Raw genomic sequence first — 111,246 nt, forward strand, 5'->3', positions numbered from 1 at the left:
TTTTTACATTTAGGGGGGCAATTCTGTCTCTAGTACACAGGTTTTGATTACTCAGGAAGGGAGCATTAAGAGGAAAGGATCGTTTCTTAGAAGAGTCATTATGATATAGTGGAGGAATTCTTAACTTTTTTTTTTTTTTTTGTCATGGACTTTTTGGCAGTGTGGTGGAGCCTGTGGATCCCCTTCTCAGAATAAATGTTTTTGAATCATTGGAAATAGTAAATATCAGAAGTTAATGAAAATGAAGATAATGTTTTTCCTATACAACTTCACAGACTCCCTGTGAAATCTGTCAGTGGACCTTTGTATAGTGGAATATGGAATCAAAAGTCTTGGTTCTGAATTGGCTTTGCTACTTAATTGTTTAATCTTTGGGCCTTTGGTTCCCTCATTAGTAAGATGAAGTTTTATTCTCTTAACCAAACCCTAAATTTTCCTATGCAGTATCCCCTATTCCTGCCACCTGGGGATAGATAGAAAGAGTCTAATTCCTCTTCCACAGGCTAGCCTTTCAAATACTTAAAGACAATTCTCATTTCTCCCCTTAAACTTCTCTAAACAAAACATCCTTAGTTTCTTTGACTAAACATTGCCAGTTTATTTAACTGCTTCTTATATGGCATGGATTCAGTGCCCTTCACCTTTGTGGTTGCACTCCTCTGAACATCTTCAGTGTCATTTCTAAACTATGGTGCTTAGAACTCCAGATGTGGATTGAGAACTGAACACAATACTCCAGATATGGATTAAGTAGGGCAGGATACAATGGGACTATCGCTTCATTCATAGAAACTATGATATAAACGCTCTTGATACAGGGCAGTATTATATTCACCATTTTTGGTTGCCATATCACATTGTTGACTCATTGAACTTGTAGTCCACTAAAATTCCTAGGTTTTTTTTTCACACAAACTGCTGTCTAATCATACATAGTCACTTTTGAAAATAAGGGAAAGACTTTACATTCATTCCTATTAGGTTCTGAATTAACTTGCTTCTAGACCTGACAATCATTACTTATCCTTGGTGATTTGTGTAGGAAAAAGATGGCATCAATCAGAAGAAACCTTGAGGTACTAGGAGTATTTCCAGAGCTATTGTTTATTGAAGATAGAGGATTCAGAAAACAAAAAAGGTCGCAATTTGAAGTGAATAACTTATAATATGGAATCTGAAAATAGGTTTTAAAGTTCTGAACCACAGTTTAAAATAAAGGCCACAGGTAGAGTATATCTCATATAATATGCAAGTAAAAACATGCTTGTCTAGAATCTTATAATTTGATTAAGAAGACTTTAAACTGAAAAGAGGTAGGAAGAAAAATTTGTGTATGTTTATATACTTATGTATAAGTTTATACACACATTTATGAGTAAAAAATGTGACATTGCAACCAAAAAAGCAAATAAAATACTAGGCTACATTTAGAGAAGTATAGCATCTATGAATGAGATAGTTGTGTTGTATTCTGCCCTTCTCATTCCCCATCTGGATTTATACACACATGTAAATATATACTAACCTAGATGCCATAAACATCTGCCATAGTAGCAGCTACAAGATGAGCAGTGGAGATCAAATAATTTACAGGACACAAAATCCAAGAAAGGGACCAACTATAAAATCCATGTTTTAAATGTTTCTATGCAAATTTACAAAGTATAAGTGAAATAGAAAGCGGAATGGTAGGCAAATTTGACCTCATGTCACTGAGAATTAATGGAATAGGGCTCAGAAATAGAATATATCTGGAAGGATAAATCTTATTCAAAATGAATAGAAGAGATAAAAGGCAAAATAAATAGCCTTGTATCTCAAGAAAATATGTTCACATAGGGAAATCCAGTAGTGAAAGAAAAAAAAAATAACGGAAAACATTTGATTGAAGTTCAGTAGAGGAGAATTAGAAGTGATTATTGTGGAAGTATCTTATAGAACACCTGGTGAGGAAATAAATATGGATGGCTATAGGGTTACAGGGCTAAAATGAAGATAGGACAATAGAAACGTAAGCTATTTGTATATCTATTTGCGCTCTGCTAAAAGTACAATAGCTGCCAAGGTTTGTGACTTAACCCTGATCATTTTTATCTACCAGAAGGTATAGAAGCTACTATTCTGGACATAATTTTGACAAGAAAGAACTATTTCCTAAATATACACCTTGACAGAAACTTTGAAGGCAGGGGATTCTCCATCATAGTTCATGATAAAGGAGAAGAAACTTGGGCTATAGTCTGATATGCACTCTAAATTTTGAGAGAGCATGTTTCAAAAGGTTCAGAGGAATTTTGGCTAGGGTCCAGAGTGGTACAGTAAAGATAGTATTAGATATGAAATCAGAGGACCTCGGTTTGAATTCTAGCTTTGCTGCTTGTATGACCTTGGGTAAGTCACAAATTCTCTGAGCCTTAGTTTCTCATCCATGAGATGAAGAGTTGGCTTTTAAGGTCCCTTAAATTCAATCAAGTATATTCTGACAGAATCTATTATCTAATTGCCTAATATTCATCAAGAGGAGTTTGGCCCAAGAACTTTCAAGAATGAAATTCTAGAGACAGAAGCAGAAATTATTTCAGTGAAAGGAAGAGGGAGGTGTCTAAAAGACAGTAAGTAGGCTGAACAGTGAGATTTTTAAGTAAAAATGGGCAGGTAACTGAGGGGGAATACAAAAGAATAGCATGAACCGGCTTTATAAGAATGCTAATAGGGAATGATAAACTCCAGAATGAGCTGAACCTGGTAACAAATGCTACCAGCCACAGCATATAGTTTGTTTTCCTGATAAAATATAGAATACATTATTGAAGGAATGATTTTTGAGCATTTTGCAAAGAAGTTATGATCACTAAAGCCAACATGAGTTTTGTTTTGTTTTAATCAAGAACTAGCCATAACAAGCCTTTCCTTTTTGACTGTTACTGCTAGTTTGGTTGGAAAATGCTTTAGACCTGGTACGCTTAGATTTCAGCATAGCATTTGACAGTCTGAAACTTGTAACTAAGTATCTCAAGGGACTCTTGAGCAATATTTTTATCAATTCAGATTAATCAAATTTGTAGCTGGCTGTGAAGCTAGAAGGTATAGCTAATATATGAATATTAGAATCAGAATTTAAAAATCTTTACTGGCTAGAATATTGGATCATATTTAAAAGTATATATGTAAAGTTCTGTGCTTGGAATCATAAGTACAGGATGATGCACCACTAGCTAACATTTCTTACTGAAAAATTTTGGGGGGGGGTGGGGTTAGTCTGTACTCAAAGAAACATTAGTGTAACATGATGGCCAAAAATGTTTATGGTATTATAGGCAAGTATTTTTTTTGTTTGTTTTTTAGGCAATTGGGGTTAAGTGACTTGCCCAGGGTCACACAGCTAGTAAGTGTCAAGTGTTTGATCTGAGGCTGGATTTGAACTCAGGTCCTCCTGACATCAGGGCGGGATGTAGGCAAGTATTAAAAGAGATCCACAGTGTTCAGAATGTGGTAGTCCTTCTATAATATGCTTTGGTCAGAATGAATTGTGTACTGTACTTAGTTCTGGATGCCACAGTTTAAGAAACCTTTAACCATGCTGCTTATTCTCTAGAATGATCGGGATGGTGAGAGGAGCAGAGACCATGCCATACAAAGATATGTTGATGGAACTGGAATGTTTAGCCTAAAGAAGAGAAAACGGTGGCATTATGGCTACCTACGGGGCTATTAGAAAAGATGGTTAAACTTGTTCTGCATGACCCAAGAGGCCAAAACTAGGAACAAATAGGTAGAAGTTGTAGAAAGGCAGATTTGTACTTCTAAAGAAAAACTTTCAGACTACTAGAATTATCCAAAAGTGTAAGACTGCCCTAGTAAGTAGCAGTTTCTCCTCTAAGGGTCTTTTGAGGAGAGGCTAGATGACTTTTTGTCAAATTATGTCAAAGGAATCAATTTTTGGTCAGAAGCCAAATGATGGCTTGTGAAGTCCTTCCTAGCTCACAAATTTTGTGATTTTATGAAAGAACTTTTGAGATAGGAATATTTTTCTCAGTTGACTAGCATTTATTAAGCACCTACTATGTACCTAACACTGGGGACACAAAGGAAACACACATACACCTCCTTTCAAGGAGGTCACAGTCTAATGGGGAAGACACAACTATGTACAAACAATATATACAGAATAAATTGGAGGTGATCTCAAAAGGAGGATACTAACAGTAAGGAGAATTGAGAAGGACTTTAAAAACAAGGTGAGACTTCAATTGGGACTTCAGGGAAGCCAGTAGGTGGAGATGAAGAGTGAATTCCTGGCATTGAGACAGTCAGAGAAAATGTCTGGAAGTGAGATATGGAGCATCTGGTTTGAAGAATAACAAAGAGGCCAATATCATTGGATTGCAGAGAATGGAAGAGGAATAAGGTGTAAGAAGACTGGGGTGGGGGTGGGGGAGGAGCACAAGTGGTGAAGGATTTTAAAAGCTGGACAGATTTTATAGTTGATCCTGGAGGCAATAGGGAGCCACCGGAGTTTATTGAGTAGAGGAATAACATGGTCAGACTTGTGTTTTAGGAAGGTCAGTTTGTCAACTAAGCGGAGAATGGGTTATTAGAGCGGGTAGACCAACATGCAGGCTATTGCAGTAGTCCAGGTATGAGGGTGGAGGCCTGCACTGAAGTAGTTGCAGTGTCAAAAGAGAAGGGGTATGTATATATGAGATGTTATGAAGATAGAAATGACAGGACTTAACCACTGATTGGATATGTAGGGATAGGGTAGATCAGTGAGAATGAGGAGTCAAAGATGACACATAGGCTCTGTGTCTATATGACTGGGAGGCTAGTAATATCCTTGATAGTAGTAAGAAAATTAAAGGAAAGGGTCAGGAATGAGGGGAAGATAATTCAGTTTTGGACATGATAAGTTTGAAATGTCTATGAGAGGTCCCATTTTGAGATGCCTAAAAAGCCGAGATGTAAAACTGGAGGTCTCTTAATGATTCTGTCAGCTCTTCCCTCTCTGTACACCACATGGAGGTTTTATCTATATTTATGTTAGATTAAGAACAGCATGGAGAAGGATAAAAAGTTCCCTAAAGATTTCAGTCTTTGGGGAAAGATTGGAGTCCTGGAAAATGAAGGAATGAACTTCCAGCATTGCATCAAAAGCACTGATCTTGGAGTCCTATGGCATGAGTTGAAGTTCTAGCCTTGATCCTTATTGTGACCTTGGGAAAAATTTTTAAACTCTATGAGCCCCAGTTTTCTCATTTACAAAGTGAGCATGATAGTACTTTCATTATGTTCTTTAAAGAGTACTTTCATTATGTTCCTTAAAGAATTGTGAAAACATCACTTTGTAATATAAAGTATTAGGTTGCTTTTATATAAAGTTTATATCTGTCAGGATTTCTATGCAGGGATTGGCCTTCAGATTTGTAGGAGACCTCAGCCAAAGAACTATAGGAATTTTCCCTTTGCATTTGTCTTTGTCACTGTTCCACCAAATTCTGATCAATCATCACTTGGTGAGTTCCCAGCCACCTTTTGTTTTTACTACTTCTTCAAGAGTCCTGCAGTTTTTATTTAGTGAGTAGTATGAACTGGCTCTTTTCATCAAGTTTCAGGGCCCTTCAGGACCTTAAGAATCTCAGAAAGCTAATTTGGTTCAGGGGCAGGATTTAAAATGGCATTTTATTGATCTGATCAGCATCTTGTAGTTAATTTGTTGACTACTTGCTTTCTTCAGTTAAGCCACTCTTTCACCTACTTGCCAACTTCTCTCATTCAAGTCCACATTCCCTCTTATTTATGTAATTTGTTCATGCAGTAAACTGTCTTTCCACCTACTAATTAAGAGTATTGGAATGTGCTATGTAACTATTTGTGTGTTTTGCAGGCATACTTCAATTTATGAAATAGATATGCCCTTGAGAAGTTAATTGAATATATTCTATTTACCCACTGAAAACAAGAGATGTGCTTTTACGGAAACAAAGCTGGCTACAATATGTCATAAAATTATACTTGAGAACTTAAAATTTAATCTTGAAAAGGGAAACATTTTTCTGATAAAATGTTTAGTATGCTCAAAATAGATTTCAACACAATACAGAGTTCCTAGAGTTAGGGTTAAATGAGTTTAAAAATTAAAGAGAAATTTCCCATAGCTTAGTTGAAGAGAGCATACTGTGACTTCTCTCAAGTCTTGTTCCCTTACGTTAAAACAAAACAATCAGAAAAAGCCAGGACAACGTGCAAGTCTCTAGTTATTCAGACTCCTTTTTAGGACTTTTAGTTTTTGTAGGAACTTTTTGTTTTTGGAATGGGGTGAAAGTAAAAGATTTCTTAAAAGCAAAGGCAAATTAAACATGAATTAGTTAATATACAAAATCGGGAGTATGTGTAGTAATATAATGTCTATGTAACATGTAAATACATGTATAACATATAGTAAATGTGAAATACTCAGGGAAGCATACTCAAAGCCCACAGCTAAGGACTATCAGATTCTGTAAAATGAATTGTTATAAAACATTACATGAAAGAGCTCCCTGTAAATGAGTGTATGATGAGGTTCAGGCTAACAAAGTATACCTGTATATCTGAGTATATTTGATGCATGTAAGTGTATTTTTTAAAATGTGTGTATATTTGCTTTATGTGTCAGTATTTCTATCTCTGTGGACATGTATTTCTGGGGATTTATAATTTTGTGACCCTTGAAGCATGTTATTTAATCTCCATATTAATCTGTAAAAAAATAGGGATAATACCTGCCTTTTCTACCTCACTTCTTTTCAACATAGTGATATTTAGAAGATAGAATAGTAAAAGCACTTTGAAAAAGCTAAGCATTATACAAATGATAAATAAGGGAGAAGTTAAAAGCTCTAGATACTTTGTTATTTTGAGAAGAAATGAAACTTTCAATGCATTTTTGTAACTGGATGGCAATAGCAGTGAAATGATTTATTTAAGAAGATGGGATAATATGAATGCATGTACTTTATAATCATTCACCTTTCATTTCATCTTTCAAAGGGTTCAAAGAGAAGTAATGAAAAAAGGGCACAAAAGCTCTAACTCTAGACTCAGAGGACCTAGAATCAGGTTCTACATCTGACTTGTGACATTGATTGGACAAGTCACTTAATTTCTCTGGGTCTCAATTTTCTCACCATTAAAATAAGAGGATTCTGCTAGATGTCTTCTGAGATCCCTTCCAGATCTATATTTATGATCCTGTGATTTAGTTCTGCCTCTCCTCACCCACCATGCATCATATTTAGGTATTTTTCATTATCTATGCAGCCCCAGCCCACTTATAAAGTGGGGAAAGAGAGACATGGGCCCTTCTGCACAACCTTATGCATTAACATGGCGGGAAGACCATACTTCGTAAATAGAAGTGTCATACTTAATTTAAATTTTTAGACAAACATACCAGAATTTACATACCTAAATGAATCTTATAGTCCAGTGATGCTGCTTGCTGTTGCTCAATACCTTTTGTACTCTTGGGAAGTTGCCTTCAAAGCTAATTTAGAAGTCACATGCAAAAAATTTAGTCTTACTACTTTGTAGCCATACCCACCTTACTAAAAAATTAGGACCATTCACTATAGCAATTGAACTAAAGACTTTCTGAGTTTCAGTAAGTTGAAAATGAGAGTTAATCAGTTTCTTTTATCCACTTCCTTTATTTGGTGGCAAATGCTTCTACCATATTATAAGGTAACACTATGTCTGAATTAAAGAGGGGAAGAAAAAAAAATCCATGCACAAGACTTATATGTCTAAAAGAGATCTATTAAAGGATACTTATAGCTGACTGAAGATGGGGATGGGGTGCGGAGAGACTCCAAATCTGCATCTAGATAAGGATGATGGTGTAGCAGTTCTCCAGGTTGGGGTACTGATATGGTAACTTCAGTGATGGTTTCTCAGTTTTCCCTTGTGTTATAAAAGAATCAGGTGAAAGCAATTGGCTCCTGGCTAGTTTTAGGAATGGAAAAAAAAAAAGTGGTGTTGTGGTGTTATCCTATACCACTTATCCTGGGTGTGGGCTACCTGGTCCACTACATTAATGGAGTTAGGAAAGGTGGCATCAAGAGGCATGATGATTTTGTTTGGTTCTGTGGTCCACTGTAGACTGACAGGTGCCATCTGCCTTTCTCATGGGCTTATGGGTTTCTGCCTGAGGACTGTTGGTACCTGTCCCCGTTAACATGTCCATTTTAACTTGTGCTGTTGCCAGATCTAGTAGTTGCCCTGTGCTTTAATTGCATGATTTTTAAAAACCCAAGAGCTCTGTCACTGGCTGCTGCATGTTAGGCCAATTTATGTGCAGCTTTCTTGTGCTGGGTAATTCAGATTCTCCCTTTCATTATCCCAGTTAGCCTCTTCCAGCATCCAGTGAACTCATTATAACATGTAGGTAGGGCCTCTGTACCATTTAGAGGACTCTCATATCTTTAGCAGAAGGGCCCAGACTATGGGGTGCTATTTGCTATGTCTGGCCATCTAATTACCCCAACTTCCATATTTATATTGTTATTTTTAAATATAGATTGTGGTAGGAACATATCATTTATTAAAACCATTAGTAATGTTGAAGGACATTTTACATGAAACATAACATAATTTAGCCTTCACAATAACTGTGTAATAGAACTCTAATTAATAATTAAACCCAATTATTCTTCCTTATGTTGGAAGAATATGCCAGCGTTTTGGCATATGGACATAAGATTTTTAAAAGTTTTCACAAAAGAAAATTGAGTAAGAATATAGTCAATTAGGCTCAAGACTTCAATTTTATTGAATTTGTCATTAATCTATATCCAATCCATTTCTAGTTTAGAGAGAGAGATGTCCAAAATAGCATAGTCCCTCCTACATTCTAATAGAACTTGAACCTAAGAAGATTTCAGGCAACAGAAGCTCTAACCAAGGGGGGAAAATGTTAAAATACGACTTGGAGTTAATATTACACAGTAGTCACCTTTCAGTTCCTTCCTGGACCACTTCCCTTTAAAAGTTCCTTCCAGTGGTCAGCATCTTAACTTTGAATTTCAAGAGGGAAGACATTATCTCCAAAGTTAGACATAATGCCAACCCCTGCTGGTGTGTGAGAAGACAGTGATCCTACATAGACAAAGAGTTACTTCATCTCAAAGGAAGGACCTAGTTTGTGTTCTATTTTCCTAAAAGGAACTGCTTGGAAAGAGTTTTAGGCTAAAGAAAATGTTTCTTGATATTTGTAGAGAAATATTTATAGTTTTTTTTTTTTAAACATGACTCCACATCCTTTTGCATCACTAGGAGCAATAATAAATGGGCATAGTATTTGTATGTAGGGGCATATGGTTGCCTTGGGGAGTGTTTTCTGATCATCTCTATTCTGTGGCAAACATACATTTGTTTCAACTTTACAACAAAATGCCTGGCAGGGTGTAGATGTTAGGGATGACAAGAATGAATCAGTGATGGGTGGGATGTGGGGAGGACGAGGAGAATAGCAATATAGTTTCATTTTGTGCTGGTTTCCCTAAGTATCTCCGGTGACTAAGGTACATTTGTATGTATATTTACATCCATAATCCCAAGATGGTGGCTGTCAGAAACTAATCCTCTGGATAGTTAATTAAACTATGGGAAAAATATTAATTTTTAAAATAGTTAATAGTTAAAATATTTTAGTTAAATAATTAATTTTAGTTTAATTTAAAAGTTAGCTTAATTTTAGTTAAATAGTTTAATAGTTAAATAGTTCATTAAACTATGGGAAAAACTTCCAGGATCCCCCACACAAAAAGTAGCATTTGATCACAGTTGTTGAATTAGACTTCTGTATTGTCCACCAGTCTTATCCTGATTTTAAATATCCCTTGTAAAACTTTAAAACTCAGGGGTTCACTATTTTATCTATAAAAATAGATTCATTTTGATCTCAAACAATGTCAACCTTAACAGTGCATCTGTCTAGTTTTCCCAGGTATAGTTGCTATAATTCCTTTCTTTTTTTTACAGTACCTTTGAAGTCACACATTCTCTGGAAAAGTTTGACTGTCTTTATCTGGGAATTCTCTAAAGTACACTAACATTCCTAAGAAAGCTTGTTGAAAAGCAATAGTATTAAGAAATGAAATTACATGACTCCTGCACCTGATTTGTAAATTTCCTGTGTTTAATTTGTAAATTAGCCTCTTTAATATCAGGGGCCCAAACATAGAAAATTGCAGCGTTTCCTAACTCCTCAAGACCACAGGAGATTTGTCCTGAGTCCTCATAGTTTCTTAAAATAAGGAAACAAAACCATTTTCCCCAAAACAATTCATAGAAAATCCAAGGAGATCACACTCTTAAAATCCTTCTTGTCGCCTTTGTGTAACACCTTTAACCCTGAGGAAGAGGCACAGCCAAGTTACCTATCTTCAGTGTCTGAAACAGAATACCACTCATCCCAAGGAACAAAGCAATCTCACTACTAGGTTCTGAAGGGAGAAAGAGGTCAAAAACATCAGGACGAGATACAGAATGAGGTGCTATATAGAAGGGTGGGAGGAGACAGTGATGGAGATATTGGAATTAGGCATTTCACTATAGATCAGGTAGGAAACTCAAGGATGATGTCAATGCTTGATCATATCCCAAAGTCTCTCTGGGGTCCAGTCAAGGGGTACATGCCTGCCATCGCCTGGTATCCAGAGCCGCCCGAATGGGGAAGTTCATAAACCTTAGGAACAGGCAAGCATGAGGGAGGAAAAAAATCCTAAGTGATACCAGCCTTGGCCTTTTTACTCCTTCCCTTTGACTAAGGATCTCCTTATCCTAAATCTATTTGTTTAATAGGTACTCCAGAGCCAGTTTAATATAGATTGTAAGAATAATAATAACTTACTTTATATAGCATTTTAATGTTTATAAAATTCTTTACATATAGTATTTCATTTGGTCCTTATGCCAGCTATTACCCTAGGACTCTATCCAAGTTAATACAAGTCAGCAAGCATTTATTAATCACCTACTATGTTCCAGGTATTATGCTAAGTACTAGCTATAGAAAGAAAAGCCAAAATAAAAGCAAACAACCCTTCATCTCAAGGAGCTTACAGTCTAAGGGGAGAGAATTTGATCAGTGACTGAGTGTGTGCAAACTATCCCACTTAGTCCAGTATATCTACTGTTGGCCCTAGACACCAGACCATGGTTCAATTTCACATCCTATTCAGCTATCCGCCCTGGGTATTGCACTTTCTTTGTCCCAGGGCACCCTTTTCCTCCCCCATCTCCCATCCCCACTTGCTTTCCACTTTCTTGGAATAAAACTCTCTTCCTTGGTCACTTCTCTCCTATATGTGTTGTATTTTTTATTGTTATAAATCAGCAACAAACACATTTCCATATAGAAAGAATAGAAAACAAGAATGGGATCTCCTAAATAGTTTTTTTTACAATTTTTTCCCCAATTACATGCTAAAACAATTTAACATTTTATTTATTTATTTTTTTTGTTTAGGCAATGGAGTTAAGTGACTTGCCCAGGGTTACACAGCTAGTAAGAGTTATGTGTCTGAGGCCAGATTTGAACTCAGTTCCTCCTGACTCTAAGGCCGGAGCTCAATCCATTGTGCCACGTAGCTGCTCCACAATTTAACATTTTAAAAAAAGTTTTGAGTTCCAAATTCTTTTCCCCATTTCTCCCTCCCCTGCCCCTTCCCTGAGATGGTAAGCAATCCAATATAGATTATACTTGTGCAATCATGTAAAACATTTCCATATTAGTCATTTTGTACAAGAAGATTTGAACAACAAAAAAAGTAAAAATAGCATCCTTCAGTCTATTCAGACATTATCAGTTCTTTCTTTGGAGGTGGATAACATCCTTCTGAGTCCTTTGGGATTGTCTTGCTGAGAATAGCCAAGTCATTGTACTTCATTGTACAATTACTGCGTACAACATTTTCCTAGTTCTGCTCACTTCACTTTGTGTCAATTCATGTAAGTTTTTTGAGGTTTTTCTGAAATATCCTGCTCATTATTTCATATACCACAATAGTATTCCATCACAATCGTATACCACGGCTTGCTCAACCATTCCTCAGTTGATGGGCATCCCCTCAATTTTCAATTCTTTGCCACCTTTTATGGTGCTATAAATATTTTTGTACAAATAGGTCCCTTTCCCTTTTTTAAGATCTCTTTGGGATACAGACCTAGCAGTGGTATTGCTGGATCAAAGGGTATGCACAATTTTATAGCCTTTTGGGCATGGTTCCAAATTGCTCTCCAGAATGGTTGGATCACTTCAAAACTTAAAGCATATATTACATTTAACATGATAGTTCTAGCTTTCCCCTGCTTGTCCAGGGCAGCTAAATGGGGTAGTGGATAAAGTGCTGGGCCTAGAGATGGAAGACCTTAATTCAAAAGCAGCTTAGACACTAGCTGAACGACCCTCAGCAAATCACTTCACCTCTGTCTACCTCAGTTTCCTCATTTTCAAAAAAAAAAAACCAAACCAAACATTTTATAAATAGCTCCCAGGACTGTTGTGAGGATAAAATGAGATAGTATATTTGTCAAGTGATTAGCAAATCTTAAAGTGCTAGCTATTGTTTGCATTCCTTTCTAGATTTTCTTCTACTTTTTTTCTGTAATTTAAATTTTTTTCACTGATGTTCTTTTCTTTAACATCATTATTATGCCCCCTCCCCATTTCCCCCCATAAACATCTCCAAAGAAAATAAGATATATAAGAGGGTGAGTTTATATTCAATGTAACACAAATCTATATGATATCCCTGTCTGAAAATATGTCTGATTCTGCCAAGAGATTTAAAGTGTGAGTCATCATTAGTCTTCTGGATTCAGTCACCGATAATATTTAATTGTAGGCCCTAAGGGATAGGGCCTAGACTTGTGATTTCATTGTCATATGAAGAAACTCCCTCTACCAAGGCAGGTCAGCATCTTCTTTGCAATGTATAAAGTTGGTGAGTTGCCTCGAACACAGAGAATTTAAGTGACTTAATGAGAATCACACAGCCAGACTATAGCAGAGGGCAAGATTTCAATCCAGCTTTTCCTGGCTTGGAACCCACGTCTTTTGACTATGGCATGATGCCTGGTAATGGATTAACCTATCATTTTTTTAAATGAAGTTGATTTATTCTTTTATTCTCCCCCTCTCCGAAAAGTTCTGCAGGTGTTTTCATGAGGTTTTTTTTTTTTCCCACCCTCTTAGAGTGGAGAGGTGGTCTAGGTATACAAAGTGTAAGGGAGGGCAGTCATGATTAGATAGCCAACACCTCCAATGTGGTTGAAGTTCAGGAAGTGGCATGGTCTTTGTATTTTTGAAGTACTGGATATTAAATAGAAAAGAATCTCAGGATCACAGCATACTATTAGGGAACTTGAGGGTGCAAGGTGATGTGGGGAAGCCTGGCTCAGTCCCATCTGATAAATATTGGGTGCATATAGTTTTATTAGGTGTCAGGAGAGAATGTAGGCCAGAATGAGATTGGATGAGTGCATGGGCTAGGTTTCAAGGCTGTCTAGTCACTGTCTGAAGAGACACTGCAGAAGAACTATCCCAACCATTGCCATGCCAATCACTCACCATAAAATTCTACTCTCCTCACTGTACCATTCCCATAAAGTCCTATAAATGTGTTCTATCTGCCATTTCCTCCAAGTAAGTGGCCAGCTAGGAAGTTATGTGTTATACTAATACTTTGACCTCTTTATCAGTGTTTTTCATACACAGTGCTCCATCAAAGGAGGAAAATGGCACAATTAGGGTCAAGTTCACTCAATCCTGGAAAGCTCATTCATTTAATTGAAACTCTGATATGCTATCCCTTGGAGTAATAGATAGGTAGGTAGGTTGATAAAGAGAGAGAAAGATAGAGAGATAGTATGTCTATTAAGGACTTATTTTGTACCAGGCTCAGTGCTAAGTGCAAGTGATACAAATGCAAAAAGAAGGAAATAAGAAAGTGAAAATGTACAGAGACTTCTGGGTCATGTGATCAACATGGAGAGCTAGATACTTTCTCAAGTCTTCCTGACCTCTCAAACTTGTCCAAAATAAGAATTATGTGCGAAAGACAAAACAATTTCATCTGTCTTCTATGATCTAAGACACTATGAAACCTAATGAAGTTTCATGTATAGCATGGAAGCCTCATTGTATGGCTCAAAGGAAAATAAGAATATATCTCTAGCCTCTTATTTTCTCCAAGGGAGACTTTAATTCCTGACAGGAGGGGAAGCAAGAGGTTGGATCCAGAAGTTTATATAATATATCCTTTAAATACTGTTAGCCTAGTGGATATGGTTTTCAGGTTCAATCTAAATTCTGATTATTATTTATAATGGGGGGAAATCAGGACGCCCAGCTTCATATCAAAGACTTGATCCTCTTTCCACAAAATACCATTTCCTCAAATGAACACACGTAGAAGGTAGCCAAGAAACCCACTTACCCAAATCATAGTGAACTGAAATTAGATATAAGTATACATAAGAGAATATTTACTAGACAATCAGAGCTCTCTGATTGGGGATGAGGTAACTCAACCAAGAGAGAGTCTTAGATATCACCCAAGGAGAAATTCCCCAGACTCCTTAGGGTAGTAAATTGGGGATAAGTACATGATGGAGACTGCCAGGTCCTCTCTTGTCAGTTTCTTCCCAGTGTTTTCCTTCAGCAACTTGAGGCTGGATTGGCATCAACCATCTCTTGAAATTGGAAGCCAGGAGCACCTGAAATCCAAGGAGTTTTGAAGAGACCTTAAACAACTCAAAAACTCAGAGAAAACTCAAAAGACTCAAAGAAAACTGAAGGTTTAAAAAGAGCAGTGCTCTTATCTTTCCTGCCCTCACCAACTTCCTGCCCCTTATGCAGGACATTCATTTCCATGAGTGAAAGAGTCCTATACCAGTGGATTTTGGGATTGGAGTTATAGAGGTAGCAACTCAATGAAATAAAAGTAGAGAAGGCAGACTAATACTTAATTCCTAACATGTTCATTCAGCACCACTTCCCAGCAAGCCACTATATTCTAGCAGGACTGTATAAGCTGACCCATGTGCTTGCAAGAAAAAACTCTGCTGCACACTCCCCACCATGCACTGTGTAAAACCATGGTGGCAGCACTTTTTGCTGCAATAGCACTCACCAACGGACTGGGGAAAAGGGGGATCTAGGGTAGGATGCCAGCATGTGTGTGGATCTACCAGGTGTGAAATAAAGGGAACTGTGGTCAGGTCTGTCCCCCAAGAAATCACTTGAGATAGAGACTGAGGCTGGGAAAATATAAATTGCCCAGTGTGGAAGGAGTAAGAGAAGGTTTTGAGCCCAATCCTCAGGAAAAAGACTAAAATTACCGAAGATCTAAGGAAGAAAAAAAATCAGTTAAAAATCTTGAGCACAAACATATAAACGAAGAGGGAAAATATAATTAACGAAAGGGAAGATGGCCTTCAATGGAATCTAGACATCTATGAATAAATACAGGATGCTCTACTGCACTAAAGACTTTTGGAACACCTTTGTTGCAAAGACAAAGAAAACGATCTAATGAGGAGGAGGACCCTATGGATTCTCAACTATAGCAGAATGTCCCTTGAATGGTTTAAGAGGGAAATAAGTGTGAAAGCAGATTAGAATACAAAAACTTGAGTCCACAGTGGCAAACATCACCAAAAAACCCCCAAGAGAATAAATGATTGAGAATGCAAATACACAGAAGTAAAGGACCATCTGGAAGAAAAGCACAATTACATTTTTAAAAATGATGTCTATACAAGTGAAATATTGATCTCAAAGACAGGATGCATAGAGACAAGGAAAGATTATAGGTATCCCAGAAGAACATGACAGGTCAAGATATCTGACCATTGCACCATAATGCAAGCAACAATATATGAAAACTGTCCAGAACTTCTGAATACAGAAAACAAAGTACCATCCAGAAGAATCCACAGATTATCCTTTGGGGAGAAAAATCATATGCTGCAAACTCCAGGACACATAGTGGTTAAATTTAATAATTTTAATAACACATGACAAGTTCTGCAAGCTTGCTTCTGTCATTAAAATTATTAGATTTAACCACTGTATGTCTTAGAGTTTGCAGCATATAGGAAAGGAAATTTGAGTAACACAAGGCTATTCACACCAGAAACCAAAGAAGAGTATGAAATAAGGTATTCTAAAGAGGAAAGGAGCTCAAGATGCAACCCAAGGTAATATACTCTGCAAACCAGAGCCTAATCATTACTGAAAAAATATGGATGTTCAATAAAAAGAGGCATTTGAAGCATTCCTAGAAAGAAAACTATAATGGAACAAATTATTTGTTTTGAAAACACCACAGACAATAGAAGTACAAGACAGATAAACAAATACAGCAATCAAGGAAGGGACAGGTAATGGAAAACAGTGGGAAAAAATTATTATGGGGATGGCAAAGTTCACAATCGGGGACATAAGAAAATTTTTATGATGGGGTAATACTTCTATCCCATCTATCACCTGCAAGAATCAGTATTTCTGAGGGTAAAGCACAACAGAAAAAAGGGATCAGGGAGCAATACCTATAAAGTAAATAGTATAGAACTCAAGAAGATAGAACTTAGAAGATAGAACTCAAAGAAAGGTATCTTGGAAGCTTTAATTTCATGAGGAATACAGAAAGAATAAATAAGTATAAGGACCATGAATGAAAGAATAAAAGTCTAGAATTGGCAGAAATGGAAGAAAAATAAAGAGAAATAAAGGAATCCTTTTTTTTAAAGGTGTAGAGAACAAAATTAAAAACAAAACAAGTTGGAAAGGAGAGGAAGGGGGATTTTATTTCACTACTTTGCTGAGAGAGAAAAAAACAGGTAAAGAATTAGAAAAATAGATAAGTAGAATGAAAAAGAAATTATTAACTAACAGGAAACTCCAAAACCAGGGAAATGGGTGACTAATGGGAAGGGAAGATTTTGAACATGAGGGGAAAAGAGTCAGTGCAAATAGGGTTGTCTTGAAGGAGATTAAGCTAAAATATTTGAAGTGACAAAGTACTGTCTTTAAAGAGGGAGAAGAACATTCTAATTTGGGAAAAAGCCCAATATTAGAGACAAATAAAAAAAAAGATAAATCTTTCATAACTTTGAATATGAATGGATTAGGCAATCTTTAAATTTTTTAAAAAGTGACTTTGAGTAAGAAAACAAAACCCTGGTCTATTGCTTATAAGAAACACATCTTAAAAACAAAGACACACAGAATAAAAATGAGTGGCTAGACCAAAATTTTCTACACATTAGGTGAATCCAAAAAGAGCAAGAGTTGCAATCATGCTACTAAAAAAAGCAAAAATATTCACAATATAAAATAAGATAAACAAATAAACTATATTATGCTCAAAGGAACTGAAGACAACAAATCAATATCAATATTAAACTTATCTGCTCCAAATGCCTTAGTATCTAAAATTGTAAGGAAAAATTAACTGAATTTACAAGAAGACATAGACATAGGATTATAGTGGCTAGAGAATATAATGTCCTCTGTTTTGGATAAGGCTAACAAAGATAAATATAGCAGAGAATTGAATAAATTGCTGGAAAAAATAGAGGTAAAAGATTTGTGTCATATTCTAAATGGAACTGCTGAAGAGTGTACATATTCCTAGCATCACATGCAAATTTTACAAAAATTGATGTATTAGAGAACAGAGATATCTCAAGTAAATGTAAATAGACAGACATAGCAAACACATCTTTTTTTATTTAAAATTTTATTTAAAGTTTTGAGTTCCAAATTCTATTCCTCCCTCTCTCTCTCCCTCTCTCCCCTTTCCCCTCTCTGAGATGGTAAGCAATAGATATAGGTTAAACGTGGAATTATGTAAAACATTTCCATATAGTCATTTTGTACAAGAAGACTCAAACAAAAGAAAAAAATAAGAGAAAGAAAGAGAAAAATAGCATGTTTCAGTCTGTATTTAATCAATATCAGTTCTTTCTCTGGAGGTAGATAGTATGCTTCATCATTGGTCCTTTGGAATTGTCTTGGAATATTGCTGAGAACAGCTAAGTCATTCATAGTTCTTCATTGAACAATATTACTGTTACTGTGTACAATGTTCTCTTGGTTCTATTCACTTCACTATGCATCAGTTCATGTAAGTTCAGGTTTTTCTGAAATCATTCTGCTTGTCATTTCTTATAGCACAATAATATTCCATTACAATCATGTATCATAACTCATTTAACCATTTCCCAATTGATGGGCATCCTTTGATTTCTAATTCTTAGCCTCCACAAAATAAAGCTCCTATTAATACTTTTGTATGAATAGGTACCTTTCCCCTTTTTTTTATATCTCTGGGATATAGATCTAGCAGTGGTATTTCTGGATCAAAGGGTATGCACAGTTTTATAGCCCTTTGGGCATAGTTCCAAATTGTTTTCCAGAATGGTTGGATCACTTCACAACTCCATCAGTAGTGCATTAGTGTCCCAGCTTCCCTACATCCCCACCAACATTCAACATTTTCCTTTTTTTTTTGTCATATTAGCCACTCTGATAGGTGTGAGGTGGTACCTCAGAGTCGTTTTAATTTGCATTTCTCTGATCAATAGTGATTTAGAGCATTTTTTCACATGGCTATAGATAGCTTTGATTTCTTTGTCTGAAAACTGCTTGTTCATATCCTTTGACCATTTATCAATTGGGGAATGACTTTTTTTTTTTATAAATTTGAGTCATTTCTCTCCCTCTCTCTCTCTCTATTCTCTCTTTTTCTCTCTCTCTGTCTGTCTGTCTATCTCTGTCTCTTCATATATATATTTGAGAGATGAAGCCTTTATCAGAGATGCTTGTTGCAAAAATTTCTCCCCAGTTTTCTGCTTTCCTTATAACTTCAGTTGCATTGGTTTTGTTTGTGCAAATACTTACAAACATATCCTTTAAAGAACATAATGTAATAAAAATAATCATCTGTTCAGAGAGCATGTATAAAAGATGGAGATCCAAATGAAGGCTTAACAATGAAATCCTAAATAGTGGGTCAAAGAACAAATCATATAAACAAGAATTATGTGAAAGAAAATGATAGTGATAAAACAACATACCAGAATTTTCTAAGGGACAGCTAAAGTAGTTCTCAGAGGAAGAAAACAATTTAGTCTCTATTTTTAGAGTTATATGCTGATAGGAAACTGGAAAGGATGTTGGGGGGAAGTGAAGATGGAATAGGGAAGAGGGAAGTAGGGTACAAAACAGCCCTTGGGGAAATGGAACACACAAAGAGAGTGAGCCAGGAGTGAAGTTACTAGAGGTCCTGAAGATATGGTGTGCAGGGCAAGGACTGACCAATCAGTGATCAGAATGAAAGCCAGAGTCATCCTTAAAAGACCGGGGAGGTAGAGTAGAAGAGTGAGCTTGGAATTAAATGAGCAGCAAGTCTGAGACTCCTCAAGATATGACAATCTCAGGCAAACATTCAGTATAATCAGGGAAGTAGATCCTACTGAGAAACTATTTGTATGAGGACAAGGTAAGAGAGTGGGGAGGTGGAGAAGACCAAAATGTAAACTGAGAGTGAAGTGAACAGCCTAAGGCTTCTCAGGGAGCAGGTCCCAGGGAGGAGTTGGTAGGGAGGGTGAACAATCAAAAGAGTGAGCTCATGTGGAGCTATGATATCTAGTCATTGAATGCAGCACCAAAGTTCAAATTTATCACCTGTCTCACCTATAGCTTACTTCATAGCTTCAATTGACATTGCCTTATGAACATCTAGTCTGTTACTATGCTCAGTGGTTCCTCTCTCTTACATACCTGTCTTCAGGGTACTAAATTCACTTTAATCTGAATCAGTCAAAAAAAAAAAGGTAAAAATACATCTTTTCTTCCCTGGGCCGCAGTTCTTTTTTTTTTTTTAATTTTTTACTAATTTATTTTGATTTATCAACAATCACTTCCATAAGCTTTTGAGTTTTAAATTTTTCTCCCCCTCTCTCCCTACCTTTCTCCCCAAGATTATACGCAATCTAATATACATATACATTCCTATTAAACATATTTTCACATTAGTCATGTTGTAAGGAAGAATTAGAACCTATAGGAGGAACCACAAGAAAGAGGAAACAAAACAAAACAGAAGAATAAATAGCAAATAGTATACTTTGATCTGCATTCAAATTCCATAGCTCTTTCTTTGGATGTGGATAGCATTTTCCATCTCATGAGACTTTTGGAGATGTCTTAGATCCTTGCATCGCTGAGAAAGGCTAAGTCTATCAAAGTTAGTCACCGCACAACACGGCTGTTACTGTATACAATGTTCTCCTGGTTCTGCTCACTTCACTCAGCATCAGTCCATACAAGTCCTTCCAGGTTTTTCTGAAGTCCACCTGCTCATCATTTCTTATAGCACAATAGTATTCCATTACATTCATATACCACAACTTGTTCAGCCATTCCCCAAATGATGGGCATCCCGTCGATTTCCAATTCTTTGTCACCACAAAAAGAGCTGCTATGAATATTTTTTGTACATGTGGGTCCTTTTCCCATTTTTATGATCTCTTTGGGATACAGCCCTAGAAGTGCTATTGCTGGGTCAAAGAATATGCACATTTCTATAGCCCTTTGGACAGAGTTCCAAATTGCTCCCCAACTTGGGCCTCAGTTCTGTTCCCATTTTCAGACTGACTCCATTTCTTAAAAGTTTATGAGATGTGGAGAGAAGCCAAGATGATGGAGTAATGGCAGGGATTCAACTGAGTGCTCCCAAATTCACCTGCAAACAATGATAAAATAACACTTCAAAATGAATTCTGGAGTGACAAAACCAACAAAGGAATAGGATGAAACAATTTTACAGCTCAAAACAACTTGGAAGGTTTGCAGGACAGGTCTGGCTCACTAGAGTGAGAGTGGAGTCCAGTTCAACACAGGCTGCACCTGGCAAACCAGCAGTAGGCCTGGGGGAGAAGGGAAACTGAATCTGTGGCGGGCAGTGGCTTCTGGAGTTTGCAGCCCACAGATGGTAAGGGGGTTGGGAAACTTGTCAGAAGGCGGTTATGCAGGTCTTGTTGGCACTGGGAACAGGACTCTGTTGCATTGTCCATATGTAGTTCTGGGCCACAGTCCCAGAGTGAGGAGGTACACTAGCAGGAGTGGGGAACCTGATCATAGTTCCAGGGTGGAAAAGAGTCAGGGTGGTTGTTCATAGATGAGAGCATAGGCCACAAAGCAGTGACTACACCTTTCCTTGGATCATACCACCTTGGAAGATCTGAGAGCTTGCAGACCCACAGAACTAGCTCTGAAAGCAGTGGCACAGAAAACCTGAAGCTTGAGAAAGTGCCCCCTTCACCCTGGGAGCAAAGTCCAACTTTAACATGTTAAAAGTAAAGAAAATAGCTGGAAAAATGAACAACAACAACAACGACAACAACAACAAAAAGAACTCAACCATAGACAGTTACTATGTTGACAGGAGAGATCACAAAACACAAATTCAGAAGAGGACAATAAAATCAAAGCAACTACATGCAAAATGTCAAAGAAAAATGTGAATTGGTTTCAGGCCCTGAAAGAGCTTAAACAAGATTTTAACAACTAAATAAGATAAATTGAGGAAAAATTGGGAAAAGAGAGTGATGCAAGAAAAATCATGAAAAAAAGAGATTCAATAGCTTCATAAGGAGACAAAAAAAGAGAGAGAAAGAAAGAAAGTAACATCTTAAAAAAACAGAATAGATCAAATGGAAAAGGAAGTACAAAAGCTCACTGAAGAAAATAATTGCTTAAAAATTAGAATTGGGCAAGGAGAGGCTAATGACTCTATGAGACATCAAGAAACAAAAAATGAAAAGAATGAAAAAATAGAAGAAAATATGAACTATCTCAATGGAAAACAACCAACATGAAAAATAGATTGAGGAGAGATAATTTAAGAATTATTGGACTACCTGAAAGCCATGATTAAAAAAAAGAGCCTAAACGTCAGCTTTCAAGAAATTATCAAGGAAAACTGCTCTGGTATCCTAGAACAAGAAGATAAAATAGAAATGGAAAGAATCCACTTGATCAATAGATTTCTCCTGAAAGAGATAACAAAATGAAAACTCTTACGAATATTATACTCAAGTTCCAGCGCTCCCAGGTCAAGGAGAAAATATTGAAAGCAGCCAGAAAGAATTCAAATATTGTGGAGTAAGGATCACAAAGTATTTAGCAGAATTGGAGGTCTTGGAACATGATATTCTGGAGAGCAAAGAAACTAGGATTACAACCAAGAATCACCTACCTAGCAAAACTAAGTATAATCCTTCAGGGGAAAAATGGCTATTTAATGAAATAGAGCATTTTCAAGCATTCCTGATGAAAAGATCAGAGCTGAATAGAAAATCTGACTTTCAAATACAAGACTCAAGAGAAGCATAAAAAGGTAAATAGGAAAGAGAAATCATAAAAAAATTCAATAAGGTTAAACTGTTTATATTCTTGCATGTGAAGATGATACTTGTAATTCCTAAGAACTTTCTCATTATTAGAGTAGTTATACATAGATAGAGGGTGTGCGTGTGAGTTAACTATAATTGGATAATATCCCCCCAAAAAGATTAAGGTGTGAGAAGAAGATGAACTGGGAGAAGAGAGACATAGAATGGACTAAATTACCTCACATAAAAGAGGTGCAAAAGAGCTTTTATAGTGGAAGGGTAGATGGGGGTGGGGTGGGCAATGCTTGAACCTTTCTCTCATTGGAATTGGCTCAAAGAAGGAATAACATACACACTCAGCTATAGAAATCTATCTTATCCTACAGTAAAGTAGGAGGGGAAAGGGCTAAGAGAAGTGGGGGGGAGCTGATAGAAGAGAGGACAGATTGGAGGAGGTGGTAGAAGCAAAACACTTTCACGGATGGACAGGGTGAAAGAAGAGAGAGAGTAAAATAAACAGGGTGAAATATAGGATTGAGAAAAATACACAATAATCTTAACTGAAAAAATTTACCTATCTCTGATAAAGGCCTCATTTCTCAAATATATAGAGAACTGAGTCAAATTTATAAAAATAAGAGCTATTCCTTGATTAATAAATGATCAAAGGGCAGTTTTCAAATAAAGTAATCAAAGTTATGTATAGTCATATGGAAAAAATAATCTAAATCACTACTGATTAGAAAAATGCAAATTAAAACAATTCTGAGGTACCACCCCACACCTATCAGATTGGCTAATATGATGGAAAAGGAAAATGATAAATGTGGGAAAATTGAGACACTAATGCAATGTTAATAGAGTTGTGAACTAATTCATCCTTTCATCAGCAATTTGGAGCTATGCCCAAAGGGGTATAAAACCAGCAATACTACTACTAGGTGTATATCCCAAAGAGATAGAAAAACAAAAAAGAGAAGGATCTATATATCCAAAAATATTTATAGCTGCTCTTTTGTGGTGGCAAAGAATTAGAAATTGAGAGGACGGCCATCAGTTATGGAATGGTTGAACAAGCTGTGTTATATGATTATAATGGAATGTGCTGTAAAAAATGACGAGCATGATGCTTCAGAAAAATCTGGAAAGATTTACTATGTAAGCACTTCACTAATGCAAAGTGAAGTGAACAGAACCAGGAAAACATCATACAGAGTAGCAGCAATATTGTACAATGATCAATTGTGAATGACAGCTATTCTCAGGAACACAATGATCTAAGACATGGATTCATAATGGAAAATGCTATCCACCTCCAAAGAAAGAAGTGATGGAGTCTGAATACAGATAAAATCATACTTTTTAAAAATTTTCTTTATTTTTCTTGGCTTTATTTATTTGTTTTGGCCTGTGTTTTCTTTCACAATATGACTAATTTGGAAATATGTTTTACATGACCATGCATATGTAACCTATATCAAATTGCTTGGCTTCTCAATGGGGGGGTGGAGAGGAGAGAGGGAAGGAGAGAATTTGGATCTCTCTCTAGGGTGTGACCATATTTATGTCCTCTTTGTTTGAGATGTTCGGACTATGGATCCCATTATGGATCTGGCCAACACAACCACAAGCTTGTTTATGGTCAGACCTCCAGTAGACATTTTCTTTTCCCATGCCCTGTTAGCTAGTTGAGGGGCCTGCATGTTCAGAGAGACAGAACTTGAGGTTCATTTCAAATTCAGCTTCTGCTCTGGTCTGAATCCACAAGCCTTCTAGGGGTCAGAATTTTTCCCTGGTTGCTCCCTTCTCGGTGGAATCTAAGATCTTGCTCTGAGGACTGAGTTACAGAGTTGTAGGTTCACCTCTGGTCACTTGACTGTGAGTTGACTCAACAATCTTAGGATAGAAAAGTGACCCCCTGTGGTTTTCCTTTGGATTTCCTATTTTCTTCTCCTTAGTTGATATAGTTGTGGGAGAGAGACCTGGGCTATACTGCTTCCTTTGCTGGTCTCTACAAAACACTTTTTATAGAAACAAAGGAAGCCTTAAATAATTGGCAAGATATTAATTGTTCATGATTGGGCTGTGGTAATATAGTGAAAATGAAAATACTATTGAAATTAATTTGCAGATTCAGAGTCAAACCAATTAAACCATGAAAGTGACAATACTACCAAAATTAATTTACATGTTCGGTACCATATTAATAAAACTATCATAGTATTACTTCATAGGACTGAGGAATAATAACAAAATTAATTTGGAGGAATAAATGGTCAAGAATCCCAAGGGAAATAATGAAAAAAAGGAAAGCAAAGGGGCTTAACAGTATTAGACCTCAAACTGTATTATAAAGTAGTACAGTAATTACAGTAATTCTGTACTAATTAAAATAGAAATAGAACAGATTATATCTTCTAGATCCAGAAGCAATTAAACATACTGCCATGGTATACAGTTAATGTTAGGATGCCAATTAATGGGGTAAATGCTCAATATTCAACAAAAAACTACTGGGAAAATTGAAAATCAATCTGAAAAAAATTAGGCTTAGATCAACATCTCACAACACTTACCACAACAAGTTCCAAATGAATACATAAAATATACTATAATCAAATTAAAAGAAAAGGGAAAAAGATACCTTTCATAAATATGAATAAAGGGAGAGTTCTTGGCCAAACACAGGATAGAAATGATCACAAAAGATAAAAATAAACAGTTTAAGTAACATACAATTTAAAAGTGTCCTCCAACCCAAGACAATCCATGCAGTTAGAATTGGGAGAGAAACAGTGATCTGGGGGGTGGGGGTGTGGGAGGGGACAATCTTTCCAGCAAAGTTCTCTGAGAAAGGTCTGATAGCTAAGATTTGTAGAGAATTGAAACAAATATATAAGAAGGTGTTTTTGGTTAATGCGACAACGTGAAGGGTTCTAAGCATACTCAACAAGTTACTCACAAAGTAATGTACCCACACAGTGAGTGATATATACACAATCAGCCATTCATAATAATGACACTTTTAGATTTTAAATTTAATCAATATGGCAAAAGATATAATGTATTATAGATACTAATATATTAAAGCATATACATGAGTAATAAGATATATCACATTACACATAGAAAACTGATGTCCCTATCTTGCTAATGCTCTCTATCTGTAGTGAAGAGTGGGCACACATTTATATGAACCTCATAGGACAGCATATGATGAAGAAAAATTCGTAATTCTAAACTTCAGGTTTCAATGTTATTGATCCATTCAGGAATATTGACAACACAGTAAACTGCTTCTCTGCTCACTGATTTTTTTTTTTTGGCTAGGCAGTGGGGTTAAGTGACTTGCCCAGGGTCACACAGCTAGTAGGTGTTATGTGTCTGAGGCCAGATTTGAACTCAGGTCCTCCTGAATCCAGGGCTGGTGCTCTATCCACTGCACCACCTACCTGCCCCTATACTCCCTTTTATTTTATTTTATTTTATTTTATTTTATTTTTTGGCTAGGCAATGGGGGTTAAGTGACTTGCCCAAAGTCATGTAGCTACTATGTGTCAAGTGTTTGAGGCCAGATTTGAACTCAGGTCCTCCTGATTCCAAGGCTGGGGTTCTATCCACTGCGCCACCTAGCCACTGCTCTGCTCACTGCTTGACTATTGATTTTTACCCCTTTTTAGCTGGGAGAATCCTGTTCCCTTCTGTACTTGAACATAACATTCACAAACACTTTCAATTTAACATAACTTGTAAAAAAGCATTTAGAAAGTATTAGGTATTTTTTTTTAAAAAGTTGTTTAATGTTTTAAGAAAAGTATGGATAGAATCCAAAGTGAAATATACATTATCTTTTTATTTTTACACTATTCTTTAGGATGGTTCTTCAGATTTACTTTATTATGCAAACAATATAAAGTATGAAGCAATTTGGAGAAAAAGAAAGGAGAAACTGAAAGAAAAATACTATCTATATAATGCTTATACATTATATAACTGTGCTCATGGAGGTGGTTTCTTTTACTCCATAGCTGAGGAATTCAACAGAAGATAAAACTGAACCTATTCAAATGGTGAAAAAGTCTGGAAATAATATTCAATATCCTGGTGCATTGTCATATACTTCAAATAATGGCATAGTCATCAATCAATAAAAATTTATTAAGTGCCTCCTATCTTATAGTCTACCTTATTCCAATCTTGTCAAAGTACTTTCTCACGTGCTGAAATCAAGTTGTAGCTGAGCTGTCCTTATAAAGGGACTCTTGTATCAAAAGTATAATTGTTAAGGGGGTAGACGTTACTTGGTCTGCTGCATGAATTTGTTTCTGAACTGATTTACACTTTGTGGCCAACCAAGAACAGGTGGCTGGCACTACAGACAGGTTGAAGAGCTAGAGTGCTGGACTGAGTGCTGATAGGAGCAGGAGGAAGCTGAAAGATGAAATTGCTCTGCTCTGAGGGATTGACTGGTGTCTCACATCAGTAACTGCTATTGTAGTGCTGTATTGTAGTGCTGTATTGAAGGTACAAGAGGAGTCCAGCTAAAAGTGCTAGTTATGTAAATAGTAATTCTCTTTATTCCAGAAATAAGTAAAGTTCATCAGACTAGACATCTCTACTCTATACAGTTCTGCCTGCCTGGATGCCGTGTTGTCCAATCAGAACCACGCTCACAGAGGCAACGCCAAGATGGTGGAGTTGTAGCAGCAACTCAGCCAAACTCTCCCAATATTCCCCTCCAAGCAACTTTTAAAATAATGTCTCAAATTGAATTCTGAAACAGCAGGGCCAACAAAAGGTTGGGAGTGAGACATTTTTCCAGCCCAGAATAACTTGGGAAGTTGGCAGGAGAGATCTGGGTTGGGGGACAGTCCTGAGCACATGTGACAGTAGCACCAGCAGGGGGTCTTGTTGGCCGCAACCACGGAGGCAACAACAGTTTTGGGAGCCTGCAGTTTAGAGGTAGTAAAGGGGTTAGACAAGTGGTCAGAAAGAGATAACAGGGGACCCTGAGTTGGTTCTGAGTTCAAGAGGCTCTAGGTCACAGTTCCAGGGCAGAGAAGAGCACTAGGGCTTGCGGCTGCAGGGAACAGGGGAGTTTCCTGGGTAAAGACCAGAGTGCAGGCCAGAAGAGTGATGACTGCATCTTTCTCTGATCACACCACATTGGAAGCACAGAAAATTTGCAGACTCCCAGAACTAGCTCTGAAATAAAATACTTTTAAGGAGATTATAGCAATATTTCATAAAGATGACATAACTATGACCAGGCAAGATTTATAGCAGGTATGTTGGGCTGGTTCAAAATAGTATTAAGAAAACTGTAAGCATAATTAATTAATTAATAATAATTAACCATGTCAATAACAACAACAAAAAATTAAAATCATATAATCTCAATAAAATCATAAAATCTCAATATGTGCAGAAAAGGCTTTTCTCACGCTGTGGATGATATGTGCCTTATCAATTAAACTACCAAAAATTATTTTATAGAGCTAGAAAAAATAATAACAAAATTCATCTGGAAGAACAAAAGATCAAGAATATCAATAAAAAAAAAGTAAAGGTAGGCTGTTTAGCAGTGCCAGATTTCAAACTATATTATAAAATAGTAATTATCAAAACTCTCTGGTACTGGCTAAGAAATAGAGTGGAGGGATCTGTGGAATAGATTACATACACAATGCACAGTAGTAAATAACCATGGTATTTTAGTGTTTGATTAAAAAAAGATCCAAAGCTTTTTTTTTTTTTTTTGGTGGTGGAGGGGGACAAGAACTATTTAACAAAAAATGTGGGAAAACTACAAAACTATTTGGCCAAAACTAGGTGTAGACTATCATCTCATACAGTATACCAAGATAAGGTCAAAATGCGCTAGTGATTTAGACAAAGACTCTTTAAGCCAGGTCACTAGGATACAAATGCAGCCACAAAGCCCTCTCTGCTTTTCCTTTACTATCCAGAGGGAGTGGCAGAGATCACCAAGATCTTATGATTTGGAGAGTTCACCACTCTCCACATCTCGGTGGTGCTGAAGAACAATAACTATCATAGAAGCTATTTGCCAATGAAGTCAATTCTCTTTCCAACCAATTCACTCAGATGAAGCCTTCTGTCAGCTGACTGCTTCTAACTACTGCAGTTCCAACAAAGTAGCTCTTCAGCCCTAAATCTATGTCCTCACTTCTCTTTAGGTTCTTCTCTCAAGTTTCTGTATCCTATTTCTTTACATTTCAATGGATTAAATGAGAGCCTCCTGACCTTCCACTTAAAAAGTCACAACTTTGGGGCAGCTAGGTGGCACAATGGATAGAGCACCAGCCCTGGAGTCAGGAGAACCTGAGGTTAAATCCAGTCTCAGACCAGACACTTGGCATTTACTAACTGTGTGACCCTGAGCAAGTCACTTAACCCCAATTAGCTTGCAAAAAAAAAAAGTCACAACTTCCTGCATTTTCACTATCAAGTCATTGTAGTTGTTGATCAACCATTTCAGTTGTGTTTAACTCTTTGTGATCCTATTAGGGGTTTTCTTGGCAAAGCTACTGGAGTGATTTGCCATTTCCTTTTCCAGATCATTTTACAGATGAGGAAACTGAGGCAAACAAGGTTAAGTGATTTACCAAAAGTCAAAAATGCCTCCTGCACAATATTATGAACCTCTGTCCATAGTTCTTCAGGAAATCTATCAGATCTAATCCCTTAAATCTATTCATCACTTCCACTTAATATACATAAAAGATATTATTTAGGTCATACCTATACAGTCTGATAGTTTCCCTTACTTTCTTCAATTTAAGTCTGAATTTTGCAATAAGAACTGAGACACAGTTAGCTTCAGGTCTTGTTTTAACTGACTTATTTTTATATTGACCATCTGATGATGTCCATGTGTAACAACAATCTTTTGGGTTGTTGAAAAAGAGTGTTTGGGAGGTGGAGACAAGATGGCAGAGTAAAGGCAGAGATTCACCTGAGCTCTCCCCCAAACCCCTCCAAATACCTTTAAAAAATTACTCTAAAATCTAGAGCAGCAGAACCCACAAAAAGACAGAATGAAACAAATTTCCAGCCCAAAACAATTTGGAAGGTCAGCAGGAAAGGTCTCTTACACCAGGATGAAAGAGGAGCACAGTCCAGCATAGGCTGTGCTAGAACAGAGCAGGCCCCAGCAAAGCTGGAGAAGGCCTCAGGGCAACTGAATCATTCACAACAGTGGTAGTTTCCAGACCTCTCAGCCCACAGATGCCAAAAACAACTTAGGTTAGCAAGAAAGGTCCCTCACCCCTGGGTGAGAGTGGAATGTGGTCCAGCACAGGCCACACCAGCATAGCCCCAGCTCTAGCAAACCAGGAGCAGGCCTTGGGAGTGACTAATCAGCAGTGGCAGTGGCTGCTTCTGGAGCTCTCAGCCCACAAACAGTAAGGGGGTAAAATAACTGATCAGAAGGAGAGTACAGGGGTCTTTTTGCTAGCACTGAGGCAGTACTCTGTTGCTTTGCCCATACTCAGATCCAGGTCCTGGATGGCAGTCCCAGGGTGAGGAGGAGCACTAACGTGGAAGAGCTTGCAGCCACAGTGGAAGGGGACCCTCCTCACAATTTTAGGGCAGAAAAGAGTGCTTATGGTTGCTCACAGACTAGTGCACAGGCCAAGAAAGTAGTTAACACCTCTTCTTAGATCATATCACCTTGGAAATACTGAAAACTTATAGGTCCCTAGAAGTATCTCTGAAAACAGCTGCACAAACCCCCTGAAACTTGGGACAGTGTGCCCTCCCCCCTGGAAGCAGAGCCCCACTTTAACAAAGATTGAAAAGTCAATTAATAAGTAGGGAAAATGAGCAAACAATGGAAAAAAAAACAAAACCTCTGACTATTGAAAGTTACTATGGTGACAAGGAATATCAAAACACATGCTCAGAAGAAGACAACAAAATTAAGACTCCCACATCCAAAGCCTCCAAGAAAAATAGAAAGAAACAATTCAAGTATTGCAGAGCCATGGTCAGGATAACACAAGATTTAGCAGCTTCTACATTAAAGAATTGAAGGGCTAGGAATATGATATTCTACAGGGCAAAGGAGTTAGAATTACAACCAAGAATCACCCACCCAGCAAAACTGAGTATAAGCCTTCAGGGGGAAAAATGGACATTCAATGAGACAGAGAACTTTCAAGCATTCTTGATGAAAAGACCAGAGCTGAATAGAATATTTGACTTTCAAATAAAGACTCAAGAGAAGCATAGAAAGGGAAACAGGAAAGGGAATCATAAAGGACTTAATGAGTTTAAACTGTTTACATTCCTACGTAGGATGATGATATTTGTAATTCATAAGAATTACAAATATTACAATAATTTTCTTATTATTAGGGTAGTTAAAAGGAGCATATATAGACAGAGGCCACAGGTGTGAGTTGAATATGAAGGGATGATATCTAAAAAATAAAATTAAGGGATGAGAGAGAGGAATGTACTGGGAGAATGAGAAAGGGAGGGGTAAAATGAGGTAAACCATCTCACATAAAAGAGGCCAGAAAAACATTTTACAGTGGATGGAAGAGGAAATCAGGGGGAGCGAGTGAACCTTACTCTCATCAGAACTGGCTCAAAAAAAAGAATAGGAGACACACTCAATTGAGTATAGAAATCTATCTTACTTATCCTACAGGAAAGTAGGAGGGGGAAAGGATAAGAGAAGGGCAGGGGGGAGTGATAGAAGGAAGGGCAGATTGGGGGAATGGGGTAATCAGAAGCAAAACACTTTTGAAGAGAGACAGGGTGAAAGGTGAGAAAGAATAGAATAGATGGGGGAATAGGATGGAGGGAAATAAAATTAGCAATAATAACTGTGAAAAAAAATTTGAAGCAAGTTTCTCTGATAAAGGCCTCATTCCTCAAACATATAGAGAACTGAGTCAAATTTATAAAAATAAGAGCCATTCCTCAATTGATAGATGATAAAAAGATATGATCAGTTTTCAGATGAAGTAATCAAAGCTATCTATAGCCACATGAAAAAATACTCTAACTCACTATTGATTGGAGAAATGAAAATTAAAACAATTCTGAGGTACTACCCCATACCTATTAGATAGGCTAATAAGACAGAAAATGTAAATGATAAATGTTGGAGGGAATGTGAAGAAAATGAGACTTTAATGCATTGTTGATGGAATTGTGAATTGATTCAACCATTCTGTAGAGCAATTTGCAACTATGTCCAAAGGGCTATAAAACCATTTATACCCTTTGCCTGAGCAATACCACTACTAGATCTGTATCCCAAAAGAGATAAAAAACAAAAAGGAAAAGGACCTATATGTACAAAAATATTTATTGCAGCTCTTTTTTGGGGGCAAAGAATTAGAAGTTGAGGGGATGCCCATCAATTGGGGAATGGCTGAACAAGTTGTGGCATATGATTATGATGGAATACTATGTACTATAAAAAATGATAAGCAGGATGCTCTTAGAAAAACCTGGAAAGACTTGCATGGGCTGATGAAAAGTGAAATGTACTGTGTACAAAGTAACAGTAATATTGGGAGATGATCAGCTGTGAATGCCTTAGCTATTCTCAGCAATACCATGATCCAAGACAACTCTGAAGGACTTATGATGAAAAATGCTATCCCATCCCCAGAGAAAGAATTGTTGGTGTCTGAATACAGATTGAAGCATACTTTTTTTTTTTACTTTCTTTATTTTTGAGTTTTTTTCTTGTCTATGTTTTCTTTTACAACATGATTATTATGAATATGTTTTGAATGACTACACATGTATAACCTATATGGAATTGCTTGCCTTCTCAATGGTGGGGTAGAGAGGGAGGAAGGGAGAGAATTTGGAACTTAAAGTTTTAAAAATGAATGTTAAAAGTTGTAACTGAAAAATGAAATACTAAATAAAAGCTTAAAAAAGAAGAGTGTTTGCTATGATCAGCAAGTTATCTTGACAAAATTTTATTAGTTTCTGCCCTGCTTCATTTTATACTCCAAGATCAGACCTGCCTATTATTACCTTTTGAGTTCCTACTTTAGTGTTCCAACTCCCTACAGTGAATGTGATATCTTTTTTTGCTATTATTTCTAGAAGATGTTGTAGGTCTTCATAGAATTGATCAATTGGCCTTTTTGACATCAGTGGTTGGAGCATAGACTTCTATTACTGTGATGTTACTTTGCATAGTTTGCTTTGGATTTGAACATATATCATTCTGTCATTTTTAAGGCATCTTTTCGATAATGTACTTAACAAACACAAACATTTAAAGATATAAAGAGGAAACTATAAACTTATGTGGTTTGTTCAAAAAAAGAACATATTAAATTTAACCATCACAAAACTGCCTCTGTATTTCCCTCTGAACTTATTTTTTCCTGTTTTTAATATATTTATTATTGGCACTGCACTTCTGGACTCTTCTGGGCTACAGAAGAAGCTGTAGTTCTTAAAGACTGTCACCTGCCTCTCTATTCCCATCCAGTACAATGGTGAGAAAGCTTCTTCTCCAAAAAGGGCAGACAAAGGTTTTTAGTGTATAGCCTTAGTGAGTATAAACTAACACAACTAATTAAAGTCAGATGAACAAAAGCCAGCTAGGGAGCTACCAGGCTAATATTGTTTGTTCTTTTGATGAGTTTTATCTGGTGCTGATTTGAAATCTCTTCTCCCAGACTTAGTCCCAAATGTAGGACTAGAAAATTTTTTGAACTTCTGTTTAATAAGTCCATAAGTATTGATTACATGCTAGGTGCTGTATACAGCTCTGGGGATAAAAAAAGATGCAAAAGAGAGTCCCTTCCCATGAGGAATGCAGGAGACAATAAGCAGACAAATATGTACAAACAAGCTATATACAGGATAAACAGAAAATAATTAGCAGAGGGAAAGCACTAGAATTAAAAAGCATCCTGAAAGACTTTCTGAAGAAGGTGAGATTTTAATTGGAATTTGATAGAATCCAGGGAAACCAGGACACATAGAGGAGGAAGGAGAGCATTCTATACTTGAGGGATAGATAGTGAAAATATCCAGAGTAGAGAGATAGTGTCTTGTTCCAGGAATAGCATGGAGACCAATGTCACTTGTCAACCTCTGCAGAGTTTGTTCTAAGAAAAGACAAGCAGAATGAGATTGTGTGCATGTTTTTAATTTCTCTCAAGCTGGCAACACGCATGCATTGCATGGGAGTTGCAGTCCAGAACTGGGCCCCCCTAAGGGAGCCAGTCCAAAACTGGCTCGGTTTGGGGGTTGGGGGTACAGAGTTATATGCTCTTTGAAGAGTAGGTGTTCCCAAGGGTTGCCAATCAACACTGGTTGGTCAACACACTGGGAGGCGGGCTATATTTAAATGAGGGTCTTGGGGTACTGACTTAGGTCACTTAATCTTGGTCAAAGAGACATCAATTTCCATATCACCTGTTCTGGCAATAGGGAGGAATCAACATTTTCCCAGACCTGTCTGGGCAACAGAATGAGAAGGAATAGACCCATTTAGATTAGATCTTAATGTCTTTCTGAAGAAGAAACTGAACTTTGAAAAAAAGGAGTGTAGGAGGAAGCTCTGATTCTCCAAGATAATGATTACTAAGAAAAATAATTTTTCACGTTCCCTCATATGATTCTAATGATAGGTGTAACCTTCTCAATGAATCACTAACTGATATGACCAACGCTTCATCAAGGGTTTTGGGGATTTATAATGAGTAACAATATGGGTGGGGGGGAGAAATTGATTGACGCATTGACAAATTTTAGTAAATAGACTATACAGATAAAAAGACTCAAAAGAAAAAATAAACAATAAATAAATTGTCCATTTAAGGCTCAGGAGTCTCATCTCATATAGCTGTCTGATTTTTGGGACATCATCAGATGATTTTGTCATCTGGTCAGAGTGTGGTTTAAGCAGTCTCCAGCAGACTGCCTTCTTAAGACTCCTTGTAGAGATATCCTCTTCTTTCTTTGTTAAAATCTCCTACAAAATTGATCTTAACTCAATTTTAAATTACTTTGCCAATAACCACATCAAATAATGGAAGTTAACTCAATGCTTATGTCTCTGTTATTTTAAAATCAGTTCGGAACCTTGGCCAATTGCCATATTGATAAGAAACTCAAATAAAAACAGAAAAATTAGAACCCAGTTTTTATACTTCACATTATTCATTCCCTCATCAGGAGCATGAGACTCCACTAAAGAATTAATAACAGAAAAGTTGCCAGATTAACTACCATTGTAACAGAAGGTTCAGGGATGGTATATATAAATACATTGAGTAATCACATTTAAAACAGTGCATATCAAGTAAAGTTATTTATAATAAAACAATTACAACTTCTAGCCATGTCCAAATAAATAACCCCTAATTAAAGTGGATGTTTGTTTTGAGGCATTCACAAGATAGTCCACAAGCTATTCTTCTTCTAAAATTAACTAATTGTACTAAATAACAGAATCATATCCTGGTTTCACAAGTCTTTGACATAATTATTCCCATACCATTATGAAGAATTAAAGGACTTTAATTTATTCAGGAATATATAACTATTAACAGATGTCAAGGCTAAATACTTAATTATTTGGACTAAAATTCTAGGCCAAATAGCTCAATCTTATACTTGCATCTTACTATAGTAACTCAGATGTTCCAGTATCAATCTATAGATTTAATATTGTGCTTACAAAACTTTTTGATTAGAGAAAATTTCTGTAAAAGAATAGGGGAATAACCATAGTAAGAGAACAATGTCCCCTAACTTCATGTTAATTCCAGACAAAAGTGATGTAGATGGCCAACTGCATCAAATCAGGCTTAAAGTCTTCCAGATGTCACAGTGGGGAAATTGAGTCAGGAAAATCCTACCTCAGCTCATGCAGAATAGTCGTTTTCCCAACTTTTCACATGAAAACACCTTCTGTAGTTCATAGACCCCACAGGATCGGTGGCATCATGGATCAGTGGCTCAATAGCATTCCTTGACAATCATATATGGAGTCAGACTCAGAATAACATCTGTTAACAGTTCCATAAGGTCTTGAATAGCAAGTTCCAATAATCAGAGTTTCAAATTATGTAACTATAATCTCACATTAGTAGTAGTGAGAGATTTGTCACAGAAAAATACTACTGCTCTCAGAATCCTTTAAGCAATGGGAATATGTTTAAGGTGAGTCTTAAGTAGTTTGCATACATATTCTTACACATGGACTAGTTCCTGATTAAGTGACAAACATAAGTAAAATCAAATTTCCCCTTAAGATAACACAAAATAGTTCATAAGTTACTACTCTTCATAGATTTGCATCTCTGTTTCTCAAACTTATTTACCCTTCTCTAACCATACTCAATCTGAAAGAACAAGATACTTCAGGAATTGAATGTTATACATATGATAAGTTCAAACACTAATTTTAGCTCTTGTTTAGATCAAGGAATGAATTTGGATCAAAACAGCAAGATCTTTCCCACTTACAGTTCATTACAGTAATTTAGATGCTTTAGCATTAATCGCTAGCCTTAGATCTCTGATGCTGCTTCCATTGAGCTGCTGACTCCTGACTGTGTTTCCCTGAAAGCACCCATTTAAGGTCAGTCTAAGGACACAACAAACCTAGGACTGAAACTTGAAATTCACAGTAGGTTTGGACATAATTTTCATCAATATCAAATTATTACTGTGACCAATTAGCTTGCAAATGGAAATTTAGGAGGCCTTCTAAAAATCACACAAAAGGTTTTGCAAAACATTTCTTCATAAAAGTATTTCCCTTTCTTAAAAACAGCTTACAATTTATCCTGATGTTACTGTAACAAACTCAATTCTTAATTACCTAAATTCTCTAGTCAAAAAGGTGTTTATAATGAGGACCCATTTACTCAGTAAGAATTCCACAATACAAAACTCTTGCACAGGATTGACAAGAATTACAAAGGAGATTTTACAAGGTCTTTTCTTCACATAATTACAAAGCTTCCTTTCACAAAAATACCTCTGTAAATACTTGATTTAGAGAGGACAGCTAGGTGGCACAGTGCATAGAACACCAGCCCTGAATTCAGGAGGACCTGAGTTCAAATCTGGCCTCAGACATATAACATTTACTAGTTGTGTGACCCTGGGCAAGTCACTTAACCCCATTGCCTAGCCAAAAACAACAACAACAACAACAAAAAAAGCTTGATTTAAACAATAACTCCAAATAGCTTAGTTGACAGTCTTAATTTTCATAAGTGAGAACCAAATAATTTTAGCTGAAACTTTCCTTTTAAATATAGACAAAACTTGAAAGTTTATGATTTCTTAAATTATAGTATTTTAGAATATTACAACATATGGTCAGATAGAATGACCTAACAGCTTCCTAACCCATTCTCTTTTTTTCCTCTGGCAGTACAATTCTTAATCTAACAATATAGATTATAAGAGAAATTGCTTTTCCAATAACATAGGTGATATAATTGTTACCAAGTTACATAACATAAGAAAATTTAGTAATATGACAATACCGTAAACAATTATCATGTATCTAAAACTCGAAACAAAGTTAATCACCAATCAGGTGACCTTAATTTATTTGGATGTGCTTCCAAATTGCTTTACATAGGAAATCATTCATCTCCTCATCATTGGCATTGTGCTGATGATATCTAAGAAAACTCATATAAAGTTACCAAGTATGAAGCAATTACATTTAATTAAACTGTTAACATTCAGATAGCATTTGTCCTATGCCAAGCACTTTACAATCATGTGATCGTCACAAAATCCTTGGGAAGTGGCCTTCATTGTTATTCCCCTACAGAACAGTAAACTGAGGTCTTAGGGCCATACAGTTAATAAATTCCTTAATGCCAAAGAACAATATCTTTTTGTGCTTAATCCTGGTAGGAAGAGTACCCTCAGATGTTGTTCTTCCTTCAGGACAGATTTTGACTTAAATCAAACCAAATCTGGATTTATAATCACTTTTTAAACATTTTAATTTTTTAGAAGTCCAATACTCTTGGCACTTTAAAAGAAAATATTATCCATAAATTCATATATTCCCTTTAAAATGTGATAACAATTCCCAACTCTGAATAAACTTTTTTCTCTATTTCCTTAAAGAGCTGAAGTCCTGTCTCCTTTTTGAGGCTTATCAGATAAAGAACTACCTTAAGAATTCCAGCTCCCTATTCCATCCTCCTGGGAATTTCAGACTGTATATACTAGGAAATGCATATAAAGTTTTACAAACAGCTTGAAATCACACCTGTTATTATCAGGTTAGCTTAAAATGTTAAAATTCTAAGACTTTAGTAGTACTGCTGCACCGAGATAAAAATTAAATAATAGGCTGTATAAGTAATACAGTTTTCCAAATTGAAAATCATACTCACCCCTTTTTGTCCTGCTTTTCTGTACCTGTTAGAATCTGAATCTGGAGAGAGTTAATACTTAATAATTTACAAATCAAGAAAGCTGTATTTCTCTCACACCCTTCACAAACAGCTTTTATAATGTTAATATGCATTCCAAACAAATCACTGAAATTTGAAAGTGATTGCATTTAAGGCTATGATATAAAAGCCCTGAGAAAAGTGTCTTAAAAGACTGAAAAACTCATTTTTACAGTTTTAAATACATGACCCTGATGTCAGATATATTGGGGGAAGGGGTGCAAAGACAGTTCTCTTGCTATCTTGGATTCTTATCGGATAAAGCTACTGCTAGCTGATTCCACCTTCCAACTAACTTCTGGGAGAGTCTCACTCCACTTTTCCAGTTCTATTACTTATTATCTAACTTTATTCTTGTAACCCCAAGTTGGTAAGTGTTGAGACCGCAAAAAGAGTCTTAATCTCCATGCCTAAGGTGGGAGTTCTTTCCCACTGTTCTCTCTAATTATATACCTTAGAAGTTCCTTAGAAATTTTTCTGGATGCATTTTAAATCTTTCACCACTAACATGCAGCCATTTTATAAACACAGAGACAATATGGCAAGACAGAGTTACAAAACAGAGTGCACACAAATCTAATTTTCTTGTCTTTTTAGGCTTAGTTTGTTTTTAAGATAAACCAATTTAGAATTAGAATTTTTTTTTAGACTGGTCAAAATTCAGAGCTATTTTTTAGTTCCATATCCTTCTAAAAGTTTCTAAAATCTAAAAGCAGATTGCAATACAATTTATCACATGCCATTTTACTCTGACTGACCCATAGGCAAATTATAAAGGATATCCTTTCAGAGAGACCTGTCTTGAAGTCTTGGCCCCCAGAGCCAGGCTGGAGAGAGAAGCAGACTATAACCAAATACAGGGAGTCTGAGAGATAGGAGAAGGGATTTTGGAGATAAGACTCACCCACTCTTCAGAGCTAGGACTTTAGGAGAAAAGAGTCTTGTGGGTACCCACTACCAGCACTGTCAGGGAAGAGGCCAGTCTTTCAGGCCAGCCCTATCTGAGTCATGGCAACATTAAATGTCAAACCTCTGCAGAGTTTGTTCTAAGAAAAGATGAACAGAATTAGAATGTGTCCATGTTTTTAATTTCTCTCAAGCTGGCAACATGCATGCATTGCATGGGAGTTGTAGTCCAGAACTGGGCACCCCTAAGGAAGCCAGTCCAGAACTGGCTCAATTTGGGAGCTGGGGGTACAGAGTTATATGCCCTTCAAAGTGTAGGTATTCCCAAGGGTTGCCAATCAACACTGGTTGGTCAACACACTGGGAGGTGGGCTATATTTAAATGAGGGTTTTGGGGTACTGACTTAGGTCACTTAATCTTGGTCAAAGAGACATCAATTTCTATATCACCTGTCTTGACAATAGGGAGGAATCAACATTTTCCCAGACCTGTCTGGGCAACAGAATGAGAAGGAATAGACCCATTTAGATTAGATCTTAATATCCTTGGGATGAAGAAACTGAATTTTAGAAGAAAGGAGGGTGGGGGGAAGCTCTGATTCTCCAAGATAATGATTACTAAGAAAAATCATTTTTCACACACTGGATCAAATAGTACATGGCAAGGTGTAAGATATAAATAGATTAGAAAGGTGTTGGGGAGGAGCAGAGGGAGGGATGCATTATGAATCCAAAAAGAGAATTTTGCATTTGACCCTGGGATAGGGAGCCACTGAAGTTTATTGAGTAGGGGAGTGATAAGATCGAATACAAACTTTAGGAAAATCACTTTGGCAGCTGCTGAGGAGTCTGTCAAAAAAACAAATCAACAACCAACAGTGGGGTTGGTTCTTTGTTTGTTTGTTTGTTTTAGCCAGGGGCTATCAAGCCCCTTGCCCTTAAGATCCTCCTCACATTGGCATGCAAACCAATCTGAGGAAGAACAAAAGAAGAAGGCAAGGTAATAGGTTCTCCTGGGTTTATTTTGTGTAACTACAAGTAACAACAATAACAACAACAAACAAAACAAAAACCCTATACCCTGGCTTTTGTATTATATTCTGGCCAGCAGAAGTTTCCTTATAGTCATATCTATATAGTGATCTAAAATTTACAAATAAGGAGGCATGAGGAAAGGATTTAGCCTCATAATGATAATACTATCTTACATGAGTATAACGCTTGGCAATTTGCAAAGAGCTTTCGCACTTATAATCTTATTTGATCTTCACAACCCTGGGATCGTACAAATTTTATAGGTGAGGAAACTGAGCCTTATAGAGGTTAATTAGCTTCTTTAGGATAATATAAACATAATAATTAAGATTCATCTCTAGAGTTTGAATCAGCATTTTGTCTGCAAGTCCAGAGAACTTTTTATGACATCATAGACACATCAGCTCTACCAACAACCATCCACTGAGTTCCTAAGACTAGAAGAGAGGCAAAGGAAAGAATGAGAATAGGGGAGAAATGGGAAAGATAAATATTATCATTCTAGGGTCATGTATACTTTTGTGGCTATTGACCTCAGCTTATAATCATAGGTTTAAAGCTAGATGGCCCTGGTGATTATGGTCCAGATGGTTCCCAGAAGAGACCTCAGAAACCATCTAGTCCAGCCCTTTGATTTTTACAACTGAGAAAACTGAGGTTTAAAGAGTGACTTGCCCACGGTTACTAAATAATAAGTGTCAGAGGCAAGATTTGAATGCTTGTTAGGTCCTCTGATTCCAGAGGAAGTGCTCTTTACATTAAAACACAGTGCTTGTGCCAGTGGACATTTTGTTCATTGTCTACAGAATTATGGAAATGTCTTAGACCTGCTTGATTACTGTGAGAGATGATCTCTGAGAATCTCTCAGGAATGAAGCCTCCTCAGGGAGTTAATCGCTCTTGTTCTGTTGAAACACTTGCAGCTGGTTGACCTTGTAAAGAAACATGCTTTTCAACACGTCTTGTACTTTATCAGACCTCCTCCTCCCTTTCTAAAACTACTCTAAAAAGAAAAAGAAAACCTCCCACCTTTCTTTGTCTCCTGGCAAGTTGTGAAAGTGTCTTTGTTATTTGTTGCTGGGGTAGATTGCACCCTGGAGCTTGCATTAATGAGCCCTGAGGAGGGGGCTGGGGAGGGGATTGCGGCTAGGACCTATATAACTTGTTGATCTGAACACACCTTCCCTCTCTTTGGTAGGTGCCATTTTTTTTGGTGCTCTGGGGGAGCCCTTTCTCAAGAAAGCCAATAAAGCAACTTTCCTTTTTGCAATTCTTGTCAAGATTCTGATTCGAATTTGGGTACGTGGTCTTTTGTCCCACACGTTAGGGTTAGTACAGTTTACATACTTTGAATTTATTCAACTAATTAAAAAAACCAAATAGCCAATATCACTGCATTACAATGATTCCAATCAGAAATTTTCTTCTAAGTTAATAATAACAGTAATAATGATAATAATAGGCAAATAGCATAAATTTGGAATCTATCTATGTATATACAATCAATATCTATAACAATAAGAGCAATTAAGTATTGATGACATTGTAAAAGAAAAACTTGCTTCTCTATTAAAAGAGAAAAAAAAATTAAGCCCTGCTAAAGCAGTAAAAAAGAAATTTATCATCTTTCATTTACATGCATTTAGTGTGCTGTCTTACACATTTAAAAAAAAATGATTTGGTGGCAATCTGGGTTAAGCAATCTGTTCAGGGTCACACAACCTAGTAAGTGCCTGAGGCCAGATTTGAGCTCAGGTTCTCCTGATTCCAGGGCCTTTGCTCTATCCACTGTACCACCTAGCTGCTCCCTTGTCTTATGCCTTGTGATAAATGTTTTTTTGAAATATATTGATATTGTAATTATAAATGATAGGACTTCAATATAGAGTCCCTTAGTTTAAGTGGCCCTAATGACCATAAACATAAAGCAATGACAGATATCCTGTACTTTTTCATTGCCCTGACTTATTCTGATCTGTGACAAACAAACAATTGTGTGTCTTGATTGGATGAGGCTCCTTGCTGCCTGAAGGGGCTGTACATCAATACCTAGCTCTCGGGTTTCCTAGGTTACAAACTCAAATCTCATCCAATGTCTGTTCCCAATTAGGAAATTCCCCTATCCAAGTCCTGTATTGATAAGTGACTCAGAGAATTTCCCCACCACCTCTGGGGTTGATTAGGAATGCCCCTCTTTCCATATCTGACATTTATTACTTGTTATTAACCAAGTCCATCTTTAAGGTATAAAACTGCTTAGACCCCACTGAAATGATTGCTATGGTGTGTATCTTCCTCCCTCACATGAGTGATCCTGGCCCTGTGTGTCTGTGTCAAAATCCTTATTTGTGTTGCCATATAGTGTGTTTGCATGCTTTTTTTTTTTAACCTACTTGCTGTACTGCATAGTAATAAAAATTTCATGTTTGGATAGCTTCCTAAGCACCAATTTTCTGTAAATCTCCGAACCTGGGTCTTTTTTCTAAACTGAGCAGTGAGGCCACATAAAGTACCCCAATAATGTGCTTAATGAATATTTATATTCCATCTGATTGCATCCCATACCACTAGTTTTCTCATGAGATTGCCATTCCTCTGGCTGATTTTTCATTTTTATAATACAGATTCCCTGTCTTGGGTTCTAGCCCCAACAAACCTTTGCATTGCTGTAATACCTTGATAGTCTTACTGGGCTAAAAGATGCTGGCACACTATTGGATATTTTATAATTTTATTTTGTTTTCTGTTTATTTTTGGTTGGGCAATGGGGGTTAAGTGACTTGCCCAGGGTCACACAGCTACTAAGTGTTATGTGTCTGAGGCCGGATTTGAACTCAGGTCCTCCTGAATCCAGGGCCAATGCTCTATCCACTGTGCCACCTAACTGCCCCTGATATTTTACAATTTTGCCAGCTCTGGCTGATTCTGAAGTAGAATATCTACTCTTAAAAGGCACGGTCATATTGGTAAGGTTCTTTCTGTCTAGAATTACCAGGCCGATTGAGGTGTCTTCTCTAGTCCTAGAACATTGACCTGTAGTCTCTGGTGCTTTCATAGTTTTCACTAATATGTTTAGGATGACTGATGCCTTTTGGTGATAACCCTTCTCAAGTGATGCTTACAGTGGCAAAGAACATGGGAGAACATTTCATTAGGTCTCAAGCTCCCACAACAGTGACTGTTTTTAGAGCCAGATTTCCTGTCTACATTCAAAGGGACACCATAAAACCTGGCTCTGTGGATAAATCACTAGTCTGCAAACCAGGTAATAAATCTCTCCTTCAAAAAAAAAATTTCAGGCTAAGGTCATAGAGATGACAGAATACACCTTATTCTCATCTGGCTTATCTACTAGCCATAGTTTATAAAATTTGCCTAAAAGCATACTTTAAAACTAGCTTTGTTCCAATTTGGAGCCAATAGGACTATCTATCAGTTAAAATACTGTGGCCTTCCCTCCACTCAATTTGGATCTTTGAGGACAACTGACAGGAGGCAACCTGCTATCAGAACCAGATGTTTGTTTCACATGCCCTCTCATTTCTAAATCCATCCTCAATAGAGTTCTTCAAATAAGTGACAAGGTCCTCTGGCTAGGGTTCTGCTGAATTCTATTCCTCACTGTATTACTTAAGGAAATGGTGAGAAAGTTGACCCAGGTCCACTGAAGCAAGTAACCTCTCTCCATGGACCACCTGTCTAACATTCATAGTTAACAACCACCCACAGAAAATTTACTCCCCTACCCCCAACCCATTTAGTAGGGGAGTAGGGATTTGATGCTGGTTTTTTGAAGGAGATACAGTCATCTCTTGCTATTCTTTAAAATCCAAAAGTCTGAGGGTGCTCTTGAGGCCACATCATCCTAAAATGAATAGATGCAGGGCTTAATGGAATCTTAATGGTGTTCACTGCATCTAACTTTGGGTGCTAGATTCCACAAATCTACTTAGGTCCAAATCAGATGTCATATTGGTATTTCCTCAACACCTGAATTCAGTGGAATTAAACCCTATAGAAATACCTGGATAAAAGTAGTTTTCTGTCATCACAAAAATCCCTTGATTTTGAACCTAGAGTTGAGTAGGGAATACTCTTATGCATCTCAGTCAATAAAGACATGTTTTCTTATGTTAAAATGTATCCATGCCCATGTGGCAACTTCACTCACATCATCTAGCATTAAAAAAAAAATGGCTAGAGCAGCATACTATGGCTAGATTTTTGCTATGTGCCAGGTTCTGTGTGTTCCTGTCATACAGTTCATAGCTCAAACCTGTTCTCATGTGTGGATCACCAGTTCCAATGTTAATTTTAAAAACTGTTGGATTTAGGTGTCAACCTTGCCTATGTCCATATTTGGGGAAAATATATCCTTAGAATGGATAGAGGTCTTATTCCCCAGAAAATGTGTCTGAATGGCATTGTTGCCCTCATCAGCCAAGCCAGCTAGTTTCAGTGCCAACCAGATGATATTATGTGACATTGACCCAAATGTATTTTTCATATTCAACCAGGCCATCCCACAATTCTCTTTCTATGTTTGGCATCACAATTAACAGACTACAGAAAAAAATATGTTCACAACAGCTATAACTTGGCATAAAATCCTTTTAGCACATGCAAATCCAACCATTCCTGGGGCTGCCATCCTGTAGCCATTTTGCTAAAACTGAGGCACAGACCTTTGCCATGGTGTTACCTTGAGATATAGATTGTCAGTTGGAGGGCAGATTCTCCTAATCTACATCTCACTTTGGGAGAGGCCAGGGTCAGCAATCTTATGGAATTGTGAATTGTCTCTAATACCTGGATCTTCTACCTTGACCAAACTAAGTGACCTCTGCTATTCAAAGAGGAGAAAAGTTTAAAGGGTTTTCTGAAGGGTGTAGCTTATTATTAGGGAGAGGAGAGGACAAAGCTGACGTAGGAGCTATAATCTCTAGGTGGGGTATCATGGGAGAAGAACCACAGAGCAAGTGTCAGATGAAGTTTAAGAGAATTGATTAGATTATAAACTTCATGAGGGCAGGAATTATGTCTTATTAAAAATTTGTATTTTCATCAGTATCTAGCATAGTATTCTTTAGATAATGGGAAGCTAATAAATGTTCTAACTGAATTGAGTTGAACCCCCAACAATTTCAAAATAAGAAGCATTGTGGAAAGTATCTTGAAATGGTTCCTGTTACTTATTCTACCATCACTACCACTAACTGGCTCTTTCACTGTAGGCATGTTATTTCTCCTCTCTGGGCCATTTCCACATCTATAATTGAGTTGAATTAGATGTGTCCCCTCTAGCTCTAAAATACAAAAATTCTATGATATGATGTACCTTGATGTTATTTCTATGACACCACTTCTTGTCATCAGAGGGAAGGCTTTGCCAAATGGAGAATTAACTCTTTAAATCTCAGAGCATTAAACTTTGAGCATTATTGACTTTGTAGTGTGACTCAGACTTAAGCATGATAGAGGGGAATAAACACCCCCTAAAAATTTTGCACAAAGTGCAAAAAATGCACAAAGTGAAGGGTTGTGATGGCTACAGTATCATAACTAATCAGCATAGTACCAGTAATCAGTATCACATAACTCAACATAGGAGGTTCTTTTAGGAAAATCTTAGTCCAACAAAAGGAGGAATCTCCTTTTCAGAGCTGGGCTTTCTGAAAACAAAACAAAACAAAACAAAACAAAACTGGGAAATATTTCTAGTTTTTCAATAATTAAAAATCTACATTGTGGGGGCTACATTCTATAAGTATATTATTAACTTCATTCTATAGTTATATTATTAAATACATTCTGCTTCAATTGTAATGATTAATATTAGCCTATTAGTATGGCAAGAGTCAGTTATAGTATAGCAGCATAGCACTGTTATAGTATAGCAGTGAGCAGGTGGTTAAAGCCTGTTGGCCTACTTGTTTATGCTTTCTAGCTAATTAGAAAAAAAAGCTGTTTGTTAAAAACCTTAAGCAAGCAGCATTTGGACCATGAGTCACATGTTGAAATCCAAGTCTTAGACAAAAAGCACTCTTCTTTTTCCTAAGAGCCAGCAGAATAGTGGGTAGAGTAGGAGGAAGAGGAGAAACAAAGCAAAGCTTACTTGTTCTCCTTCCATATTCTTGCCTACCCCTGCCCTCTGTAGTTGGTAGATGCCAGACACCCTCTCCAACACAGTTGAGAATTTCTATTTGAAAATGTCACTTTTGCTTATTCCTAATATTTAAACATTTCTCAAATATGTTCAGAAAGAAAAACAAATATCATCAAAGAAATTAACATTTTAAATTTTATGGCAGTGAAAGTGGTAGGGAGTAGATGCTATTTGCCAGAGAATTATAGAAAAAGACTGAAACAAATGAAAAAACAAAGAATATTGATAAGAAGGTAACTCAAAAATTACAAAATACTGGAATATGAAGGATTAAAGATTCTCCAATTGAAGTATCCTTATTCTACAGATGAAGAAACTGAGGCTCAGAAGGGTGAAGTGATTTGAGTAAGGGGTACAAAAGGGGTATCTTTAGGAGGCGTCTATACTAGTTTAAGATTCTGCTACTGGAAGAAATGTATTTCATTAATTAAAACCATTTCATTTTGTTTCTGATTTGTGCAGAGGGAATAAGAATGTTCCCTTAAAAAATAGCAAGAGAATATATGCCTTCTATGGAACGAGGCAGCCTTGAAGAAAGCAATTTGGAATTATTAGTGCAGAGTTCATGACCAAACAAGAAATATGGAGATTCACAGAAGGTAAAATAAACAATTTTTAATACATAAAATTTAAAAGTTTTTGCATAAACAAACCAATTCAGGTAAAATTAAATAAGAAGCAGGAAATAAGGGGGGAAAAACCTTTGCAATTATTATTTCTGATAAAGGTCTCATTTCTAAGACCTTTAAGATTTAATATACTATTAAATTTTATAAAAATAAAAGCCACTTCTCAAATGATAAATGGTCAAAGATTATTAATAGCTAGTTTTCAGAGGAAGAAATTTAAGCTATTGATAGCTTATTATTATTATTGATGAAGCAGGTATTACAGGTTTTACTATTCTGATTTTATAGGTGAAAAAACTGAAGTTCCAATAGGTAGCATGGCTATAGTCATGCAATTAAGGGTCAGAGGCAAGACCAGTTTCTATTATTTACTGTGGAGCTTCTGTTTTAAGAGCTAATATTTAAAGGAAATTTTATATTGTATATATTATATACAAGGTACTTAGATTTTTGGGGTCACTTTTAAGGATTCCTATATTTTAAGATTTACATATAAGAAGGTAATCTCTGTTACTATTTTTAAAATTATACTTTTATCTTTATAAAAAACACCTTTTAACATATATTCATATTAACATATTAACTATTAAGTGGAACACCCCTGATGGTGGAGCATCTTATGAGGAATAAAAATATCTGGGATAGAGCTCTAGATCTGTCACTGATGATCTGTAGGAAAGAAAATGGGAGTTACTTCTCTGTGGGTCTCAGTTTCCTCATCTGTAAAATGAAATACTTGAACTAGATCTCTAAGGATCCTTCCAACTCTGATATTCTCTGGTTTCATGATTCTCCATTATGTACTTGAATTACCTGAATTAAGGTCTTACTAACTGGTAGCTGACAGCCACTGGAGGTAAAATCAGAGTTACAGGGAAGAATAAAAGCCTCTCCAGTATTAGTCCTAAAATCCTATTTAAAGTGACAGGAGTGTTAGCATTTAAGAGAGAAGGGCCAATTATAAGATTCATGTGTTGAGTTTTCCTGATCCTACTGTCTTTTGGTTAGTTGTTTTTTTTCTTCCTAGTAAATGCCTGAGTCAATGCCTATCCAAAAGAGCAGACATAAGCTAGATACTGGCAAAGCAATACCTGGCAAAGCAATACCTTGGGGCATACTCAGTCAGCATTGTGAATGACTCACTTAGTCAAGTGAATAGGACAGTAGGGTTAGCCTGCTTTTTGAGGGCTAACATGATAGTGGGATCTTTCTCCTTCACCACCACTCAGAACATGCACCTGTATTATATATATTCTAGTCCCACTTTCTCAGGGTCAGATCTGCCACATCTCCTCCCTCAGGGTTTTCAAGTACCTTGGTGGTGTCACTCTTCTTTTCTGCCATTGGCTGAAGCCCTCATTGACTGTGCTGCCCTACTGTTGGGGGTACAGTGACTAGAACCTAGTTCCATTTAACTACCAAACATCAAGTAACTTTTTTTTTCCAAGTAACTTTTACAAAGGTATATTTACTTCAAAGTCACAGCAAAACCAACATACACTTCCCTTCAATACCCAGGACATACTCTCCTCCATAACATCTTGGTCTCTGGGGGAGTTGGCTCAAAACTTAGTTCGGTCTCTATACTTACTAGCGGTGTGACCATGGGCAAATCATTCAACCTCTGTTTGCCTGTTTTCCCAACTATAAAATGGGGATAATAATAGCACCTAGCTAACAAAGTTGTTGTGAGGATCAAATGAGATAATATTTGTAAAAAAGTGCTTAGCAAAGTACCTGGCTACATAAATGTGTATTCCCTTCTCTTCCCTTCCATAGCCCACCAAATTCATGTCCAGATGCAACATGATCACTGGATGAATCCTGTTGGGTTAGAGTCCTAAAAGTCGTGCCTGAAGATTGCTCCTTAGGCTATTAGCCCAGCTGGGCTTACTGCAACACCTAGAGTGGAGCCCAAGCTGTGTAAGACTGGGATGCTGGTGAATCCTCATAATAACCTTTCAGAATCACTAGGTTGTGAAGTTCCACTTCCTCTACCCAGAATAGAAAAAGAACAAACAAAAGGCCAAAGAATCAGGCGTATCTTTCAAGGGCCATATAGCCTCAGAGTAGAAAAGATTTCAATGACTCCCCCATCCCTTACCCCAGTAATAGGATACCATCTCACCAGACTCTGTGAGCAACAGAATCATGGAATGAACTCAAAAGAGGCAAAAAGGAAGTAGCAGAAACTGACAGGACTTTCTGTATGTCTCTGAAGTCAATCAGAATTCTCCCCTTCATCACATTGTTAGCCAATCAGAACTAGTTATAGACCATCTATATATTCTGTACAATCTCTCTAATGCATTGATTTATGTGTCCCCATGATTCTTCCAGAAGCAAATTTCCCATAATCTCTATGTGGAGATGTTATATCAGCTGAGCCAGTTGATTGGATCTGCATATATACTAGATAACTAATAACACTCATATATTCTCTGACTGCTTCCTGTCTATCATGAAGACTCAAGGGTTTTTACTGTGTGAAGTCTTTTATTTGGGAGGGGCCTTAGAAGTCATCTAGTCCAACCTCCAAATACAAGACTTAATATGCCACCATGTGAGTGAAATTCTCAGCTACCATAGAACTCTGTTGATGAGCTATAATGTCCTCAGTACCATGTCAGGTGTAGAGCAGGAAATATGAAATACAAGATCTAGAAATTTGCCATTTAGTTGGGACAAAGAGAAATCTATTAATGATTTAAATAATAAAAATACTTAAATGTGAATATAATTAACTAAAAGTACAAAAAGGGAGAAAATGAGTGTTGAAGTGCTCAGGTTTTCCTGGAAGACATACAATTTGAGGTGGGCCCTGGAGTGGAGAAGAGGGAGGCAAAAAGCCATTTCAGGTAGAAGGAGCAAAGCAAGAAAAGACACAGCAACAAGAAAAAGGTGTGTGTTTAGGCCAATCTGTTTTATGGAAGAGGAAAACCTGAATAGAGTAAAAAGTTCTTGTAGGGCATAATGGGAAGACTAGTTGGTTAAGAATTGTATTCTACTTGCTTCTTATAATACATGTTATATATATATTTACAAGTAAATATAATATATATTATATCATATAAAATATATGATAAAAATAATGAAAATTCAATTACTAAGATATGGCAATTGAATGGGTAGGATGGTGAGTGAGAAAAGAATCATGTTGAAAAATTCATATTGTATTTTAAAGTTTTGTATTTTAGGTTGGCTACTTTCTGCCAACAACTAAACAAACACCTTAATTTTAACATGCCTACAAATTACACCGTGGGATGCTTGATTCTGAGAAAGGTTATTATAATAGGATTGCCATTAGAAAGGAAAAGGATGGAACCAGCAAACCTAGAAAGGGACTGCTTTGAAAACCTCTCTTTGATGTATGTACTTTTTGAATGGGTTTTAGCTCTATGCAAAGAATATCTTTGAATTCTCCTCCTTACAGTTAGTCAGTCACTAAGCCATCCTCTGAGATCTCTTGCATTAATCCTTCTCCAGTTTCCTAACATTACTCTATTTTTAAGGTGTGTGTGGGATCCAGGAACAGATAGGAGAATAGGAGGGCCAAGGATAATGATGATTCAATCAGAAGATATACTCTTATCACTGAACTTGCTGGAGGCACTCCTAACACACCTTTGGACACATGGTCCAAAGTCTTCACAGAAGACCATGGACAAAAGTAGAAAAGGAGTTAAGTGAAGGGTAGAGAGGGATTACTTATCAAAAAGTAGAACTTGTAACTTCCTAAATATGGAAGACTCAAAGCACCCTTTCATTACTCTGGCTGCAAGTAAATGTCTTGTTTTGTCTTCAATGATAAATCAGTTTTTACTCATTCAACTCTTCCTGGATTGCTTTTGTATGATCTTAAAAATTGTGTTATTTATAACCCCTGCTAGGAACAGAGACTGTAGCAGAGGTAGTATAGAGCATATGCAGTAGGACTCTCGCATGAAGATTTGGCATAAACAAAAGGAATGAAAAGTTTGGGGTACTACTCTGGCTTGGGAAGGAGTTTCTTCTCATTTTTTCTGATCCCTAGGTCAAAAGGGTCCAAGAAGAACCAAAGCTAGAAAGAGACGGTAACTCCTTTCTTTCATCCCTGGAAGCTTCTTGGAATTAAATTTGGGTCACCCTAATTAATATGTTGCAACCGACAGAAATTTGGATTCAGATGATTATAATTCATATTTTCATGAAATCTTACAATCCCTTCTAAATAATAGTGAAATCTACATACTGAAATTACCTATGGATGAACTCATTGTTGACATAATTTAGGATGTACAGGTCCTATAATTTGTGAGAATGAATTCTACTCGTTTACCCTTGCATAATGAATTTTTAGCTCTAGATCTCAGCCCTTTCCAAAGACAAGTGAATTCCAAATTCACTTGAATTTTCAAAGACAAAATGTCTTCAGCGGTTTCCCTGAAGGGTAGAAAGGTGTAGAACCACAGTTTGACTTTGGCCCTCTGCAACATGCTCTAACCAAATGATGGAAACAGACCTACCTTTCAGAACACTCTTAACACCCCACTCCTGCCCACCTTCCCTACCCGCAATGTGTTGTTATCTACTATCTTTGCTAACCCCACCAAAAAAAAAAAAAGAAATATCAATGAGTTATTCTGATGTTTATTTCAATGCATTTTAGTCAACAAAGTTGTATAAAATCAGAAAGGCAAAAAAGGTTTGGAGTCTGAGCATCAGAAGGCACTGCATACACATCTACAGTTGTTTGCCAATACAAGTCATTGCCAGACATTCCTTTGAAGCAGAGAAAAGAGGCTGCACCCAAATGAGCCCTGAGTGTTCATGGCCCCGGAGAGTCTAGAGGCTTGTCATAAGAAAAAAAAAAAAAAGGAGGGAGTATTAGGAAGGTTTTATTAAAAAAAAAAAGATGAAAGAAATAATAGCAGCCTGAGTACAAAAGCAGCTGTAGGCTATTTATATTACACAGAATTATTCAATTCTCCATTTTACCTTATCTTGTAAAATTGTTAACTGAGTTTTCCAGTGAGTAGGTTAAATGACTAGCAATATAAGGAATAGTAAATACATAGCACCATTTTATAGATATGGCTTAGCTGATCACTGTGTCACTGATTTACCTACATGAAAGGGAGAAATACTTCAAAGTTGCTAGCTGTCTTTCCGCATGGGTTCTAGTTTTCAAGGAGAGAATATGTCCCTGAAAATGCACACATTGGAAATTTAAGCAGTTTATGTTTAATTCATACAGCATAAAGGGGCTTGTGGTTTATGTCCATTTGGGATTAGATGGGCATATATTGTTTTCTAAATGAGGGAAAGTGGTACAGATGTGTGGGCTGTTTTCAGTTTCAGGTAAGGGCAGTAAGTGATGAAATGGAAGGTGGAAGGAAAAATATCAGGTGATCATTTAATTTCAAGGAAAAACTAAAACAAAATATTGAACTTTGATTACACTGTTAGTATTTGAACTTTCTTAGGCACTTCTTTAGGGTTTAACTCAAGGCATACTGTCAAGACAAAAGCAAACAATGCTATGTACATACATGTAGAAAGTGTTATAAATAGGTTTTAAAAAAAACCATAGATATTATATACATATCAACACAGAAACCTCCCTCCATTTTTGTGGTTTGGTTTGGATTTTATGATTATTTCTTTTGTGTTTCATTGTTTTCCTTTTCCCTTCCACAGGGATATCCAGAGCTTCCTACAAGCAGCTTGGGGGAGTTTCATTCGCGTTTCCGCAAGATGACGTAGATCACTCCACTGGTGAGAGCCAAAGGAAGAGCTACCCAGGCCAGGATGTAAGCAAAGCCAAAGCCATAATCCGTGTTGTGCTGCCACTCTGTGTGTCTCACTGTGTAGATTGACGCTGCACTCATCACACACAGGCCTGTGAAAGAAGTCACAGAATATGAGAAAAGAATCAACTTAGAATACACAGTAACCTTAGGGAAAGGTGAACTAAGTTAAGTCATTAAATACTTGTTAAGCATCTATCAAATATCACAGAATATATTAAGTAAAATAAGAAATATAACTTCAAGTGCTATCTCTGATATTCACTGGCCGTGCAATTCTGCATAAGTTACTTAACCTCTCAGTGTTCCAGGCAACTCTTTAAGACATAAATTTCAGAATAGATGCTGATTGGTAGTTTCCTCATTGAAAGTTCCCAATACCAGTGAAATCTGCAGGTCCAGTTCACAAAGTAAACATGAAAACCACAAAAATTCAAGAAAACATAGCTCCTACTGTCTAAGTGCTTTCAATGTATTTCCCATAATTATTCTCTCTCTTCTTGATGCACATTAAGCCTTTAGATTTCTCTAATTTTAGGGAAAGCCAGTGACAAAAATAATATAAAGAGTGCCTTCCACACTAAGTTCTTAGAAAGATGATATTATGACCAGGAGGGATATATTCATTATCCACTATCTTTGCTAACTTCACCAAAAAAATAAAATGTTAATGAGTTATTCTGATATTTATTTCAATGCATTTTAGTCAGCAAAGTTGTATAAAATCAGAAAGGCCCAAAAAAGGTTTGGAGTCTAAGCATCAGAAGGCACCACATACACATTTACAGTTGTTTGCCAATATAAGTCACTGCCACACATTCCTCTGAAGCAGAGAAAAGAGACTGCACCTAAATGAGTTTATGGCCCCAGAGAGTTTAGAAGAAATGAAACTCAGAAAAAACCCCCCAAAACCTCTCTTCTATCCATTCCAAATCAACCTCAGATAAAGAAAATGTCCTAACGTGAATAAAATGTCCTTCATCCTTATCAAGGGTCCTTGTCATATTTTCAATATTACCTTGATGAAATCACAGGTCCGACCCCAGGAAAAGTGTCCAGAAAGAGCGATGTAGTAATTGCACTCTAATATCCTGATCAATTCACATTTGAAGTACTGTGTTTAGTTGTAGGGATCCCACTTTGGGAAGGACAGTGACAAAATTTTCCCCAAGAAGACTAACTAATGAAGAGACGCCATGGCATATGAGGATAATTTGAAGAAACTAGGGATGGTTACCCTGGGAAAACAAAGAGTAGGGGGTGCAGATGATAGCTATCTCAGGTATTTGAAGTGGTGTCATGTGGAAGAAGATTAAATTTGTCTTTCTTGGCTTTGAAGGAGTGAACTTTGATCCTCTGATGGAGAAAAGGTTAGAAGTTGCAATATAAGCTCATTATTTTGCTCAATATAAGCAATATCTTCCCAATGATCACAGTTGAGATGTTGTAGAAGGAATTACAGCATAGCCAAGTTGGACCAGATGACCTCTGAGAGCCCTTCCAATTCTGAGACTCAAAGATTCCAATATTTATGGTAATACTTAAGGAAAAGGAAGGGAGTAAGAAAGAAAATAAATGAGTGAGTTGGAGGACAAAGGAAGGAGAAAGAAGGCAGAGAAAGAAAAATAAAACTGAGTATTTGAAGGAAATGAAAGAGTCTGGAATGGCTATGAAATGAATGCACCAGTAAATTTTCTAATCAGTAGCAGCTTTGTCTACTTGTCTTCCACTACTATCTAAAGGACTGAGGTAATTCTTTGAACCTTAGATAAGAATGAATGGACACATGACAAACTAGAAGATAAAGGATCCTCTCCTCTCTCAGCATAAGCATTCTCTAGTGAAACTGAGTCCCAATATAGCAGCCTCTCCAGACCAGCAATCCAATCATGTCAGTCACATCTCTGCTGAAGTAGAGGGTAAAATCCACTGATGTCAACATCCCCCCCTTATGCCTGCACAAAGTCTACTCTGTTCACGGCTAAAAACAAGGTCTTTGAGATTCTACCAGAGATGCCATTATAAATTCAACATGCAACTGAGATTACTTTCATTCTAAATTTCCCAGATGGCCCTTAGGACCACCTACATTTAACCTCAATACTATTTGAGCTATTTGTACACTGCCACTTTGTTTAAGCAAAGTGCAGAAGTTGGAATATGCTGAATTAATGAGGTCCAGATAGTTTTCTTTTTCTAGTTAGGGGAGAAAACTCCTACTCCATTGGCCCCCTTTGAGATAGTTAGGCAATTGTCTTAGAAATCTAGAAGAATTAGAATCACAAACTGCCACTGTACTTCTTACCTACAGAAAGCTGACTAAGGCCTTGATAACTGTTTGAAAAAGGAAACAACATTGTTCTAACCTGCTGGGACCACACTGACTATTGTTAAGACCACTGGTCCTCAAGTATTTTTATCCTGTTAGCCTCCTTACTCTCAAGTTACCACTCCCAGAAAAAAAGAATTTCCTTTCTGTTGAGAGGGGATCTTCTCTTTAAGAAAATGTGAAGTTGTCACCTGAACAATGGTTTACCTACAGAAAGGAGTAAGGGAAGTGACCCTAGTGAAGAGTGATTAGAGAATAAGGTGCTAATAGTGTGCTGCCCAGAAAGGATGTGATAATAAGGGATAAATCTAGGCAATAATAATGATAATAAGCTAAAGCTAGGTCAAAAGCTGATAATACAGACAGGGTTTCAATTAGGAGGAAATGCATCAGTCAGTTCCTTTTGAGAAATATGATGGCATCTATGTATCCCAGCTGTATTAGTCTATAAGAAACTCCAGGTTGAATCCCCAGCCCACAGATATAGAGAAGGAAATTTCTGGTGAATATACATGGGTTTAGAAAAGTCACCTTCTATTTGTGTCTAGTTTTTGGAGCTGGCAGAACTTCAGAAATGAAGAAAACTCAATTTCATTACAACAGTCAGCTTGGATAGTTTTAAGACCAGAAAAAGGAGGTAAGTGAGTTTCACAAGTGTGCACATATTTAGAAAGATCTGTGCTGTCATCACTGTGGATGTTTTCTCCAATAATGCAGATCATGAGCCATCCATACCTGACAATGTCCTGCCCTTTCTCATTTTCTCCTAACATTCCAAGGATGCCAGTGGAAAACATTTGATTATCCCTTGCTCTCATCACATGACTAACTCATCTTTTTTGATAACACATTTCTTTGAAAAAAAAAAGAACTTTATCATATTTCTATGTTATATTTTAAAGTCAGCTTATACCCACTAAGAGCTTTATTCAAAATAATTATTTGCCAGCTGTGTTGCTCCATAACTCATAGGCAAATGACAATACTAGTGTAATATTGGAATTAAAAGATGGGCCTTTGCTTTGAGGAGAAGTTTGGGGTCATTAATGAAGCTTTGCAACTTCCCAAAGACAATCTAGGCTGCTCTCCTTCTGTTTAATTCCACTCCCAACTTATTGTTTATTTACATTGTCCAAGATATAAGTAGGTGGGTAGGTAGGTAGATAGAAGATAGATTCATAGATATATCAAAATTTGTTTAACTATTGCCCAACTGATGGGCACCCCCTTAGATTCTGGTTTTTTTTTTTCTCTTTTAATCCTCCCTTCAAGATCAGGAAGTTTGTTTTGCTTGTGACTATTTCCTCCCCAGTACTATCCTTCCTCTTAACCCTTCCCTCTCATCCTCACTTATTTCCCTATGGAGTTTGATGTATTTCTACAGGAAACTTTTTACGTGTATATGTGTGTGTTCAACCCTCCTTTATCCATTTCACTTAAGAGTGAGGTTCATCTGGCACCCACTGCCACCCTCCTCAGTATTTGTATCCTCTTTTTACACACCCCAATTATAAGAAATAGCAACTTCTACACCTTTCTCCCTCCTTTCTACACCAATGTGTTGCTTTGACATTTCCTTTTCTGTTCCCTATTGAAACCTTCAGAACAAACCATTTCACACCCTGATCCCCTGTTTTGTTTTGCTTTGCTTTATAATTTAGCTCCCTCAATATCCCTTTAGGATATTAAGGTTTCAAGGGACACTTGTTTCTTTTTTCCCAGTACAGTGAATAAATTTTCTCTGGAGTCCTGTCTGCATTTCAAACATTTCAAACTCAGTTCTAGTCTTTTCTTAAGAAATGCTTGAAAGCCCTCTATTCCATTAAAGCTCTATATTGCCCTCAGGTTCACCAGGATTATATTCATCTTTGCAGGAAATTTATTTTTGGTTGTAAACCGATATCTTTTACCTTTTGGGATATTGTATTCCAACATCTCCTTAAATTTATAGTCGAATCTGTGAGGTCTTGTGTGATCCTGACTGTGAATGCTTGGTATTTTAATTCTGTTTTGGATACTTGCAGTTTTTTTATCTTTGACATCAGGGCTCTGGGTTTTATCTCTGACAATCCTGAGGCTTTTCCTTTTGGGGTTTGTTACAGGAGGTGATTGATAGATTCTTTTTTATCTTTATTTTGCCTTCTGTTAGGAAAGGAGCAACCTTGAGTCTGGCGCCTTAAACCACTTGACCATCCTGATACCCATTTGAATTGTCTTAGGAAGATTCTGAAGATAACCTGGCAGGATAAGATACCAGGTCCTTTCTTGAACTAAACTGCCAAGCATTCAAACTCTATTGCACAGAGAGCAACTCTGACGGGCTGACCATTGTTGTTGTTTGAATGTCAAATGTATGCTTGCCAAAAAGACTATTTTATGGAGAACTCACACAAGGCAATCACTCACATGGTGATCAGAAAAAGTGATACAAGGTCACTCTTAAGGTCTCTCTTAAGAACTTTGGAATTGATTGTGTGACATGGGAGACACTGGCACAAGACTGCTCAGCATGGCATGCTCTCATCAGAGAAGGTGCTGTGCTCTATGAGCAAAGCAAAATTGAAATAGCTTAAAAGAAGAGAGATGTGCAAATTTAGAGAATCCACTCCACATGTTCACATGGACTATTTGTGCCTGATCTGTGGTAGAGCATTCTCAGCTCATATTGGTCTGATCAGCCACAGTCAGACTTGACTCTAACATAGGGATCTCATTTTGGTCCTCTTTGAGAACGAAAGACAACAACTAACCAATTCTGCCTTCTATTTTGAACAGACCTGGGCAGTTTTTATTTGTATTATCTTGAAATACAATGTCTAGGCTTTCTTGTTTTCAGGGAGTTCAAATTATCCCTCAAACCGTTTCCTAGGTCAGCTGGTTTTTTTAATATCAGATATCTTTCATTTTCTTCTATCTTTTCAATCCTTTGATTTTGTTTGAATATTTCTTGATGTCTTATAGTCACCGATTTTTGTTTGGTATATTCTAGTTTTCAGAGAGTTTGTTACTTGAGTAAATTTTGCCATTTTCTCTTCTAAGTTATTCTCTTTTCAATTTGCTTCTCCAGACATTTTATTTCATTTAAAAAAAAATTCTCTTTCATTTCTTCTAGGTAATCAGGTAGTACTTGTGGAAAATCCACTCTTTCATTTGAGTCTCTCCTTACAGTTTTTACAGAGCTAATTTTTTTTCTTCTTTTGGGTACTTTCTAGATTTGTTATATTTTTAAATACTGATTGATTTTTAAAATTTTTCTAATTTCTTCAGCTTTAGTTTTTGGATTTAGAACTTTGTATCATAGCCACCTACTGTGATTTTGGATGCCATGGTCCATTCTGTTTGGTTTTATCCTACAACTTTACTGATCTCCACCACTCACTGTTAGGTACCCCTTCTCAATTAAGAGCACTGGATCTTCAGGGCCCTTTATGGTATCACAGAACAGTATTAGGAACTTTGGAGACCAGGGCACCTGGGCTATCCTCATCTGAGAGTGGCTGCTACACTTTCACTTACTGGAGCTACTCCCAAACCCCACTTTTCTCAATTACCCTTTCCTTGGTGGACAGGGAAGGACTTTCTCAAAGCTGGAGAGACTATGGACTTGACTGCTTTGGAGGTAACTTTCCTGGCAGATCCCTTTCCTATTGTTCATAGGTTGCTGGCTAACTCTTTGTGTAATTATGGTTTGGAAGAAGTCACCATAGTTAACCATTGGATTTCTTTCTTTTTTAAAAAATTTTTAATTTAATTTTTTTAATTACAAAGTTAGAAAGGGAAAAAAAAGCATGTCATGTGCATAGCAGAACATAGAAGATTCCAAATATGTAATGATAAATTTTTATTTCAAGAAATCCTGCATGATAAATACTACACATTGTATAGAGAGCTGTCCATCTTTTCTTTGCTTCCTTGTAAGTTTTCTTTTGCTCTCAGTTGTGCAATTTTTTTACTTTGTTCTCCCCCCCCCAAGGCTACAATTGAGTACGGATATATTTGTCTATGGCTATAGATACATGCATATACATACATACACATATTATATATATATATAATGTGTGTGTGTGTGTGTGTGTGTGTGTGTATATATATATATATATGTAATGTATATATACACATATACTTTCCCAAACAATTTCTACTCCTGATCTTGGTTTTTATGTTTGTGCATATCTCTTATTGCTTATTTGCTGTCCTATTACTTAGCTTCTCCTCCCCCTAAGGATCTCTCCCTTATCTTACCATTCTCTAAAATCTAAACACCCTTTTATAGCCCCCTCCCCTCTAGAGATCCCTGCCTTATCCTCTCCAATTTCTTCTAAATTTAGAAGACTTTTATACTCTTCTAAATGTATACATATTGTTCCCTCTTAAACCCATTCCCGTTGAAAGTAGGTTACCAGAACTACCAGCCCTCCTCCCCCATCTAATTCTCCTGTACCGATTCTTCCTCTTGCACCTCATTTGTATAAAATAATTACTCTTTTTAGCTGTTCCTAAATGGTTTTACTTTTTAAAGTCATATCATACTCAGGTCTATCCCAATCTTTCTTATTAGCTACCCAATTATTAATAAGAATCTTAGACGTATGTTTTACATTTTACATATATAAAAAGGAAACGGTCTGTCCTTATTGAATCCCTTGTAATCAGTCTTTGGTATGTACCTTATGTTTCTCTTGGCTCTTATATGTCAAATCTTCTATTAAATTCAGGTTTGTTTGTTTTTTTTAAACAAAATCTTGAAAGTCTGCCAGTGCAGCAAATGTCCATTTTTTTTTTTATTCAAGATTATGCTTAACTTTGCTGGGTGTGATATTTTCGGCCTGAGCCCCAGTTCCTTTGCTCTTTAATATACAGTGTTCCAAGATCTGCAGTCCTTTTAATGTCTCTGCTGCTAGGTCTTGTGTGATTCTAATTGTGGCATCATCATATTTGTTTTTTTCTTGTTGCTTTTACTATTTTATCCTTGAGCTGGGGGTTTTGGAATTTGACTAATATTCCTACGAGTTTTCCTCATGGGATCTCTTTTAAGTGGTGATTAATGAATTTTTTCTATTTCTACTTTCCCCCTTGTTCTAATGCTTCAGGACAATTTAATTATTTCCTATGTTGTTGTATCAAGACTCTTTTTTTGATCATAGCTTTTAGTTAATCTGATTATTTTTATGTTTTCTCTTCTTAATCTATTCTCTAGATCTGTTGTTTTTCTTGTAAGATGTTTCACTTTCTTTTCTATGTTTTCATTATTCATATTTTGTTTAATTATTTCTTGATCTCTTATAATTTCACTGGCTTTGCCTTGCCCAATTCTATTTTTCAAGGTATCATTTTCTTCCTTAAGATTCTAAATCTTCTTTTCTAATTGGTTGACTTTATTTGTTTTTCTTGGATTATTCTTACTTATTTTTTTTTCAGTTTTTCCTCCATCTCTCTCATTTGATTTTTAAAGTTCTTCTATAAATTCTTTTTGAGCAGGTGACCATTTGATGTTACTCTTTGGAGTAGAAGGGGGTTTCTTGACTTCAATATCCTCCTCCGGGGGACAGCTAGGTGGCGTAGTGGCTAGAGCTCCCAACCTTGGAGTCAGGAGGACCCAAGTTCAAATCTGACCTCAGATACTTGACACTTAGCTGTGTGACCCTGGGCAAGTCACTTAACCCCCAACTTTCTCACCAAAAAGCAAAAACAAACAAATATCTTTCTCTGAAGATGAACCCCAGTCTTCTCTATTCCCATAATAGCTTCCTATGGTTGGAGTCTTTCTCCTTTGCCTTTGCATTTTTTGTAGTAATAGCCTAATTTTTGTAATCACCTCTAGCCCTGGGGTACGGGGGATGGTGCCTCTTACTCCAGATCTTTGGTTCTCCCCTCTAGCTTGGAACCAAAGCCAAACCTCCAGCCTCCTGTAAGTGCCCACAGTCAGGGGCCTTCTGCCTCATTGCATGCTGGTTCCTTCTAGCTCCTGCTGCTCTCTGCAGCACAGCTGGGTCTGGAGTTCGTTGTCAGCAGAAATTCCTTCGATCTTTCTCGGGCTAAGACACCCAACTCCCCTCACAATCCCGGGGGTAAAAGTTCCCGTAGTTGGGGCACTGGGGCAGAGGGAGCCTCCCAAGCCAGCTCATCCCAGTGCTTGTTGCTTGATGTTAACTCTATCCTAGCCTGGAGGTGTTTCTCTTTACAGGGACCAAACCTCCTTGTGGGATTTTTCTTCTAATCTTTTTGAGCTGTCCCAGGAAAACCCCTGTTGTGCCACTACTCTTATTATTTATACCCTCACTTTGTTTGCCCTAAGATGCTATTTTGTCTCTTTTCTGGGGGAAAATCTTGAGAGCTTGGAATTTTCTGACCTTCTCTGCCATCTTCCCAAAATCCTCTCAACCAATGGATTTCTTGATAGTTATTCTATCTGGTACAAATTTCAGGTGTTTTCTATTTTAAGTTGATTAGGCTGCTTATATTCAGGCAGCTATCTTGACATATTGGTCTCTTAAAGCAAGCCTGAGAACCATAGGAATTTACTCTCTGGGGCTTGAAATATCAATCCCTTTGGAATTAACACATTCCTTGAATCCATAACAAAATCATAAAGAGCACAAATCCCCAGTCAGCACACTATTGTCTAGGAATGTGTGACAAGGTCCAATTCCTGATGATCTACTACCTTAATAGCTTCTCTGCTGCCAAATAAAGCTTTTCCGCTATCAGGTTCTGTAGAACTGCAGTTGGTATAAATGCTTGATGCTGGGCCAGAACAAATAAAGTCACTATGGTTCAGACTGAGTAAGCAAGATTTGTAATCTCTGTATTATTTGTTAAATACTGTTGGAAGCCTATTGGCCAAATACAAGAATAATGACCTGGATAGACTATTTGATCACTCAATATAGCTAGGCAGTGGGGATAGAAAGTTAAAAATAAAACATTCTCTTCTGTTAAGAAGCTTACATTCTATTGGGAAATACACAAACATGTTTATTGGAGAGTGAGAGTGGGATCAGATCCACTACTCCAGCCTTTGTCTTACTCTTTTTTTTTTTTGAGGGCAGAAAATTTAAGAGTACTGCCTGTTACTACTAAGGACTTTTGCTCTGGAACCTAGGAGCCTTGAAACCAGGTATCTTCTATTCAGTGTACATTCTCAGGGAGAGGCTAAGAATTGCTAAGAAGGAAGGAAACAAAACCTCTAACTTAAGTGCTTACTATGCGCCATGTACTGCGCTAAGTGCTTAAAAATATTATTTTATTTGATTCTCTCAACAAACCTAGGAGGTAGGTGCTATTATCCTCATCTTGCAATTGAGGAAACTGAGGCAGACAGAAATTAAGTAACTTGCTCAGGATCACACAGTGAATAAATGTCTGAGGCCAGATTTTCCTGTCTCCAGACTCAGCACTCTATCCCTTGTGCTACCTAGATGCCTAGAGGAAGGGTTCTATTACTACCATCCTTCATCACATGCTCCAAGGACAGGACTCCAGATGCTCACCTCCCTACATCATACAGTGAAGACAGAATGGACCAGAGAACTCATCTAGTTCAGACTACTCATTTTACAGATTAGGAACCTGAGGTTCAAAGAGGAAGAGCAGTTTAATTAACAAGAATTATTTCACAAGCACTTTCCTCAAATCATCAGAAAGGCCACTAGCATGAAGCTGTAGGAACTCAACACTGCTAAGTTTCTCAAGTTCTGTCTCTCATAATATTTTTATGAGATTTGATTCATTTTTGTTTTCAGTATTTCAAACTTGGTAGCAGCTTTATGTAGCTGACAGATTTCTGGACTTGGAAATGTGAAGACCTGAGTTGTCTCTTGCCTCTGACATTTAATAGCTGTGTGATCATGGGAAAGTCATTGAACCTCTTTGTGTCTCTATAAAATGAAGATGGCAATAATACTTGTAGTACTTACCTCACAGGGTTGTTATGACAATCAAATAAGATAATATAATCTAAAATACTTAAAGTACTATATAAATGTCCATTATTATTAAGCTACAGAATTTCTACCATCCCAGTTCTTATGTCATTCCCAGACTCACTGTCTTTGACTCTCACATCCCAGAACAACATGCTGCTTAAGAAGTTTCTTAAAATGGTTTCCAACTCCAGCTTGAGTAGAACCAGATGCAACGAGGGACCAGTGAAGAAATCTTGCTCTTTCTATTCACTCTCCCCCCAAATTTCTATCTAAAATTTTATATCTAAAAGTTATTTATGGTGGCATTTCAAAAAGAAATAATAAAAATGAATAGGAAAAGTTGAAGTACATAACAGTTTGTTCACAATGATCATGTTTTGATTTTACTCAGAATTAAAAGGGAACAACAATATTGACTTATGCTGGATAAGGGGACTAGTTGCTATGGTACATCCTTCTTCTAGGTTCTCTTTAACATGAATAACTTGAGGTTTACATGCCTAATTCCAGCCAACCTTTAGAGGCTAGCACATCTGATAACCAAATGGATAGAGATCTATAGAGCAATACCTGTAAATATAGTTCTCAAAATCTAGTGACATAGAGTGTGTAACGTGATATTGAAATTTATAAAAACGTATACGCTATGACTTGGATTAATTGTCTACAGGAAACTTTTCCCTACATGTACGATTTGGGAGTAATTCACTGAGGAGGTTAAGGTGTGGCTGATAGGTCACTGGAGACCACAAATGTAATAAATAATTTTTTAAAAATACCATAAACATGAGAATAGTAATATATGAGATTATGTTTCAGAAAAGAAAGGTGGTGAAGGAATACTATAGGCAAATAAGACAATGGTCCTCATGGAGTCTGGAGTAGCTAGGTGGTACAGTGGATAGAGCGCTGGGCCTGGATTCAGGAAGACGAGTTGAAATCTGGCCTCAGACACTTATTAGCTGTGTGATCCTGGGCAAATCACTTAATCTCTATTTGCCTCAGTTCCTCATCTGTAAAATGGGGACACACTGGAGAAATAAATGGCAAACCACTCTAGTATCTTTGCCAAGAATACCCCATGGACAAAAGTTTGTGGGGTCATGCAGAGTCAGACACAACTGAACAACTAAACTTGTGGAGGCTATTAAAGAGAGAATGTCAGTGTGCCTCCAACACTTGTCCAAGAAAGAGAGATATGTGGTGAGCTCAAGTATAGTCACTACAAACTGTGCAAAGTGGTTACAGAGTTCATTATACTTCACTATAACTTGCATGAACTATGTTTCAAGCAAATCACCAAACCATGATGACTGGGTACACTAGATATTTATGTTGCATAACCTCAACCATGTTCTCACTGCTGTGAGGCAATTTTTATATCTCCTTTAATTAACTCATTATACCACTTACCACAGCAGCTCTTCCAAATCTTTTCATCCTTCCTTAAAACTCCTATGGTTCTCCCCTCCCCTCCTACTCACCCTCCCAGTTAAGAATCTTGCCTCATATTTTACTGAAAAAATTGAGGTCATTTGTCAAGAGCTCCCTTCTTTTCTCCTCCCTCTCATATAATATCACCCAGATGCCTCTGTCACGATCTCCTCCTTTATTCCTATTTCATCTGAAGAGGCAGCTCTTCTCCTTGCCAAGCAAGGCTAACTCTTCTGCATGAACAAGTGGTCCGTTCTAACATCCCTACTTTCTCACCTATCATCAATCTTTCCCTGTCTACTGGCTATTTCCCTATTGTCCACAAATATGCCCATTTCTGCCCCCTCCTCAAAAAACCTTCACTTGATCCATCCATCCCCACTATCATACAAATCTTTCCTGCCTTTTGTGGCTAAACTCTTTGAGGAGGCTATTTATAATAGGAATGTCTACTTCTTTTCCTCTCACTCTCCTCTTAAGTGTCTACAGTCTAGCTTCTGACCTCATCTTTAAACTGAAACTGTTCTCTCCAAAATTACTAAAGACTTCCTAATTACCAAATCTAAGGGTGTTTTCTCAATTCTTATCCTTCTTGGCCTCTCTTCAGCCTTTAACACTGTTGATCATCCACTTTTCCTTGATATTCTCTTTTCTCCTAGGTTTTCTTGACACCACTCTCTCCTATTTGATTGCTCTTTTTTAGTTCCCCTTTGTTGTCATAGATGTTCCACAGAGTCTGGTCCTGGTCCCTCTTCTCTTCTCCCTCTCTACTATTTCACCTGATGGTCTCATCAGCTCCCATGGATTCAATTATCATCTCTATGCTAATGATTCTCAACTTTACTTTTCCAACCTTAACCTCTCTGCTAACTTTAAGTCTCTCATCTCTTAACTTCATGTTGGACATCTCGAACTGGATGTTCTGTATACATTTTAAATTCAACATATTCAAAATATTCTCTTTCTCTCCAAGCCTTTCGCTCTTCCTAATTTCCCATCCTCTCAGTCACCCTGGCTTGCAACTAAAGTGTCATTCTTAAATCTTCATTCTCTCTCTCACTCCCTATATTCAATCTATTGATCTACTTCTAAGGCCTGTTGGTTTTACCTTTCTAACACTTATCATACATGCCCCCTTTCTCTTCTCTGCTTTTGCCAACATCCTTGTGCAGGCCCTCATCACTACACGCCTGTACTACTGCAATAGCTTTGGTTTGTCTACCACAACTTTCTTCCTATTCCAGCTTATCATTCCTTCTGCTACCAAAGAGATCTTCCTAAAGCACATCATTCCCCATTCAATGAACTCCAGTGATAACCTCCAGAATCAAATACTACCTCCTCTGTTTGTCACAAAAAGCCCTTCATGACCTGGCCCTTTTCTACCTTTCCAGTCTTCTTACACTTTACACCTTCGCCAACTTTACCCACCTCCCAGACCCTGTATGCTAGTTATCTAATGACACTGTCCTTCCTGACATTCCTCAAACAAGACATTTAATCTCTTGACTCTGGGTATTTTCACCAGCTGTCCCTATGCATGAAATGCTCTCCCTCCTCATCTCTGCCTCCTGGCTTCCTTCAAGTCTCAGCTAAAATATCATTTACACAAAGCTTTTCCCAATCCCTCTTAATTCTAATGCCTTCCCTCAATTGATAATTTCCCATTTATCCTGCATATAGCTTGGCTGTACATAGTTATTTGCATGGATGTTGCCTCCCGAATTAGGTTGTGGGCTCCTCATGAACAGGGACTGTTTTTATCTTTGTTTATGTCTGCAGTGATTAGCACAGTGCCAAAGTATATAACAGATGTTTAATAAATGTTTATTGACTGACTTGACTGCTCTGATCCCAAGTTTGTCAGATAACCTTCTGAATATGAATTTCCATGTGCCTTGATAAAAGGAATAGGGTGACTGGGATATTGAACACAAATTCTTTTTTTTTAACAATTTGTTTTCTTCTATTAGATTTTGTACTTCCTTCCCCAATTGGCCAATTGTATTTTTAAGGGATTTGTTTTCTTCAGTGTACTTTTTTTCCAGCTGGCCAATTGTGTTTTTTAGGGACTTGTTCTCTTCACTGTACTTTTTTTCCAATTGGCCAACTGTATTTTTTAAGGACTCTTCTACCTCTCTCATTTGACTTTTAGAATCCTTCTTGAGCTCTTCTAAGAAGGTTTTTTGGGCTTCAGACCAGTTCATATTCCCTTTTGAGGTTGCAGATGTGAGTTTGTTGACAATGTTGTCCTCTTCAGAATTTCTGTCTTGATCTTCACTCTTCTCATAACATGAATCTATGGTACGTTTATTTTTACTCATGGTGTTTCTTTATTCCCTGGCCTTTAAAGAGATTGAGCTCTCCTGTTGGGGAGCAGAGGGCACTGACCCAAGCTTCTTGTGTTTCGAGCCTAGGTCTTGGTCATTGGCTTTGTGTGCTGGGGCCTCCGATGTTGGCAGTTGGAGGCTGTAGGGTTCTGGCCGCTTACCTGGTGTTGGGCTGGAATCAGCAAGGCTTGAACTTTCAGGCAATTCCAGGTTGCCTGCTTTTTCTTTCCTTTAGCTTTCTTCAGCTCTTTTTAGATGGATGTTGGAGGGTGTTTATCTGCCTGGGGCCCTTTGTAGTGCTGCTTCCCTTAGTTTTGCTGAGGCACTGGGAGACTCCTTTGCTGTAGAAGGCACCTGGTGGTTTTCTGAGCTGGTTTCCACCAGTTCCCCCCCCCTCCCCCTCAGGCACTAGGAGGTCCAGGTATTGGTGCTTGCCTGCTCCATCACCTGGCCTTCAGGATCTCCTCCTGGTTGGGAGTTGGAGGTTGTAGGGTTCTAATAGCTTACCTGGTGTTGGGCTCGAATCAGCAAGGCTGGAACTTTCAGGCAACTCTAGGTTGCTTTCTTCAGCTTCTTTCAGATGAATGTTGCAGGGTGTTTATCCACCTGGGGCCCTTTGTAGTGTTGCTGCCCTTATATCTGCTGAGGCACTGGGAGACCCGTTTTTCTATAGAATGCCGAGGCACCAGGATCGCCTCCTGGTGTGCTAAAGTGGGGCTTTCCACTAGCTGGTTGGGGTGCCTCCCATTATGTACTGCTTCCCTTCCCCCAGGGCCTTTCCCATTAATCCCTCAAGCTACCTGGGCTACTGCACTGCTGCTCCCAGCCTTTCTTCTGGTTCAGCTGTTCCAGGGTTTTTCCTGGGACAATATTTTCTGGGCTTTCAGAGGTTGATAGAGGAGGGTGAGAGCAACTACCTTTTTACTCTGCCATCTTGGCTCCCAGAAGCAGAACTCCCAAACACAAAGTTAATGAAAAGGTGCAACCCTTGATTTTAAGTGCATAAATTGGCATTCTAGACACATTAATCCCTTTAGAGTTTGGTTGGCTGCATCAGTCCTCCAGAACCTGATGTCCCTTCTAGCTCTAAATCCTATAAACCTATAAGTCCCTTTCCCTGACCAATTTTGAGATAAGAAAATTGAAGCTGATAATTGTACTTAGCATTCTAATGGCTAAATATGACTGAGAAAAACAATTTATATGTAATGGAATGATTAATTGTAAAACAGTTTTCTGCACTGAATATCATCTAATATGTAATTATAAGGCATCATCTTTTCAAACGGCACTTTCTTAGCATCCTTTCAAACTCAAGTAGATTGAGTGCTTCCACAGGAAATGAGTATCCTTTGTTACAAACATTTGGGGAAAGCTAAACACAAGCTATCTCTAAGCTATGTTTGGAGATTTCCTAGTGTAAACTTCAAAAGAATGCATAGAGAGGATGACCTTCGTGGGGTAGCCTTCAAGATCTGATTCTGTTTACTTGAACTAAGGGCCTTGAGCACTGGATCATGATTTACATATATTTTATATTTCTTATCTGGGACATGTTTTTTCACCCTACTAGAATATAAGTTCCTTGAGGTCAAGGACTATTTAGTTTTTGTCTTTCTATTTAGTTTTTATCTCTTGGTGTCTGTATTGAATGAATGAATGAATGAAATCTGCTTATTCTAACATTTATTTGCCTGACTACAATAGGATAATTCTACTTTTAATGTTAGCTAACTTCTACTCATTGTTTCCAGTTCTGCCTTTGGGGCTAAGAAGAGCAAGCTATGATATAGTGGAATGGGCACTAGGTTTGGAGTCATAGGACCTAGGTTCAAATCCCAATTGATACTTTGACAGTGTCATTTGACATTGACACTGTCATTTGACAGTGAATTTGGGCAAGTCACTTATACTTACAGAGCCTTAGTTTCCTCACCTGTAAAAGGAGGGGGTTGAATGAGAATGCCTCTAAGATCCTTTCTGGCTCTAAATCTATTATTCTAATGTTACTACTTCAGAATATAAGTATATATTGTTATATATTATATATCAAAATATTTACATATATATTCTAAGTTATTGGCTTTTTTTTTTTCATCCCTCATCCTTCTGGATCTCTCCCAGGCCATCTCCCTTGTACTAGCCACATGTGACTAGTCAAACCCCAATCTTCTTCTTTTCCCCATCTTAACTCCTTGGTGAACCAATTTAACTTTATACTGCCCTCCTCTCTTGAACCCCTAGTTCCCTTATTACATTGACAATCATTCCCAGTCAAGCCCCAGCCTCAGATCATTCCCACCATTTGTTGGCTTTATACCTACACATGTGCTGCTGAATGAAGGTAGAGAAAATCATGCAATCATTCTGACTGGGTCCACTACAAATTTATGTTAGATAACCTCAAATGGGCCCTCGTTGCTGCTCAGCAATTATATCATACCTCCCTTTATCAACCTGCTTTTCACAGCAGCTCTTCATCCCTTAACCGCTCTTTTCAACCTTTTCATCCCTCTTCAAAACTCCCATGGCTTCCCCCTACTCTCTCAGCTGAGAACCTTCCCTCATATTTTACCAAAAAAATTGAAGCCATTCATGTTGAGTTCCCTTTTCTCCCCTCTTTCTCATCTTCTATCACTCAGGTGCCTTTTGCCATTTTTTCCTCCTTCATCTGTTTCACATGATTAAGTGGCCTTACTCATTACCAAGGCTAACCCCTCTATTTGTTCAAGCAATTTCATTTCATCCCATCTCTTCCAACAGACTGCCTTTTCTGTTATCCCTACTCTCAGTTTCAATCTCTCCCTCTCTACTGTCTCATTTCCTACTGCCTAGGAATATGCCAATATCTCCCTTATCCTGAAAAAAAAAAAAACCAAAACAAAACCAACAAAACCCTTACTTGATCCTTCCATCCCTACTATCATCCTATTTCTCTTCTGCCCTTTGTAGCTAAATTCCTAGAAAAGGTTGTTCACAATAGGTTCCTCCACTTTTTCTCTTGCTTCTTAACCTCTTACAATCTAGCTTCTGACCTTACCATTTCACTAAAATTGATCTCTTCAAAGTTACTAATTATCTCTTAGTTACCAAATTCCATGGCTTTTTCTCAATCCTCATTCTCCCTGACTTCTCTATAGCCACTGCCACTATTGATCACTCTCTCCTCCTTTATACTCTCTTCTTTCTAGGTTTTTGGGACACAACTTTCTCCTGGTTTTCCTCTTACCTATCTGACCTCTCCTTCTCTTTCTCCTTTTCTGAATCCTCCTGTAGATTATGCCCTCTAACCACAGGTGTCCCTCAGGGTTCTATACTGGGTCCTCTTCTCCCTCTTTATGACTTCACTTGGTAATCTCATCAGTTTCCATAGATTTAATTACCATCTTTAAGCCGTTTCTTAAACCTACCTTTCCTGCCTCTATTTCTCTGCTCACCTCCAATCTTGTATCTCCAACTGCATTTCAGACATCTTAAACTGGATATCTAGTAGACAACTTAAACTTAATATGTCCAAACCAGAATTCATTATCTTTCCTCTTAAACTTTCTCCACCCTCCCCCTCCCTTTCTCTATTACTGTAAAGGGCAACAGCATCCTCCTAGTCACTCAAGCTCTCAACCTAATAGTCATCCTGGACTCTTCACTATCCCTCACACCCCTCTCTACCATCCAAGCTGTTGATTTCACCTTTATAATACCTCTTTCTCTCCTCTGACACTGCCACCATTCTAGTGCAGGCCCTTATTACCTCACACCTGTATCACTGTAATAGATTGCTGGGGTGTCTGGTTGCTTCAAGTCTGCTCCTACTGTCTGTTCCAATCCATCCTCCATTTAGCTATTAAGTTATTTTCCTAAAACGCAGATTTGATCCTGTTTCTCCACCTCTCCCACCTCCTCCCCCAAACTCCAGTGCCTTCTTTTGCTTTCAGTAGCAAATACAAAATGCTCTGTTTGGCATTCCCCTCCTACATTACCAGTCTTCTTATACCTTACTTCCTGAAACATACTCTTTCATCCAGGAACATTGGCCTCTTGGCTATTTGTTCTATGAACAAGACACTTCATTTCTCAGTTCAGCATTTTCTCTGGCTGTCCCCGATGCTTGGACTTTTATTCCTTCTCCAATTTAACTACTGACTTCCCCAGCTTCTTTTAAGTCCCAACTGAAGTCCTACCTTCTCTAACATCTCTTAATTTCAGTGCCTTCCCTCTCTTATTTTCTATTTATTCAGTACATACTTGTTTTGTATACATTTGTTTGCATGTGGTCTACCCCATTAGATTCTAAGCTCCTTGAGAGCAGAGACTGTCTTTTGTATCTTTTTGTATCCTTTTGTATCCCTTGTGTTTAGCACAGTGCTTGGCACATAGTAGGTGCTTAATAAATATTTTATTGAATTGAATCTAGGTTCAAATCCTGTATGAGACACTTATTAGTTGTGTGAACCTGAGCAAGCCACTTAACCTGTCTGCCTCAGTTTATTCATGTGTAAGATTGGGATAAAAATAGCACTCAACTTGCAGGGTTAGTGTGAGGACAAAATGAGATTATATTTGTAAAGTGCTTTACAAACCTTAATAACTACATAAATGCTAGCTATTATTATTGTTATTATTATTTTTAATCTTGCATGTATCTTGCTTGTATATATTCTGTGAACTTCCTGAGAACAGGGATTATCTTTTGTTTTTCTTTGTATTCTTCAAGCTTAGCACAGTGTCTAGCATATAGTAGGTGTTTAGTAAATGCTTGTTGACTAACTGGTGAATGAATATGATTCTATTAAGTCAAATATCTCTTCTGCATGAAAGTTATTCAAGTTTTTTTTAAAGATAGTTATCTTGTTCCTTCTCAGATTTTTTTTTTCCCATAGGATAAAAACACCAGTTTCTTTCACTTATCTTTATATGGCATGGTCTCCAGTCAACTCTCTATCCTAGTTACCTTTCTCTGGATACCTACCACCCCTGCTCCATTCCAGAGCCCATTTTGGGGTGTGTGGGGGGGGTAGGTATTCCTTATTCTATGCAGAAGTGAGCCCAGTTCCCTGTATAATATTATGCAAGGACACTAGGGTTAATACAATTAATGTATCATGCCTGGCTCCACAGATCAGATTTTACACAAGAACAGATTCTATGAAACAAGGGCCAGCTGAGATAAGAACAAATAAATCTACAGTATCCTCAGTTCTGTGAAGTGGCTAACGACTTAGAATAGGGCAGCTACCAGGAAAGTAGTTTAATGCCCAGGCTTAAATGCCCAGGCTCTTTTAAGAGCTACTTTTCTAAATCTGCTTTTCTCAGAATCTCCATCCTAGATTCTGTCTTCACTTTTTGAAGAAGAAGGGTACTCCTCCACCTTCACATTCCAAAGATCATTGCATCAATGATATTCAATGTATTCCAAAGACCAAATGGGTGCCTATATGTGTCATATGTCTTCTCTTCTGACCCTTTGACCTTCTTCCCACTATTCCACCCATCTTGCTATGGAAATGACTTACCGGAGAGGATCTGGAAGATTCCAGTGATATAAAATCGTCCACCCTTGGTGAGAGTAAAAAGCTGGCAGAAGAAGAGGAACAAGGAAATGACGCTGAATATAATGGCAAGGATCATGGTGGCTTGAACAGATTGCAGCCATTCTGGAGGGAAAGAAAGGGTAGAAACAATTAGGAAAACAGGTCATACTTTGGCTTTCTGGCTGACAAAGGACCAAAAAGAACTAGCAGGGTAGTCACAAACACTGGCACAAACAGCTCAATAAACATGTTGTCTTAGAAAAATCTGTGGTAAGAAATCTTATTGCCAACAGGAAACCAACAGCAGGACCTGATGAGGTTACAAATAAAGTTCTCCAGAAAAACTAGCTTAGCCCTGTAACCACTGTAACTTTTTATATTTTAGCCATTTTTAAGAGAAATAATTCTAAAATATATTACATACTCTCTTGTCTTAATGAACAGAGCATACGAAATATAATTTAATTTTCTAGCACACTCTTCCTTATTGTGAACATATCACTCCTGCCTACTTCTAAATCTCCTATTCCCTCTTAGCCTCTTTGGTCATTTAATCAATCAATTAACAAGCACTTATTAAGTGCTTACCATTTGCCAGAATATAGTAAACATATAGTTGAGTTCTGGGAATACAAATTAAAAAAGGAAAAAAAAAACCAGTCCCTACCATTAAGGAGTCTCCAGTCTAATGGGGGGAGACAAAATATACAAATCATACATAAAAATACATACATGCAGGATAAATACAGACTAGATGGAAAGTAACCTTAGAGAAAAGCAGCAAAGGATTCTTAGAAGAGATGGATATTAAAGGAGGCCAGGGATTCTAAGACTTAGAGGTTGGAAGGGAGAGCATTTCAGAAAAAGAGAACAGCCAGTGCAAAGGCACAGATATGGGGTGCTGTGTACAAGGAATAGCAAGTAGGCCAGCATGACTGGATCAGAGTATATGTAGGAGGTTAGAATATGAGATGTTTAAAAGGGGCCAAAGAGCTTTGAAGGCCAAAGGTCTTCATATTTAATCCTGGAAGTAATAGGGTGTGACTGGGTTTACTGAGTAGAGTGTGATTCATACCTTTTGGCAATTGGATTGGACTGGGGAGAGACAAACAGGCTGGCCATTTAAAAGGCTATTATAAAGAGGGTGGTGGCTATGTGAATAGATAGAAGGGGACATTTAGAAGAGATGCTGTAGAGAAATAGATTAGAAGATTTGGCAACTAATTGGATATATAGGGTGCGTGATAGGAATTGAAGAAGGTAGACCTCACACTGACCTTGTGAACTTCGGTGACTGGATGACCTAGTGATTGGTTGATTCATTTTATAAGTAAGTTGGTGCATCTGAGTAATAGGCAAGTTCAGAAGGGGGAAAGGATTGGAAAAGATAAAAAGTTCTGTTTTGGTTAGGTTGAATTTAAGACTCCAACGGGACATGCAGTTGGTGATGTGGGATTGGAGCTCAGAGAGAAAAGAAGGTTGGAATCTAGGAATCATTTGCATAGATATGATAATTGAGCCTATGAGATTACTAAGAAAAAATATAGAGAAAAGAGGTCTAGGACAGAACCTTGGGTTACACTCACTATTTGTGGGAGTGACATTGATCAGATTCAGTAAAAGAGACTGAGAAGAAACAAGGTAAGAAACTAAGACAGAGAAGAAGCTTCTAGCACATGGTCTCAATTATTCAGGTAAAGGATGAGGTGAGGTAGATGACGCATGGAGTGGCATGGAAAGCTTGAAAAGAGAAGAAAAAGTTTGTTAGAGAATGTAATAAGGAATCTCTTAGGGAGAAGTAGTAGGATTATTTTGCCCAGTTGAAATTAGCTAACATAAATTTTAATGGACCTAGTCAGCACAGTTTCATGATTCCCTCCAGTACCATTCAGTAGCTTATAAGTACGAGTGAGGGAGGAGAATAATAGAAGTAATCCAGGATTGGGGTTTGACTAGTCACATGTGGTGACAGGACAAAGAATTAAGGGAGTCAAGATTAGAGGATATTGTAGAATTGAACTAGTGCACCAAGGAGTCAAGACTGAGAATGAAAGAGAGCATAATCAGTGCTTTGGATAGTATTGAGAGATGGAAGGATTACACAGTAAGGATAAAGAATATGTTTAGGGGAAAGGAAGCATAGGGAGAATTAGAAAGATAAAATTATGATCAGATAAGGAAAATTTAGAGTTCTTGAACATGGAAGTGGAACACTTATGGGTCATGGCAACATCATTGGTATGATCATTCCTACCCTTAGATGAGGAAGAATGGATGAACAGGTCATAAGAGTTGACAAGAATGGTGAACTGGGAAGTTAGGATATTTGAGAGAATACTATTATGTATGTTGTTTCACAGAATGAGAAAAGGATTTGGGGTGGGGAGGAAGACTATAAACTAGAACTTTTTGGGAAAAGAGGGAGAATATTCTGAGAGTTGATAAATAACAGCTATCAGAATCTAGGCAGTGTGCTAAATTTGGACTGAAAGAAACTCAGTAGAAGAGATTGCTGAGTGATGTGGTAGTAGAAGAGACTAGAAGTGGAAATGAGAAGCAAAGGGAATTGAACTCCCTCAACAAAGAGAACAGATATAAATGACAGTGCAGTCAGTATCATCAGGAGGGAGACATATTTCAGTGAGTGCCAGAAGACAGGAGTGAGAAAGGCTTAAGATCAAAGAAAATTTATGGAGCAGTCATTCCAGAATGCAAAATAGAAGAAATGGGCATATACCAAACAGAACACACTGGGTGAAGGGGAATGAAAATGAGGGAAAGAACAGCTGAAGTTTGTTCTATGACAGTCAGGGATTATATATAATTAGTTGCCTTATGTCTTTCTCTTTTTTTATGGTTTTCTTAAACTTTTATTTAAACTCTTTATCTTATTTAACTTTTCAAGTGCTTATTTCTTATCTGCCCAATTAAACAGTAAACTCTTTGAGGTCTGGGATCAAGTCTCAATTGAATCTAATAACAGTTTTTTATTTGTTTTGTTCATTCTGTATGCCTGCAATGTCTTCCCCTTCCTCTATTTGTCGACTTCCTACCGATCTCTAAGGTCTAACTCAAATGCTACCTTGCACAAAAGGGCATTTCCTGATTTTTTCCAGCTAGTAATGAATTCCTCCTAACAAAATACTTTGTTTATATATCTCTAGTATTCACTTATCATGTAAAGTTATATATTATAGTTATATAATGCATACCCAGCATCATACTGCCCTCTTAGTCTGTAAGTTTGACAAGAGTAGGGACCATTGCCTTATTTAAATTTTATCTCCCCCAGAGACTAGCACAAGCACCTTCACACGATATATGCTCTATAAATGTTTGTTAAATTTCAATGATTTCTATCCTCAACCTAACATAGAGTTTTGTATATGATGCTCAATAAATATTTATCGATTTGATCATGCAATCCTAAAACGGGTACAGATGACAAAGAAATCCAACACCAACTCCTGAAATGCTTTCAGAAGTCATAAAAATTAAAAGTTAAAATTTAATATGTAACTCATTAAAAGAAAATCCTAGCAGGCAGAGTGCCTAGCTTGGTGTCTTACATAGTTATTTAATAACTGTTTGTTGAATTAAAATGAGACACTTTCCTGAAAAGAACAGGGAGAGATTACCATGACCTATCTCTTAAATTTATCCTCATAAGACATGCATTCCGCTTTTAGCTTTTGGAAAGATCTCAGATGAGGAAACTCAGATGAGGTCCAAAGAGATAAAATGACCTACCTAGTGTCACATAGAAAGGAAGGAGCAGAGCCAAGATTTGACCCCAGGTCTTCTGACTCCAATAAATGACTCTACATCGGGATAACGGACAGCAAGGGAATTACCTGTGGGTGCTCTGCCCAAAAGGAATATAAATTTTGATTGCTGAAACCTCGAAGGATATCTTGGGGTCTAGGGGCTAGATTTCTTTTAAGGAACATGCCTTAAGCCCAAATCACTCTGGTTCTCATTGGTTGGCCAAGAATAGGTCCTGTCCAAGTTTCACTTGGTCATTGTTTGGGCTCTGATGGCTCAGAGTGAGTGTAAATAGCAATTGTTTCTGTTTTGTCCAGAAACCCTGAGGGTCTTCCTCTCCCAGATTGATTTTTGATAAAATAATAAAATTGATAAAAGAGGACATTCTTTGCCTCATTTCTTACCCAGCCTTAATCACTGAATAGACATTGTCTCAGACAAACTGAGACCTGGGAAAGACCTTAGCTCAAAAAGGCCAAGGCCTCCCACTGCATTCAGGGTCATTTCCAGTTGTTCTGATCTATATCTTGCCACTGGACCCAAATGGCTTACAGAGGAGAGAGTGAGGCTGGTGACTTTGCACAGCCATCCCTCACTTCAATCTAGTTCATTTGTGAGTCATGGCATCACCTTCCTGATGTCATGGTTCTCTTCCAGAACAAAGGAAAAACAGTAAACAAAACAGGCAAACATCTTTTATATCTATTATGTTTAATTTATATATGTTTAAATTTGTAAATAATTAGTTTGGTTGCCTTAATTTGTTAAAAGCTAAAGGGGAAGGAAAGAGACACATCCAGTTTCTTCTTAAGGGAGGGGAAAACAATATAAACAGCAGCATTCCAAGTCCCTATGGTTGGGGAGAGCTACTCCATTAGTCACTTGGTTGGTCCTAAAGTGGTGATAGGAAAAGGTGCAGGGAAAGCAACTAACTCTAGAAAACTAGAAACTAAAGAAAATTTGCTAGAATTTTCTCTAATAGAAAACAATTTAAGAGTTATTGTAAATAAAAAAATTTTTTAATTGTTTAGTTTCTGAATGAGACTTAAAATGTTTAGGTAGAATGTGACTTCAGTTTAGCTGTACTTGACTTCTTCAACTAAATGAAGAAGGTTTGCCAATTAATGCAATAAATAGTATATCTTTTTAACTTATTATGGAAAGTGTTTTTATGTCACAACCTCTTTCCCTTCAGAATTGAGTTGTACTGTACCTCTTCTTTCCCCTCCCCCACTGGTGCTTTAAGGCAGTGAAAAAAACAAAACAAAACCCTGAGAAGAGTGAAAAAGAAGGGAAAGCAATTAGCCTTTTCCAGTTCATTGAATGACTATGTCTTAGGGTCACAGAATTTAGAGCTAGGACCTTAGAGATCATCTAATCCAACCCTATCATTTTACAGTTAAGGAAAATGAGGCAGAGAGACAATGGCTTAGTCATATCTAAGTGTTGGCCACAGTTCTTCCACAGGGTTTTCAGTTTCAAAAGGCACAGATAGTAGTAAGGACAGAATTTCTACATTTTCTTTGGATTCTTGTTATTTTGAATAAAATCCTTAAGCTTTCCACTGAAGATACAAGGTAAAGAAAATCAGTTTATAGTTTCCCAAAGTTTACCACCTAGTTTAGTTTCACCCTGGGTAGAAGTAAGCACAGAAAAAAAAAAAAAATATATATATATATATATATATATATATATATATATATATATATATATATATAAATTGTGTAGACAGCAGCTTGTTCTTTCAGCCGTAAAAGGCTACATTGGTCCTGGACTACACATTTGCACCTTAAATTAGTTTCTTCTTGGCAGCCAAAGAAATCACTGAAGATAATTCACCCAACCAGCAAGGGATTTTGGGAATACAATAGTTTTCTTCACTAGAGAAACATTATTTTTTTGATATGCTCATTCTTCTTACTTAGATCATAACCTTGCTGCTGAATTTTTTTAATAAACAGAAGTATTAATAAACTTGTCAGAGATACAGCCTTTGGAGGATGTCTAATGAACCAGTGTTCATTATTAACAGTCATTTTATATATTTATGGGGTGGCTAGGTGGTATAGTGCTGGACTTGCAGTCAAGTAGAACTGAATTCAAATCCTGCCTCAGACACTTTCTAGCTATGTGACCCTTGGCAAGTCACTAAACATCTTTTAGCCTCAGTTTCCCTTATCTATAAAATAGTTATACTACAGGGTTGTTGTGAAGGTCAACTAAGAAAAAAGCACTTTGTAAACCTTAAAGTGGTATATTGTATAAGCTATTACACATATTATAGTAGTACCCTCTGGACTACTTCTCCAATTTGTTCTTGCTTTTACAGGATGGACTTACAGAGGGTGGTTACCCTGTGGGTCTGTATTCCTTACTCAATAGTTCACAAGCCCATACCACAATACTTTCCATTAAATAGGCAGTCAGTAAATGCTTAACAAAGATAGTTACTAAGATGGCATAGTAAAATGGTAAGCACAAAATATTTCCCCCATAAACCTGGAACACACTGTCCCACAAATATATGATCTATGGATAGAGTGGTCTCAAACTTTGAGTTCAAATAGTAGTGAAGTATATATCTTGGATGTTTTCAGACATCTTTGAGACCAGATTTGAGTCATTCTACAGGAGGTCCAATGAATTGTTCTGAAAATCACGCTAAGACAAAGGAAAAAAATATTCAACAGAAAACTAATTGCAAGCATGGGCAAAATTGCCAAATTTTATAGATTTGTAAGTAAAGGTGTGCTCCTTGATATTCCAGCAAAACTGAAAAGTTGGGAAGAGCAAAGAAACATAAAGTCTTTTAAAATGCCTCGTAAGAGATCTGCAAGTTGAATACTTCAACTCCATATGAAAAAGCCAACAAAGACAATGAATTTGCTCTGGAGCAAAGACACCATACCTTTGTCCTCAGTCACTTAGAATCAAGGAAAGGTAAATGGTTCTTCACCATAAGTAAGGGTAGGGTCCTTCATAAAAGAAAACTTTTACACCAGTAAAAACTGTCAAACAGGAACTCCCAAGCTTCTCTTACCTCTTATATGGAGTTGACAAACATCAGAGTCAAGGCCTTAAGTAAGTCAAACTGGATAAAATTATGTTAATCTTAGGCTGTTTGCTGTCTTTGGCTGAAAGAGCAATACAAAAAGAAAGAGCTACAGAAAGGGCAGTGTAATGCACAGAGCACAGTAACACTATAGAGACTAGAAAATTGCAGCTATTCATCTATAAGCAAGCCTAACCTGTCCATAAGAGATTACAGGCCCTGTGAAGAGCCTAATATGGCTAAGTGATTTGACTGGATGCTATGCTCTTCAGTGAATTTCAGAAGGACTCTTCAGAGAAAGAAAGAATATCAAGGCCGTGGTATCTCAGACTTGTAAGGTGCTTTGGCCACATCTATTCCTTAAACACGTGTCTCACTACTATGTGCTTTAAGTTTGTACCCAATTTCTCTCTTGATTCTATGAATCTTTATATACTCTCAGAGGAGAGTAAAGTTTTTTTGGGAAATGCTCTGTAACTACTGTTCTTGCTATGCCATTTGAATAAATGCCTTTTCAAAGGTGGGGGCAGATGAGGTAGGTATGAGAGAAAATGTTTGTTAACTGAAAAAAATTAAAATAAGTCACATACAAAAATATAACATTCATCTTTGGATGGTTATACCCTTCTGAGTGATTATGGACCTCATTTAGAAGGCTCTCCATGGTTTGGGCTTGATACAATCAATACAATGTCATCTACAGCCATCTAGAGCATCTAGAGAAGCTCATTGTCTTTAGGGAATCCCTCTTCTATTTTTACTATGTGCTGGACATACTCCTTAGTATGACAAATAAATAAATCAATTAAGCACCTGTTATATGCCAGGTACTGTGCTAGGCTCTGTGGATACAAATTCAAAGAATAAATCCCTCCATACACATAGTATAGTCTTCCTAATCTTCCTATGCCTCACTTGATGTATAATCAGAGTTGTCAAACAAAGTATATCTTTTCTTACACTTTTCAAGAAACCTTAAATGATCTTCATACTTATATGGAAAACATTTTTTTGGGGGACAGTCACTAAACTAATTTATGATCTAATCCTTGTTGCCCTTAGCTGCTACATTTCTCCATTTCTCAAGGATTTCAAGGTTTTCTAAGGTGGATTTTAGACTTTCTATGATGTGGTATTTACATTAATTAAATATCTTTAGCAAATGGTAGTTGTCAGCATCAATTTCAGTTCTTTTATCTATTTCCCTATTTTGCAATCAATAGCTTGCTTAAACAGATCAGGCTGGATTTCTTTTAACTGCAATTAATATCTTCCCATTTGGCCGTCTAATTTGTTTTTTATTTCTATCCCTCCTCTTTGTTGATGGTCTGACTGTAGACAGACAGGCACATTAGTTGCCAGTCATTTCTTGTCAAAGATTTCAAATTCACTTTTGTTACTTGATACTTTCCATCTCTAGTACCTCTTGATTTTTTTTTAAAGAATGTATTCATCAGGGCAGCTAGGTGGCGCAGTGGATAGAGCACTGGCCCTGAAGTCAGAAGGGCCTGAGTTCAAATCCAGCCTCAGACCAAACACTTAACACTTACTTGCTGTGTGACCCTGAGCAAGTCACTTAACTTCAACTGCCTAAAAAAAACCAAACAAACAAATGTATTCATGGGACCTGAGTTCAAATCCAGCCTCAGACATTTGACACTTATTAGCTGTGTGACCCTGGGCAAGTCACTTAACCCCGATTGCCTGTCCAAAAAAAAAAAAAGTATTCATGATATGTAGGTCTGAGGTCATTGTGTAGAGCCTTTGGTTTCTTTTGTTTCTTAATTTAAAGCCTGTATATACAGAGATGCATGCATGCATATGTATATATGAATGTGTGTATATACATATACACACATGTGTGATATACACACATATCCAGACATACATATTTTATATTATATAATTATATATATTATAATATACATTTTACCCTTCCCTTCTAACCCCATATTTGCATGGAATGAAGAATTAAAATATGTTGATTTAATTTGGAGGATCTTATTGAGTTCCTCATAGAATTATTCTACATTCTCATACTTTAAAAGATAAATTGATTTACATTAGCTATAATTATCAACATGGAAATTTTTTTTTAAATGCTAGTGACAAGGATTGCAATTTGGGATGATAAAGTTAATATGTTTCTTGTTGCTTAACCCATTCTGCCAATTTTCATCTCCAAGGAGAACCTATTAGCCAATCTCTCTTTTAGCTTCAATTTTCTTTTGTTTTCTGCTTCCATTTCTAGTGCGAATGCCAAGATTAAAAAGTTTCAATTCTTCTAAGAGTATAGCCATTCACTGGTCAATGGACAAGTATCACATATTTAAAGCATCAATAGTTAAATTAATGTTTATATGTAGACTAAAATCTGTATGATTCTTAACTACTCTTATCATTACTATTTTGCCAATCTTCTAACATCACTGAAAAAGCAGAAGGCAGAAGGTGGGGAGAGGGATATTGAGGACCATTTTTGTTTTTTTCTTTGATTGTCATGGCCAAATTCACTACATAGTGAATCCTAATTGCAGTACTTGCCTCTGTATTTAGGCAAGATAAATCATCAAAAAAGCAGACAAAAAGTTTGCCAATGGGATCACATTCAATGTCTTTCTAGTGATGTGACCAACAAGATGGAGGACTAGACAATTTCTCCAATCATCATGAACTCTTGAACCTCTCCAAAATAGAATAAGCAAGAGATAAGCAATTATAGTGATTGCTGGGTCTGAAACATCAAGAAACTGAATGAGATAACAACTTGATGAACTAACAGCTGAGAAGGCTAATCTGTAATCCCTAATGGGCTCACTCAGCACTCACGCCATGGTCTGGCAAAGCTACACAAACCAACCAAGTACTGGCAACAGAAGTCAGCTCTACCCTTGCCTGCCTCTGGACTACTGACAGCCGAAAGCCAGAAGCCTGTACTGGCTGGGATGAATGTGTGGCAATGTTCTATGCTGCAACAGTGCTCACTCATAGAATGAAGAACAAAGGGACCTGGGGCAAGATGCTGACATGTGTGTGGATCCATTAGGCCTGGAAAAAATGGGGACTGATATCTAGTTATGGCTAGTTCTGCACCCCCTGAAGTCACTTGGGGAAGAGATTAAATGAAATGTGAATTGCTTAACATGGTAGGAGGCTGGAAGAGTTTTGAAATCCAGCCCCCAGGAAACCATCATCAATGCATAATAAGCATGAAAGGGGAATATATGAGAAAAAAAGACTGACATTACCAAATATCACAGAGGAAGTTAAAGACTTGAGCACAAGCAGATAAACCAACAGGGAAGATAATAGTAACAAAATGGAAATGACCTTTAGATCTTTTAATGAATTTAGACATCTAGGGAAGGGGGGAGAGAACAAGCATTTATTAGCAGCCCATTATGTTCCAGGCATTGTGCTAAAAGTTTTATCTCAAATGTTACCTCATTTGATAATCTGTGAATAAATACTGTAAGACAAAAAGAAGAATGAATTCCTGATGAGGCAAAGGACTCTGTGGATTCCCAAGAAAGCAGGGAAGCACAACAAGATATTTCTAAATGGTTTAAGAGAGAAATAAAAACTGCAAAAGCAGATTTTATGGCCTGTAACAACAGAAATAACTGGTAAAGTAGAAAAACTTAAATATATACATGTGTATGTATATATGTATGTGTATGTATGTATGTGTACATATGTATGTGTATGTGTGTATATGCATGTGTATATGTACACACACACACACACACATACATTACATTCTCTATTACCTGTAGGAATTGATATGTTTAAGAGTGATGGACAATGGAAAAAGAGGGCCAAGGGGCAAGATCTACAAGGCAATAAGATGGAAAGTGTTTAAGGGAGGAAACTCAAAATAGTGTGAAGAGACCAGCATTTCCTTGGCATAGCTTCTTTCCTCCCACAAAAAGAGATTTTATCTGAAAGAAGACAAAGCTACCCTTGACGCCTAATTTGCCTCAGCTTCCCTAACACAGCTTCCTCATCATCTAGGGTTCATTCTTTTGATTGAGTCCAAGTTTTACAGAACAAATCCTTATATTAAGAGGATTTATTCTGTGAAGTTTGGATTCAAAGGGCCTCACTTGAGGACCTAGAGGGCCACATGTGGCCTAGGCCGCAGGTTCCCCACCCCTGCCACAGGGGCATAAAAATTCTAGCCTCTTAATAGTCTAGTCCTCTCAGAGCTGGCAGATGCCTATGATCATGCTAGCTGCCAAACCCGGATTGCATATTGACTAGGTGGAGACAAGGGGCTATGACAGAGAAGCTAAATGCCACAGTGTTCTTGTTGCTTATTCTTGTGTTGGGATAAAATAAACTCCTTCTTTAAAATGTTCATTGACTTGCAAATGCCTTATTTCAACCCAACTTCAAAGCCCTGGTGTTAAAACCACACCTACAGCAAATGGGTACCCTGGAAACTAATTCTATGAAGAATACAGAAACTAAAGAAGGAATAAATACGTATAAATGCCATCAATCAAAAAACAAAAGTCTGGAATAGACAGAAAAGTATGAGAATAACTAAGAGAATGATAGAAAGAAATCATTTTTAGAAAAAGGTGCACAAAATGAAATTAAAAACTAACAAAACAAGATGACAAGGAGAAGAAAAAGAATTCTATTTGACTACTTAACTGAAAGGAAAAAAAAAACAAGAGGAAGAATTGGATAACCAGATAGAATGAAATAAAGGAAAAAGAATTAATAAATTTAAGCAAAAAGCAATGTCTTTCTGTCATGAAAGAAACTACCAGAGATTCTTCTCCCCGGTATAGCTTTCAAGAAGCCAGATTCCCTTCCACACCATGATCAGGCATCCAAGCAAGACTGTAAAAATGTACATATTTAGGCAAAATCTTCTCTAATAAAAGTTCTTTCCTTCTCAGGTATCTGGGTCACAGTTTAAAACTGCACCAACAGCTACCTCCAGACCATTTCGATGGCAGCTAGGGGTCATCACAGAGTGGGCAAATCATACCCTTAAAGCAGGGAGACTAAGCTGAGTAACAAAGGCCAAAATTGTTAGAACTGGTAAAATAGGGAAAATGGCAACTATAGAAAGTGCAGTGAGAGGATAGGCACACTAATACACTTTGTTGGAGCTATGAATTGGTTCAGCTAATCTGTATGCAATTTTGAACCATTTCTCCAAAATCTCTTTGACCCAGAGATACTACTACTAGGCATATACATTAAAGAGTTCAAAGAAAGAAGGAAAGATCCCCTATGAAATATAAGAAAGGCTCAGGTTGAGTAAGTTACAGAGCCCTTTAATATAGCTCTAACCTATACTATTCTCTGATTTTCTATAATTATGTCTTCTAAGATATGATTGGGGGTGCTTGTCACTTATCATAGGAATGTTGTCATTCAATTGTTTTCAGTCATGTCTGACTCCTTGTGACCCCATTTGGAGTTTTCTTGGCAAAGATACTATAATGGTTTACCATTTCCTTCTCCAACTTATTTTTACAGATGAGGAAACTGAAGCAAACAGGGTTAAATGACTTGCCAAGGTCACATAGCTAGTAAGTGTCTGAAGTCAGATTTGAATTTAGGAAGATGAGTCTTCCTGACTCCAAGCCTGGCACTTTATCCACTGTGCCACCTAGCTGCCCCATCATAGGAATATCATAAATGAAATTTTTTAAATACTAGTAAAACAAACTAGTAAAAACTAGTAAATACGAGGAAGCCAGTAAACTGAGAGTAGCTCAAGAGAATGGATGAAAGTACTATACATTTCTAGAGGGCTGGAGATACTGTATTATTGATGTTTGCATTCTTCCCTTTTCCCTCAAAGTATATATAGTGTACAAAGTACAAAGTAGTATAGTGTACACAGGAGAGGAGGAAAGAGGAAAGGAAGGAAGAAAAGTATGAAGGAAAAAAGAAAAGGAAGAAGGAAAAAGTGGGAGAAGGAAAATAGGAGATCCTCTATCTTTAGAGGTGTGATGAAGCCAGTTTGAATTGGTTTGGACAGACGATTGTTAAACTTTTAGCATCAGCTTTAATACCTTGGAAATCAGCAAGTGCTATAAATCATGGCTTTATTTATTTTTTTTGTTAATTGTCTAGGCTTAAGAAAGTGATAGAGAAAAAAATAACATAGATTAAACTTAAAAATGTGTGCTGAGTGCTTTGTTTTTGGAGAGTTAGTTGTTAAACATTCACCAACACACCATTTCCTGTCCCCCATTTTGTTTCCTTTGCTTACATAAAAATCTAGGAAGAACTTTCACATCTGTTTGAGGTCCAATTATTGTTATTTATATTCTCCTAGAAAACAAAGAATCCAGAAACTTGATGTTAATTCAATAGTATAGACAACTGAACATCCCATGGATAAAATATGGAAATTTGTCATGAGCAACATACACATACAAAAATGTAAACCACCTTCATTCAAGGAGAATGCTTATTGATTATTTAAAACTGAATGTCAGGAATCTCTAACTCTACATACCCAAAATAGAACTCATTCTTTCCCTGCCAAACAATTCCCTCTTTTGAATTTCCCATTATTTCAGAGGGTAACACCATTCTCCCAGGCACCCTGTTTCACAACCTTGGTATCATCCTCTACTCCTCACTCTCAGAGCCCACATATCCAGTCAGCTGCCATATTTTGTCATTCTACCTTCACAACATTTTTTTCTATGTTATACCATTCTCTTCATTCATACAGCCACCACCCTAGTTTAGGCACTCGTCACCTTTTGTGTGGGCTTCAGCCTTCTAATTGATCTGTCTTACTTCAATTCTCTCCCTGCTCCAATATATTCCCCACATGGTTATCAAAGCTATTTTTCCTAAAAAGTAAGTCGGACCACATCAGACCCCTACTGAATAAATTCCAATGGCTTACTCTAATATCTCCAGAAACAAATATAAAGACCTCTGACATTTAAGGGCTTTACAAACCTGGAGCCTTCCTATCTTTCCACTTTCTCATATTTTACTCCTCTCCGTAAATCCTATAGTCAGTTCTATTTGCTGTTTTTCCACACAATACTCTTATCGCCACGCTTTTGTACAGGCTGTCAGTTATTCCCTATGCTAAAAATTCATTACCCCCTGACATCACTGGCTTCCTTCAAGACTAAGCTCAAATGCCACCTTTCCCACGAATCCTTTCCTCAATCTCCTCAACCTTTAAAACTGCCTTCTAATGTATACTATATGTAGCTTGTAGGTAGCTATCTTTTTTTTTTAATATGATGTTCCTTCATGAGCTTTTTAAGGGCAAGATCTGTTTTTGTGTTTTTGCCTTTTTTGTAACCTCAGGGCTTTGCAGTCTCTGACACATGGCAAACATTTAATAAAAGTTTCTTGATTAATTAACTGCTTAATTGGTTTGAGGTCCTTCAAACAAGAACATGGAAGACTATGTGCTGATCCATAATAACATAGGAGAGGAATCTGGGTCAGCGGTGGCAACAAGTATATCTTCTTTCCCTATTTCTCTTCCTTTTCTCCATCCTTCTCCCAGGATAAGGAAGGGCAAGGATTGAATAGGTTGCACTGGAAGTCTGGGCAGTGGTTGAACCAGTTAATTTTAAGTTTCCTTCTAGCTCTTCATCTATGACCTTAATTCAGCATCTACTGCCCAAGAGAGTTTCTCCTTTAGCCACTCCCCCACCCCCACCCAAGGCTCTGAAAAAGAGAGTCTTCTCTTTGCCAAGACCAACCCTACTACATGTACACTTGACCCCATTTTCTCTAGTCTTCTCCAGCAGATTACATCCTCAATCATCTCCTCATTCTCTCAAATCTTCAACCTCTCCCCATCTACTCCTTCTCTATTATCTTTAAACATGCCTAAATCTCTCCTATCATAAAAACAAACTTTCACCAAACCATGCCATCATCATCCTATATTTCTCTTCTCTTTCTCAGCCAAATCCCTTGAAAAAGCTGTCTATACTCACTGCCTCCATTTCTTTGACTGTCACTCGCTTCAATCTGGTTTCTGAACTCATCACTCAACTGAAACTGATTTTTCCAAATTTACCAATGATTTCTTAAGCACCAAATATTAGTATTTTCTCAATCTTAATTCTTCTTGACCTATCTGTTATATTTGACCACCGTCTCTTCTGGATATTCTCTCCTCTCTGAGTTTTCTTGACACTATTCTCTCCTGTTTCAGCTGCTACCTCTTGGACTGCTTTTTCTCTTTTTCTTGGTAGCACCATCAACTCCCATGGGTTTATCTTAGACTCTACACAGATATCTCTCAGATCTATATATCCAGTCCCAATCCTTCCCCTGAGCTTCAGTCCTGCATTGCCACTTAGCACTTCAAATTGGATGTCCTAAAGACATCTTAAACTCAACATGTCTAAAACTGAACTTATCCCTTACCCTGGATCATTTGCTTTTCCAAACTTCCCAATCTCTGTGGAAGGCACTACCATTATTCCAGTTTCCAATAACTTCAACATTATCCTGGGGCTCTCATCCCCCACACATTCAATCTAGTGGTATGCTTGGGGAGGCTATAAGTTGATGTTCCTCAGGGTCCATCTTCTGAATGAAACTTCTTCTGATTCCCTCAACTGCTAGTGTCCTGCCTCCCAAACTACCTTGTATTTAACTACTATATATATACACACACATATGTATAAATACATATATAACATACACATATATACATACACATAAAATACATATATTTGTATTTATTAACTTTATGCTGTATATATTTTTATTATATATCTGTCATGTAAGCCTCATGTAAACTCCTTGTGAGTAGGGATTATTTCACTCATTGTGCTTGTAACCCTAGCATCTAGTACTTTGCATGGTGGCTAGGGCCCATAGTAGGTCCTTAAAAATACTTGTTGTTTGACTTATTTTCAAACTAAGCAAAAAACAAAGTAGGAAAGAATTGTTACCCTCCAACCTTCATATCTGAGCCCCTATCTTGTAGCATATCCATTGTCTTCCTACTTTGTGCCTCCTGTTAGCACAAAGATTTCCACCCCACCATAACCTGCCTTCCTTGTCTGAAACTGCTATATGAATGCCAGTTTGTGGGTCTCTTCTTTTGCTTAGCTATAAAGCACTTAACTAATACTATCATTATTATGATTAATTATTGTGAATCCATCTTGTTCTGGGTTTTTTTTATTCTGTAGGAGTTTATGGCTTGTTCAAAATGGGGTTTTTTTGGAGGTAACTTTTTTTTTTAATTTTTAATTTTTAGGCAGTTGGGGTTAAGTGACTTGCCCAGGGTCACACAGCTAGTAAGTGTCAAGTGTTTTGTCTGAGGCCAGATTTGAACTCAGGTCCTCCTGATTTCAGGACCCGTGCTCTATCCACTGTGCCACCTAGCTGCTCCTGGAGTTAACTTTTTAAAATTTTCTAATTTTGTTCTGTTAATCTCAGTACTTTATATTTTTATAGAGATTCATCCATTTCATTAAATTGCCAATTTTGTTAGCTTATAATTAGGGAAAATCATTTATAATTTTCTTTGTTTCTTCACTTGTTATGATTCCTTCCCCCCTCCCATTTTTTATACTGGCTACTTGGTTTTTTTCTTTCATTAAAATCAGACTAATAAATGATTCAGCTACTTCATTCTTATTCCTTTCCCCTCCTCATTTTATTTATCAATTTGATGCTTTTGTCCCTTTCATTTTTTTAAACTCTGAGGTTAAGAATTGCTATTTTGGTAAATTTTTTTTGTTTTCTAGGTTGTGTGATGTTGTGTGCTCAATTACTTACCTATTCTTTCTCTTTTTTGATGAAATTTCTTGAATATAAAATTTCCCCTAAAGACATGCTTTGGCTGAATCCCAAAAATCTGTCATGTTGTCTCATTGCTATCATTTTCTTGGATGAAATTTTCTATTGTTTCTATGATTTGTCCTTTAGCCCATGGATTCTTTAGAATAAAGTTATTTAATATCTAATTGATTTTAATCTTTCCTTTAGCATCCCTTTATTGAATATACTTTTTATTGCATTATAGTCAGTAAAGGGTACATTTAATATTTATGTTTTTCTGCATTTGTTAGTGAGGTTTTTATGCATCCATGCTTATCTCCTAAGTTAGCTTCTTCCTGTTAGCAGGGAATCAGAGAAACACCAGTCCATCTGGTGCTGGTCCCTTGGCCTTGCCTCTTCCCACTTGTAGGGGACTCTTTTTGCCTGCAGGAGATCAAAGATATCAATTCATCCTGTGCTTGTCTCCTGGGCTAGCCTCATCTTGCCAGCAGGGATTCTCATTCTCATTCTCTCTCTCTCTCTCTCTCTCTCTCTCTCATACACACACACACACACACACACACACACACACACACACACACACACACACACACACATCCCCCATCTTGGGTCAGTCTTCTCGGTTGGCCTCTTCCTGCCAGAGACAGATCAGAGCAATACCAGTCTATTACAAGCAATCTCTTGGGCTGGCCTCTTCTTGATAGCAAGGCATCAGAGAGATGCCAGTCCATCTTATCCAGGTCTCCTGGGCTAGTTTATTCTTGCCAGCAGATCAGAGAGATGCCATTCCTTCATGTGCCAGTCCCCTAGGCTAGCCACTTCTTGATTTCAGGACACAGAAGGATGCTATTTCACAGTGTGCCAGTATCCTGACCTGTCTTCTTTCTGCCAGCAGGCGATCAGACAATCATCATTCTATCCTGTGATGGACTCCTGAGCTGGTCACTTCCCTCTTTCAGGGGGCCCTTCCTGCCTGCAGTGGACAGATAGATGCCATTTCACACTGGTCCCTCTATCTTTTGGACTGGTCTGCTTGTAAGTATAAGGAGGATATCATTCCATTGGCTCCTCACTCTCTCTGCTCCCCTCACCTGAGCTGCCTACTGATGCCCTGAGAGGACTCTACCCTGATGCTGAACCCCTAGAGATAGTAATAACTCACCTGAACTCATTCATCAGTGATTAACTAAGTCCCATCCAGTCATGCCCTTTCCATCCCAGTGATACTGAAACCTCAGGTATTATTCAAACCCCATTCTCCATCTCCTACCATCCCTTATTCCCATCCTCCTCAACCCAAACTCGCCCCACCCCACCCCCTCAATGTCACACTCTTCCACTGTGCTTTCTAGAATACTTGCTTGGTAGGCAACAAACTTGCTTTCATCTTAAATCTTTTCGTTTCTCACTCTTCTCGTCTTCTGGCTCTCACTGAGACCTGGTTCCTTCCTACGTCTGACACAGCTTTCAACACTGGTTGCTCTATCCTTTCTACCACAGGTTTCATTCCCCTTAACTAAAGGTGGAAGAGTTGCAATGTTCCTTGTTCCCCATAGCCACTTCCATGCTTTTCTTCTACTTTCATGACGCAGTAATCTCTCCTTCTTTGAGGTTAACTCACAGTCTTTGTCTCCTTTCCAATTCCTGCTCCCATACTAGGAGATTCAACAAATATAATGATACACCCTCAAACATACATGACCACCTAGTTTCTCAATTTGCTAATTTCTCATGAACTTCTTCTCAACTCCACTTCAGCTACATACAGAAATAGTTTATAATCATCCACAAATACTCCATTTTCATTTTGAACATTGAAATTCCCTTATCTGATCACAATCTATTATCATTTGACCTCTCCCTCTGCTTTACAACATTGAACTCTAAATCCCTTAATCCCTTAGTTCCTTCCCTGACTATCACTCCTGAATACACCCTTCCCCATCTGGACCCCTTAGTGAATCAGTCCAATTCTATATTACCTTCTTCTCTTGAATCCATTTCTCTCCTATCTTTTTGCAAATCTGGTCCTGCCAAGCCTCAGCCCAGGATTACTTCTGCCATCACTGCTGCTAATATGTTGTTAAAGAAACATGGAGAAAATCTGGAAACCACGGTGACTGAATCCACTATAATTTTTATCATGTTATCTCACCTTGGCCCTCACTGCAATAAGATAATCCTTTGACACCTCCCTTATTGATTTACTAATGGAGTTTCTCTAAACCTTTTTATCCCTCTTCAATCTTCCCATAGGTCCCCTTCCCCTACCCTCAGCTAAGAACCTTTTCTCCTATTGAACTGAAAAAATTGAGGTCGTCCACTGAGAGTTTCATCTTTTCCTCTCCTCCTCAACTCACATCTCCCAAATATGCTCTGCCATAATTTCCTCCTTCACCTCATCTCACACGATGCCTTTCTTTTTGTCAGGGCAAACCTTTCTACATAAGCAAGTGATCCCATCTTCTCCAATAGATGGTCCCTTCTATCATCTCTTACTCACCTTAACTCTTTCCTTGTCTACTGGCTGCTTCCTTACTGCCTACAAATATGCCCATATTACCCCATTCTCGAAAATCTCTCATTTGATCCATCCATCCCTATAGGCTATCTTTCCCTATCTCTCCTCTGTTTTGTGGCTAAATTCTTGACAAGGCAGTATACAAAGATGTCTCCATTTTTCTCCCCTCCCCCTCCCCTTTAATTCTCTGCAGCCTGGCTTCTGATCTCATCATTCAACTGAAACTGTTCTTTCCAAAGTTACTAATGATCTCTTAACTGCCAAATCTAATGACCTTTTCCCAGTCTTCAACCTTTTTGACCTTTCTGTAGCCCCTGACACTGTTTATCACCCTTTTCTCACTGATAGTCTCTTCTACCTAGATCTTCAAGACACTATTCTCTCCTGGTTCTTCTCCTACCTCTCAGTCTCCTTTGCTGGATCCATGGATATGCCCTTAACCATAGGGCTCTGTCCTGGACCCTTTTCTTTTCTCCCTCTATACTATTTCATTCCCATAAATTCAATTATTATCTCTGTGGTGATGATTCTCAAATCTACTTATCTACCCCAACCCTTCTGTTGACCTCCAGTTTCACATCTCTGAGGGCTTATTCTACAACTTCAACTGAAACATCCCAGACATTTTATATTTTCTTTTTTTTTTTTTGACATTTTATATTTTCATGGGCCTGGAATTCTCTTCCTCTTCATTTCTGCCTCCTGGCTTCTTTTAAGTCCCAGATAAAATTTTATCTTCTACAGGAAGCCTTTCCCAATCTTTCATAATTCTAGTATCTTTTCTCTTTTGATAACCTCCAATTTATTCTGTCCAGTTTTGTGTGATCCTGACTGTGGCTCTTTGTTTAAAGGCTTTCTTTTTGACTGCTGGCAATATTTTTTCTTTCATCTGGAAGCTCTGGATTTTAAGGTTTCTTTCAGAAAGTGATATGTAGATTTTTTCCTATTTTAACTTTGCTCTCTGCTTCTAATAGTTCTGGAGTTTTATGCTTTTATGGAATATGACATCCAGGATTTGTTGTTTTAGTTTTCAGGTAGTATGATTATTAGAATCTCTCTCCTTTACCTATTTTCTAGGACAGTAGTTTTTGACAGGAGATATCTTTTCTTCTATTTATTCACACTTTGGATTTGATTTCAATGTTTCTTGTTGTCTTACAGAGTCACTGATTTCTCTTTGATTTATTCTAATTTTCAATCTGTTACTTAAGCAAGATTCTTCATCTTTTGTACTATGTTGTTTATTTGCATTTTAAATCCTTTTTGCTAGAGTTATCATTTCATTTTTAATGTCCCCTTTTTTTTTACTTGTTTCATCTCTTCCAGGAATTATCTTTAGACAATTACCTTCCAGGAACTGATTTTATGAACAGACCATACCTTTATCTGAGGCTCTGCCAGTAGTCACTTAAGCTTGGTCATGGATATCTTTGGATGAATAAAATTTCTTTACTGTTGGTGTCCTTTGTTTATTCATATCTCAATCTTAGCTTCCTGAATTTACCAGCTCTGACTGTACCTGCACACTTTGGTGGAATGGTGGGCCCTGTTTGCTTTTGTAATTTCTAATATATGGTGGAACAGTGGATAAAAAAAAAGGAAATGGCCTATTGCTATCTATAAGATATAAATATTGCTATGAGAATGTATAGGATATACTAGGGAGCTAGCAGGAAGAAAAAAATGGGTTAAATGTGGCCATCTGAGGCTGATATTGGTATTTGACTGATAGAGCTATAAAATAAAATAAAATCAATTAAAAGGGCTGGGGATTCAAAGAAAGCCAAAAATATGAACTTTTCCCTCAGAGCTCACATTCTAATGGGAGAGATAAAAATGTGAATAACTTAGGGAAAACTGGAAAGCAGTCTGGAAGAATTTAGATTTAAACCAACATTTTACACTCTATTTCACAATAAATTAAAAATGACTTTAATGTTAAAGAACATGCCATAAAAGAAAAATAGATCATATGCCTATAGCTAGGCATCAAATGCTATAGCATCTAAATTTTTAGAGGAAAAGTAAATGAATTACAGATGGAAATTGATATTAATACTATAATAGTTTTAGATAATTATATCATTTAGATAAATCTAAACAAAAATAAATAAGAAAGAAGTTAAGGAGGTGAATAGAATCTTAAATATAAGCTAGATATTATATGTATATATCTGTAGAAAACTGAATAGGAACAGAAATGAATATACTTTTTTCTCAGTGGTACATGGTATCTTTACAAAAATTGACCATATTATTAGGGCATTGTCAAATTTATAAGATTACAAGTTATTCTCCAATTGATAAATAATCAAAGAATATGAACACACAGTTTTTTGATGAAGAAATCAAAATTATATATAGTCAAATGAAAAAATGCTCTAAATAACTATTGATTAGAGAAATGCAAATTAAAACAACTTTGAGATATCTTATACCTATCAGATTGACTAAAAGGATAGAAGTGGAAAGTGAAAAATTGTTGGAAGAAATATAGAAAAATTAGGACACCAATTCACCATTGGTAGAACTGTAAAATGATCCAACCACTTTAGATAGCAATCTGGAATTATCCCCAAAGTGTTATAAAACTGTGTATACTCAGTAATACCACTATTAGGTCTGTTTCCCAAAGTGATTAGGGAAAAAATAACTTACATGTTCTAAAATATTTATAGTAGCTATCTTTGTGGTGACAAAGAACTGGAAATTGAGGGGAATAGTTAAACAAGTTGTGGTATATGATTGTGATGGAATACTACTGTGCTATGAGAAATGATTAGCTGGTTGATTTTAGAAAAACATGGAAAGACTTGACTGAAATAATGAAGAGCAACATGAGCAGAACCGTGAGAAAATTGTGCAGAGTAATAGCAATATTGCTTTAAGAACAAATTTGAACAACTAAGTCATTTTGAGTATTATAACTATTCAGATCAACTACAAAGGACTTATGAAGAAAGATGCTATCCACATCCAAAGAAAGAACTGATAAATAGAAGAATATCCACACATTTTTGTGTCTAATGATAGCTTTCTCTAGGGTGGGATGGGGAAGAAGGGAGAAAAAAAAAGCATAGCAGAAAAAAAAAGAAAACTTAGAAGGAAGCACAGAAAAGCAGGGTAGTTGTGAAAATGATGTGTAGTATTTAATACATAGTTTTCAAAGAAAAATGTGAAATGAAATTCATGGTTTTATATTGAATCTTCTTTTTATGTTGTGCTGTGTATGTGCAAATGTTCTTTTTTTTGTCTTTTTGTATTGAAGTTCAAAATGAATAATTTTTTAAAATAAAAAATGAAAAAAAATAAAGAGAAAATTTTAAAAGGCTGTATCTAGGAGATGTATTCTTTTTAAAAATGCTGTTTTTTCATACTACCAAATTTCCCCAGTATCCTCCCCTAACCTTTCACAGAGAGCCATCCTACATAACAAATAATATTTTGAAGAAAAAAGGAAAAAAGTAGAACATGCCCCCCTCAGCAAAACTGATCAATGCATCAAAAAAGTATGAAAATAGGTACAGTGCACCACACTTGTGGACCTCTCACCTCTGCAAAGGAGTAGGGTGTCTTTTTCATAGCCATACTTGTTCTTCGTAATTTTGCAGCATTTACTTTTGATTATCATGTGGCTGTTATTCTTTTTATTTACATTGTTATAATAATTGTGTATATTGTTTTCTCAGCTCTGCTTACTTTAATTTGTTCTTTTTCTAATTTTTTTAGTTGTATGCCCAATTCATTGATCTCTTTTTCTATTCGCTCTGCTTACTTTAAAAAGGTTCTTGTAAGTCTTTTCATGCTTCTCTATATTCATCATATCTGTCATTTCTTATAGCACAGCAATATGCCATTACATGTACATGCCACAATTTTTTTTCCATTCTCCAACCAATGGGCATCTAATGGTTTCCAGCATATCATAAATTATCATTAAAAATGTTGTTATAAATATTTTGGTGCATATAGACTTGTTATCAATGACTTCCTTGTGGTATAAGCCTACTACTGGAATGTCTAGGTCAAAGAGTACAGGCATTTTATTCACTTTATTTGTATAATGCAAATTGCTTTCTAAATGACTGTACTGATTCACAGCTCCACCAACAAAGCACTAATATACCTATCTTTCCTCAACCCTTCCAACATTAGCTATTACAATTTTATATCATCTTTGCTAATTGGAAGAGTGTGAGGTGAAAGCTCAGAATTGGTTTGATTTGCATTTCTCTTAAAAGTGATCTTGAACATTCATTTATATAGTAATTAACAGTGTGCTATTCTTCTTTTGAGATGTTTGTATCTTTTGATTTTTTATCTACAAAGGAATGACTTTTGGTCATATGTACATAATAAATATATATCAACATGTCATAAATATAATAATAATATTATAGTGAATATTATAAAATTACAAAGTATAGCCCTAAACAGATATGAGAAGAAACTGCACTCCCACGTCTTTTGCGTAGGATCAAAAAAGTGAGTAATACTGCATATATTTTCATAATTTTAGCTATATTGATTGGCTGTTTCCTTTCTTCTACCTCCTCCTTCTTTCTTCTGTTGTTGCTTCTTTTACATCCTTTTGTTGGTTAATTTTATTCTCTTTAAAAAATAGTTTGTTATATGGGATTACTCCATGAGAGAGGGGAAAGAGAAAAATAAAGGGATAATTCAGGCAATAAAAAAATAGAAGATATCAAAATTTGTTTTTAGAAAAAAGAGGAATATAAGAAGGTGACATGGTCCTATAAAAACAGTGTCAGGAGTCCTAAAGGTCAAAATGAGCTGAGGCTTGTGAAACAACAAAGATGAAGTGGGGGATGTTATAAAAGAAAGAAAGGAGGATCAAAGGACTATCATTCTGAATAGTGGTGGAAGACATGGTTAAAACCGATCACAGAGAGTAAGCAACTGCACTTGCTCTTTTGCTTCTGTTTTCTGTACCTTTGCATTGGAATTGAAAGAACAAAAATGGTTAACAGGGAATTGATAGCCCAAATCATTACTGCATAGTAAAGCCAAAACTTGGCTGTCCTTGATGAATTTGTTTTTATTGGAACCAGAAGAAATATATCCTCAAGGACAGAAAATTGGTAGATGCTATTGCTGAGCCACTCTCAGTGATATTTGAAAAATCAGAGACTTCCAGCCAGGACAGATCATATGTTTAGATCAATCTGTTTAGACAGCTTGTCTAAACAATGTCATTCTGCCCAGTTCCCACAAACTCACTGCTGCAAAAGCCTAAAATTTGTACCATAATAAGTAATGATCAAGAAATAAAATGAAAAATCCCAATAAGTGATTTCTTTCACTCCAGAACTGCACATAAAGCCAAACCCATGGTTTTCATTTTGCCTATGGGTAATAGTAAAGGGATCTGCCAGCAAAACCAGCACTAGCTCAGGCACACTCCCAGTGTGATTAGTGACTGACATATGCACCTGCCAGGCTCTATGTGCAGAGGCAGAAAGAATCAGAAAGCCTTAGAATGGTCAGAAAACCCTAGAATAGAGATACTGGAAGCCAGAAGGAATTGGCAGTAACCAGAATGGCACAGAAGCACTAAACTGGGATATCTCAGATAGCTACAGACCCCAAGATCTCCTGCACTCTGTCTTGAGATGCCATAGAAGGCAGTGAAGATACAATGCTCTGTACATTAAAGATTTAAGGGTGACCCAATTCAGGGAGGTGGAGGTCAGTGTAGGAACCCAGGGTGAGATCAACTAGGGCTGAGAGCCCTACTCCAAAATGCAGTAGAATGCAAAGATTGGCCCTGGCACAAAACCCCAATTCAGAAACTAAAGCTGGAGAGATGAGTAAACCAAAGAAAATACTAACTAGTACAAAAAAAATACTATAGGACTAAAGATCCGCCCAAAGTGAGAGAGTATCTGCAAATAATGACTTAAAAAATTATTTACAAGGACTATGTGAAAACTGGGGAAAAAAATGAAGAGAGAAAAAAACAATATGGGATTAAAAGGAAAAAAAGGGAAGAAAATCAAAGAACTAGAATCTAAGGGGGTACACATCAAATGGGGAAATGGATGAACAAAATGTGGTACAGAAATGCAATGGAATATTATTGTGCTATAAGATATAATGAAAGCATTTCTAAACTGGTGAACAATGAAGGGAACAGAACCAGGAAGACAATTTATAAAGGATAATAACACTGTAAAGAAAACAACTTTGAAAGACTCAAAAGCAATGACTAACCATGTTTTCAGAAGACCTCGAAGCATGTTAGATAGAGAGATGATAGACTCAAGGTGAAGGAAAACCTAAATTTTTGGACATGGCCACTGTGTGAATTTTTCCTTAACTCTGCTTATTTGTTACAAGTTTTTTTTCCTGCCTATTTGGTGTTTTAATTGGGGGATAATACTGATGCTAAAAAAAAAAAGGCCTCTGAAACATTTTAAAAATGTACAGAAGAGAACCAAATAAATGTCAGAAGAAAGGACAGATAAGCAGGGCAGTTCTGAAAGTAATGTGAAGAAATTATTATATGCTTTTATTTTTTTTAAGTGGTATGAAATAAAAACTTAGTTTCACATACAATCCTCTTTTTGTATTCTTCTGTACACATGTGCTCTTTTTCTGGTGTTAAAGTTCATGATAAAAAATTTAAATATAAAAGATCATGGAGAATGGGAAGGATATTATAGTATCAGAAAAGGGCAAACAGGTCATGTAACATTAGCCTTATTTCCTTTTGTGATAGAGTAACTAAACTGGTATATTGAGGAAATGGTTTAGATACAGTCTTCCTAATATTAGTAATTTGATAAAGTATCTCATATCATTCTTGCAGAAAGGATGAAGAGATGGGATTAAATGGTAGCAGACCTTTCTACAATTAGATGGATTCAGATACTGATTGAATGTCCAGACTCATTAATGGTCTAATGTTAATTTGACAGAACTCCACTGGCGTACGCCATGAATCTGTATACTTTGACTTTATGCTTTAAATATTTTTATCAGTGATATAGATGAAGACATTGTCAGCATGCTTATCAAATTTACAGATGCCACCAAACTCAAAGTTAGGTAACACAATGGAAGATTGTTAGGATTCAAGAAGATCTTTACAATCTAGTGGACTGGGTTTAATGTAATATGATGAAATATGGAGAAGATAAAAGGATAAGAATATAATTCTTATCTGGAGCTCTGCTCTCTATTACTTGGTCGGTGTGTGAGGGAACATAGTTGATTATGTGTAGTCCTGTTGTTTTCACACATATACATGGTAAATATAATTCCAGAATGGGAAAATAGCAGGTTTAGAATCAATTATAAATTTTTTTTCTCTCAGACTATGAACTCTTTCTCTTAAAGGAGACAACTAGGCTCAAATTATCACAGTCATCATTAACAAAATTAAGCATGGACCAAAACCAAGGCAACTAGGTGACTCAGTGGATAGAGTGCTCAACCTGGAGTCAAGAAAACTGGCCTCCCAGCTGTATGAACCTGGGCAAGTCACTTAATCTCTCTGTGCCTTAGTTTCCACACCTGTAAAAGGGGGACAATGCTCCCAGGGCTGTTGTGAGAATAAAATGAGATAATCTTTGTAAAACAGTTTGCAAACCTTAAAGTGCTATATTATTAGTTATTATTCTTATAGGTTTTAAGGCTGAAAAGAACTGATACAATACAAGGGAGAGAGAACTTAATGGCAAGTGTTGAATTTGTCATCTAGGGTGTGATTCAAATACTACCGCTCATTGTATGATCATTGGCAAATCACTTAACCTCTCTGAGACTCACTTACTTTATCCTTAAAATGAAGGAGTTGACTAAATTGTCTCCAAGTTTCTTCGAGCTTCAAATCTAAGACATGGAGTATTACAGAAAATAATACTTAATTTTTCCTGGTCCAGGGTCAATTTCACCACTGTGACATTAGAGGCACTAAAATGTTTTCCTTTTATCCTCCTTACCATGTAATTAATTCATGTAATGTGGTAAATCAGGATAGCTGTCTATATAAGTTCTCTCATATTTTTAGCTATTTATTGAAAGAACAGGTTTTCTGGCTTGGACAAAATAGTTTGTTCACATGGATCAAATTCAGTCAAGGAAACAGATATCATATACTTACCTAGTCATTTCCCTCTCCTTCTCCTGTGCTGTGGGTACTAAAACAACCAAGTGAGTAAGTCAAGTGGCCAGCTGAGTTGTTAGGCAGTATGGAGATGATTATGAATCATTCAAACACTTATCAGACAAACTCTTTTTAAAAGAGGGATCCTGCATAATGGCCAAAAAGCATTTTTAAAGCACCTAATGTATTGCACAGCATATTAGATGCATGTGATCCAACGTGAAACAGAGAAAAAGTTCACTGTTCTACAACTGCAGAAACAAAGCTACCTGTAAATCCTGCTAATTAGCCCTCTACTAGCCCTCACATGACTGAGTTCATCACTCAGAACATTATCATTAGCTAAAACAAACATTTAGAAGACCTGAATCCTGTTGTCAAGGAGCTTACAGTTTAATTGGGGGAGACAGGACATATACATAAAAGAAGATTAATACTGTGAGACCCTCCACTAAAGTTCTGCTGTTATCACCATAATATGGAGGCAGTCTTAAATTCTTCAGTGGAAATGAGCTCAAGAAGGATAGAATACTCTCAAGAATGAAATGCCGAAGACTAAAACAGAAACAACTCAAAGGACGAAGAAAGTAGGGAACTATGTAAAGAAAACAGTGAGATTGCATCATAGAAGTCATCAATCAATTTTTAAAAGAGATGTACAGCAGATAGAAAAGGGAAGGTAATGAAGTATGAATACAAAAGGTTGGCCCCATCCTATAAAAATAGTGTCTGGAGTGCTCAGAATGAGCTTTGCACATAAATGAGCTCAGAATCAAATCATCCAGCACTCCAAGCACTTCAGGGCTGACAGTCTCATTAGAACTGACACGTGATAGTTGAGCCTCAGACTAGTAGGATATATGGTTACTTGGTTCCACATCACAACTTTCTAGCTCTTGGTTTTTGTTTCTATAAAAAAGGAAAAGACAATGAGTCGAGGGTTTGAATTGGAGTCATATAAGCTACAAGGTTAAGAAAATGTCAAGCTCACTATATTTTTGGCTTGCCTCCAATTCTTAGCTAGAACTGAGGGAAACAGTTTCTCTTTCTTTAAAGGAATATGGTGTTTTCCTCTCTCCATGCAATTATATATATATATATTCAATATTTTATATATTATATAATGCAACATTATATATTTATATAAAATATTTTATATTATAATATATAGCAAGTTTGTGTACATATTAACTTGGCTAATGAACTAAAACAGTTTTCACTGGTTATATGCACAACCACACACATATATATGTATATTATATATGTTTGCATGTATATGTACACTAAATAACCACTTAAAAAGCATAAGCATAAAATTAAATGAGGAAATTGAAATTTTCAGTGCTGGTTGAAGTGTATGGGAAGGGTCAATGGAAAACAGGAAATGAAAGAACTGACTAGCAAACCAGGAAATTTGGCTTCTCCCTGAAGAAATACGGGTCAGCAATATAGTTCCAGATGTTCTATAGCTTACAATCTGAACATTTTGTTTGCAGACACTATTTGGGTCCTCCAACAGCTTCACATAATAATTACCCTTAAGTTACCCATTCTTCTTTTCTCCTTTTTCTCAGAAATCCATCCAAGTCAAGGATAAGATCACAAGAATATGGGACCAAATGATGAATCGAGAGCCTTCGGTCATCTATACTCTTTTGAGGGGCCTTCCCACGGTGCCAAAGTGTGAATTTTCAGCTTCATGAGAAGTGATGCAGTCCACATATCCCCTCACATATACACACATACACCTAATAAGAATAACAAATCCTCTACACACACACAATAGCAAAAATAATTTTTAAAGCTGTGTTGGGGCAAGAGAAAAATTAAAGAATAGGACTGTTTCCTGCAGGGTAGATAAGATGATAATGATGATTTTTTTTGTTTGAAAGCAAAACTATTCAACTTTTAACTGGGTTCTGTTTATTTCTGTCAAACACTCTTCAGACTGGGAAGGTAGATTAAAAATGATTAACAGAAAGCTGGGACATAGAACAAATGAGGAACTGGTAAAAATGCAACAAGATAATGAGTTCAAGTCATCCAGCCCATATGAACAACAACCCAGAACACTAAACAAATTGGTAGAAGTTATTTCTGAAGAACCACCAATGATCAGTGCCCTTGGAAAGATTACAGAGAACAATAGAAATGCTATAGGATTAGAGAAGGACAAAACTCTGGATTAAAAAGAAAAAAAGGAAAGAGTAGACTCTGAAAACTATAGGTCAGTGAGCATAACTTTACTTCCTGAACAACAAAAATAACTCAACAGGTCTCAAAAAGATCTTCCCCTTACTTCTAATCCCCTTGTGATCTAGCTTCCATTCATTCCTCTCAACTGAAGTTGCTTTTTTTCTTCCAGAAATGATCACTTTCTTGCCAAATTCAAGGGCCATTTTTTAGTTCACATCCGTCTAGATTTCTCTACAGTGTTTCACACTGATATCTTTATGTTTGCTCCCTTTCCCTATCTTTATGTAAAAATACTGTCATGAAACTCTTCCTGTCTGATCCTTCTCAGTCTCCTTTGCAGCATCATTTTCCAAATCCCTCCACCAAGGCTGTATCCTGGACTCCTGGACACAACATTCTATCTCCCACCTCCATATCTTTGCATACTCTAAGCTTTTCCTCATACCTACAATACTTCCTCTGTCTCTTGGAAACCTTGGCTTCTTCAAGGCCACATTTTTAAATGTGTTTTATCCCCTGAGGTAGAAAGTAACTTCTTGAAGGCAGAGTCTGATTCATTTTTGTCTTTGTATCTCTGGTAAGTAGCATGGCATTAGGCACAGACTAGAATTTTGTTAAATGATTTTGATAACAGGAGAAAACAATGGGCCAAACAAAATAATATGACATTGAATTCAAAATATTAACTTCACAACTACAGTATGGAAGAAATATGGCTAGATCCAATTGAAAAAGAACATAGAATTAAAAGATGTCAGAAGTGAAAAGGACTTCCTTGGCCATCTAGTTAGTTCACCCAATACCAGAGAAAGAATCCTCTCTACATCATTCACAATAATTAATTATTCAGCTTTTTGCTTGAAAACCTCCAAGTGGGAGGAAAAAATCTCACTACTTCCTGAGGCAGCCAAGGAGAATTATCTGGAGATTTCAATGGAATGTAAATACCTTATGAGTCAAAGATATGACATGGCAGTCAAAACAGCTAATGTGATCTTCATTAAGAAAGGAAAAGTGTTCAAAATGAGGGACATAAATTTTGCTGTATTCTAGCCTGGTCAACCCACATCCAGAATTTTGGATTAAGTTCTAGGAGCTAAGTTTTTAAAAGGACATTTACAAGTTGGAGAATGTCCAGATAAAGGCAACCAATTTGGTAAAAAAGGATCTGAGAGTAGAAAGATAAGTTACAGGAACGGAGGATGTTCAGTTAGAAGAGAAATCCTACAGAAGGCATGATGCCTCTTCAATTTGAAGGTCAGTCATATGGATGAGGAAATGGACTTTTGCTTGTCCCCATAAGAAAGACAGATAAGGAAATAGTCAGATTTAGGCTTGATGTAAGAAAAAGCTTCCTAACAAGTTTAATTGTCCAAAATTAAAATAGGCTGCCTCAGGAGGAAGTTGGATTCCTCTCCCTGGAGGAAACCAAGTGGAGACTGGATGACTACCTGTAACAGAGGTTATATGGGAATTGTCTGTTTAGACACAGTTTGAAGGGGCCTTTCAGGTCCCTTTTAACTCTGACATTCTTTAAGGGGAAAAACATCATATTCACAAATTCCCAATGAAACCAGGACATTAATTTAGAGCCTACTTCAAAGCCCTTAACACTTATTATAAATAAATTAATTAATGACATAAGGAAAATAAGAGTGCCCTTATAGCAGAACAAAAGTATAGGTAAGAAACTTATTACCTATTAAAAAAATACCACTGCCTTTCTACCATCTTCCCCTCTGACAGTAGATTTGTGTTTATAAACATAGATGGACAGAATTTACGTCAATTGCCAGAAGGTAATCATAACTACTCTCATTGCTGAAATTTTCTGCACCAATTTGATAATTGTAATTACGTCCCTTAAGTAGCTAGGTGGCATAGTGGATAAAGTGCCAGGCCTGGAGTCAAGAAGACTCATCTTTCTTAGTGCAAAACTGGCCTCAGACTCCATGCGAGTCAATGCTGTATGCTTCCATTTCCTCATCTATGAAATGAGCTGGAGAAGGAAATGGCAAACCTCTCCTGTATCTTTGCCAAGAAAGCCCCAAATGGGGTCACAAAGAGTTGGACATGACTGAAATGACTGAACAACAACAATTATGTTCCTTCTTTTAAACTAAAATAGATCCCAATTTCAATTTCTTTAATGAATTTTATGAGCAAGCTTGACAATATCAGGATGCCACACAGAGATCCCTTCCAGCCTGTACATTCTACACTTTTAAATTACACTCAGGGGGAAAATGGGATTCAGTAACTTCTCAGCATTTGTCATTGTTTAGATATGGATACACCCTCTATCGACACAGCTCACACCTCTTCTAAATTAGTAGATGTGTTCAAGAGTTCCTGTGGATGAAACCTATTCCCATCCCTCCCCCCATCACCTGCAACCCCGGGTCAGCCTAGTGATGAACCTCTCTGAACTTCTCTAGGCTTGTTCTTAGACAAAAGATTGGCAGGTCCATGAATCAAACAATCAATTAACAATAATTTATTAAGTTCTTTCTAAATGCCAGGCACTGTTCTAATCCCTAGGGATACAATGAAAGGCAAAACAACAAAAAACACTTCCTGCCCTCAAGGAGATCACTTACTAATGGAGGAGACAGCATGTAAATAGGTACATATAAGATACATACAGAGTAGATGGAAGTTGATATGGTAGGGGAAGAGAGGGAATATCAAATAAGCTTGTATTGCTTAATCATGGAGTACACAGAAGGAAGTAAAAATATGAGAACAGCAAAAAGGTAGGAAAGAGTCAAGTTGTGAAGAATTTTAAAGCCAAACAGATGATTTTATGTTTGATCCTAGAAGTTAACAGGGAATGACTGGGGTTAATTGAGTAGGGGAGAGGGTTACATGATCAGAGCTGTGCTTTAGGAAAATCATTTTGGCATCTGTGTGGAGAATGCATAGGAGTGAGGAGACATAAAGCAGGGAGACCAATTAGAAAACTGTTGGAACAGTCATGGCAAAAGGTGATGAAGGCCTGAACTAGTGTGGTGGCTGTGTGAATGGAGATACGTTCAAGTAGAAATGACAAGATTTGGCAACTGATTGGACTGGTCGAGTCAGTGAGAATAATAAGTTGAAGATGATTTTGAGGTTGCAAACCTAGGATACTAGGAGGGTGGTGATGTCCTCAACAGGGTAATAGGAAAACATGGAAGAGGGTATGGTTTTGGGGAAATGATAAGTGTTATTTTAGACATGTTGAGTTTGAGATGTCTATCAGACATCCAGTTTAAGATATCCAAAAGGCATAGATAGGAGACAGACTTGGGAAGAACACTACCTGCATCTGTAACTAAACCCATAGGAGCTGATGACATTGCCAAGGGATATAGAAAGAAAAGAGAAGTGAGTCCAGGACAGAGCCTTGGGAGACAGATACAGTCCATGAGATAAATAGTTTTTACATTCTAAAATAAAGTTTTATTGTATTTAAAAATGTAAAAATCATTCTTAGCTACAAGCTACAGGTATCAGACTGTATTTTGTCCACCCCTGGATAAAAACCCTCAATGATACTTGGGACATCTCTTTCTTCTTTGCTGCCCTCTACCCCTTTCACTTTTAACTCTCATTTGTACAGTCTCTCAGACCCCCAAAACAGCCTACTGACCTGAAGTTCACATTGGTTTTGGTTCAGAAAAGTATTTATAGGCCTTGGTTCAAAAAATTTGAGACATTAGAAGAAGCCCATGAAAAAATCTGGAATTCTCACCATTTGTAGAGGATGAGAAACAGTGCTGAACATTTCCTGAAGACTGAATGGTACAATTCTGCCAGAGATCAGTTGCATGCCCAGGTCCTACGATCCATTGCTAAAAAAACAAAAACAAAAACAAAAACTTGTATGAATAAAGATGATACTGAAGTACAAAAGAAAAGACAAAGAAATGCAAGAGAAAATCAGCCTGGCTGGAAAAAAAAATAATGACTACTGTTATGTTTCGGTGAGCAGACATTTTCTAGTAGAGTAGGGACAGTAGAGCAGTTATCAAATATAACCTATTCCTTCTTTGGAGGACAAAATATTATCCTATCTTTTAGTTCTTCCTCCTCTGCCCCCCACCCCCAAGAAAACTGGAAAGCTAGGTTCCTGCACAGATTCCTGGGAAAGGAAAAAGGACTAGAAGGAATTAATAATATGATTGCTTGGTCATACTTGCAGTTATAGAATTAATGATAAGCAAAATGTTTAGGGATTTGCCTTGCTCAGATTTTTCTGCATAGTTAAAAATTTAAAAAATCTAATGTGTTTAATTCCTAAGAATCAAAGTTGCTGTGTTTCTTATTAATAGAAACTTCTTTAAAAGGTTTTATCTTTGTTTAATATAAGTCAAACTTGGTGACCCCTGAACTTAGCCTAGCAAAGCTAATTTTAATTTTCCTTTTAAGTCTAAATCAAAATCCTGAAAGATGATTTGGAAACTAGCATTTTCACCTGTAAATTAAGAGTAGTAATATTTGTACTAACTAGCTCACAGAATTGTGCAAAAAGTATTTTATAATTCTTAAGTGAGCAGCTATGCCATTAAATAGATCTGCTAATAATCTCTGGTATTTGAAAAATATCAAAATAGGCTTTCACAAATGCCTCATTTCCTTCCTTCCATATAAAATACCTTCCTTCCAGATCTGTGCTGAATTTAAGTCTGAAAAGTGGCACCAAACTTTTACTGAAGATTTTTATACACAGTTGAAATTGCTCATTTATTCTCTACGACTGAAAGGAGGCAGGGAGCCAGGACCGGTAAAATATTCTAGGATTTTTCATTTCAAAAATATGTTCAAATGACAACTTAGCACTTACCAGGAAGGAGAATATTGGCAAGAAAGAGCTAGGTTTAAATAGTGGAATAATAGAGGGGATTATCTTTCTTCCTGGTGTCCCCAAATTCTGACAGGAAGTGTCTGTCAAGTCTGAGCCCTGTCTTATAGAGGTGGGGGTTGGGGAGCCAGTACTCACACTGACAATAGTGGAGATGAAAAGGAGTACCAGCACTGCTACGTGGAGCACGATGATTCCCAGGAGCAACAGCAGCATTTTGGCGAAAAGAATCTGCGTCTGATCTGCAACGGGAGAGAAATCAAGGATACAGTTGAAAGGACTCCCCAACTGGCCGTTCCACAGAAGGCTTGGTTAGGAGGGCCTGTGTGCCTGCTGTATTTGTGTCTCAGATTGAGTTGGAATCTCGCTGAAACTGGGCGGGTCGACCAATGGGCTGGACTGACCTCATCCTGGAGGGGGCAGCAACAGGCTGCCAGGAGAGAGCACTTTTCTCTCTTGGCCTGGGGCCCCATACTGAAAACACTGCTTTCTTCCCCCCCCCCCCCCCCCCCCCCCCCCCCCTTTTTTCTTAAAACAAAACACTTGGTTAGAGAAACAAGCAAATCTGGAAGGCAAGGAGAGTAAAGACATTTCTAATATGAGAAACAGCCACTCACGCCCCAAATGTGTTCTTCAGACTTCAGACACCACCCAAATCTGAGCCCTTATCCTTAGAGGCCCGAGAGAAAGTTCTGGAAGAAGCTTGTAGGCTTTGAGACCCTGCAGACTACCTTCCTGGATAGTTCCACAAGTAACAAGGATCTTTTCTGCATAAGGGATGTAAAAGGAGGGGGGAAAAAGCTAGGGTCCTGCATAGATTCCTGGAGAGGAAAAATGAGCTAGAAGGAATTAATTCCTTAAAATGTGTCAAGCACATGACAAAAAGAAAAAAACTCCAGCTCTTCCATTCTCCTCTCTCTCCCCACTTAACGTGAAATTTCTAGTTTTGAACAGAAAGAAGTAATGTTAAAAACCCATTAAATGTCTAAGTTTCCAAGCAGGGATTTTGAGGGAAGGGAAGGAATCCATGCAAACTCTGCCTTGCAACCCAGAAAAGAGCTCTTTGAAGCTCTTGGATATCTGTGCATTCTTCCACGAATTAAACATTATACACAGCGGGTTTGGGGAGGAAAGGATAATATTTAGGGAGTCCTCCTGCTTCTTAGTTTATACGGCTCTTTAGTGGGTTGAAACTGGTTACTTTTCATATCCTCGGTTTCTACAACACACTTTCCCTTTTTGTCTCTATGGCCTGGGTGTTCACCAATTTTTCCAGACCAGTCCTGGCTCATCCTCTAAGTTGCACTGTTTATTTCCATTGCTTGCAACGGAGTGCTCTAATCTAGCCTCTTGCCAATTGCAAGCCAAACCCAGGGTGTGAGCAGGGCAAAATGGCTCTCTAGATCCTCAGACTTGTGGGATCTAGGATGCGGCAGTGCTAAGGTTGGAGTAGGAGAGAAATCTGGTGGGCTTTTATTTTGGGAGGGGAAAGAAATAAATGATGAATTAGGCCTGGAAGAGGATGACCTTAGGTCTCTAAAAATTTTAATGTCTTTAGAAACCTAATCCCGAGGGAACCGCACATTTCAATGGAATTCCTAAAAAAAAGAAAAAAGAAAAGAAAACAACTCTCCCTTTCATATACCACGTTCCTAACCTCCTGCTTTCCTCAAGAAAATCCCAGAGTAGAAGAGGGAGAAAATTCAACAAAACCTTTAATGTTGTTGGTTAATTTTATCTGACTAGCACCAAAAGAGCTGGGGAAAGGATTCCGAGAACAGGTAAGCAGAACTAGTGTAAGGCAGATGACTCAGTAGGAATTAAGGGAGATACAAGGTAATGATCATTCTTCCTTGTCTTGCGGTTTTCCTTAACAGGAATCTATTATCCCGAGAAATAAATGTTGTCCTCCCACCCCTTCATACCTTCATCCCATCCTGAGACCCTTTCTACAGGAAAGAATTAGCAGAAAGGCAGGGCAAGTTTACAATCACAATCTCGCCTTCCCCAAGGTTTACCGGACCATCAACCATAATGGGCTGAAAGACATCTGGAGGGTCCGGCCAGGCCGCCAATTCTGGAGTTTCGGCATCATTTGTCCTGGGACCCACCCCAGGTTATTCAGATAAGTTCCATCTGCCTCAGTCTCCTACAAATTCCACTTCAAAACGAACTTACTGTCTACAAGATTAGTTGTCCCTGCTCCAGGAAGTAGTCCAAATGCAAAGTTGACCCAGGAAATAAAGTCCCCCGGCGATAGCCTAATTTTCTGTTCTAATCCCCAAAGGCAACTGTCTGGAACGGGATGCAAACGAAGTGAGATGCAAGTAGGAGGCTCTGAGAGTTCGCTTTTAACAGGAACAACGCCCTAATTGTTTTTGGACTAGGGTGTGTCCCTGTGTCAGTTTGTGGAGGGATGGAGGAAGGGAAGAAGACTGTTAATCGGTTATAAATCATTTCAGGGAAAACGATGATCAATGGAAAGGCAGCTCTGGGACTTACACTGACAGACACTCACATGCGTTCACTCCTCAAATGGGAATTTCTCACCTCACACCTCCCCTCTCCCCGCCCTACCTGGCAGTCAGCATGGAAACCAAATGTTGACAAATAAATCCTGTAGCGATCCAAAATACCCTCCCCCAAGAGCCACTCCTTCCAGACCCAGTGCTTACAGCTTCATGAAATACACTGGAAAGACAGACAAATGCTACCGCATTTGTCTAGTTTTGGTTCCAATGTTACACCTGTCGGGAAAGAGTTGGGGGCGGATGGGGAGGACGCCCAGAGAAATTGGGTGGGTGGGGCTCTGTGAAGCTGGAGAGGTCCAGCTGCTTGAGGGTGGGATGCCCCTTCCTGTCAGTGAGGAAGCAGCTTCAAAGTGAAATGCCGCAGGCTGTGCCCTCAATCCCAGCAACCAACTCAAGGCGATCTTTGCCCCCTCCTCTGTATCTCGGTGCTCCTTCCACTTCTCTCCTTTCTGGCTCTTATGGAGGAAAAATGCAATGCCAGCACCACAAGAAGTACTAAGCCTCTTGGTCTAGAATCTGGCTGCATGAGTCTGGGGTTTCTTCGGGTAATAGACGGGCAGCGTCTATCAATACATATGGCACCACGGTCCATAAATATGACATCTGCTTGGTCTAAAGTTATGAACCTGGGGAGAATGGTATGGGTAAAAATAGATCCAGCTGTTTCCTAGCTGCTGCTGTTGGTATTATTGTTGTTGTTTTATCTGGGCTAGGAGAAAGGAGTAGCAGCAATTTCTCTCTGACTTTGCTTGTCCCAGGACTTTGGTTCACCTTAGGCCACAGGTCCCTGCTGCTGAACTACTGAGAGAACTTCTTCCCCATCCTGTAAACCAAGGGAACTGTCAGCCTGTGGTGAGAAGGTGATTGAGTTGTGGACATAACCTGTTCTGACCTGTCAAGCCCAGACTGGTTAGTTGATCCATAGATACTTCAACTCAAAGGGTCAGCAGGGTTAAAATAAAGGTTAGAGCAAAACAAACAAACAAACAAACTTCATAGTACCAAATTGTGCAAGGCAGGGAATCAAAGGCAGTGTAGTGTTTGAAAAGAGAACTGGACTTGGAATCTGAAGACCTTCCTTGTGATCTTGCCTCTGCTACTTGGACTTTAAAGTGACTTTGAAAAAGTCACAACTCGATGAGCCTCAGTTTCCACATCAAAGCTATTGTGAAGAAAGCATTTTGACCTGTACACATAGGAGTTATTAACTATATTGTTGGAAGGAAAGTGCTTTTGAAAACTACAAAGCATGCCAGATAAATGTGAACTATTATTGTGGGGGGGGGGTGAAGATAAAAACAGATTCATTTCTTTTTTTTTGACCTCTGCTTTTCTATCTCTCTGTCTTTGGTCTCTTTCTCTGATGTTGTAAAATATGTTGTAAATCCATATTAACACAAATTATTAAAAATGTTTGTAATTCAAAATAGCTTTGTAATTCATAATAGCTCTAGTCCCCAACTGGATGATTTCTTCATTTTTAAAGTAAATTTTTATTGATATATTTTGTTTATACATCACCTAAATTTTCCCCGGTATCCTTCCTATTCTCTTATCACTGAGATCTGTTCCACTTAAAGAATTTTTCATTATTCTTTAATTTAAAATCATCTATCATCAAAATTCTTTTAATTCAGTCTTTGTTTAAAGTTATCTTTCTTTCTTGGACTAAATGTCTTACTGCATGTAAATATTATACACAGGCTTATATATTGAAAAATTATAATTTACATATGTTGTAGTATAGGTTTATTGGTTAGAAAAGTAAAATAATTTTTTTCAAGCAATAATTTTGCAAATGAAAATTTCCATTTCTCTGTTACGTCATTGACTTCTGCAATTCTGAATAGTAAATCAGTCAATAAGCATTTATTAAATACTTACTATGAACAAGGTACTATACTAAGCACTGGGGAAAGAAAGGCAAAAAATGATCCCTGACCTTAAGGAGTTCATATTCTAATGGGGGAGATAACTCGCAAACAACTCTGCACATACAAAATACAGAGTAGACGGAATAGAATCTACTATTTTTCCTTAACTTTTTGAGGGGAGAAATTAAATCATTAGACATTCAGGATCTAGTATATGAATATTAACGTAGCCTGGGACTGCTTCAGCTGAAGTGTTATGTGCATTTGTCTCTTATTGTTTCCTGCTCTTTTCTTTCCTTAGTTTTTAATTGTTGAACTCAATTATCCTCAGTGTTTGCTGATGAGTAACAGAGACCCTGAAATCCTTCACAAAGGCATTTTTTCTTATAGTTTAATGTTTTCTCTCAGCCTTTTTCACAAATCAAAACTCATACATTAGCCTGATGGTTGATTGAAAATATTTCTAATAAAGATTTAAAACTCTCCAATCTGTGCCTAGGATCCGAATAGTTTTGAATTTTGATTTTGTTCAGTTGATCCATTGATTAGCTTGTTTTTAAAAATAGAAGTCTCAGATTCAT

The 111,246-nt window shown here is 37.3% G+C and overlaps 1 protein-coding gene across 3 annotated transcripts; it reads right to left on the minus strand.

Moving 5' to 3' along the window:
- Positions 1-51,255: 51,255 nt before the first annotated feature.
- Positions 51,256-108,608, minus strand: PMP22 (peripheral myelin protein 22). Of its 3 annotated transcripts, none has more exons than XM_027840721.1 (5): positions 108,439-108,608; positions 106,399-106,502; positions 105,151-105,250; positions 71,967-72,107; positions 51,256-52,527 (listed from the first exon to the last, which is right to left on the minus strand). In XM_027840721.1, the coding sequence occupies exons 2-5, from the start codon at positions 106,474-106,476 to the stop codon at positions 52,364-52,366; spliced, it is 483 nt and encodes a 160-aa protein (XP_027696522.1). In that variant the 5' UTR covers positions 106,477-106,502; positions 108,439-108,608; the 3' UTR covers positions 51,256-52,363. The 3 variants fall into 3 exon arrangements, with proteins under 3 accessions (XP_027696522.1, XP_027696528.1, XP_027696536.1); XM_027840727.1 differs by lacking the exon at positions 108,439-108,608 and adding an exon at positions 108,186-108,419; XM_027840735.1 differs by lacking the exon at positions 108,439-108,608 and adding an exon at positions 106,878-106,896.
- Between the last annotated feature and the right edge of the window lie 2,638 nt (positions 108,609-111,246).

The sequence above is a fragment of the Vombatus ursinus genome, unplaced genomic scaffold (genome assembly GCF_900497805.2).
Source record: "Vombatus ursinus unplaced genomic scaffold, bare-nosed wombat genome assembly UNPS02004704.1, whole genome shotgun sequence".
Taxonomy (NCBI): domain Eukaryota; kingdom Metazoa; phylum Chordata; class Mammalia; order Diprotodontia; family Vombatidae; genus Vombatus; species Vombatus ursinus.

Coding starts and splice junctions, on each gene's coding strand:
- PMP22 (XM_027840721.1), bottom strand. CDS start 106,476: ATGCTGCTGTTGCTCCTGGGAATCATCGTGCTCCACGTAGCAGTGCTG. Junction 105,251..106,398: donor TCATCTCCACTATTGTCAGT/GTGAGTACTGGC, acceptor TTGTTTTTTTAG/CAATGGATCGTAGGACCTGG. Junction 52,528..71,966: donor AATCTTCCAGATCCTCTCCG/GTAAGTCATTTC, acceptor CTTCTTTCACAG/GCCTGTGTGTGATGAGTGCA.